The sequence below is a fragment of the Pituophis catenifer genome, unplaced genomic scaffold (assembly GCF_029215685.1).
Source record: "Pituophis catenifer annectens isolate HBS135680 unplaced genomic scaffold, rPitCat1.0.hap2 SCAF_5, whole genome shotgun sequence".
Lineage (NCBI taxonomy): Eukaryota > Metazoa > Chordata > Lepidosauria > Squamata > Colubridae > Pituophis > Pituophis catenifer.
In genome coordinates, this window is record NW_027256885.1 from 69,156,884 (window position 1) to 69,301,062 (window position 144,179).

The 144,179-nt window shown below is 43.3% G+C and overlaps 1 protein-coding gene across 1 annotated transcript; it reads left to right on the forward strand.

Moving 5' to 3' along the window:
- Positions 1-11,414: 11,414 nt before the first annotated feature.
- Positions 11,415-77,601, forward strand: LPCAT4 (lysophosphatidylcholine acyltransferase 4). Its single transcript, XM_070944782.1, has 14 exons — positions 11,415-11,471; positions 15,773-15,915; positions 16,029-16,249; positions 39,229-39,341; positions 39,972-40,032; positions 40,710-40,768; positions 49,987-50,021; positions 54,096-54,150; positions 55,161-55,243; positions 56,640-56,765; positions 58,925-59,066; positions 59,748-59,846; positions 68,032-68,191; positions 77,267-77,601. The coding sequence occupies exons 1-14, from the start codon at positions 11,415-11,417 to the stop codon at positions 77,422-77,424; spliced, it is 1,512 nt and encodes a 503-aa protein (XP_070800883.1). The 3' UTR covers positions 77,425-77,601.
- Positions 77,602-144,179: the final 66,578 nt, after the last annotated feature.

Genomic DNA, 144,179 nt, shown 5'->3' on the forward strand with positions numbered 1-144,179 from the left:
ACTTTTGGGACTCTGCAGAGAGTTCTACCCACCCCTGCCGGCTCTATCTCCGTTTCCTCATGGGAACGGAGTTTTTTCGAGCCGCCGTTCCGTTGTGAAGGCGGCTCTGACAGGCTATGGAAGCTGACGATCCCAAAGGAACGTCTGGCGGCGGCCAGCAGCAAACAGGAAGTGACTACAAAGTAAAAACTTTGATAAACCAGTTTATATGTATTTTATTCATTGTTGCTCTCAGCACCATTTCCATGTGCTCTATGCTCTGCTGGTTGTTAACACAACAATATCCTTAACAGTCTCGCTGTTGTCAGCGATGGTCGGAGTTCCCAACTCACCCTGTTTCAGGGGAGCGAACTCAACGACTTCTCCTTTCAGGGCGGTCTCGCGGGCTTTCGCTTGTGTTTTATCAGCCTTCTTTCCTCCGGTAGAGGTCGCCTTGGGTGCTGGCTTGGAGAAGCACTCAGCAGCTCGGTGCCCCTCCTTACCACATTTGAAACACGCGGAGGATTTTGGCTTGGGCCCTGCCTTCCCCACTGCTGCCTTTGGCACTCCCTTGTGGAATGAGGAGGGTGGCTGATCCCAAGTGCGCCCACCACAGAGACGGCTTCAGGCCAGGTCGATCTCCACATCTGCTGCCAACACGTACCAGCTCTGCAGGTCGTCAGGGCCCCCCATGAACGGCAATCTTTGTAGACGTTCTCATTCAACCCATCTTTATAATTCTCTAGTAGGGCCACTTCTGACCACCCTCTCATGTAGGGTGCCAACTCGTGGAACTCCTGGGTGTACTCCGCCACTGATCTCCGGCCCTGGTGAATGCCCTTCATTTTGATTCTCACTTTTCGCTTGGCTAAGGGGTCCTCAAACCGCATTCTGAGGGCTGTCATAAATTGATCATAATTTCTCAGCAAGGGGGAGTTATTATTGCGGAGTCCCACCATCCATTCAGCTGCTACCCCCTCTAGGGCTTTGTTAATGCACCTCACACGTGCGGCATCTGAGAGGAAGTCCTCTCCCCCGTCCTGCATATGGTTCCACACTTGGGTCAGGAAAAATCCCAATTTCTTCAGGTCTCCTCCGAACTTTTCTGATATCGGGGGAAATTTTGGCTTTCTTTGTCTCTGGGGTGGTGCCTGTGTTGCCGGGGGCCCCTGGGCTGCTGCATCACCCACCTGAGTTCCAGAGGCTTGAGCTGTTCCTTCCCCAGCTTGCTCTCTCTCTCCCCCACAAGCAGCAGCCTCCGGTTCATCCCTGGGGCGTTCCCCCCCTTCTCAGCAGGGTAGGCATACCTTTCCCGGCTTCTACGGCTCTCCTCAGCTTCTCTCAGAAGTTGCAGGGCCTGTGTGACCAGGAGGTTTTCTTTCTCCTCCTGCATCCAGGCAGATTCTGGTTATGGGCCCAGAATAATCAGAATAACCAAGTTAACTGGAACAACTAGAATTGCTCAGAGCTAAATATAGTTATCTTGTGAACTGAGAGTTAATGTGAATAATACAGAAAACTTTGTTTGTGATATATAATCCAAGTGAAGATGGCACAAGAACAGTCATCAAATATTTCCATGATAACCCGGTTGAATGGAACAAACTATGTTTCCTGGTCTATGAAATGCAACCTACTTTTGCGTAGAGAAGGACTATGGGACGTTGTTAATAATCCACCGGATGTAACAGCATGGAATCCTGATGATGATGAAGATGCAAAGAAATTAGCCAAATTTAACAGAGATAATGAATGAGCTTTTTGCATAATTGGACTGACACTGAGTGACCAGCAGCTTGTCCACATTCGTGGCGAAGATTCTGCTGCTAGGTGTTGGACCAAGTTGAAGAGCTTATATGTTCCTGATAGTGTGGGTGCTCATATATATCTCACACGGAAATTGTTTAAACAACATCTTCAAGGAGGAGACATGATGGTTCATTTGGAATCCATGACCAGAATTTTCCAAGAGCTGCATGAAAAGGAACTTATTTTCTCAGAACTACAACAAGTTTATATAATCCTTTCTTCTTTGGACAATAGTTATGATGACTACATTTCTTCACTGGAGGTTTTGACCAGAGATGAACTCACAGTGACTGGCATAACTGGTAGGTTGTTGGAAGAGTCCAGAAGAAGACAAGAAAGAGATCAATTGAGAGTGAAACAACCAAAAGAAGAAAAAATGTATTCAACTGCCTATTTTGTAAAACAATGTTTTGCTTGTGGGGCTAAAGGGCATATAGCTAAGTATTGTACGAAGAAGAAAATGTCTGTTGGGGATAATAATAGAACCAAAAAGAGTTGCAATTTAGCTATATCCAGTTCTACAAATGTGAACTATGATTGGTGGGTGGTTGATAGTGGTGCTTCTCAATCTATCACTAGGAATAGAAATAATTTTGTGGAATTGAATAAGAGTAACCAACATGTTAAATTAGCCAATGGTTGGAAAGTGAAAGTAGCTGGAGAGGGTGTTGCACGTTGATCATTTATTAACGAACCTTTGCCAATGTTGTACATTCCTGGGTTAAAATTCAATTTGCTATCTGTTAAATCTTTATTGCAAGTTGGGTTTGTAGTAACATTTAAAGATGATAAGTGTTTAATTGTGAAAGATGGAAATGTTGTTACTGCAATATTAGAAAATGATTTATTCATTTTACGAGAGAACCCAGCATTAGTGGCTAATTCTAAGTCAGTTTATAGGAATGATAAACCACATGATGAATGTATTCATCTGTTGCATCGGAGATTAGGGCATATAAATTTCAGGATGTTAAAGAAAACGGTTCAGTTATCTGAAGGGATAAAATTAAAATCATGTAGTAAATATTTGAACTGTAATGCCTGTAGTCAGCAAAAAAGTAGGGTAACCCCAGCAAATCGTATCAATGGTTTTAAAACCAAAAAGCCATTAGAGGTAGTGTTTGTAGATCTGATTGGACCCAAAAAACCCAGCATTGGAGGAGCCTGCTATATTCTAAGCATTGTAGACCATTACTCTAGATACGGTTTCTGTTATCTAATGAAAACAAAATCTGAAACATTCCAGCGTATTAACAACTGGCTGCGATTTGTAGAAAGGAAACAGAAGTTTAAAGTAATGTGCTTAGTAACTGATAATGGCACAGAATTCACTAACCAAAGGTTAGGGAAATTTTTGCAAGAAGCAGGAATACAGCATAAACGTTCTGCACCGTATAGACCACAGCACAACGCTTATGTTGAAAGAAGGGGTCAAACATTACAAGCCATGACTAGAACAATGTTGGCAGATTCTGGTTTGCTTGAAACCTTATGGGGTGAGGCCATTATGTGTGCTAACCATGTGTTAAATAACGTTGTAAATTCATCTACGGGTGAATTGCCATTTACATTATGGCATGGGAGGAAACCAAACCTTAGTTACTTGCACACATTTGGAGCCCCTGCTTGGGTTCATATTCCATCTAATGTGAGGAGGAAGGAACAACAGAGAGCCAGAAAAATGTTTTTTGTTGGCTATGACTCAAATCATCAGTCCTATAGATTTTGGGCACCAGGAACTACTAATGTTTACTGTAGTGCAAATGCAAAATTCCTGGAGCACGAAGGATGGGACAAATTTGAGCATGCAGATTACGAACAGGATGACAATATTGTTATTGAGAATCAAATGTTTAACGATACCCCTGATGAGGATATAGACAATGTAGGGTCTTCTATTAAGGATGAAGAAGAGGAAGTAGGTTTAGGGGAGGGAATTGAAATACCTGCAATGAGGCCTGTATTGCCTAGAAGATCTAATAGGGAAAGACATCCACCTGATAGATATAAAGCAACCGTGGTTTGTCAGGTTAACATAGAACCTTCCAATTATGAGGATATTAAGATGTATCCTGAAAAAGAGCAGAATGCATGGAAGGAGGCAATGAGTAAAGAAATCAACTCATTAACTGAATTAGGAGTTTATGAAAATGTTAAATTACCACCTGGAGAGAAATTAATTGGTTGTAGATGGGTTTATAAATTAAAGAAAGGTATAGATGGGACTGTAACCCATAAAGCACGCCTAGTAGCTCAAGGTTTTGCTCAAACTGAAAAAGATTTTGATGAGGTGTTTGCTCCGAGTTTAAGAGCTACCACGTTAAGAGCAATGCTAGTGTGGGCAGCAAAGAATGAGTATATAATTAACCATATAGATGTGGAGACGGCATACTTGCATGCTCCATTACGACATACCATTTATATGAGAAAGCCGTTAGGAGTTAAAACAAATAGCCAAACCGATTGCTGGAAATTAAGAAGAAGCCTTTATGGTTTAAGACAATCAGGGTTTGAATGGAACCAGTGTACAGTTAAAGAGCTTAATAATATTGGGTTCCAGGAAGGTGTAGCAGACAAATGTCTCTTTAAAAGAGAGAATGATGGTTTAATGTCATTTTTGCTATTATTTACTGATGATATAGCAATAGTAACTAAGACTGATCAAGAAGCAATGAAGATTATTAGAAAGTTGCAAGATAAATTCAAGATCAGGAATCTAGGTAATATTAGACATTATTTAGACCAGTGGTTCTCAACCTGTGGGTCGTGACCCCTTTGAGGGTTGAACAACCCTTTCTTTTTTTTTCTTTTTTTTTCATTATAGATTTTTATTATTACAAATAGTGATACACTCAATACATTTTTGGTTCAGTGGTGCAAATATATACATACATATAAATATCTACATGCATTTTTACTTGTCTTTTGTTTGATATTGTTTCTTAAAGCTAAATTTTGTTTTAAGACAGTTAGAGATAATAGTACTCTTATCTCTACAGATAGATATAATACTGTTCATTTCTCTACGTACTTTGTTGATTAGTTATTACTTAATATCTATACTCTATTTCCTTCTTTATTTCTTTTCCCCATCCATTCATACCACATGTCCCACACGCTATAAAATTCCGAATCTTCTCTGTCATTGATTTCTGAAGTCAGTTTGTTCATTTCAGCACACTCCAGTATTTTCCCAATAACATGTTCTTGAGGTGGTATTTGTTTTTCTTTCCAATACTGGGCAAAGGAAATTCTAGCGGCTGTCAGAATATGTATAATTAAATACTTTTTCTTTTTTGCATATTCAATTTTCAAGATTCCCAGGAGAAAGGCCTTTGGTTCAAAATCAAAATTTTCTTTTATTATTTCTCTAATCCACGTCCATATCATCCTCCAAAATTTTTGTGCCTGATTACAAGTCCACCAGCAGTGATAGAAAGTACCCTGCTGGTGATCACATTTCCAACATTTAGGGCTCGAATTGGGGTAGATCTTCGCAATCCTAGCTGGGGCCATATGCCATCTGTAAAACAACTTATATTGATTTTCTTTGTAGGCCGTCGCCTTTGTCATTTTAAGATTATTATTCCATATTGAATCCCATTCGTTCAAGTTTATATTCTGTCCAATATTTTTGGCCCATGCTAGCATCGGTTCTTTAACTACTTCCTCTGCCATGTCGTACTCCAATAAATAATTATATAATTTGGCTAGAATGTTGTCATCTGTACCCATCCATATCTTGTCAAATCCATTTATACTCGTCTCTATGCCAAATTCCTCTTTAACTTTTTTATATCGGGATTTAATTTGATTATATGGCCACCAGTCTATAGAAATACCTTGTTCCATCAATTCTTCCCTTGTTTTAAGATTCCCTCCCCCATCTAATAACTCATTGTATCTGACCGTTTTACCCATTTCTAATACATTTGGATATATCATGGCCTCCATGGTAGAAAGCCATCTCGGAATTTTCCTATAGTGCTTCTGTCTCATCTCTCCCCATAATTGTATCAAGATCTCCCTTATTTTATGTCTATGGAAATAGGTTTTCATCTTCTTCCCAGTATCCCAGAGATATGCATGCCAGCCCTTTTGTAGATTGTGCCCTTCTAACATTAACAATCTTTTATTTCTCAGGGTCGCCCAATCTTTCAGCCAGACTAGGTTTGCAGCTTTTTGATATAACTCCCATTTAGGTAATCCAAAGGCCCCTCTATCCTTCTTGTCCTGTAAGTTCCTAATTGCTATTCTTGGTTTCTTTCCCTCCCAAATAAATTTTCTAATGATAATATTAAGCTCCAAGAAGAATTTTTTATCTAATTTAACGGGAACTGTTTGGAATAAATACAATAACTTGGGTAATATACTCGTTTTTATTGCTGCTATTCTACCTAATAGCGATATATGTAGTCTTCCCCACTTTTCTAAATCCTGTTTAATATTTCTAATTAATGGTGAATAATTCTCCTCTCTGAGGGCCGAACACCTTGATGAGATCCACACCCCCAGGTATTTCACCTTCTTGGTGGTTTGGATTTCCATTAATTCTTCCAGTGCTTTTTTTCTTACCTCCGTCATGTTTTTTGTTAATAATTTAGTTTTGGATTTATTTATTTTAAGGCCTGCTACCTCTCCATAATTATCCAATTTTTCCAGAATTTTAGTGCCTGATTCCAATGGTTCTTCCATGATTAATGCCACATCATCTGCAAATGCCTGTGTCTTATATATCTTTTTTCTGATTGTTAAACCCTTTATTTCATTATTATTTCTAATTTTTCTCAAAAGTACCTCTAGCGCTAAAATAAATAAAAGTGGGGATAGTGGGCACCCTTGTCGGACCCCTTTTCTGATTTGAAATACATTAGTTAATTCTCCATTCAATAATATATTTGCCTTTTGATTTTGATATATTGTGGATATCGAATTAACAAAATTTAGTCCAAATTCCATTTGGGTAATTTGTTGTTTCATAAATTGCCAATTAAGATTGTCAAATGCCTTTTGGGCGTCGACAAAGACCAGTGCCATTTCTTTGTTCGGATGTTCCTCATAATATTCTAATACGTCTATTATCATCCTTGTATTGTTCCTGATTTGCCTCCCTGGAAGGAATCCATTTTGATCACTGTGTATTAGTTTGTTCAGAATTATTTTTAGCCTTCCTGCTAAAATGCCCATATAGATTTTATAGTCCATGTTCAGGAGAGAGATCGGTCTATAATTTTTAATTAATTTAGGATCCTCTCCTTCTTTTTGGAGGAGTGTAATATACGCCTCTCTCCACGATTCTGGAATTTTAGATTCTGTTAGGGCCTCATTATAAATTTCTAAAAGCTTTGGTAATAAAATTTCCTCCAAATCTGAATTTTTATAGAATTCTCCTGGGAGTCCATCTGGGCCAGGGGATTTGTTCTTTTTGAGTTTTGATATTACCGTCCTTAATTCTGTCATCGTTATTTCTTTATTAAGTATCTCTTTATCCTCATCCCCGATCTTTGGGAGATTTTCCTTTGACAAGTATTGGACCACCTTTTCGGTAGGGATTTGTTCTTCCGCATACAGAGTCGCATAATACTCTTGAGCAATCTCCAATTTATCTTCCTGTTTATTGTTAAGATGGCCTTCCGGGTCTTCCAATTGATGAATTATGCCTTTCTCTTTTTCTTTTTTTAATCTGTAGGACAGCCACCTGCCCGGTTTGTTTGCGTTTTCAAAATAATATTGTTTAGTCCGTTTCATTTTATACGCCAATTCCTCCTGATCGATAATATTTAATTTGTGCCGTATAACCATCCAATTTTCTTTAACAGCTTTATTATCCGGTTTTTGTTGTAATTCCCTCTCAGCTCTCCCTAATTCTTCTATCAATGCCTTCTGCCTCTCTCTTCTTTTCTTATTCCTATGTGCACTATACGATATTGCTAGTCCTCTTATGTACGCTTTCATTGTATCCCATATGATACCTCGAGATGTTGCTTCCTTTTCATTTACTTCAAAAAAGAAATTTAATTCTTTTTTTACTTTCTCAACATTTTGCTTGTCCTTTAGAAATTGATTATTTAGTCTCCATCTTATATTTCCTTTCTTGTGCGTACATTCCCATTTAACCTCTAGTGGATTATGATCTGCCCAAATGTTGGGCATAATTTCCATCGACTTGATATCTAACCCTATGTCTCTGCTTACCCACACCATATCGATCCTAGACCAAGATTTTTTAGGGTTAGAATAATATGTATATTGCCTCTTATGTGGGTGCAGAACCCGCCAAATGTCCACTAGATTAAGCTCTTCTACCATATCAAAAAATGATTTTGGTAAATTTTTCCTTTTTTTCTTTTTACCTTTGGTCCCCTTGTAATCTCTATTTGAATCTATTACCCCATTAAAATCCCTAATTATGCTAATCTTGCTCTTATCCATCATGCTTAATCTCTCTCCTAATTTTTTATAAAAATCTCCTAAATTTTCATTCGGAGCATAAATTGCTGTTAATAAAATTGGATAATTGCCTCTCTTGACTTCCACCATTAATATCCTTCCCTTTGGGTCTGCATATTTTAGTTCGGCTTTTATTTCCTTCTTGATGTACAATGCTACTCCCCTCTTCTTTTTGTCAGCTAGAGATGCATAGAGATTCCCCAATTTCTTATATTCCAAATATTTTTGATTTTCCTTTTTGATATGAACCTCTTGAAGACACACTATATCCATGTTTTGTTTAGCTAATTTTGTAAAAAAAAATTTCCTCTTTTTGTTATCATTCAGGCCGTTTACGTTAATCGATATCAATTTCCAATCATCCATCTCTTAATTCCTTTTTACTATCCTAATACTTGTTGGCGCGTGTAACTCTTTGTGGTCTTTGGTCTTTCTTTGTCTCTTTACTATCCTTAACTTCCGCCTCCTTCTCCTTCGATGTTTCTTCTTTCTCTCTTTTCTGCTGAGTTACTTCTTCTTCAGATGTTATCGCCTCTAACTCCTCTTTACTACTTTGATCTTCTTCAGACGCTCATAGTTGATCCAAAAACTCTTGAGCTGCTACTAAGCTATCTATCTTAACTTTATTTCCTTGCCACGTAATCCACATACCTTCCGGTAACGTCCACCTGAAGAGGATATTCCTTTTGTTTAGTTGGGTGGCCAAAAACCTATAATCTCTCCTTATCTCCCTTACCCTCCTTGGGATTTGCTTCAATATAATCACCTCCTTTCCCTTGTACGTGACTGGATCATCTCTTGCCATACTGTAGAAGATATCCTTTACCTTCTTTCTTGCGAATCTTATATGCACCTCCCTTGGCAATTTATTTCTTCGTGCATAATTTGTCTGGACCCTATATACCTCGTCTATTTCCTTTATAATATCCAATTTATCTTGTTGCAACACCTCAGCAATTAATTCTGCCATCACCTGGCCCAGATCTTCTTCCTTATCTTCTGCAATATTTTGGAAACGGAGATAGAAGGAGGCTCGATCCATTTCCAATTGGGTAATTGAGTCTGCCAATTCCCTGTTCTGTGCCATCAGTTTTTGGTCAACCGTATCTAGGTCTTTTCCCTGTTGTTCCATTTTAGCTTCCATCTTTTCAAACTTCTGTGTATTGGTTTGTATCGATTCCTGTATGCCAATCATTTTTTGATCTAATGCTCTAATATCTGTCTTCAGTTCTGTATGATTACTAGACATTTTTTCTTGCATCATAATCATCGTTTCCTGTATTGCTGTCAGTGTTGTTTGTATTGCTTGCATTGTAGGAATCATTCCTGATTTCTCCATTTTAGAAAGGCCTTCAGTCGATTTCTGCATAGCAGGTGATGTCATTGTAATCGAGGGGTTTGAGGGTGTTTTCTTTCCTGTTTTTGTCACCGTGGATGAAAGACTCGTCATCTCCTTTAACACCCTTTTCTGTTTTCTTATTATCTTTTCAACATTTTTCCAAATTGTCATCCACCAATATTTAACTGACCCTATCAGATATTGTCTCCCCACTCCAAAAAATATCAAATGTATTTATATTAAGTCGTTCCCCCTGTTCCACTATTCAATATTGTTTAGTAATGCAATAATTCAAATTTTTATCCATTGTACAAATCTATCCTATAGTAAATAATCAATTAGCCTTTAAACTAATTTAAACTAAAATAACCTTACCACCTGCTATTGCTGCTTAAGCAAATGAGTTTTGCCAGTCCTAATTTAACACTTATTTAATACTTAAGCACTGATGATATTCTAATATATATTAAATAGTCTAAGTAAACAAATAATTAATTAATTAATTATACTATCTCAGTATGCCAATTTATAAAAAACTATCAAAGTTGAGAATCAATAATTGGAAGAAGAAGAGAAAGGAGAAGAAAAAAAAAACCAGTTATAGAATATATAAGGATATGAAGTATATAAATTCCTCAATATAGAAAAAGAAACATCTAAAAGGTACTCACAATTAATTTAAATTATATGAAATTGAATATATAATATATATGATATTAGTGCAAATATATAATTATAGATATATAGATTTTCTAATGTTTTTTTTGTTATTGTTATTTACCAAACTCCTTAATTACTTAATTGCTCGATAACTTCTCTCAATCGTAAAAGGGAAAAAAGGAGGAGAAACCATAAATATAAGAACGTTCTTTTACAACGGTGCTGCAGGCACGCTTTGCTATATAATCAGGCTTCTTGTTGCTCTTAAGTTCAGTCACTGTCCATTTGCATTGTCATTCAGATTTCATCAGCCACGTTGTCTTCCCCAAGGGCTCCTTCTCACTCTCTCAATTCCAATCAGCCTTATTATTAGTCCTGACAATTACCGCACTTCCAAAGTCCAGATTCCTTTGTTCAGTTAGTCTATTCCACACATTCAGCTTTCAAAGTTTATTTGCTCGAAACAAAGTATCAATCCTATCCCCTGGAAATGCTGTCTCCCGTTCAAAAAGTATCCTCCGTCTCACTGGCTCGTCTGCGACCTTGCTTCCCACCGATCTCCTCCGCCCTTACAATCGCCGCCAATTCCTTCCAGGATACTTCTTCTCTGACGCAGCCAGCACAATCCAGTTAGACTCACTCCAAGCGTGTTCGGGGGAGAGTGGGAATGGACGTTTATAAGCACCAACTTCACCGAAATCTTGCTTCCTGTCCTTTGTTGGCTATCACCCCACTATCGTCCGCGGAGCTCTCTGAGCGCCCACGCCTCGAAGGGACCCCAAAACACAATGATCGCTGTCACAACGCCATATCGCTGGGATTCACCAACCCTGAACAACCCTTTCACAGGGGTCGCCTAAGACAGTGGTCACCAACCGGTGGTCCTTTGGTGGTCCGCAGAGAAATTTTCGTATTTTTGCATTTTTGCAGGTGGTGCAATATGGAAAAAAGAGCGCAGCCCTCGCCATCCGGAATGAATGGTGCTGTTGTGGCGGTGGGGGAGGGGGCGGCAGAAGCGGGAAGAAGCGGCGTTTGCGATGGCTGGAAGCTGTGGGAGCGAAGCACTACTTTCATTTGCACGGCAACAGCATTCCGCCTCGGTATATTTGTGCCAGCCAGTGGCGCAAGGCAGCCCTCCTCTCCTGCTGCCTGGGACTCTCCGGATCAGACGCGGTAAATGGCGGCTGATCTGGAGAGCAGCCAGATTTTGCTCTCTAATCTGGACGCCAGATCGGTCCCCTGCAAGCTCTCATCTCTCGAGGAGCGCTCCCTGAAGCAGGGCTGGAAACTTTGGTCAGGCTCCTCGAGAGACGAGAGCTTGCAGGGGGGCGATCTGGTGTCTGCAATGGAGAGCAAAATCCGGCTTCTTCTCTCTGCTGTAAGTGCGGCATCAGGATTCTGCCTTGGTATATTTGCGGCACAAGGCAGCCCTCATCTCCTGATGCTTGGGACTCGGAGCGGTAAATGGTGACTGGTCCGGGGAGCAGTCAGATTTTGCTCTCCATTGCGGATGCCAGATCGGCCCCCTGCAAGCTCTCGTCTCTCGAGGAGCGCTCCCTGAAGTGGTGTGGGAAACTTTGGTTGGGCTCCTCAAGAGACGAGAGCTTGCAGGGGGCTGATCTGGCATCCTCAATGGAGAGCAAAATCCGGCTGCTCCCCGAACCAGACGCTGTTTACCGCTCCAAGTCCCAAGCGGCAGGAAACGAAGGCTGCCTTGCACCGCAAATATACCAAGGCGGAATCCTGATGCCGCACTTACAGCAGAGAGAAGAAGCTGGATTTTGCTTTCCATTGCAGACACCAGATCGGCCCCCTGCAAGCTCTCGTCTCTCGAGGAGCCCGACCAAAGTTTCCAGCGCCGCTTCAGGGAGCGCTCCTCGAAAGATGAGAGCTTGCAGGGGGCCGATCTGGCGTCCGCAATGGAGAGCAAAATCCAGCTGCTTCCCGGACCAGTCACCATTTACCACTCTGAGTCCCAAGCAGCAGGAAATGAAGGCTGCCTTGCGCCGCAAATATACCAAAGCAGAATCCTGATGCCACACTTTCAGCGGAGAGATGAGGGCTGCCTTGGCCATTGGCTGGCGCAAATATACCAAGGCGAATGTTCATGCCGCACAAGTTCAAGTGCTTCGCTCCCACACTTCTTCTGGCCCTCAGTCTCTCAGGGAGATGCTTGACTTCCTCTCAGCCCCAAGACACTGGCTGGCCCATGAGATGAGAGAGAGAGAGAATGAGAGAGAGAAAGAGAGAGAATCAGAATGAGACAGAGAGAGAAAGAGACAAAGAATGAAAGAGAGAATGAGAGAGAGAGAGAGAATCAGAATGAGACAGAGAGAGAAAGAGACAAAGAATGAAAGAGAGAGAAAGAAAGAAAGAAAGAAAGAAAGAGAATTAGAGAAAGAGACAGAATCAGAGAGAGAGTGAGAGAGAGAATGAGAGACAGAAAGAGACAGAATGAAAGAGAGAGAATCAGAGAATCAGAGAGAGAATGAGAGAGAGAGAGACAAAATGAAAGCGAATCAGAATGAGAGAATCAGAATGAGAGAGAGAGAGGGGGGGAGAGAGAGAAAGAGGGGAAGAGAGAAAGAGTGGGAGAGAGAGAAAGAGAAAGGGGGGAGAGAGAAAGAGAGAAAGTGGGGGGAGAGAGAGAAAGGGGGAGAGAGAGAAAGAATGAGAGAGAGTGTGGGGAGAGAGAAAGAGGGGGAGAGAAAGAATGAGAGAGAGTGGGGGAAAGAGAAAGGGGGGAGAAAGAGAATGAGAGAGAAAGAGTGGGCGAGAGAGAGAATGAGAAAGGGGGGAGAGAGAAAGAGAATGAGAGAGTGGGGGAGAGAGACAGAGAGGGGGAGAGAGAAAGAGAATGAGAGTGACTCCATCCAGCCACCTCATTCTCTGTCGTCCCCTTCTTCTTTTGCCCTCAATCTTTCCCAGCATTAGCCTCTTCTCCAGTGAGCCCTTCCTTCTCATTAAGTGGCCAAGACCAACTGGCGCAGAGTGCAGCCACGCGGGTGGTAATGGGAGTGACATGGCGTTCCCACGTAACACCCCTCCTGCGCGAGCTGCACTAGCTCCCGGTGGTCTTCTGGGTGCGCTTCAAGGTTTTGGTTACCACCTTTAAAGCGCTCCATGGCTCAGGTCCTGGGTACTTGCGGGACCACCTACTACCACCAATAGCCTCCCACCGGCCGGTACGCTCCCATAGAAAGGGGCTCCTCCGGGTGCCGTCGGCCAAACAATGCCGACTGGCGGCCCCCAGGGGGAGAGCCTTCTCTGTGGGGGCACCTACTATCTGGAACGAGCTCCCCCCGGAGATACGGAGGATCCCGGATCTGCGCACCTTCCGCCGCGCTCTAAAGACCTTATTATTTCACCAGATGGGCCTGGCCTAATTTTCTCCCTCTTTTATAAAAGATTTTTAATTTTTTTATATTTTTTAGTATTTTATATATTCAAATTTTAAAATTGGTTTTAAATAGTTTGGGGTTTTAATTTGTCTGGGCCAAAACTATTTAATTTGATTTTAATTCTACTTTTAAATTTTGTATGTATGTGTTTTATTGTTTGGCTGTGCACCGCCCTGAGTCCTTCGGGAGTAGGGCGGTATAGAAATTAAATTAAATAAATAAATAAATAAATAAATAAATAAATAAGTGGCCAAAATGAGGCACTACTTACTTAACAATTTCCTCGCCTAGCTACGGAAGGTTGAAACTAAATTTGGATTGTAAATTGAAGATTACCTGCATATGGCTAAAACATATGAAGAACAGCTGCTGGAACTAGGTATGTCTAGTCTGATGAAAAGAAGGACTAAGGGGTGACATGATAACAGTGTTCCAATATCACAGGGGCTGCCCCAAAGAAGAGGTAGTCAAGCTATTCTCCAAAGTACCTGAGGGCAGGACAAGAAGCAATGGGTAGAAACTAATCAAGAAGAGAAGCAACTTAGAACTAAGGGGAAATTTCCTGACAGTTAAAACAATCAGTGGAACAACTTGCCTCCAGAAGTTGTGAATGTGTGAATGCTCCAACACTGGAAGTTTTAAAGAAGAGATTGAACAACCATTTGTCTGATAGGGCAAGCCTGTCAAACTGGCGGCCTACGGGCCGGGTGCATCACACACAGGCCACGCCCACCCTGGCTCTGCAAAGGCAAAAAAATATGTTACGTGACGCAATCAAGTTTCACACCCCTGATATAGGGTTTCTTGCCTGAGCAGGGGGTTGGACTAGAAGACCTCCAAGGTCCCTTCCAGCTCTGTTATTCTGTATTCTGTATCTTTTGCAAACCACCCAGGTATATAATCATAATTTAGAGCAGAGTACCCCAACCTTTCTAGGTTGGGGGCTCAGGGGGGCGGACGGAACAGAAGCCTTTACACAGGCATATGCACATGTGAACGGGGCTGTGAGTGAGGGTGTAACGCAAATGGGGCCATGAATAGAATAGAATTCTTTATTGGCCACGTGTGATTGGACACACAAGGAATTTGTCTTTGAGTGCGAAGCTCACTGCGATGCTAGCGCCCACTCAACACTTGCTGAGACACTAGCATGAGTAGGGTGTGTGTACGTGCCAGTAGTGGGCTGCTACCAGTTCGGATTGGTTCGGGTGAACCGTTAGTTCCAACCATCAGCTGGCCACCCCCACCCACCCACCCCTACCCTATCCTGTCCTATATTTCCTTCTTTCTGACTCAGCTGATTCACATGCCACAGCTGATTTCCGTGCCTCTGCTGTTCTACTTACTGGGATGCCTTAGAAGGTAATGCGTGTGGTGGGACAGAGTGGGCATTGGGATCACCTCTGTCTGGGAGTCACTCAAATTTGCTGCCAGGAGGGTGAAGAGCAGCAGCATGGGAACCACTTGGCAGCCAGCACAATGCCCACTGCAGCTGAGAAGTGTCCCGGTGGCAGATAGGCCAGCAGGCAGGGCAGCTGGAGGCTGGGGCATGCTGAGAGCTTGGCCTGTTGCAGCTGTGGGTAAGCAGACAGTGGGATGGAGAGGGCGGGGCCAGCAGGAGCTGCGCTCCCGCTCCCATTGGTCCCTGTGCTCACTGCCTCCTGCACTAAAAAAAAAATAAGACCTTCCCGAAAATAGCCCAAAAGAAAATAAGACCAGGTCTTATTTTCAGGGAAACATGGTATGTAGCATTGTGTGGGAAAACCTCAGAGCTGGTTTTATTTCTTCAGTGCCGAAATGGTGTATCCAATAAAGTTTTACTTTGGGGATTTAAAAAAAAAGAAGAAGAAGGTAGCGTGCACGCAAAGTGCATACTCACCGAACCGGTTATTAAACTGGTTGCAGCCCACCACTGGTGCGTGCGTGCACTGGCCAGCCATTCACGTCGCCCAGTGGCCAACAGGTCACAGCCTAGTAGTAGGCCGGAGCCCATAGGTTGGGGACCCCTGATTTAGAGTCTCCCTAAATCAAATTAGAAAATGTAACAAACAGAAAGGAAAGCAAAAGGAAACAAGGGGCTGGATCGGGGTGCATCCTTACCACACGGCTCCCAACAAATTTCTTTTCCTTGCAGTTCTATGTGCTGGGGGTTATTCTGGCCCCAATCCGGGTTGCGTTGGCCTTTGTGGTCCTCTTCCTTATCTGGCCCTTTGCCTTGCTCCAAGTGGTGGGACTGCCTGAGGAAACCTTGCAAGAACCCTGCTACGGATGGAGAAAGTAAGTAATGGGTGAGGGGGGGCCCCGTCTCAGCTCTCCTTTGGACTGTTTGCCTGCAGCCCTCTTAATGCCTCCTCCTTTTCCCCCACTTCTTCTTCCTCATCCCTTTTCAGCACAGTTTCTCATGGTTCGGTCTACTGGCTGAGTCGCCTGATGTTTTTCTTGCTTGGGTTCATGCGGATCCGGGTGCGAGGTCAGAGGGCATCCCGTCTCGAAGCACCCATTCTGGTGGCTGCTCCTCACTCCACCTTCTTCGACCCCATTATTTTGCTGCCCTGCGATCTTCCCAAGGTGGTGTCGCGCACGGAGAACCTCCATGTGCCAGTCATTGGAGGTAAGGCTGCTTAACATCGCTGGGGATGAGGGTAAGTAGGGCAAGGAGACCCACATAGGCAGTAGGTCTTACCTTTGGAAGTTTTTCCATGCATTGCATCTCTGCAGCTGGTGCCCCTTGCAAGACCATGTGGTTTGGGCTTTTGCTTGTCACTTTCTGGATATTTTAATCCATTCTGAAATGGAACCTCTGGGATTCTAGTCCTCATGATGGTGAGGATATCTGCAGTGGTTACTGCAACCGGCAGTTTAACAGAATAACAGAGTTGGAAGGCATCTTGAACCCTGAAGGAAAGCCATTCCACTGATTAACTGTTCTGTCATGAAATTTCTCCTAGATTGGCCTTCTCCTTGTTAAAAGTTTCCTTTTGTCTTTCCTGATTCATCCAAGTTTCAGTTTCATCAAGTGGCTTCTGGTTCTAGACAGAGGGGGAAAGAGCTTTTTCCTCGTCCCCTGTATCCTCATCATGCATAATTTCCCCCCTCAATAACGTCCCTTCTCAATCACCTCAGCTTTGTAGGGTGAAAAAAAAAATACAGTACTTAAAATATTGGACTTCAGTGAGATGAAGTAGGGAAGGAACTGAGGGCTCCTTGGTGTTCTCTGAGCTTGGTTGTTTTCTTGCAGACGTTTCATTACCCAAACTAGGTAACATCATCAGTGCTCAAGGGGGAGGAAGAAGGAAGGAACTCTTCAGACTTTGTGTCAATTAAATTAAATTATTCTCCTAAAATAGGTAGTTCCTTCTCACTCCTTGCAACAGAATTTCTCTGCTCTTGGAGCGAAGCTTGATTTCACCCTCAAATGCCAAAAAGAATAACATTTGTGGACTTAGATTTTTACTGCCATATTGGGGATGCAAACATCCAACTGATTGTTAGATGGCAGCAAAGGGTTGGCATATCTGTATATCTTGTTAGATATTTTTTTATTTTTTTATATCACATATTCCATTTCTATGTTGAACAGTTTAGTTTAGTTTAGTTTAGTTTAGTTTATTTGATTTGTATACCGCCCTACTCCCGAAGGACTCAGGGCGGTGAACAGCCAACAATAAAATACATAAATACACAAAATTTAAAAAACCCGATAAAATCAAATTAAACTTTTTGGCCCAGACAAATTAAAATACCCCAATAATTTAAAAACAGATTAAAATTTACATATTTAAAAAGGGAAGAGATCAGGCCAAGCCCGCTTGATGGAATAAGAAGGTCTTCACAGCACGGCGGAAGGAGCACAGATCCGGGATCCTCCGTATCTCCGGGGGGAGCTCATTCCAGATGGTAGGTGCCCCCACAGAGAAGGCTCTCCCCCTAGGGGCCACCAGTTGACACTGTTTGGCTGACGGCACCCGGAGGAGTCCCTCTCTATGAGAGCGTACTGGCCGGTGGGAGGCTATTGGTGGTAGTAGGCGGTCCCGTAAATAACCAGGCCCTAAGCCATGGAGCGCTTTAAAGGTGGTAACCAAAACCTTGAAGCGCACCCGGAAGACCACCGGGAGCCAGTGCAGCTCGCGCAGGAGAGGTGTTACATGGGAGCGCCATGTCGCTCCCATTACCACCCGCGCGGCCGCACTCTGCGCCAGTTGGAGCCTCCGGGTGCTCCTCAAGGGGAGCCCCATGTAGAGAGCATTACAATAGTCCAGGCGGGAGGTGACGAGGGCATGAGTGACCGTGCGTAACGAGTCCCGATCCAGAAAGGGACGCAACTGGCGAATCAGGCGGACCTGATAAAAAATCCTCCCGGTCACGGCCGTCAAGTGCTCTTCTAAAGACAGCCGTGAATCCAGGAGGACGCCCAAGTTGCGAGCCCTCTCCGTGGGGGCCAATGATTCGCCCCCAATAGTGTGTTTTCTAGGTGTCCAAAGTATTAACACATAAACATCATCATAATCATTATAATCATATATACATAAACATATATGCGATAATATCAATCGTTATTGAAAAGTATACTATCTTCCATTATATATTTTTTTTAAAAAAATAACCTTTATTTACATTTATAGTTAAAAAAGAAGACAACACATCAAACAAATAACAAAACAAGACAACAAAACAGAAAAACATAAGTGAATGTAAATAATGCCTTAGTGACCTAATATTTAGTACAAACCTATACAATAAATTCATACTACATTCCGGGGGAGACAGAACAACCTATTTTAAATTTATAAACCAATCAGGTCTATCCGACCTCACTTTATACGTATAGTAAAATATTTTCAATAAATACAACGCCTATTTATGTTATTCTGATTTTGATTTTGGTTTTCTTTTCGATAGCCAAGTATACCATTTTTCCCAAGATAAACATGTTTGCGTTTGATCTCTATCTTTCAGTTTTTTTTGTCAGTCTATCTGCTTCCGCACAGTCCAAAATCTTCTTTATTATTGCTTCATCTGATGGGGTATTTTTGTCTTTCCAGAACTGAGCAAATGTTATTCTCGCTGCAGTAATAATATGTAATATGAGGTACCACGAGTCTTTTTTAATGTTTTCCGGTTTGGAGCTGAGCAAGCATGTCTCTGGTCGCAATTCAAACTCCTGATTTAAAATTTCTTTTAGCCATTTTTTAATTTTCTCCCAGAATTTAATTGCTTCTGGACACGTCCACCATTGATGATAATAAGTACCACGTTCAAGTCCACATTTCCAACATTCAGCGGACTGTCCGGTGAACATTTTTGCCAATCTGTCTGGCGGGAGATGCCATCTATATAGCATCTTATAGATATTTTCCTTGTATGTAGTAGATACTACTAATTTCATATTTCCCCACCAAATCTCTTGCCATTTTTCAAGGTGAATTGGGTAGCCAAAATTTTTCCCCCAGGCAATCATCGTGTCCTTTACTACTTCTTTGCCAATCTCTATCCTCATCAACAATTTATAACATTTAGAGATCATACCCTTTTCCTGGCCCATCAAAATTTTATCTAACTCCTGCAGGTCAACATTTATGCCATTTCTATCTCGATCACTTTTATATTTTGATTGGACCTGCAGGTAAGTCCACCAATCCAATTGAAATCCCTGGGAATTCAACTCCTGTCTTGACTTTAGCTCTCCTCGTACGTTCAGCAAATCTTTATATGTTGATTTTTTCGCAATATTAAATAATTTGGGATATGTCAAAGCTTCTAGAGGTGATATCCAACACGGTATTTTAATATAATATTTTTTACTAATCTTCTCCCAATTCCGAATTAGAATGTTCCTTATATAATGCCGAGTGAACCATTTGCTTTGGGGGGTGCTATCCCGCCAGAGTGCCATATGCCAACCTTGTTGTAAATCGTGGCCTTCTATCTTAAGAAGACGATTATTACTTAGAGTGATCCATTCTTTGACCCAAACTAATAAGGCGGCTGAATAATAATTCTCCCAACACGGTAAACCCAACGCCCCCCCCCTCTTTCTTTTATCTCCTGCATCATTTTCTTTTTAATCCGGGGTTTTTCCCCTGCCATATGAATTTAGTTACTGCCTGGTTTAAATCTATGAAAACAATTTTAGGTAGATTCGCTGGAGTTGTTTGAAAAAGAAAATTGAATTTCGGTAAGACTCAAATTGCTCAGATTCGGGACGGCTTGGACTCTGACTGGACAGAGTCAGACGGTGAGGAGACGGCGGGTCTTGTGCTTTGGGAAGAGTTCGATCCTGTTACCCCAGAGGAAGTGGACAGGATCATGGGGAAGCTGAGTGCGACCACATGTGTACTGGACCCGTGCCCCTCCTGGCTGGTTTATTCAGCGAGGGAGGTGACACGCGGCTGGATCCAGGCGGTGATAACTGCCTCCTTGGAGGAGGGAAGCTTTCCTGCTGCCTTGAAGGAGGCGGTGGTGAGGCCCCTCCTCAAGAAGCCGACCTTGGATCCAGCTGTTTTGAGTAATTTCCGTCCGGTCTCCAACCTTCGCTTCTTTGCGAAGGTTGTCGAAAGTGTGGTGGCACATCAGCTCCCGATGGCCCTGGATGAAGCGGTTTACCTCGATCCGTACCAATTGGGTTTCAGGCCCGGGTACAGCACGGAGACGGCATTGGTCACGCTGGTGGATGATCTCTGGAGGGCTCGGGACAGAGGTTATTCCTCTGTTCTGGTCCTGTTGGATCTTTAGGCGGCTTTCGATACCATCGACCATGGTATCTTGCTGCGGTGCCTCGAGGGGTTGGGAGTGGGAGGCACCGTTTTACGGTGGTTCTCCTCCTACCTCTCGGGGCGGACGCAAGTGGTGTTGGCAGGGGGGCAGAGATAGACCATGAGGCCCCTCACTTGTGGGGTGCCCCAGGGGCCGGTTCTCTCGCCCCTTCTGTTCAACATTTATATGAAACCGCTGGGGGAGATCATCCGTGGTTTCGGGGTGAGGTACCATCAGTATGCTGATGATACTCAGCTTTTTATATCCACCCCGAACCAACCCAGTGATGCCCTCGACGTGATGTTCCGGTGCCTGGAAGCGGTGCGGATCTGGATGGGGAGGAACAGGCTTCGGCTCAACCCTGCCAAGACTGAGTGGCTGTGGATACCGGCATCTTGGTCCGAAGGAGAGGTTCCATCGTTGGCTATAGGGGGTGAAGTCTTACCCCCCGTAGACAGGGCACGCAACTTGGGTGTCCTCCTGGATTCGCGGTTGAGTCTAGAAGATCATATAACAACCGTGACCAGGGGGGCATATGCCCAGATTCGTCTGGTGAGCCAGTTGCGCCCCTATTTGGACCGAGATGCCCTATGCACATGCGCTAGTCACCTCCCGTATTGACTACTGTAATGCTCTCTACATGGGGCTGCCCTTGAGGACCACTCGGAGGCTACAGCTAGTACAGAATGCAGCCGCGCGGGTTGTGATGGGAGAATCCCGATACTCCCATGTAACACCTCTCCTGCGCGGCTTGCATTGGTTGCCGGTTGCCCTCCGGGTGAGATTCAAGGTGCTGGTAATGACCTATAAAGCTCTACATGCCTTAGGCCCAGGATACTTGGCGGACCATCTGCAACCAGCAACAACTTCCCATCGCCCGGTGCGTTCCCACAGGGAGGGCCTGCTCCGGGTACCGTCAGCTAATGTCAGCTGGCGGCCCCCAGGGGTAGAGCTTTCTCTGTGGGTGCGCCCACCCTTTGAAATCAACTCCCCCTGGGGCTCCGGCTGGCTCCTGACCTCTGCACCTTCTGCCGCGAATTAAAAACATGGCTGTTCGCGGCGCCTAGCCTGGACTGAGGGGGTTTTCGATTATTTTAACAGGTTTTAATATTTGTTTATGTATGTATTTTATGTTTTTATTGGTTTGTTTTAATTGTTGTGAGCCGCCCTGAGTCCTATGGAGATAGGGCGGCATATATGTTATATTAAATAAATAAATAAATAAATAAATAAATAAATAAATAAATAAATAAATAAGACATAGGATTTTATTGTTGATACCCTTCCCAGGAGTGATAATTGAATTTTCCCCACTTATCAAGATCTTTTCTTACTTGGGTTAAAAATTTAATATAATTATCTTCCTGAATGCTCAAGCATCTACACGTTAACCAAATTCCCAGGTATTTAATTTTACTGACTACTCTAAGTCCTGTTGCTTCCTCTAAGTCCTGCTTACCTTTCTCTGAGATATTCTTGGTTAAAATATTTGTCTTCTTTTTATTAATTAACAGACCTGCTACAGCCCCAAATTCCTCAATTTTCTCCAGCAAGGATAAACAAGATTTTATAGGATCTTCCAAAATAAAGGCCATATCGTCTGCGAAGACCTGAGTTTTGTATGTCTGATCTCTAATTTTAAGGCCTTTTATTCCTTCCTCGTTTCTTATTTTACTCAGTAAAGAGTAAGGGGGAGAGAGGGCAACCCTGTCTTGTACCTTTACCAATAGGGAATCCTTCTGTCAAATCACCATTTATCAATAATCTGGCAGTTTGTTTAGAGTAAATAGCTTTAATTGCATTTAAAAAATTTTGTCCAAAGCCCATGTGTTCTAATTGTAATAGTATGAACTCCCAACTGACCCTGTCAAATGCTTTCTGGGCGTCTATAAAAACTAAAGCGACCTGTTTACCTGGAGTACATTTAGCATAACTCTCAGATTATCTCGTAAATGTCTCGACGGTAAAAACCCATTTTGATTGATATGTATAAATTCATTTAGAAAACCTTTTAACCTATTTGCTAAAATTGCTGTAAATATTTTATAATCTGAGTTCAGGAGAGATATTGGTCTATAATTTTTTATATCTTTCGGAGGGGGATCTTCTTTAGGTATTAAGGTAATATTGGCCTCCCTCCATGAATGGGGAATTTCTGCTTTTCCAAGCATCTCATTAAATAAATCCTTCATATGTTCCCCCATTACTTCAAACAATGCTTTATATAACTCAGCCAGGAGTCCATCTGTGCCCGATGTTTTTGAATTCTCCTGTTTCTTTACTGCTTTTTCAATCTCTGTCAAAGTAATTTCTTCTTCCAAAATTTGTTTCGTCAAATTAGATATCCTAGGTAAATCCAGTGCAGCTCGCGCAGGAGGGGAGTCACATGGGAGCGCCACGTCGCTCCCATAACCACCCGCGCGGCCGCATTCTGGACCAGCTGGAGCCTCCGGGTGCTCCTCAAGGGGTGCCCCATGTAGAGAGCATTACAGTAGTCCAGGCGTGAGGTGACGAGGGCATGAGTGACCATATGTAACGAGTCCCGATCCAGAAAGGGACGCAACTGGCGAATCAGGCGGACCTGATAAAAAGTCCTCCCGGCCACAGCTGTCAAATGTTCTTCTAAAGACAGCCGTGAGTCCAGGAGGACACCCAAGTTGCGAGCCCCATCCGTGGGGGCCAACGACTCGCCCCCAATAGTCAGTGATGGCACCAACTGACTATATCGGGACGTCGGAAACCACAGCCACTTGGTCTTGGATGGGTTGAGTCTGAGTCTGTTTCTCCCCATCCAGATCCGTACAGCCTCCAGGCACCGGGACATCACTTCAAGGGCATCATTGGGGTGATCCGGGGTGGAGATGTACAGCTGAGTGTCATCAGCGTACTGGTGGTATTTCACCCCGAAACCACGGATGATCTCGCCTAGCGGCTTCACATAAATGTTGAACAGAAGGGGCGAGCAGACCGATCCTTGTGGCACCCCACATATACAAGGGGCCTCGGGGTCGACCTCTGCCCCCCTGTCAACACAGACTGCGACCGGTCAGAGAGAAAGGAGGAGAACCACCGCAACACGGTGCCTCCCACCCCCAACCCTTCCAACTAGTGCAGCATGATACCATGGTCGATGGTATCAAAAGGCGCTGAGAGGTCTAACAGGAGCAGGACCGAGGAGCAACTCCTGTCCCGAGCCCTCCAGAGATCATCAACCAATGCGACCAATGCCGTTTCCGTGCTGTACCCAGGCCTGAAGCCCGACTGGAACGGATCTAGATAAGCCGATTCATCCAGGTACTGAGGCAGCTGTCGCGTGACCACACTCTTAACAACCTTCGCAACAAAGTGAAGGTTGGAGACTGGACGATAATTAGCCAATACTGCTGGGTCCAGGGAAGGCTTCTTGAGGAGAGGCCTCACCACCGCCTCTTTCAAGGCGGCAGGGAAAACACCCTCACTCAAAGAAGCATTTATAATCCCCTGGAGCCAGCCTTGTGTAACCTCCTGAGAGGCCAGCACCAACCAGGAGGGACACGGGTCCAATAAACATGTGGCTGCACCCAGTCTGCCCAGTATCCTGTCCACGAGTCACAGGATCAAACTCTTCCCAAATAATATTCCCAAGACCTGCCTCCATCATCCCTCCTGGATCTACCCAGTCAGAGTCTAGGTGTTCCTGAATCTGAGCAATTTTGTCATACAGATATTGTACAAAGTCCTCAGCCCTACCCTCCAAGGGGTCCTCCTGCACCCCCTGGTGGAGCAGGGAGCGGGTCACCCTAAACAGGGCGGCTGGGCGATTATCTGATGACGCAATAAGAGCGGAAAAATAATTACTCTTCTCCGCTTTTATCGCCACCAGGTAGGTCTTAATATAAGACCTTACCAGTGTTCGGTCGGATTCAGAACAACTAGCCCTCCAACTGCTCTCTAGGCATCTTTTCCGGCGCTTCATCTCCCTCAGCTCCTCAGTGAACCAAGGAGCCAGGTGAGACTGGCGCTGGGTCAGAGGCCGCAAAGGCACGACCCGGTCCAAAGCTCCATCGACCGCCCTATCCCAGGCGGCCACTAGGTCTTCAGTCGAGCCATGTGCCAGAGCCTCAGGAAGTGGCCCAAGCTCCATCTGGAACCTATCTGGATCCATCAGGTGCCTGGGGCGGAACCACATCATCGGTTCCGCCTCCCTGCGGCGGGGTGTGGCGGTTCGAAGGTCTAAGCGAAGGAGGGAGTGATTTGACCGTGACAAGGGTTCAATCGCTATATCCCCTATCTCAAGATCACTCAACCACTGTCCAGAGACAAAACCCAGGTCCAGCGTGTTTCCCCCCATGTGAGTAAGGCCATGAATTAACTGGGTCAGGTCCATGGCCGTCATGGAAGCCATGAACTCCTGGGCCGCCTCAGACGCCTCTCCGACGGATGGCAGGTTAAAATCCCCCATGACCATAAACCTGGGGGTATCAACCGCCACCGCGGCTATAATGTCGAGCAGCTCGGGCAGGGCCACTGCCACGTGGCAGGGAGCCAGGTACGTGACTAGCAGGCCCATCTGCACCCCATGACCCCACTTCACAAGGAGGGACTCACATCCGGCCGTCTGAGGAACAGTGGCCTCCCTCGGACTAAGACTAATAACAATCGCCACCCCCCGCCCCTCCCCTGTGACCTTGGCTGATGAAATGCATGGAAACCGGGTGGGCACATATCAACAAGAGGGACGCCCCCCTCCTGGCCCAACCAGGTCTCCGTAATACCCGCCAGGTCCACGCCCCCCTTGAATAAGCTCGCAAATGAGGGGGGCTTTATTTGCCATGGGCCTGGCATTGCACAGCATCAGCTGAAGGCCCAGGGCCTGAGGTTCTGTGCAACCTGGAGAACGAGAGGAGCATTGGAGGCCGAAGCGCACCACCGCTTGAAGACAGCGAGCACGCACTCCCACAACATGATGTGGCCTCCTACTCCTGCCATATCTGCCCCTCCCACCTACAGTATCGATGTCATAGCCATCCGCACCACAAGCTCTAACCCCCTCCTTGATCCCAGGACCCGCACCCCCCATGCCGTGCTCCTCAGCTAGACTAGGCACCCTCCCCCGCGGGTTCTCCCCCAAACCCATGCAGCCCACCCCCCTCCCAAAATCCTTTAAAATCTTGTTCAAAAACTTCCCTAAAAAACCCCACAGCCCTCTTTTTGCAGCATGCCATCTCTCAGGACTCCAAAGTCCGTCATCGAGATAGGCCCTCGATAGAGTGGAGGGCCAAACCTGCGAGAGGGGGGGATCTCGCAGGGCGAGGAGCTCAAGCACTGAATACATCCACTCATTAGGGTGAAATAGTCCATGGTCGGGAGACCACCGAGATATTATAGTCCACAAGGGAAAGTTCCAATCCAGGTACAGACAATCTGACTCCATTGCCCTCTCACAGTGTTGTGGCTCCATTGCCTGAGCCTGGGCTATCGACAGATGCAGACTCTGAGAGTGAGGGAGAGGAGTTGGCAAGGCCTCCCTCTCCAGGACCCTCCTCTCTGGCAATGCCTCCGGAGGACACCGAAGGCCAAGAGATAGGCCCAGAGCCAAGCACATCCCCGCAGCCACAGGTGGACAGCGACGAAGGAGATAAGTGCTGGCTGGATCCTCAACAGCGGCGCAGGGAGAAGCATGCGCAGCAGAGGGGAAGGCGTGCCAGAGATTAGCTGAGTCACTGGACCACACCCCACAGGGTATAAATGTGGGTGTGGTGGCCGGTTCAGTTTGTGACGAGCAAAAACTAGAAATAATCCATGATCTCTGCGTTACTGGACTTCTGTCTGCCTTGTCGGACTGCATTTGGACTAATCCTTGTATTGCTGAAACTTTGCCTGCTTTATCGGAATGCTTGCAGTCTAATCTTTGTTTTGTGTGAGTAAAGTCTGAATTGGCAGCTAGCCACTGGGTTGCTGCCAGCTTTATCTTCAAAGACTTTGTCGTGTGGCTTATTAACTCCGGGCCGTCTGTGGGGGTGCGTGTGTGGGACAGGGACAGAACACACAGCAATGGGGGGGGGAATACATGTTATTCAACTGCCAGTAATTTCTTGGACCAGCCATCCTCTCACGAGGCCGATCCAGTTTAAATAATCCAAATGGATTGATGGAAAACCGGTAGTGAGAACAGTCATACACCGGATTCCCTCCAGACTTGTGTACCCAAATCTAGTTCCCCATACAGGTAGAAGAAAAGTCAGGGAGCCCAGCTCATGAGAAGGATTTAGTACGGGGAGAAATCTTGCAGCGGTGGGATTTCAGAGAGGGCTTGATGAAACTGGGGGAAGTAGGAGTCACTCAGCAGACCAGGATAGGCAGGGTAGCGGTGACCATAGTAAGGCCAAAAGGCCTAAACTTGGTTAAAAAAGGAAGGGGGGGGGCAATACAGGCAGCAAAGTGTCCATAGTCATTTTCCGACCCCCCTATCCACTTCAACTTCCAGTTGATGGTAATGCTCCCCAGTTTTGCCCCCTCCAGCTCCCCATGGAGGTCTCTGGGTACGCCTGGGGGCGGCCCTTCCCCATGGTCCAAACCCCTTCAGCTGCCCAGGAAAAAACCAGGTCAAAGGTACTGCCAAGTGTCCCATGCCATCTCCTTCAGGGACTACTGGCCGTTAGGTAGCCACCCTAACTCCAGCTGCCATTTCCGCAACCGCCAATGCGGCCACTATCTCCGCCGCCGACACCGCCGGCGGCGGCCCTCCCGACGACCTCCACAGCCTCCCCTAGCCTCTACAGATCTTTTCCAAGGCATCCAGGGGAATGGAAAGCCCCCACGGGAGCGCCTCGGCGCCGCCATCGTCGGCCGCCATCATCCCGTCGTCCCGCCAGCCGCTGGTAAGCTCGAAGAACCGTCTCCACCGAAAACGCCATCCCTCTCAGCACCGGGATGACCCGGAGGGCGGAAATAGATATAGCAAGCATGCTATATCTATTTTAGCTTTAACAATTTTTGATAAGACACATCTTCTCTTTGTCGGAGCATTGAGGCCATTGACATTCACCGTCAATAGTCTCACTCCTTGGTCCATTTTTATCTATTAATCCCTTTAGTTTTTGCTGTCAGGTGAGTCTCTATTCCGTACTCTTCTACTCCTCCTTCCCCCTTCCTCCCATCATGTTTCCCTTTCCCATGATATGCTCATACTCCTCCCTCAGTTCTCCAATCATCCTTCTGATCCCTCTGGTCCTCCTTTACTATTTCTTTATCTCTTTCATGTTCGCTAGATCCAAAAAAGTTTTCACAGAAGTCCTGTGCATCTTGTAGATTCTCAATTTTAACCTTCTGGTCCTGCCATGTCACCAGAAGCCCTTCAGGTAGCAGCCATCTATATGGTGCATTATGTTTCCTCAACTGCGAGGTTATAAATTGATAATTCTGTCTCTGCTCCCGCACCCGTCTAGGTATCTGTTTTAAAATTGTGATCTGGCGACCTTTATAGGTAACATTCTGATCCCTAGCCTTGTGGAGAGTTTCATCCCTGAGTGCCTTTTTAGCAAGCCTCACGTGGATTTCCCTGGGCAAATTGTGGCATCTCGCGTAGTTAGTATAGATGCGGTAAGCTTCATCTATATCACAATAGACTTCTTCTTTTCTTTTTCCAACTACTTCCGCTATCACTTCCCCCACAATCTCATCAAGCCGTTCCTCTTTATCCTCCACCACATTCTGGAGGCGTAAGAAAAAGGCAGATGGACTTCCGGTTGGTGACCCGCGGCGATATGGCGTTGAGTGAGTGACTGCTGCTCCTCAACCCTTTTAATCACCGTGTTTTGGGGATCCCTTCGGGGGCGCGGAGCCCGGAGAGTCCCGCGGACAAGAGAGCGAGCCGGGTGAGCGTGAAGGTGGATCGCAACGCTGATCGCAAGACCGGGCGGCTCTGTCGACTCAGCACGCGCGAGTCAGCCTGTTAATGGCTGACCTGAAGCTGCGGCAACCAACAGCTGAATAGGAAGCATCGGAGATCAGAGGCTGCAGTGTGAGACGGATCAACGCAATTTCCCTGTCTTGGTGGAATTGGCATCCGAAGAAGGAGCCGGTGGAGTTGGGAGAGAAGAGCTCAGAGAGGGAAAGAGCGGCGATTGCAAGTAGAGAGCTGATCGGAAAGATAAAGTGCCCGACAAGCCGGCGAGGAAACATAAAAAATTGATGTGGCGAAAATACACGCGCAAGGAGAAGATCGGTGAGAAGAACTAGGAATTTAAGAAATACTTTTTTCCGTTTGTGAATTAGAGCACCAAATCGATTGGAGGCTGAAGCTAGGTGGATTGTGGATTGTGTCTGACTATCTCAAGGACCGGAAGCGCAGCCATTGCAGAGACTTGCTTGAAGAACAATTGAAGCAGCTGACTCATTGACAGTCTAGCACTAAGAAATACCATAGAGCTTAGGTTTTGACAAGTAGCCTTCGTGTAAAGGGAAATAAATAAATAAATAAATAAATAAATAAATAAATAAATAAATAAATAAATAAATAGCAGAAAATCCCTTGGTCCAGATTGAAAAAAGTTATTGTATGTACTAGCACATTGCTATTTGGTTCTTGCTTAATTTTCTTCATGAATGAGATATTCTGGTGTCCCTATTTATATTTATATTAACTTATATTAACTTATAGTATATATACATAATATATAGTATTGATATTTTTAAACAGATACTGATTTTTTATACCTAATATATTAACTGTTTGTGCTTGCATGTGATTATCTTGTTAGGAATTAATTAAGAAAGTTAATTCATTATAACATTTAAATATATTTTTCTGTGAACTTTTACAGTAGGCATTTAATTATATTGAAATTATCATATTTATTTAAGTTACTTATAGATTTAGGTTTGGATTAAGTAAAACTCGAATATTTAAAGGTATAAATTGATAATACGAGATTAGAGAATTGTTTGTTAGAGAAAAGAGATTGTTTGTTGGAAGTGTCAAAACTATTCCATTACATTAACTGCGTAACCAATATATTAACTATAATTTATCAAGAGATTATTGGGAATAAATAAAGGAGGTTAACGATAGGATCTAAGGAAGAGTCCCTGAACAAATAGTGGCAAGTGCCACTGGATGATTATCTGGAGAAATATAGAGAAAATAATAAGAGACCAAAAATTGACTTTGAAAGAAATGGCAAGCTTGACCTCAACAATTGCAAAAACTGGTAAAAAAGTGCCATCTAACCCTACACTAGCAATGTCGTCCCCAGCTACTCAGAAGTCATTAGAAGGTTTGCAGAAAATAGATAAACCCCCAGTAACCCCAACGCTGCAAACGGTACAATCTTCCCTGTTATCAATCCAAGAAACCATGCTTGCGATGCAAGAGAAATTATTGAACAGTCATTCCGAATTAAAGATGGACATACACGCACTAGATTCAAAAATGAATGAGATTCAAGTCTCTATTGCTAGCAATGAAAACAGAATCCAAAAAGTGGAACAAAGGATTGAGAAAAATGAGAAGAAATTGGATTTAGTTGATCAAACCTTTTTGGCGCAGAATAAGGAAACGGAAGACTCTTTGATACAACTTGAGATGGATAAGGCCTTGTTTTATCTCCGCTTTCAAAATATTTTTGAAGACAAAGAAGAGGACCTGGGGGACAAGATGGCCGAGTTGATCGTGGAGACCCTCCAACAAGATAAGCAGGAAATAATCAGAGAGATTGACGAGGTATATAGAGTACAAACAAATTACGTGAGAAGAAACAGGCTCCCTAGGGAGGTCCACGTTCAATTTGCTAGAAAAAAGGTGAGAGATATCTTTTTTTTTTTTATTGAAAAAGTTTTCAAATACAAATTTTTCCCCCTTTTTTCCTTCCCCCCCTCCTCCCTAACCCCCCCTCGCCACCCATCCCCCCCGTGACTTCTTCACACCAAAAACCTAATTCATAACAGATTACATAATATTTTACCATCGCCTTACTCCCTCCTCTATATACTGACCCTTACTTACTAAAAATATTATTAATATTGTTACTTTCCCCTTTTACCATACATTTCAAAAAAAAAAGCAGTCTGCTATAACATTGTATGATAACTTCTAGTTTAGCATAATATTATTATAACTCCCAATTTAGCAATAATCTGCCCTTTTTGTCCTCCCCAAAACTTATATCTATGTATTATTACAACATTTCAAAGCAACCTTCCACTTTAAGACTGTATAATAGATCCTACTTTTACATTTATTCTTTGTGTATATTAATATAACATTTCAAAGCAGCCTTCCCCATAAATCCTAATTTAACATTTATTCAACTCTATCCATTTCCTCCACTACCCTAAATATATCACTTAAACATCCCTTTTCTTAAGCTAATCCATCAGTAGACTAACATATTTCCACCCACTTTCCTACAAAATTATCATGCACAACAATTCTTAATATCTTCAATCCACTGCCCACTCTGCTAATATATATATATATATATATGTATATATTCCGTTATTTTAAAAAAAAAAAGACAATAACTTTAAATTTATAATCCATATAATATCTTCTTTGATGTCTTTCCACTGGATTGTTGAGTCCCTCATCCATAATTGGGTAACGTAGCATCCTGGTGCAACAGTTTGTTCAAAGTCTTCAGTCATCATCTGCCCCCATCAGTAATGAATATCCTCATATATATATAAAAGTAAAAACAACCACCCGAGTGACATTATGATTGTATTCCATATAGTTGTAATTGTGGCTTTCATCAGGATTATTAATTCCCATCATCGTAATGGGTAACAACCAGATCTTCTGCATGCCCCAACGTAGCTCTCTTGCCTTGTAGCTCAGAATAGTTATAATATATTTATCAATACAAGAAAAAAATCCAAAATAGATAATTCAAATCCAACAGTTTAAGGCTCAGATATCTTGTATAATATAGCCCGGGAGGAACAAATTATGTATAGAGGAAAAGAGGTGAATATTCTAAAACAAGTCCCAAGAAGAGTGAGGGAAAGGAGGAAAAACTATAGATTTCTGACAAGTCAATTAAATAGGAGAAGCATAATATTTAGATGGCTCGTGCCAGAAGGAATGTTAATATCATGGCAGGGAAGAAAAATCAAAATCGACAGTTTCAGTGCAGCCCAAGATTTTCTTGATCAGTTAAGGGGAGGAGAAGAGGAACAAACCAGCAAGGAGGAAATTGAAACAGTAAACACGGAAGAAGAAACGTCTCAAGAACAAAGTACAAGGGAAGATATAGAAGAGGAGAAGAAAAAGGAAGACACAGAAGAAAAAGGGGAAAAAACTAGACCAGTAAGAGCAGTAACTTTAAAAGCAAATAAGAACTAGGGACCAGATACCAACACTAGGAATGAACGGTACAAAAATCTCATTGTTAAATGTTAATGGCTTAAACGAATACAAAAAGAGGAAGTTAATATTGTCTAAATTGGCTAAACAAAACCCGGATATAATCTGTATTCAGGAGGTTCATATAAAAAAAGATGAAGCCAACTACTTAGAATATACCAAATTTGGCAAAGTATTTGTATCACTAGCGGAGAAAAGAAAAAGGGGGGGTCGCTATATATGTTAAGAAAGGAATAGAAGCAGAATGTAAATATAAGGATGAAAAAGGGAGAATACTAATAGTAGAAATAACGAGAGGTAACTCCAAGATGTTATTGGTAGGGGTCTATGCCCCAAATAAAAAACAAGGGAAATTTTATCGGAAATTGCATGAACAGCTTGCAAAATGGGCACATAATGAAATATGTATGTTGGGGGACTTTAACGGAATTGTTGACCCAAATAGAGACTATAAAAGTGGTAAAATAAAAAAAAAATAAAAGATCTCCCTTACCAAAAAGCTTCTTTGACTTGGTGGATGAAATAAATTTAATAGATATGTGACGTACATTGCATCCCCAGGACAGACAATATACATTTTACTCGATTCCGCAGAACTCCTGGTCCAGAATAGACATGGTATGGGCCACTAGGAAATTAGGATTGGAAATCAAAAAGGTTGATATGTGTACAAATGCCTGGGCAGACCATAAGCTCCTTGAAGTTAACTGGCACTATGTGACTAAGAGAAAACAACAGAGATGGAGTCTAAGGACAAACCTGCTAAATGATAAAGAGTTCCTACTGAAACTGAATGAAGAAGTAAAGCGATTTTTCATAGAAAACGGGAAACAAGATACGGCCAGAGAAATTGTTTGGGACACCATGAAGGCTTATGTGAGAGGGGTAGCCATTTCATATATGGCGTTTAAAAACAAAGAAAAAAGGAAGGCTAGGGAAGATTATATTAAAAAATTAGTAGAAGCTGAAAACGAACTACAGCAACATCCGGGAGATGAGGCGGTAAAACAACAGTGGTCAATGGCGAGACACAGATTGAATTTGTTGGACCAGGAGGAGATGGTGCAAAAAATAAAAAGATCTAAACATTATTGCTTTGAGAACGCTAATAAGTCGGGAAGATGGCTTGCTTATAAATTAAAAAAAGAGAAGGAAAAAAATCAAATATTGGTATTAGAAGACTCCAAGGGCAATCTTTTGACGAAGGAAGAAGATAAATTAGAAAGCATAAGAGAATTTTATGAACTCCTATACAAAGACGAAGGAATTGAGCCAAACAAGGTGGAACAGTATCTGATGGAAGCTAGTCTACCCCAAATTACAGAAGAAGAAAGGGAAATGTTGAATAAAAAAATCACTATAGAGGAATTAAAAACTGCCCTTTCTAAAATAAAGAAAAATAAAACCCCAGGCCCAGATGGTCTCCCTGGGGAAATATATTTAAAACTTGATGAAACATTGAAACTAGAATTATTAGAAATTTTTAATGAGGCTCTGGTTGGCACAATAATTCCGGATACTTGGAGGGAAGCGTACTTGACGCTCATATTGAAAGAAGGTGCTGACCCGAAACAGATATCAAATTACAGACCCATCTCCTTACTAAATTCAGATTATAAACTGTTCATGAGTATAATAGCGGAGAGGGTCAAAATTTTTTTAAATTGCTAGATACACAAAGATCAGAATGGATTCCTTCCAGGGAGACAAATTAGAGATAATTTGAGAACAGTGCTAAACATTATAGAGTACTATAAACAACACCCCGAAAAGCAGCTGGCGCTAATGTTTGTTGACGCCCAAAAGGCGTTTGATAACCTGAATTGGACCTTTATGATCAACCAAATTAATTTAATGGGATTTGGGACAAATTTTAGGAAAATGATTGAGAATATCTACCATAAACAGAGGGCGAACATATTAATGAATGGGGATAAGACTCAAATATTTCAGATTCAAAAAGGAGTGAGGCAGGGATGTCCCCTATCCCCCTTACTCTTTATCCTGGCGCTAGAGGTGCTACTTAGAAAGATCAGAGCCAATAAAGAAATCAAAGGATTAAAGATTAGGAATGAAATATTTAAAACGCAAGCTTTTGCAGACGACGTAGCCCTCATAATAGAAGATCCATTAGAAACTGGCCCAAAACTATTACAAGAAATACAGAACTATGGAGAAGTGGCTGGCCTTAAACTTAATAGGAAAAAACCTAAAATAATAGTGAAAAATGTGACAGATACACAAAAAAAGGAAGTGGAAGACTTATTAGGCCTCCAGGTAGTCAAGAAAATAAAGTATCTAGGAATATGGATCACCGTGAGATTCTCATCATTAAAAGAAGACAATTATATCCCATTACTGCAAAAAATACATCAGGATTTAGAAAGATGGAAAAAGCTAAAATTGTCTCTGATTGGTAAAATAGCAGCAATCAAAATGAACATCCTACCTAAAATTTTATTCTTATTCCAAAATATTCCAATGACTCTAGATAAAAAATTCTTTCTGGACTTGAACAAATATACTAGAAACTTTTTATGGGAGGGAAAGAAATCGAGGATCTCATTTAAGATACTGCAAGGAAAAAGAAATATGGGGGGATTTGGACTCCCCGATTGGGAAGCATACCAAAAGGCGGCGAAATTAATTTGGATTAAGGAGCGGGTCACGCTACGAAATAGGAAAACCCTGACATTAGAAGGACACGATCTACAAGAAGGGTGGCATGCCCACCTGTGGGACCCAAAGAACAAGAAAAAATCCTGTTTCCACAAACATAAAATTAGGGAGACACTTATACAAACGTGGGAGGAAATTAGGCAGAGGATTTACGTTAAAGTACCTAACTGGCTCTCCATTATGGAAGCGTTGGCCGCCCCAAATAGGAGAGATGACTACAAATTTGGCACATATAAAGATATTTTAGATGAAAAGGGGAAGCTCAAATCTCTGGACATATTGAGGGACCAAGGTTTCAACCTAGATTGGTGGAATTACTTGCAGATTAATTCAAGATATCAGAAAGATAGAGACCAATATGGCATAGAAGCAAAGTACGGAAATTTTGATAAAATTATTTGGGGAGTAGATAAGAAAATGCTAGCAAAAATATACAACCTGTTATTAGATGAGGATAGGGCAGAGGTCATAGCAAAAAAACAGCTAAGTATGTGGGAAAAAAAATTGGGATACAGACTAAACTTTAATGATTGGGAGGTGGCCTGGAATAGGAACTATAAAATGACAAAATCAGCAACATTCAGGGAAAATCACTATAAAATGCTACACAGGTGGCACCTAGCGCCAGCTAGATTAGCGAAAATGTTCCCTAATCTCTCAGCTATGTGTTGGAAATGTGGTAAAGCGGTCGGCACCTTCTATCATTTGTGGTGGACCTGCCCAGAGACAAAAAGATTTTGGTCCAAAATTCGATACTGGCTATGTGAAATAATGGGACAGGAAGTAGTTTTATCTCCAGAAATATTCCTTTTGGGTATAATTGGAGATGGCTTCAACAATAACAAAATTCAATTTATAATCCAGATAACAACAGCGGCTAGACTAGTCTTCGCGAAATACTGGAAAAATAAAATCATACCACCAGAAGGAATGTTAATAAATAAAATCTTAGAGTGCGCAGAAATGGCAAAACTGACGAGTGAACTAAATAATGATGAGAAATCTAAATATTACGAAGTATGGGGAAATTGGTATAATTGGTTAAAGAATAGGATAAAAACATGACCTTAGGACATGATTAGTTTACGTATCGAAAAGATGAGATATACTGGACGCATAACTTGTAAATAAATCTTGAATAGCTAAGGATGAAGTATATTCGATGTATGACTTCTTAATATGTATAAAACACTGTGCCTCTGAAGGATGTAGAGATTGTACATTTTCTTTTGTAATGGAAAAATTTAATAAAGTATATTTAAAAAAAAAAAGAAAAAAAGAAAAAGGCAGATTTCTTCATCTCCAAAAATACCACTTCATCTTCCAGTTTCCCAACCACTTGTACACACCTCCGTTCACACCTCTCCATCTGGGCCTCCACTCGTTCAGTAGTTTTTTCAACCTCTGTCAGACGGTCTTTGTGTTTGGTTAAGGTTAATCTCATCTCTCCCAGTGTTTCTTTAATTTGTTTAATCTCTCCTCTTAATTCACCCATTTCGGTCTTCAAATCATCAAAGTTTTTAGATGTCGATTCTTGATTTTTCTCCATTATTTCCTGAATATTCTGAAACATCGCCTGAATTCCTTGCATCGTGACAGGTTTCTCTACTGTTGATAAGCTTTCAGATGACTTTCTTAGCCCTGGGGGAGTTGTAATAGGAGAAGATGCTGCTATTGAGGCTACATGTTTCTTCATCACTTTTGTTGATGTCACTGTAGTAGACATGTTAGCCAAGCAAAGGAGATTTTTCCAAATTATCATACACTAATATTAAGGGGTCTGCTTAAGATTGCACAGTCAGATCAGCTTTCCCTCTTATTTAAATCTCTGTTACTATTCAACCTCAATTGTTTAACACTTTCCTACAAATCTAAAATAAAAAATCAGTTCAAAATTATCCTATCAACAATTAATTACAATATATTATTTAGCAAACACTACCTTATAATTTGTAATTTTTTTTTGTAATTTTATAACAGATACTTCGTTCTTAATATAGTCTTAATCTTATAATGTATACAAACTATATAGTAAACAAAATTATAATAAATAACAGATCAAAATGGATAATTAAATAATCAATCAATTATTCATCAATTATTGTTCGTAATTAATAAAGGTTGGGAAATATAAATTATCTTCAGTTACAATTAATTAACTTGTTACACTTCCGGTGCAGCTGTCAGGGTGGAAAGACCGGTGCAGTGTTGGCTCCTCTGTACTGAATGTTTTTCTCGAGCCTCCGCGGCTTTATTTTGCTGTTCTCAGCCCCGGAGAGGTTGGGGAAGCGTAGGGGCTTTCTTCGGAGGCGAGGAGGGGGGTGCGATCCCTCACCGCAACAAAGCTTGAGCTCCGAGGATCCGGAGGACAAGAAGAGGGCCACGGAATAGCGGCCCCAAAGCCGATGACGCTGCGTTTTTGACCGGCACGGGAAGACGAGACGGAACTGAACGGAGAAAGAAGAAGAAGAGTGGGAATTGAATTTGGCACTGATGGGACTGTGTAGCGAATAAACAGAGTAGCGGGAGCCAAGATTGTAAGTGAAGGAAGCCTTTATTTATTTACCCTTCAGCTTTCTCACTGCTGTGGAATTTTGGTGAAACGGAAGAACGACGCCCTGTTTAATTGGAATAAGTGTCGGAGCGGAACTTGTGTAGCGGTGGCAACAATTGAGAGGAACTTTACAAAAAAGAGTAATGACTCTCTGAAACAGTAACTGTGAAATTGAAGGCAATGAGAAGGGGGTGACTCTCTTCCTGACCCCCTTCCTCCCCAGGATTATTGACAGTGAGCCCTCTCCCGCTTAGCCTTTTTACTGTGATAAGTTGGAATAGTGTTTGAATTTAATATTCTTCTGAATCCCCATTAATTCTTTTGCTCTAGTGTAAAATATCTTCCATTATAGTATCAATTATATAACCACCAAAATATTTACTCATCAGTTTTTCTTTCTCATGTAGTCCATATTTCACATAAATCCACTCCTCTAACCTCAGTATCTGTCAATTAACCATTTGTAGAATAGTTCCCATGTTGTGAAATATTCCGAGTCTTCTTTTCCTTTGATTTTTAGGGTTAGCCTATCCATTTCTGCACATTCCAGAATTTTTTTGATTATAGTATCATCTATAGGGGTTTCTGGAATTTTCTAGTATTGTGCATATACAATCCTGGCTGCTGTTAGGACCGTGATGGCGAACATATGGCACGCCTGCCACAGGTGGTACATGGAGCCATATTGGTGGGCACGCGAGTTCAGTTCTGGTGTGCATGTGCGTGCCAGCCGCCTGATTTTGGGGCCTTTGGGGGGTCTCTGGGGGTTGGGGAAGGCTGTTTTTGCCCTCCCCAGGCTCCTAGAGAGGCTCTGGAGCCTGGGGAGAGCAAAAAATAGGCCTACCGGGCCCACTGTGCCATTGAGTGCCAAAAGAGGGGGGGAGCGCGGGGGGGTTGGGCATGCATGCACAGGGGGCGGCGCGTATAGAATTATGGTTGTGGGCACATACGCTTGCGACCCCCCCACTCCCCTCCACGTTTGGCATGCGATGGCAAAAAGGTTAGCCATCACTGTGTTAGGATATGTAAAATTAAATGTGTTACCCTTATTATAGTTTCCTGGGAGCATGCCCAACAAGAATGTCTCAGGTTTCAAATCTATGTGTTGTTTTGTCATAGTTTCCAGCCATATGTGTATTTTTTTCCAGTATTTTTTTGCTTTGGGACATGTCCACCACATATGATAATATGAGCCTGGTTGCATTTCCAACATTTAACAGATTTATTTTTATACATATTCACTAATCTTGCAGGTGAATAATGCCAGCTATAAAATATTTTATAGAGGTTTTCTTTATACACTCTTGACATTGTGACTTTATGATTTCTGATCCATAATTTCTGCCACCTGTCCAAATCTATTGTATAGCCATATATCTGCATATCTTTGCCACTATGAAATGGTAGCAAATGCTCTCATGGCTTGGATTTTGGTCACCCTGATTTGCTTGTTCTAAGACTGTCACTACCTTGTGCTGATTTTAACACTGTCATTTGCTAAAATGAGTGAATTGAGAATGAGAATGAGACGAAACTTTGGACTGATCCAGTAGGAGTTTATGAACTTATAAAGCATTTGTTCCCTTGGCAGCTTTGGATTTCATGAAGCAAGGGCCATACAGTAGTCCTCAATTTACGTCCACATTTGAGCCCAAAAATTTCTGCTGTTAAGTGAATTTTGCCCCATTTTTACGACCTTGCTCGCCACAGCTCTTAAGTGAATCCGTGCAGTAGTTAAATTAGTAACTAATTTAACTAATTGTTAAGCAAACCTGGCTTCCCCACATATGTGCTAGTCATTCCCGACTCTAGGGGGTGGTGCTCATCTCCGTTTCAAAGCCGAAGAGTCAGCACTGTTCAAAGACGTTTCCGTGGTCATGTGGCCGGCATGACTAACCGCCAAAGGCGCACGGAACGCTGTTACCTTCCCACCAAAGGTGGTCCCTATTTTTCTACTTGCATTTTTTATGTGCTTTCAAACTACTAGGTTGGCAGAAGCTGGGACAAGTAACAGGAGCTCACCCCGTTACGCGACACCAGGGATTCGAACCGCTGAACTGCCGACCTTTAGATCGACAAGCTCAGCATCTTAGTCACTGAGCCACCACGTCCCTTTTCACTTAACCTTGTCACTTAACGAACTGTTATAAGTTTGCATCCTTTGGGAAAATATTTCTCAGGCCAGTTGCCCGGCAGTGACTCAGAAAAGCTTTGCATCCACTTGTTCCTCTCTTCCCCCTGTGCTCATCCCCTCCAGCCCTGCTGAGATTCAATCAGGCCATCCTGGTTTCCCGTCATGATCCAGCTTCTCGGAAGAAGGTGGTGGAAGAAGTGAAGAAACGAGCAACATCCCAGGGGAAATGGCCACAGGTAAAACATGGAGGACCTGATCCATTAAGTTAGCTCTTTTTGAGAATTTGGGAAGGTTAAAGGCAGTGGTAGGATTCAAATTTTTCCATTACTGGTTCTGTGGGCATGGCTTGGTGTGCGTGGCTTGATGGGGCAGCACCTTGCTGTGAGTGACATTGAGTCGGCCACATCCACTCAGTCACATGACCCCCCCCTCCCGAGGAGGCCCTGGGAAGGTTGGAGCTGGGGAATGGCTCGTTCCCTGACCCGGCTGAGGTGGGCAGCGGGTAGCAAGCGGGCAGAGGCTCCGGGCCCTTGGGGAACGGCACGTCCCTGGGCCCTGGGCCCTGACCCAAGGCGAAGGGCGAGCGGGCGGCATGCTTACCTTTGGTGAGCTGAGCAGAGAGGGTGAGACACGGAGGCGACTGGCAAGGTGATTAGTTGGGCCGTGTGAGAAAGACAACATATAGGGTGGGGTGGGCAGGGCAAGCGTCGAGCAGGTGGATGGGCGGGGCTGGGGCCAGCCAGAGGTGGTATTTATTGGTTCAGTAAACCAGTTAAAATTGCCCCTACTGGTTCACCTGAACTGGTTCAAACCGGCTGGTTAAAAGTTTGGAGATCCTCTCTGATTTGTGTGACCTGTTTCTCCAGGTGCTTTTCTATCCCGAGGGGACCTGCTCAAACAAAAAAGCCTTACTGAAGTTTAAACCAGGTAAGACTTCAGCAAGCCTGTTCAACAGGTGTAAAACAATGGATTGGTTTACCAATCCAATTAACTAGCATCGGAGATTGCCCCACCTAAAAAGACAACTCTTTATGATTGACACAAAAGGCTACCAATTAGGGCCTTTTATTGCCTGCTTTGAAAAGCAGACAGTGTCGCCAATTTGATTAAGTCTAATCTCTTTTGAAAACTGAAGGAAAAAAAAAGACTTTCTCTCTGAGTTTTGATTTGAGTGAAAACTTATGAGTATCCTCATCCTTCAACCTTAAAATATACGTACCTTAGATTCCTGTGGATTTTACTCCGCTAGTCATTGCCAACTCTAAGGGGCGATGCTCATCTCCATTTCAAGGCCATTGAGCCAGCGCTGTACAAAGACATTTCCATGGTCACGTGGCCAGCATGGTGTCACGGAGCGCTGTTACCTTCCTGACAAAGTGGTACCTATTTATCTACTCGCATTTGCGTGCTTTCAAACTGCTAGGTGGGCAGCAGCTGGAGTGAGGACGGGAGCTCATCCTGTCACATAGCGCTCGGGTTTCAAACCTGGGTTGCCAGCTTTCTAACCAATAAGCCCAGCCTCTTAATCACTGACCCACCGCGCCACCCTTTCAGCCCTCAGGACAGATGAGTAAATCTTGAACGTGTGTGCTTTATGTTCTCAGGTGCCTTCATATCTGGTGTTCCCATTCAGCCGGTCCTCATTCGCTACCCCAACTCTGTGGTGAGTTTCTACGAACTTTAGGAGATAGTCTTAGCATTGTAATAATTACAGGTAGTCCTCAACTTACAGCCATAATTGGGTTCAGAATTTCTGTTGTTAAGCAAGATGGTTGTTACAGTCAGGTCCAGAAATATTGGGACATCGACACAATTCTAACATATTTGGCTCTATACACCACCACAATGGAGTTGGAATGAAACAAACACAATGTGCGTTAAGTGCAGACTGTCAGCTTTAATTTGAGGGTATGTACATCCAACTCAGGTGAACGGTGTAGGACTTACAGCAGTTTGCATATGTGCCTCCCACTTGTTAAGGGACCAAAAGTAATGGGACAGAATAATAATCATAAATCAAACTTTCCCTTCTTAATATTTGGTTGCAAATCCTTTGCAGTCAATCACAGCCTGAAGTCTGGAACGCATAGACATCACCAGATGCTGGGTTTCATCCCTGGTGATGCTCTGCCAGGCCTCTACTGCAACTGTCTTCAGTTCCTGCTTGTTCTTGGGGCATTTTCCCTTCAGTTTTGTCTTCAGCAAGTGAAATGCATGCTCAATGGGATTCAGGTCAGGTGATTGACTTGGCCATTGCATAACATTCCACTTCTGTCCCTTCAAAAACTCTTTGGTTGCTTTTGCAGTATGCTTTGGGTCATTGTCCATCTGCACTGTGAAGCGCCATCCAATGAGTTCTGCAGCATTTGGCTGAATGTGAGCAGATAATATTGCCCAAAACACTTCAGAATTCATCCTGCTGCTTTTGTCAGCAGTCACATCATCAATAAATACAAGAGAACCAGTTCCATTGGCAGCCATACACGCCCACGCCATGACACTACCACCACCATGCTTCACTGATGAGGTGGTATGCTTAGGATCATGAGCAATTCCTTTCCTTCTCCATACTCTTCTCTTCCCATCACTCTGGTACAAGTTGAACTTGGTCTCATCTGTCCATAGGATCTTGTTCCAGAACTGTGAAGGCTTTGTTAGATGTTGTTTGGCAAACTCTAATCTGGCCTTCCTGTTTTTGAAGCTCACCAATGGTTTACATCTTGTGGTGAACCCTCTGTATTCACTCTGGTGAAGTCTTCTCTTGATTGTTGACTTTGACACACATACACCTACCTCCTGGAGAGCGTTCTTGATCTGGCCAACTGTTGTGAAGGGTGTTTTCTTCACCAGGGAAAGAATTCTTCGGTCATCCACCACACTTGTTTTCCATGGTCTCCCAGGTCTTTTGGTGTTGCTGAGCTCACTGGTGCATTCCTTCTTTTTGAGAATGTTTCAAACAGTTGTTTTGGCCATGCCTAATGTTCTTGCTATCTCTCTGATGGGTTTGTTTTGTTTCTTCAGCCTAATGATGGCTTGCTTCACTGATAGTGACAGCTCTTTGGATCTCATCTTGAGAGTTGACACCAACAGATTCCAAATGCAAATAGCACACTTGAAATGAACTCTGGGCCTTTTATCTGCACATTGTAATTGGGGTAATGAGGGAATATCACACACCTGGCCATGGAACAGCTGAGAAGCCAATTGTCCCATTACTTTTGGTCCCTTAACAAGTGGGAGGCACATATACAAACTGCTGTAAGTCCTACACCGTTCACCTGAGTTGGATGTACATACCCTCAAATTAAAGCTGACAGTCTGCACTTAACGCACATTGTGTTTGTTTCATTCCAACTCCATTGTGGTGGTGTATAGAGCCAAATATGTTAGAATTGTGTCGATGTCCCAATATTTCTGGACCTGACTGTAAATGAGTTGTGCCCAATTTTGCAACCTCTTACCACAGTTGTTAAGTGAACCACTGCCGTTGTTGTCTGTGGAGATTCTCAGCCATCCGGGTTATGGTTGTCTCCAACAGCCTGCCCCTGTGTTCAACAGTGAAGGGAAACAGGGCAGAAAACATCTTGCAGAAAGCACAGCTACACAACACAGTCCCTTCAGCAGTTCCAAGAAGGCTCCACACCCATTTGCACTACTAGGGTGACCCTGAGGACACAGACAATCTCCAAGGGGCCTCAACGACTATCAAATCAAATCAAGTTTATTACAGTCAAAAAACAGAGACCAGAATAAATAAAAAACACTCAAGGAATATCCAGTTAAAAATTATAGAATAAAGTAATAAATAACAGATAAAATTATATTAAAATCACAATTTGGCATCCAATCTGTCAGTTACACACACAGCCTAACTATACTATAATATCAATCCTTGAAACCATGAGGCCCATACTGATTAAATACTGTAACACAAAAGGGTTTGCTACATTCGTTGTGTAAAATAGCTATGGTGGATTAATCATGTGTCTCCGACAAATCCCCAATGCTGCTGCTCAGAATCTCACCACCTGTGCTGTAACCCTTCCATTCCCCACCATCCAGTCGGAGCTGAAGAAGCTTCTTGGATGAGAAGCAAAATGTCTTCAAAAAAAGAAAGAAAGAAAGTCCAGTTGCCTCTTGGAAAAAAGCACCTTTTGGACACTGCTTCCCCGAAAATAAGACCTAACTGGAAAATAAGCCCTAGCATGATTTTTCAGAATGCTTGTAATACTTAACTTCCGGCGTGTCCCAAGATGGCAGCAGTTGGCTGAGCTCCGCTGAGGAGATGGAGAGGTTGCTGGTGTCAGGGGTCTTCGGGAGCCGCTTTAACTATCTCCGGCTCCAGTCCCAATGAGGGGAATGCCCGCCCTGCCTGCTGAGGGCTTTTTCGCCCTCCGGAATATCAGGGCAGGGTGGGACTCGCTGTTTGAAGCCGCCGCGGGAGATGGGGCAGCGGCCTGCTAAAAACAGCTGTTTCCGGCTTGTCAGCGCCGGGAGGAGTGGAGGCCGGAGCATTCGGCGGCGGTCGGCGTTGCTGTGCAGCAGCGGCGGCGGCTTGGAGGTGCCCTTCATCCCCCTCGCCCCTCAGGGATCTCTGGGACGCTCTCCGGATGTTTTTCGGGGGTCCTGGAGGCGCCATGGGGAGCCCAGGGTGCCGGTTGCAAGCCGGCGACGGCGGTGGTGGTGGCAGCGGCGGCGGAAGGCAATGGCAGCCACGGATCATCCGGCTGAGGAAAGAGCTTGCAGCAGGTGGATGGGGGAATACGGACAGCCTTGCCCTCAGGATTACCATCTGCTCTTTTTTGAGCCTTGACCCCTGTTATCCGGGGTTTGTTTTGTCATCAGAGCTGAGACTGGGGATTTGGGGAGATTTGGGGCAGGAGAGGCGGGAGGCTGACCAGGGCTCTATTGGTCGCCTCGGGTGGCTTCTCCTCCCCCCCTTCTTCCCCCAGGTATGGGTGGGTGTTGGCCTTTGATGGCCACCCACCCTTGGACTTGGACTGGGTTTTTTGTCTGCTATCCCTTCTCTTGCCCCAGGGAAGAACTTGTGCCTGTGGGATTATCATCATTGTCTTTAATAACTTTACAAATTGCTGGCTTCTTGTGCGACCCCAAACTGGAGGAGAACTGGGCAAAATGGTGTGCAGGTGCTGAGGGGGCTGTTTGTCATCCGCCAGATGAAAGGATGGACTATTGTGACTTTATTGTCGGTGTCATCTGCCCCAGTCACTGTGAGAGGGTGACTGGGATAATTATCCTCCAGACGTGGGGGGATGTCACTGGCCCCTTTCACTGTCGTGAGAGGGCAGTGAACCAGCTCCTGATATGAAGATCTACTTTGACCCAGTATTATTGGACGATCTGGTGAAGCCCTGACCAGTTGACTCTCCATCTCTGTTTTGTGCGATGTTTACGGCTGCTGACCTGCTTACGCTGCGAGACTCCCCCCTCTCGCAGGTTTGGCCCTCCTCACTATCGAGGGCCTACCTTGATGACAGATTTTGGAATCCCGAGAGGTGGCATGCGGCGAGGAGGGGGTTGTGGGGTTTTTTGGGGAAATTTTTAGATAAGGTTTTAAAGGTTTCTGGGAGGGGGGTGGGTTCGGTGGGTTTGGGGGAGAACCTGTCGGGGAGGAGGCCAGAGCTGGCTGAAGAGCACGGCACTAGAGATGTGGGAACCGGGGTCAAGGAGGGAGTTAGAGCTTGTGTTGTGGATGGACATTACATCAGTACTGTGGGTGGGAGGGGCAGATATGGCGGGAGCAGGGGGCCACATCAGGTTGTGGGAGCGCGCGCCCGCTGGCTCCAAGCGGTGGCGCGCTCCGGCCTCCAATGCTCCCCTCGTTCCCCAGGTTGCACAGACCCTCAGGCCCTGGGCCTTCGGCTGATGCTGTGCAATGCCCGGTCCGTGGTAAATAAAGCCCCCCTCATTTGTGATCTTGTTCAGGAGGGGGGAGCGGACCTGGCGGGTATTACGGAGACCTGGTTGGGCCAGGAGGGGGGGTCCCCCTCGTTGAGATGTGCCCACCCGGTTTCCACGCATTCCATCAGCCAAGGTCACAGGGGAGGGGCGGGGGGGTGGCAGTTGTCATTAGAGAAGGTCTTGGTCCGAGGGAGGTCACTGTTCCTCAGACGGCTGGTTGTGAGTCCCTCCTTGTGAAGTGGGGTCATGGGGTGCAGATGGGCGTGCTGGTTACATACCTGGCTCCCTGCCATGTGACAGCAGCCCTGCCCGAGCTGCTCAACGTTATAGCCGCGGTGGCGGTTGACACCCCCAGGCTTATGGTCATGGGGGATTTTAACCTGCCATCCGTCGGTGAGGCGTCTGAGGTGGCTCGGGAGTTCATGGCTTCCATGACGGCCATGGACCTGACCCAGTTAGTTCATGGCCCTACTCACACGGGGGGAAACACGCTAGACCTGGTTTTTGTCTCTGGTCAGTGGTTGAGTGATCTTGAGATAGGGGATATAGTGATCGAGCCCTTGTCATGGTCAGATCACTCCCTCCTTTGCTTTGACCTTCGAACCGCCACACCCCGCCGCAGGGAGGCGGAACCATTGAGGTGGTACCGCCCCAGGCGCCTGATGGATCCTGATAGGTTCCAGACGGAGCTTGGGCCATTTCCTGAGGCTCTGGCACTCGGCTCGACTGAGGAGCTGGTGGCCGCCTGGGATAGGGCGGTCGATGGAGCTTTGGACCGGGTCGTGCCTTTGCGGCCTCTGACCCGGCGTTGATCTCGCCTGGCTCCTTGGTTCACCGAGGAGCTGAGGGAGATGAAGCGCCGGAAAAGATGCCTGGAGAGTGGTTGGAGGGCCAGCCATTCTGAATCTGACCGAACACTGGTAAGGTCTCATATTAAGACCTACCTGGTGGCGATAAAAGTGGCGAAGTATAACTATTTTGCCACTCTTATTGCATCATCAGATAATCGCCCGGCCGCCCTGTTTAGGGTGACCCGCTCCCTGCTCCACCAGGAAGCGCGGGAGGACCCCTTGGAGGGTAGAGCCGAGGATTTTGTACAGTATCTGTATGACAAAATCGCTCAGATTCGGGAACACCTGGACTCTGACTGGGTAGACTCAGCGGGGAGGACAGAGGCAGGTCTTGTGAGTATTATCTGGGAAGAGTTTGATTCTGTGACGCCCGAAGACGTGGACAGGATACTGGGCAGACTGAGTGCAGCCACATGTTTACTGGACCCGTGTCCCTCCTGGTTGGTGCTGGCCTCTCGGGAGGTTACACGAGGCTGGCTCCAGGGGATTATAAATGCTTCCTTGAGTGAGTGTGTCTTCCCCGCCGCCTTGAAAGAGGTGGTGGTGAGGCCTCTCCTCAAGAAGCCTTCCCTGGACCCGGCAGTGTTGGCAAATTATCGTCCAGTCTCCAACCTTCGCTTCGTTGTGAAGGTTGTTGAGAGTGTGGTAGCGCGACAGCTCCCCCAGTACCTGGATGAATCGTCGTATCTGGATCCGTTCCAGTCGGGCTTCAGGCCTGGGTACAGCACGGAAACGGCATTGGTCGCGTTGGTTGATGATCTCTGGAGGGCTCGGGACAGGGGTTGGTCCTCTGTCCTGGTCCTATTAGACCTCTCAGAGGCTTTTGATACCATCGACCATGGTATCATGCTGCACTGGCTAGAGGAGTTAGGGGTGGGGGGCACCGTCCTACGGTGGTTCTCCTCCTTTCTCTCTGACCGGTCGCAGTCTGTGTTGACAGGGGGGCAGAGGTCGACCCCGAGGCCCCTTGTATGTGGGGTGCCACAAGGGTCGGTCCTCTTGCCCCTTCTGTTCAACATTTATGTGAAGCCGCTGGGTGAGATCATCCGTGGTTCCGGGGTGAAGTACCATCAGTACGCTGATGATACTCAGCTGTACATCTCCACCCCAGACCACCCCAATGATGCCCTTGAAGTGATGTCCCAGTGCCTGGAGGCCGTGCGGATCTGGATGGGGAGAAACAGACTCAGGCTCAACCCATCCAAGACTGAGTGGCTGTGGTTTCCGACATCCCGATATAGTCAGTTGGTGCCATCACTGACTATTGGGGGCGAGTCATTGGCCCCCACGGAGAGGGTTCGCAACTTGGGTGTCCTCCTGGACTCACGGCTGTCTTTAGAAGAGCACATGACGGCCGTGGCCAGGGGGACTTCTTATCAGGTCTGCCTGATTCGCCAGTTGCGTCCCTTTCTGGATCGGGACTCGTTAAATACGGTCACTCATGCTCTCGTTACTTCCCGCTTGGACTACTGTAATGCTCTCTACATGGGGCTCCCCTTGAGGAGCACCCGGAGGCTCCAGCTGGTCCAGAATGCGGCCGCGCGGGTGGTTATGGGAGCGACGTGGCGCTCCCATGTGACCCCCCTCTTGTGCGAGCTGCACTGGCTCCCGGTGGTCTTCTGGGTGCGCTTCAAGGTTTTGGTTACCACCTTTAGAGCGCTCCATGGCATCGGACCGGGGTATTTACGAGACCGCCTTCTGCTACCAATAGCCTCTCACCGACCAGTACGCTCCCATAGAGAGGGGCTCCTCAGGGTGCCGTCGGCCAAACAGTGTCGACTGGCGGCCCCCAGGGGGAGAGCCTTCTCTGTGGGGGCACCTACCATCTGGAACGAGCTCCCCCCAGAGATATGGAGGATCCTGGACCTGCGCACGTTTCGCCGTGCTCTCAAAACGTTTCTATTTCAGCAAGCTGGCCTGGCCTAACTCTCCTCTTTTTAATTTTTTTAATTCGTGATTTTATAAATTGGGTGTTTTAATCTGTGGTTTGGCCAAAATATTTAATAATTTTAAGGGATTTTTAATATTTGTATTATCTGTATTTTATCTTGGCTGTTCACCGCCCTGAGTCCTTCGGAAGTAGGGCGATATAGAAATTTGATTAATAAATAAATAAGCCCTACCCCAAAAATAAGCCCCAGTTAAGATCGTTAGTCAGACAGACGCATTTAGTACCATATTTCCCTGAAAATAAGACCTAACCCAAAAACAAGTCCTAATGCCATGATGGTGAACCTATGGCACACGTGCCACAGGTGGCACGCGGAGCCATATCTGTGGGCACACGAGCATTGCCCTAGCTCAGCTCCAGCATGCATGTGATTGCTGGCCAGCTTATTTTTGGGCCTTCCAGGCCCACCGGAAGTCAGGAAACGGGCTGTTTCTGGCCTCCAGAGGGCCTCCGGGGGGGGTGGGGAAGGCCGTTTTTACCCTCCCCAGGCTCCAAGAAAGCCTCTGGAGCCTGGGGAGGGCGAAAAACGGGCCTACCGAGAGTTGGGAAACGGGCCTTTTCTGGCCTCCAGAGGGCCTCGGGGGGGGGGGAAGGCCATTTTTGCCCTCCCCAGGCTCCAAGAAAGTCTCTGGAGCCTGGGGAGGGTGAAAAACGGGCCTACCAGGCCCACTGGTAACATTTTTGCCATTGCGTGCCAAAAGCGGGAGGAGCATGGGGGGTCATGCATGCATGCGCAGGGGGCGGGAAGGCATTGAATTATGGGTGTGGGCATGCGGGCACAGGACCACCCCGCGCTCCCCCGCTTTTGGCACGCGACGGCAAAAAGGTTAGCCATCACTGCCCTAATGCATCTCTTGGAGCAAAAATTAATATAAGACCTGATCTTATTTTTGGGGAAACACAGATAGGTCACACAATCATTAAGCAATCTAGCCCTCACCTCCATATGGGCTTTGTCGGAAGCCATCAGAGAAGGTTGCATATGATGATCACGTGACCTTGCTGAAACTATCATAAATACCTGCTAGTTACTGAGCGCTCAAATTTTGATCACGTAACCATGGGGGCTCTGCAATGCTCATATGTACGAATGTCAGTTGTAAATTACTTTTGTCGATGCTGTTGTAACTTTGAACAGTCACTAAATGAATGGTTTTAAGTCTGTTTTTTGTCTGTATTTTTGAAGCTGGTTTTTCTAAGTAAATGTTAAGCTACAACGTCCCAAAGGTGCTTTTTTCAAGAGGCAACTGGTTTTTCTTTGAAGACTAGAAAGTCCAGTTGCCTCATGAAAAAGCATCTTTGGGACAACCATGACCTGGATTACTGCGAATCTCCATAGATATTAAGTTAGATCAGTGTGTTGGCCACCGGCCCCTCCAACAGCCAAATCAGAGGAGGAGGAGGCGTGGGAGTCAGGGTCAGCATCAAAGGCAACCTGAGAACTCTGAGGGGGAAGAGGGAGTGGAGCTGGCAGAGAGAGAGAGAGAGAGAGAGAGAGAGAGAGAGAGAGAGACAGAGGTGGAGCATGGCCCATCCATCAGCCCTTAGATGGAGAGTCAACAGCCCCCAGGTCTGGAGGTGGCTGATGAGGAAGAAGAGGAACAGCTGGATCTAGTGCCTGATGCACAGATGCGCAAAAGGCAGAGGAGAGGAGAACAGTGGAAATCTGCGGGTCGATCCTTGGGAAGGAAGAGTCACCGCTGCTAGCGAAGCCCCACCCTAGCTCTGGGGATAAAAGGCAGGGGGCAGAGATGAATAGCTGTGGCAGACAACTACTCATCTTCCAGCCGGACCAACTTGTTAGCCTGCGATGAGAGAGAAACTTTTTGCCGGGGCTGCCAGCACTCCTAATTAAAGAAATCTTTGAGTTAACTTCAGAGGGTTTGTCATGTTTGGGAAGCCGGGTCAGAACACAGTGTCTAACTTCTTAGTGCTTATAAAAATGGCAGTGGAGAAGCAGTTGAAGAGCCTTTGGAGGTTTTATTGTGTCCTCGGGGTCACCTGAGTAGTGCAAATGGGTGTGGAGCCTTCTTATGGATTATATGGATCTCTATTATAGACTATTATGGACTCATTATATTACGGTGGCCCCTTATGGACCATGCCACTTTGTTAGATATAACCAAATATCTCCTCTCTTTTTTTTTTTTTTTACAGGATTCAACCACCTGGGCATGGAGAGGACCCGGAGTGTAAGTTCCTAATAATGGTTTTATAATAGTGGCTGGTTATATGTATTCTTGTTGGCCTCATTATGGCTATAGCTACCCAGCCTATCCTGGCCTGCTGAGCTGTTCCTACTTTCCCCCATTTCCATCAAGCCATCTCTGAATCTCCTGCCTTGCAAGATTTCTCCTGAACTAAACTTTGAACTAATCCTTCTCATGAACTGGAGGATTGGGCTTTCTGACTTCTCCTAATCCATATGGGGAACTGGATCTATGGACTCGAGGCCGGTGGGAGTCGGTGTATGGCTGCCTTCACTCCCAGGTTTCCATCAAAGTTTTATTGGTCGGCCTTTGTGAGAGGACGGTCGGCCAAGAAATTTCCGGGGGTCGGATGGCATATCTCCCCCTCCACTGCTGTGAGAGGGCAATGGAATTCGGCTGCCTGTGCCATGGACTGGAACTTTTTCCCCTGTATTATAACATCATGGTGGTCTCCCGACCATGGACTATCCTCACCCCTGACGATTTAATGTACTCAGTGTCTGAACTCCTTGCCCTGCGAGATTCCCCCCTCTCGCAGGTTTGGCCCTCCACTCTATCAAGGGCCTATCTCGATGACAGATTTTGGAATCCTGAGAGATGGCATGGCGCGAGGAAGGGCTTGTGGGGTTTTATAGGAAAGTGTTTTAATAAGATTTTAAAGGGTTCGGGGAGGGGGGTCTTTTAACAATTTTTTAAGGGGAACTGGGAGGACGACCAAAGGGGATGGGGGGGGAAATCCACTAAGGTCAGAGCCAAGCCTGGCATGGGGCAATGGTTTGGAGGGTGCAGGACGAGGGATTGGGGAGGGGATGGAGGGCTATACCAATGAGGGGTGTACCATCAGCACAGTGGATGGGAGGGGCAGATATGGCGGGAGCAGGAGACCATATCACGTGTCGGGGGTGTGCACTCGCTGTTTGAGAGCTATTGCGCGCCCCGGTCTCCAAGGCTCCCCTCGGATACTAGGTGGCTCAGATACTCAGGACTTGGGCCTTCGGCTGATGCTGTGCAATGCCAGGTCCGTGGTAAATAAGGCCCCATTCACAATCTTATACAGGAGGGGGGAGCGGACCTGGCGGGTATTATGGAGACCTGGTTGGGCCCGGAGGGAGGGGTCCCTCTGGTTGAGATGTGCCCACCAGGCTTCAGAGCATTCCATCAGCCGAGGGCCCAGGGGAGGGGCGGGGTGGTGGTGGTTATTATTAACGAAGGTCTTAGTCCGAGGGAGACCACTGTGCCACAGATTGCCGGATGTGAATCCCTCTTTGTGAGATGGGGTCATGGGGTTCAGATGGGCTTGTTGCTTGCGTACCTGGCTCCCTGCCGCGCGGCAACGGCCCTACCCGAGCTCCTCGACGTGATAGCCACGGTGGCAGTTGATACACCCAGGCTTACGGTCATGGGTGATTTCAACTTGCCGTCTGTTGGTGAAACGTCAGAGATGGCTCAGGAGTTCATGGCTTCCATGACAGCCATGGGCCTGACTCAACTAGTTCATGGCCCCACCCACAGGGGGGGACACACTCTGGACTTGATTTTTGTCTCTGGCCAGTGGTTGAGTGATCTTATTATAGGGGATATAGACATGGAACCCTTGTCATGGTCAGATCACTTGCTCCTTCGCCTGGACCTTCGAACCGCTACACCCCGCCGCAGGGAGGCGGACCCAATAAGATGGGTCCGCCCCAGGCGCCTGATGGATCCTGATAGGTTCCAGATGGAGCTTGGGCCATTTCCTGAGGATCTAGCACATGACTCGGCTGAGGACCTGGTAGCCGCCTGGGATCGGGCGGCTGGTGGGGCCTTGGACCGAGTCATGCCTTTGCGGCCTCTGACCCAGTGCCGATCCCGCGCAGCTCCTTGGTTTACTGAGGAGCTGAGGGAAATGAAGCGCCGGAAAAGACGCCTGGAGAGCGGTTGGAGGGCCAGTCTTGCTGAATCTGATCGAACTCTGGTAAGGTCGCATATTAAGACCTACCTAGTGGCGATAAAGACGGCAAAGTTTAATTACTTTTCCGCCTCTATTGCATCATCAGGGAATCGTCCGGCCGCCCTGTTTAGGGTGACCTGCTCCCTGCTCCATCCGGGAGTGCGGGATGATCCCCTGGAAGGCAGGGCGGAGGATTTCGGACAATACCTGTATGACAAAATCGCTCAGATCCGGGGGGATTTGGACTCTGACTGGGTAGATCAGGGCAGGGTGATGAGGAATAGTCTTGAGAATGTTATCTGGGAGGAGTTTGATGCTGTGACTCCCGATGATGTGGACAGGATTTTGGGGAGACTTAGTACGGCCACATGTTTACTGGACCCGTGTCCCTCCTGGTTGGTACTGGCTTCCCGGGAGGTTACACGAGGCTGGCTCCAGGGTGTTATCAACGCTTCGTTGAGTGAGGGTTACTTCCCCGCTGCCTTGAAAGAGGCGGTGGTGAGGCCTCTCCTCAAGAAGCCATCCCTGGATCCGGCAATATTGGCCAACTATCGTCCTGTCTCCAACCTTCGCTTCATGGCGAAGGTTCTTGAGAGTGTGGTCGCGCGACAGTTTCCACAATTCTTGGAGGAAACATCTTATCTAGATCCGTTCCAGTCGGGTTTCAGGTCTGGGTACAGCACGGAAACGGCATTGGTCGCGTTGGTTGATGATCTCTGGAGGGCTCGGGACAGGGGTTGCTCCTCTGTTCTGGTCCTGTTAGACCTCTCAGCGGCTTTTGATACCATCGACCATGGTATCATGCTGCACCGGCTGGAAGAGTTGGGGGTGGGAGGCACCGTATTGCGGTGGTTCTCCTCCTTTCTCTCCGACCGGTCGCAGTTTGTGTTGGCAGGGGGGCAGAGGTCGACCTCGAGGCCTCTCGTCTGTGGAGTGCCGCAGGGATCGGTCCTCTCGCCCCTTCTGTTCAACATTTATGTGAAGCCACTGGGCGAGATCATCCGTGGCTTCGGGGTGAGATACCATCAGTACGCTGATGACACCCAGCTGTACATCTCCACCCCAGGCCACCCCAACGATGCCCTTGAAGTGATGTCTCAGTGCCTGGAGGCTGTGCGGATCTGGATGGGGAGGAACAGGCTCAAGCTCAACCCTTCCAAGACTGAGTGGCTGTGGCTCCCGGCATCCCGATATAGTCAGTTGACTCCATCACTGACTATTGGGGGCGAGTCCTTGGCCCCCACAGAAAGGGCTCGCAATCTGGGAGTCCTCCTGGATATGCAGCTGTCCTTGGAGGAACATCTGATGGCTGTAACCAGGGGGACCTTTTATCAGGTTCGCCTGATTCGCCAGTTGCGGCCCTTTCTTGATCGGGATTCCCTGTGCACAGTCACTCACGCCCTCGTCACCTCTCGCCTTGACTACTGCAATGCTCTCTACATGGGGCTCCCCTTGAGGGGCACCCGGAGGCTCCAGCTGGTCCAGAACGCAGCAGCGCGGGTAGTGATGGGAGCAGCATGGTGCTCCCATGTAACACCGCTCCTGCGCGAGCTGCACTGGCTCCCAGTGGTCTTCCGGGTGCGCTTCAAGGTGTTGGTTATCACCTTTAAAGCGCTCCATGGCATAGGGCCTAGCTATCTTCGAGACCGCCTGCTGCTACTGACGACCTCCCAGCGACCCGTGCGCTCTCACAGAGAGGGCCTACTCAGGGTGCCATCAGCCAAACAATGTAGGCTGGTGACCCCCAGGGGGAGAGCCTTCTCTGTGGGGGCACCTACCATATGGAATCAGCTGCCCCCAGAGATAAGGAGAATCCAAGACCTCAGTGCCTTCCGCCGTGCCCTTAAAACCCACTTTTTCCAGCAAGCCGGGCTGGCTTAGGAAGAAATTTTTTAAAATTTTTAAATGTTTAATTGGTTTGTGGTTTTTTAAATTTAGGGCCAAATTTATATAGATTTTAATTGTTTTTAATATTTGTATTTCATGTTTTTAATTCTGGCTGTGCACCGCCCTGAGTCCTCAGGGAGAAGGGCGGTATATAAATTGAAAATAAATAAATGAAATAAAAAATAAATTCTTCTTGTAAGCGAGACCAAGTCTGAGTCATCTTCCATTTCTTCTTCCAGGTTAAAAGTCATCTGGTTGACTGCATCTCAGCCTTGCATGACTGTAGAAGTAGAGGTAAGAAGAAAAGAGGGGAGATTGGGATCATTCCTCTTGGGGTGATCCCTTGGTGCCTTTTCTGCCTCACAGCACTGAACTGTACTTGGTTCAAAGTTCTGTTTTATTTGCAGGATTTACCATATTTTTCAGACTGTAAGACGCACCTGACTATAAGATGCACCTAAATTTAGAAGAGGAAATCAACAAAAAAAAGTTTTTGGCCTCCTCAGGCCTTTTTTCAGGCCTTTTCCAGCCTTTTTCCAGTCCATTTTCAAGGCTTTTTTGGCCTGTTTTCTAGGCTTTTTTCAGCCCATTTTTGAGGCTTTTTTGGCCCATTTTTGAGGCTTTTTTGGCCCGTTTTTAGGCTTTTTTGGCCCGTTTTTGAGACTTTTTGGCCCATTTTAAAGGCTTTTTTTAGCCCGTTTTAAAGGCTTTTTTCGGCCTGTTTTTGAGGCTTTTTTCAGGCTGTTTTTTCTGAAAAAATGGGCCAAAAAAGGCTAAAAAATGGGCCAAAAAAAGCCTCAAGAACGGGATGAAAAAAGCCTCAAAAATGGGCTGAAAAAAGCCCCAAAAACAGGCCATAGAAAGGCCTGAAATAGGCCGAAAAAAGGCCTGAAAATGGGGCGTGCGGAGGCAAAAAAACAGCTGGCGGGTGGGCGGGGCTTCGATAGTATTCAGTCTATAAGACGCACAGACATTTTCACCCCCTTTTGGGAGAAAAAAAGTGCATCTTATAGTCCGAAAAATACAGTACTTTTTTTTTTCTTGTACTGGGATCTCAGTTTGGCTTTGACTGGTGTGTTGGGGGCCCACTCTCAAAAACAGTGGATGGGAAATTTCTCCTTTCTGCCCTATTAAAAATTACAATTTCATGTAGACTTGGGCACTCAGGTTCCAGTCTTCAGAGTGGCCTACAATTTCTCTTAAAGTTGATGCCATTGTCTTGACAATCCAGGCTTTTGCATACTATAGCTCAGTTCTCCAGAAATTAAATTTTCCTTTAATTCTGATTTTCTTTTCCTTTCCAGTTTCTCCCAGTTTATCAACCCAGCCCCGAAGAGGCTGTGAACCCCACACTATATGCTAACAATGTCCAGAAAGTGATGGCCAAGTGAGTTGGAGATGCTTTTTGTAAATGGGGAGTTTGGGGTGCAACGGAAGGAAAGATAGGCTCAACGTTATAAGAAATGATCAGAAGATGTTGTGACTGGTTTGGGATCCAGGTTCTGCGTGCTGCTGAAACTGAGCTCTGAAGACTTGAGAAGGCACCTGGAAAAACTGAATTCATAGTAGAGAAAGCCCAAGGCTCTTCATAAGTTGAACAGTCTAGAACAAGGGTTGGCAACCCGCAGCTCTGGAGCCACATGTGGCTCCTTCATCCCTCTCCCTGTCACTCAAAATATGCGTCACAACCGCCGATATGCGACACCCACCGGCACGCAATTTATTGAGATTTTCAACCCCCAGTAGGCCAACCATGGATAAATAAGTTTTTTTATACATAGCATAAAGGTAAAAAATGATATATGCAGTGTTATATTCATTTTAGATATCAAAAGAGCCTTGGTAGTACAGTGGTCTAAAGCACCCTGTTATTAAGACCAGCTGCCTGCAATTACTGCAGGTTCGAATCTTGCCAGGCTCAAGGTTGACTCAGCCTTCCATCCTTTCTAAGGTAGGTAAATTGAGGACCCAGTTGTGGGGGCAATAAGCTGACTTTGTATAAATATACAAAAGGATGAAGGCTATTGTTTAGCACATTGTAAGCCACCCCGAGTCTCCGGAGAAGGGCGGCATATAAATCAAATTTAAAAAAAAAAAGAGTTTTGGGGCTCCCGGTGTTTTCTTTTCTGTGGGAAATGGGTCCGAATGGCTCTTTGAGTGTTTAAGGTTGCTGACCCCTGGACTAGAAGAGTTGGCCAGTTCATTAATATGTATGGCAAAATCCATCAATGTAGAGCAGGGGTATCAAACTCAAGGCCCGGGGCCCGGATCCAACCCACGGGATGCTTAAATCCAGCCTGTGGGGCCGCCCTGGAAACAGCAAAGGACCGGCCCATGGTGCCTCTGCCAGCAAAAATAGAGCTCAGGAGCCCATTTTCGCTGGCAGAGCGCTTGGGCCACCACAGGCGCCTCCGGCATGAGTGACGTCAAGCTGGCCATGCCCACCCTGGCCACACCCACCCTGGCCCCCCAAAGTCAAACACAACCGATACGGCCCTCAATGAAAATGAGTTTGACACCCCTGATGTAGAGATTTCCCCATTTTGCTAGGCTTTGAATCTGATCTACAGGATGCTAGCTTGGGGTCCCTGATGACCTCAGCAAGAGACTAGAAGCCAAAATTATTTCTTTGGAAAATACACTGAGGTGTAATGGGAGAATTACTGCAGCTGTAAGGCTGATTCTTGGTGCACATGGATAAGATGTTTCTCCTCTTGCTTGATGAATCTGTGTTTCCCCATAAGATCTCTTCTTGTCCTTACGTTGTTTCCTTCTTTAACTAGAGCCCTGGGGATCCCTGCCACAGATTGTGAATTTGTGGGCAACCTTCCAGTGACTGTTGTAGGGTGCTTGAGAGTAGCCTTGGAGCCACGCATCTGGGAACTAGGCAAGGCTATCCGGAAGGCCAGGTGAGAGGTCACCAGGACAAGGAAAGAGCTTTGGTGGATGAAATCAAGGGTTGAATCTCATCCTTCATTCAACGTGGATGCCCCAAGAACAAGACAGGGCTCTTTTGCTAGATTATGGGTTAGCCTCTCCTGCTATTAGGGAGGAGCAGGTGAGGTACTGCTTCTGTTCTTGGAAATCTAATGATGGAGGAGCGGTAGCTGTTAGGGGGACCAGAAGTTGACTAGCATAGCATTATCATTGGCACAAGGTCTGCTTTGTGAGCAGCAGATCAGGTAGGAGTGGAATGACACCTGGGAAAGAACCTGGGAAAGATTGTCCAGGTTGATGGGTTTATAATTTCCAGTTATATCCCACTTAATACAATGAAGCACACCGGAAAATCAATTGTGTGTTTGTTTTCTTTCTTTCTTTCTTTCTTTCTTTCTTTCTTTCTTTCTTTCTTTCTTTCTTTCTTTCTTTCTTTCTTTCTTTCTTTCTTTCTTTCTTTCCTTCCTTCCTTCCTTCCTTCCTTCCTTCCTTTCTTCCTTCCTTCCTCCCTTCCTTTTTTCTTTCTTTCTCTCTTTCTCTCTTTCTCCCTTCCCCTCCCTCCCCTTCTCTCTCTCTTTCTTTCTTCTTTCTTTCTTTCTTTCTTTCTTTCTTTCTTTCTTTCTTTCTTTCTTTCTTTCTTTCTTTCTTTCCTTCCTTCCTTCCTTCCTTCCTTCCTTCCTTCCTTCCTTCTTTCTTTCTCTCTTTCTCCCTTCCCCTCCCTCCCTCCCTCTCTTTCTTTCCTTCCTTCCTTCCTCCTTTCTTTCTTTCTCCCTTTCTCCCTTCCCCTCCCTCCCTCCCTCCCTCCCTCTCTTTCCTTCCTTCCTTCCTTCCTTCCTTCCTTCCTTCCTTCCTTCCTTCCTTCCTTCCTTCTTTCTTTCTTTCTCTCTTTCTCCCTTCCCCTCCCTCCCCTCCCTCCCTCCCTCTTTCTTCTTTCTTTCTTTCTTTCTTTCTTTCTTTCTTTCTTTCTTTCTTCTCTTTCTTTCTTTCTTTCTTTCTTTCTTTCTCTTTCTTTCTTTCTTTCTTTCTTTCTTTCTTTCTTTCTTCTTTCTTTCATGTTTTTGTTCTGTATATCGTTACTACATTGAAAAATTCTAATGAAAATATATATAAAGTAGTCTGTCACTCAAGGTGGCCTATGAACCAGTTATAGGGATAATTGAGGAAAACGTGGTTAAGTAAATCAGGGTTCAGCTTTACTGCTGTTGGAAAAACAAATACAATTCCACTAAAATGGAGGAATGCTTGCCGACTTGCCTGAGAGGGCAGGGTAAAAATGTAAAATAAATGAATGTATTTTTTTCTAACACCCCCCCCCCCCGGTCCCTTTCCCATCAGTGAGTATGCAAATTCATTCTATTCCAGTGAAGCTAATTTGCATTTTTGTTTGTTTGTTTAAGTGTTCCGGAAAAATCTGTTATCACTGGATATTGTATACTACTAAAAAAGCAATATTTTTCTTTTATTCTTTCCTACCTCAAAATATTTTGGACAGAAATTAATTAACTAAGTTATAATTCTGATTGTTTGTTACCATAGTAATGCTCAAAAACCTGAAGAGAATAGGAAGACACTCTCTGTGGGGGAGAAGCCCCCCAAAAGAAAAACTGAGTTAAAAAATGGCTCAGGGACTGAGAGAAAACAGTGCCCCCTCCAAATTCCCCCAGCACATGTCTCCTGGTCACATCACAGAATTGAGCGCATGCACACACACCCCATGCTTTTCTGTTTACAATAGATATAAAAAAAAAATGTTTCTGTGTCACATTATTCAACAAACATATTGTTTATACAGAAGAAAGTATGGATAGTGTAGGAAATGAGCAGGCTGAGCCCGAGGAGGGAAGGGGGCGTCAAACACGTCATCAGTTTAGAATCCTTATGTAGCCACAAGCGACCTCAGTCCAGCCCCGGTGAATTCCATTGACTTTTATCTAGTGCCAATGTGCCTTGACCATTAGTGGATCAAATTCATGTAAGATAACATGAAATAAACTTTTAGTATTTTCCAACTATCCCAGCTCCTGGTTTCTTGCACCTGACAGAGGCCTCTTTGTGGTTGACGCTGCTAAGTGGACTAACAAGCTTTCCTGGTCTCATTCCTTTTCATCTTTGCAAATATATCAATCTACAGATACCCAACGGAGGGGATCAAATACAACTTGGATGCACTTCCTGTCAGCACTTCAGGGCAGGTGGGACCAAGTGAGCTTGCCCACTGGCTGGGACTGGCCTGTCCTAAAGCTGTGGAAGAGATCTGCGTCTATTTCCAGCAGGTAAGATAGAATAGAACAGAACAGAACAGAACAGAACAGAACAGAACAGAACAGAACAGAACAGAACAGAACAGAATAGAATAGAATAGAATAGAATAGAATAGAATAGAATAGAATAGAATAACAGAGTTGGAAGGGACCTTGGAGGTCTTCTAGTCCAACCCCCTGCTAGAAGAGGAAGAGGAGTACAGGTAGTCCTCGACTTACAACCACAATGGAGATCAACATTTCTGTGGGTTCAGTGAGTTTTACCCCATTTTACGACCTGGCTTGACACTGTGGTTAAGTGAATTGCTGCGGTTGTTCAGTGAGTAACACGGTTGTTAAGTGAAACCAGCTTCCCCCCATTGACTTGCTTGTCAGAAGGTCGCAAAAGACGATCCCATGACTCGGGGACACTGCAACCGTCATAAATAGGAAGCTGTTGTCAAGCATCGGAATGTAAATCACGCGACTATGGGGATGCTGTGTTGGTCATAAGTGTGAAAAATGGTCATAAGTGTGAAAAACTGTCCATAACTTACTTTTTTTCAGTGCCGTTGTAACTTTGAACGGTCACTGAATGAACTCTTGTAAGTGGAGGACTGTCTGTACTGTGTGCATAGGCTAGAGTGGTTTCTTTCTTCATTCGCCCTTTTGCCATGTTTGCAACTCTTTCATACTTCCTGCTTTGATTCCCAGGATTCCAACGGAAACATGGATGCCCGGGAAGTGGCCTTAGCCCTAGAAGCTCTATGGGGAAAACATGACCCACAGCAACTGACATGTCGGGCTTTTGAGGTAATGGCTCTGATTAGCTTTGAGGGGCAGAGGAAATGAGCTTGCAGAAGGTCAGGTGAGATGTTTAGCAAGGACTTGAATCAGTGGTGAAATCCAAATTTTTGTACTACCAGTTCTGTGGGCATGGCTTGGTGGGCGTGGCTTAGTGGGTGTGGCAGGGGAAGGATACTGCAAAATCTCCATTCCCACCCCACTCCAGGGGAAGGATATTGCAAAATCCCCATTCCCTCCCCACTCCAGGGGAAGGATATTGCAAAATCTCTATTCCCACCCCACTCTGGGGAAGTGTACTGCAAAATCCCCATTCCCTCCCCACTCCTGGGGGAAGGATATTGCAAAATCTCCATTCCCACCCCACTCTGGGGCCAGCCAGAGGTGGTATTTGCCGGTTCTCCGAACTGCTCAAAATTTTCGCTACCGGTTCTCCAGTACCTGTCAGAACCTTCTGGATTTCACCTCTGACTTGGATCCCTGCTGGCTGGGGAATTCTGGGAGTTAAAGTCCTCACACCGTCAAGATGCCATGATTGAAAAACACGGAGTTAGTACTTGGACAGGGAGCACCTGGACATGCCAGGGCTACCCTAGAAAGTTTTTTTTTAAAAATCCCCAAAAAGACAGTAGCAAGCCACTTTCATGTTCCAAAGATGCTTTTTCAAGAGGCGACTGGACTGGCTTCCGGTTTCCGTGTCTTCGGCGGCGGCGGTGCCTTTTGAAGCTCCGCCAGCCCCGCCGCTTGTAGAGCCGCTTCGCGACGAAGAAGCGGCTCGAAAACTTCAAAAATCTTTAGGATTTTTGAAGAGAGATCGCAGGGTCCAGGTTGAGCCCCTGCAACCCCCCCAGGGAATAGTTTCTGGGGAGGGAACAGGAGCGGCTCCCATTCAACCTGCTGGAACTCCGGGCGGCGTGGGACAAGTCTGCTTCTGCAGAACAAGCCGGCTACAGGAAACTTTTAATTGAAAGAAAAGGAATCAGCCTTAATAAGCAGCATACTGTTACTTGAACCCTGAAACTCGGAATCGCAAGTATTAGAGTTTTCTTGGCTTTCTAATCTGAGTGAAAAAATGCGGATGAGTGAAAGTGAACTGTAAAAACATGGCGCTTAGCCTCAGACTTAACGAGCGGAGCGAGTGTGGATTGCTGAACTCATCTTGCTTTGTTACAAAGTTTCTAAACTGATACGAAGTTGCTTCGCTTGCAACAAGAGAAATAAGAGAGAAATTTCTCCTTTTTCAATACTGGACTTTGCTTCACTTTGGTTCTTATTTGATTAAATCTGGGGGACTTTTTTAGAAGTCTTTGTGGAGGTGGGAAAGGAAGAAGAACTTCCCTTTTTAGTAAAACTAGCCTACGTGACAGGATGGCCTCAAAGAAGCAGGAAGTGAAGGCAACAGGAGGTGGATCTCCCACACATAAAACGCAACCTCCCCCTGCACAACAGACACAGACTCAGAAAAAAGATTTTGATATGGGAGATTTAAAAGAATTTATTTCTAAAACTTTGGATGATAAATTTCAAAAATCTCAACAGGAGATAGATGATAAACTTCAAAAATCACATCAGGAATTTATGCAGGAAATTAATGAAGTTAAAGACATGGTGAAACAGAATCAAAATAAGGTGACCAAAAAAATATCAGAAGTGGCGTCTGGCCTGGCAGAATTTATTGGGAAAGTTGATTTTAAAGTTGAAGAACTTAAATCAGAAGTTAATGTTAAGATGAAAGACAATGATTATAAAACTGATGAAGTTGATAATAAAATGCAGAGAATTGAAGATGAGATTGTTATGATACAATTTCGGGCGATGGAATTTGCCATACGGCTTCGGGGAATTCGAGAGGAGGAGAGACAGGATTTGAGACAAGTTTGCTCTGAAGCCTTGGCTAAGATTTTACAAGCTAATCCTGATTTGGTATTTCATAAAATAGATAAAATTTACAGAGTGAACTCTTGGGTGGCCAGACAAAGACAACTGCCCAGAGATGTGGTCATATACTTTACTGACAGAGAAATTAGAAATGATATCCTGCAAAAATCTTTTCATACTTCTGTACAAGTGGGGGGTTCACGACTTGAAATTTTTAAAGAATTACCTCCTAAAATGTTGAAAGTTAGAAAAGAATTTGGTTTTCTTGTTAAGGAATTGAAAAACTTACAGATACCCTTCCGGTGGGACGCACCAGCTGGGATAATTTTTAGATATAAGGGAGAAGGATATCGGTTGAATACCGTGGAGAAGGCACAACACTTTTATAGTACTATTCTTAAGGAAAGAACACCATCTCCACGTACATCTACAGTTTTGGAGATTAAGGAGAGTGAAGAGAGGCAATTGAAAGAACAGTCTAAGCAGGAATTAGAAATAGTGCAAGGTGCAGAAGGAGGTTTTCTGAGTGAGCCCTTGTTGGATTCTTCTCCAATTTTGGATTTGATTCAGTTGGCTGAAGTTAAAGATCAACGTATAACTAGAGCTCAATCCAAGCTACTTAAACAAAAGCAACAACAACAACAGGAAAGACAAGACAAGAAGGCAGTTAAGAGTACCGTACAAGAGAGTGGCGCTATGGGAGGAGCGAGATCGAAGCTCTCGGATGAACTTCAAATATTTTGCTCTGCGCTACAGAAAGAGGCTGATGACCTTTAAATGTCTATCTTGGAATGTTAATGGGTTGAATTCAGCACAGAAAAGGAAGAAATTATTTACATATTTGAAACAATTTAATAATGATATAATATGTTTACAAGAAACGCATATCACAACTCAAGATCAAAAATATTTGATAAATCCAAAACTAGGAGCACATTATATATCTTCAACTTCGCAGAAAAAGAATGGTGTGGTTATTTATGTAAATAAAAAATTAACAGCGAAAGTTATAGAAGCAGATCAAGATGGTAGGTTTGTAGCAATTGAATTGCTTACAGCAAATGGACAAATTCTTTTGATTGGAATTTATGCTCCCAACCAACAACAGGACTATTTTTATAAGATGTTACATACTAAAATATTGCAATGGGACTATAGATCTATTTTAATTATGGGAGACTGGAATGGAGTAATTGATTCTAAACTAGATAAAAAGAGCTTGGCAAAGTCTAGAATTAGACTACCACAGACTTTTTTTGATATGAAAGAAGATATGGAATTAAAAGATGTTTGGAGAATACATAATTCAAATGAATTGGATTACACTTTCTTTTCTGATAGACATAGATCCTTTTCTAGGATTGATTTTATTCTGTTGTCAAATGATCTACTTGTTAAGACAAAAAGAACAAAGATTTTTCCAAGAACTTTGACTGACCATAGCCCTGTATGGATAGAAATTGAGATGGATAAGGTTGAGAGACGTTCTTGGAGATTAAATGAGAACTTGTTTAGATATGAAAAAAATATAATAGAACTTAAAAAGCATTTGAAAGAATTTTTTGAAATAAATTTGAATAAAGGTACCCCAATTGAAATTGTTTGGGACGCAAGTAAAGCTTATATGAGAGGGGTACTTATCTATATGAATTCTAAACATAGACTGCTCCGACAAAAGAAAAGATCTGAGTTGGAAATGGAAATAAAGAATAAAGAACAGTTACTTATTAAAAATCCATCAGATGAAAGAATACGAAGTGCTATAAAACTTTTGAAAGATCAATTTCAAATGCTTATGGCGGAACAAGTTGCAACAAGCCTACAATACGCGAAGCATAACACATTTTGCAACGCTAATAAACCGGGCAGATGGTTGGCTTACACATTGAGGAAAAAACAAAGTGCACGGATTATCGATTGTATTGATATTGGAGGGAAAGAAATCTTTCAACAAAAATTAATTAAAGAAGCTTTTGTGGACTATTATACTAAATTATATGCCAAAGAAGAGGTGCAGAATGGACTTATAGAAAAATATTTAAATGATAAGAGAGTTACAAAAATTACCGATCAACAAAAGGAAAGAATGAATTATCCTATAACAGAGGAGGAGATAACAGCAGCAATTAAACAGCTAAAAACAGCCAAAGCTCCTGGCACGGATGGTTTGACTGCAGTGTATTATAAAACTTTACAAGCTGAAATGGTGGGACAACTTAGAGATTTATTTTGCAATATTCAACAAGGGGGTAAAATACCCCCATCTTGGACAACTGCTTATATATCTTTGATACCAAAAGAACAAGTTGGTCCTAAAAAACCAGAGAATTATAGACCAATATCTCTTTTGAATACAGACTATAAAATTTATGCGAAGGTATTAGCCAACAGGTTGATGCCAGTAATCCAAAAGGTGATTCATGAGGACCAAGCGGGATTTATTGAGGGTAGATATATGAAGGACAATGTAAGGCAAGTAATAGACTTATTGGAATATCTTGATAAGAATAAACAGATTCCTGCAGTGCTGGTTTTTTTGGATGCAGAGAAGGCCTTTGATAGAGTGGATTGGAATTTTCTACTAAAGACTTTAAAAAAGATGGGCTTTGGGGACCAATTTATACAGGCGATCTCAGCAATTTATCAAGAGCAAAAAGCACAGATTATTATTAATGGAAGTTTGACGACAGAGTTTAAAATTGAAAAAGGAACAAGACAGGGATGTCCGTTGTCCCCACTTTTATTTATTTTAACATTGGAAGTCTTGTTAAATACAATACGGGACTCTAAAATTTTGAAAGGCATAATGATAAGGCAAGAGGATTATAGAATAAAGGCATTTGCAGATGATCTGGTCGTTACCCTATCACAACCAATGGAATCAACAATCCTGATGAACGACATTATACAAGACTATGGTAGAGTTTCAGGTTTTAGACTGAATTCAAAAAAGACTAAAATGATAGTTAAAAATATGACACAAGATCGTAAACATGAGCTTGAAAGGAGGGCAGGTTTTGAAATTGTACCTAAGGTAAAATATCTTGGAGTTCAGGTTGCAGAATCAAACATGAAATTGTTTCAAAATAATTATGAGGTGTTGTGGCGAGAGGTTCAGAAGGATATGGAGACTTGGAAAAAGCTGCAACTGTCTCTACTTGGAAGAATAGCAGCAGTTAAGATGAACATTTTGCCAAGATTTCTGTTTTTGTTTCAAATGATTCCAGTGCTTAAAAGTGATAAACAACTGAAAGTCTGGCAGTCTGGTGTGAATAAGTTTGTCTGGAACGAGAAGAAGCCGAGAGTGAAATTGAAAATTATGCAAGATGTTCCAGAAAGAGGAGGTCTTAAACTCCCAAACCTACAGTTATATTATGATGCAGCAGCTTTAACTTTAACAAGTGATTGGTTTGGAAGTAAAAAGACTGGAATATTGAAAGCAGAAAGTTTTGACCTTGAATTTGGATGGCATGCCTACTTATTCTACGATGACAAAGTTGATAAAGTATTTAAAAGTCATATACTTAGAGACTCTTTGATGAGAGTTTGGAAGAAGCACCGACTCAAATGGGATTACAAAATACCGCTATGGCTGGATCTTGGTCATATTTTGTGGAATACAAATATAATGTCACTCGGGGGGTTTTTATATAAAGAGGTTCTTTTTACAGATGCGGGCAGATGGCAGCTGAAGACATTACAGACACTGTTGGATGAAGGGCTTAATCTAACTTGGTTACAATATAATCAATTACAACTGAGATGGAAAGAGGACCAAAAAACTGGTATTATGTTGCATGAGGAAGAATTGGTTAGACATATAAGAGAGAAAGGTCCAATGCATATTAAAAGGCTTTATAATGTTTTGCTAGAAAGAGATTCAGAAACTGAATTAGTTAAAGACTGTATGATTAAGTGGGCACAGAATTTTGAAGAACCAGTGATGCTGGAAACATGGGAAAAAATTTGGGTTCAGAATGTTAAATTTACACAGTCGCAAAACCTGAGAGAAAATTTTTATAAAATGTTTTATAGATGGCATTTAGATCCCAAAAAGTTGTCATGTATGTACCCTAATGTTCAGCCAAAATGTTGGAGATGTGAATGTTTAGATGCCACGTATTATCATGTTTGGTGGACCTGTAGGAAAGTTAAGGCTTTTTGGATAAAAATTTGGTGGGTCATGCAGAATGTTTTGAGGAAAAAAATTCAATTTTCTCCACAGTTGTTTTTATTGGGTATAGTTAAGGGTTTTACACGGGATGAGATAAAACTGATATTGTATATGATAACAGCAGCAAGATTGTTGATAGGTAAATATTGGAAGAATGAAGCTTTACCCACTATCGAGGAATGGACTTTGAAGATGGCCAGTTTTGCTGAGATGGCGAAGATTTCAGCATATTTAAAAGACTGTTCACAAGAGACTTATGAATGGGAATGGAAAAGGTGGATAGAATATGTTCAGAACAAATACCAAACTAGAAAGTATCAAATAGCTTTTATTTGAAAATAATGTATTAGAAATATTTTAATGTATTAGAAATATTTTAATGTAAAGAGATAAAGAGGAAAAATTATACAGGGGGAGGGATGGGTTTAAGCTTGTTTATTAGTGTTATTAGTTATGAGTATATAATAGGGAAGTCTGGGGGGGGAGGGTTAGGGAGGGTTAGGGAGGGTTTGGGGAGGGAGGTGGGGGGGTGAAAAAAGGGGTGAAAATCTAATTGTAAAACTTTTGCAATAAAAAAAAAAAAAAAGAGGCGACTGGACTTTCTGGTTTTTCTTTGAAGACGTTTCGCTTCTTATCCAAGAAGCTTCTCGGATAAGAAGCGAAACGTCTTCAAAGAAAAACCAGAAAGTCCAGTCACCTCTTGAAAAAGCACCTTTGGGATAACCGTGACCTGGATGACTGAGAATCTCCATAGACATTAATAACCCACTTTCATATTCCAGTTGAGAAAATTACAGGGATCTGTCCATAAAGTTTTCAAGAGTTAAGCTCAATTCAAGATCTTTCTCTCATGTGTAGGAGTTCTCACAGTGTCAGTGAAGTACAACTGATGGCAGATCTGTCCATTGCAATTCCCCTCCCTGCCCACCCCGGCTCTTCCGTGCCAAAGGGAGGGGCAGGAAGGAAAAAATACAGATGGGTTTGAATATTGTTTCTCTAAATAGAGCTTGTTCCTCGAACACAGCAGTCTCTAGAAATTTTTCCTCACGGCTTGCTAACTTTGTAAACATCACTCGTCAGAAATTATGGATAGTCCTCCACTTACGACCTCAATTGAGCCCAAAATTTCTGTGGCTAAACGAGACAGTTGTTAAGTGAATTTTGCCCCATTTTACAACCTTTCTGGCCACAGTTGTTAAGTGAATCACTGCAGTTGTTAAGTTAGTAACACAGTTGTTACATGAATCTGGCTTCCCCATTGAACATGCTTGTCAGAAGGTCGCAAAAGGTGATCACATGACCCCAGGACACTGCAACCATCATAAATATGAGTCAGTTGCCAAGCATCTGAATTTTAAATCATGTGACCACAGGGTTGCTACAATGGTCGTGTGAAATATGGTCATAAGTCACTTCTTTTCAGTGTCGTCATAACTTTGAACTGTTGTAAGTTGAGGGCTACCTGTATTGGATACTTGTGAATTTCTTGGAGTGGTTCCAGTTCTGGGTGGCGAGTGAAGCCCGACATCCAGAATATTTTGTCAGTGAGGTGGTCAAAAATATGGAAGGGGGAAAGTTGGTAGACACAGAATTTAAAGAGCAGTGGTGAAATCCTACCGGTTCACACCTGTTCAGGCGAACCGGTAGTGATAAAAGCTACTGGTTCGTCAAAACTGGTATTTCTGACGTTCAGCTGTGCCGTGCGATTTATATTCACTAGAAAGCAGAAAATCCTGCTTTCTAGCAATTCTAAATCGTGCAGCACAGCTGTCCCCCCCTCACTGTTCTACTTACCTTGTTAAGTGTCCTTTTTCCACTCGAAGTGCGCATTTGACATGCACTGTGCAGGTGCAGCGTACCTTTGGCATGTACCGCGCATGCATGGGCAGCGAACCGCGGAGGATTTCACCACTGCCTAAAGAGTGGAAGACATGGTGGACATCAGCATGGACATCAAAAGAAAAGATCAGTAGGAACTGTAGATTTAAAGAAGGTGGAGCTGTGAACGTCAGAGCTAGATAGGTTTTGTGAAATGTCTTTCGGTTTCATTCCTTTGTCAAACTCTTCTTTATATTGAATTGCAGTGAAATGCTAATATGATTTTATAGTCATGTATTTACTAGCATCTTTCCTGTCAACCAGCTATTCTCAGAGATGGAGACCAAGACAGGAACCTCTTGTCTGCACCAAGATGGATTCTGTGCCATTTTGCGCCTCCTGCTGGGCACTCCAGTTGTGGACGGAACTGAACTCTATGGCCGACTCTGCACCGAGGACCACAGCCGGGACGGGCTTAACCTTGGTGAGATGGGGCAGGGAGATGAAATGACAGGATGGGAAGGAAGCACCCAACTGTGCACAGTAGTAGGTCATCCAAAGGATGTTCAAAATCCATGCAGCAAGTCATGGAAGAAACAGATGGACGGAAAGGATACAGGGAGTTGAGAAAGAGGAACTGTTATTTTCTGGCCACTGATACGATATGGAAGCACCATGAGGGAAGCACGATTTGGATAAGAAAATTTGGGGGGGCTCATAGGCCATACGTCCCACACCAAAGCTTGTTTCTGTAAGCTGTGGAGACCTCCAAGATCATGATTCTAGGTCAATGATGGCTAACCTTTTTGCCTTTGCATACCAGGAGGGGGGGCAGGGGGATCGTGCGCATGCGTGCCCACACACATAATTCTATGTGCCCCGCTCCACGCATGTGCACGCTCCCCCCCCGCTCCTGGCATGTGATGGCATGGTGGGCCCAGTAGGACCGTTTCTCTCTCCCCCCAGGCTCCAGAGCGTGGGGAGGGTGAAAACAGCCTTCCCCACCCCTGTGGAGGCCCTCTGGAGGCCGGAAACGGCCCATTTGCCAAGTCCCATTTTTTGCTCTAACCCAAGCTCCAGAGCCTTTCTAGGAGCCTGTGGAGGGCAAAAGTGGCCTTCCCCATTCCCCTGGAGGCTGGAAATGGTCCATTTGCCAACTTCCAGTCCCACCAGAGCTGAGCTCGTGTGCCCACCGATATGGCTATCGCGTTCACAGTCCTAGGTCTAAACGGCAACTCTTCCATTTATAGTTATCTGAGTTGCGGTGTATTAAGGAAATATGGGCAGAAATGCACTTGTTTAGCCTTTTTTAAGCCTAGTATGTCCATTTTACTTTACTTTACTTTACTTTACTTTTATTAGACTTCTATACCGCCCTTCTCCCGAAGGACTCAGGACGGTGTACAGCCATATTAAAACACATAAAATTTACAAAATTTAAAAACCATTAAAATCAAATATACAAAAATTTGGCCCACAAATTAAAAACTGACATACACCCATTAAAATTCATAATCATGTTAGGCCAGCCCAGCTTGTTGAAACAAGAGGGTCTTCAGGGCGCGGCGAAAGGTGCGCAGGTCGGGGATCATACGCACATCTAGGGGCAGCTCATTCCAGAGGGCTGGTGCCCCCACAGAGAAGGCTCTCCCCCTGGGCGTCGCCAGTCGACATTGTTTGGCCGACGGCACCCTGAGGAGTCCCTCTCTGTGGGAGCCTATTGGCCGGTGGGAGGCTGTCGATGGCAGAAGGCGGTCTCGTATATTTTGTCTTTCAATAACCTCAGCAATCACCCAAAGGATTGAAGAATCATGAACATGATTCATTTGTAGCTCAGGATTGAATCGAGGGGTCCTTGGTGCTCTCTGAGCTTGATTGTTTTCTGGCAGACGTTTCCTTACCCAAACTAGGTAACATTATCCGTGCTAGACTAGATATGACCTAGTTTGTGTAAGGGAATGTCTGCAAGAAAACAACCAAGCTCAGAGTGCACTAAGGACCCCTGAAGTATCATTGCCGGGGTGGGCTGCTGGGGATTCACAGGGGTTCAGGAGAACCTCTAGCTAAGATTCTGTGCAGTTCGGAGAACCCCCAAATCCCACTCCTGGCTGGCCCCGCCCACCCCGCCCCACCCCTCCCAGGAGTCCCCACGCGGCCTGTTTTGGATGAAAGTAAGTGCAACGCACACGCGGAGGCTCGGGGAGGGCAAAAAACAGGTCTACCAGAACTTCGGGAAGTCCGGAAACAGGCCTGTTTCCAGCCGTCAGAGGGCCTCTGGAGCCTGGGGAGGCCATTATTTATTTATTTAATTAATTAATTAATTAATTAATTAATTAATTTGTATACCGCCCTACTCCCGAAGGACTCAGGGCGGTGAACAGCCAAAAGATAAAATACATATAATACAAATGTTAAAAAACCATTAAAATAAAATTAAATAATTTGGCCCAGAAAACAAAATTTAAAACACCCCAAATTTATAAGACAAATTTAAAATTTAAAAAATTTAAAAACAGTTTAAAAAAGAGGTTAGGCCAGGCCGGCCTGCTGGAATAGGAATGTTTTGAGGGCACGGCGGAAAGCGCGCAGGTCTGTAATCCTCCGTATCTCCGGGGGGAGCTCGTTCCAGATGGCAGGTGCTCCCACAGAGAAGGCTCTTCCCCTGGGGGCCGCCAGTCGACACTTTTTGACCGACAGCACCCTAAGAAGCCCCTCTCTATGGGAGCATACTGGTCGGTGAGAGGCTACTGGTGGCAGAAGGCGGTCTCGTAGATACCCCGGTCCTAGGCCATGGAGCGCTCTAAAGGTGGTAACCAAAATCTTGAAGCGCACCCGGAAGACCACCGGGAGCCAGTGCAGCTCGCACAGGAGGGGGGTCACATGGGAGCGCCACGTCGCTCCCATAACCACCCACGCGGCCGCATTCTGGACCAGCTGGAGCCTCCGGGTGCTCCTCAAGGGGAGCCCCATGTAGAGAGCATTGCAGTAGTCCAGGCAGGAAGTGACGCGGGCATGAGTGACCGTATTTAACAAGTCCCGATCCAGAAAGGGACGCAACTGGCGAATCAGGCGAACCTGATAAAATGCCCTCCCGGCCACAGCTGTCAAATGCCCTTCTAAAGACGGCTGTGAGTCCAGGAGGACACCCAAGTTGCGAACCCTCTCCGTGGGGGCCAACGACTCGCCCCCAATAGTCAGTGATGGCACCAACTGACTATATCGGGATGTGGAAACCACAGCCACTCGGTCTTGGATGGGTTGAGTCTGAGTCTGTTTCTACCCTTCCAGATCCGTACAGCCTCCAGGCACTGGGACATCACTTCAAGGGCATCATTGGGGTGGTCCGGGGTGGAGATGTACAGCTGAGTGTCATCAGCGTACTGGTGGTACTTCACCCCGAAACCACGGATGATCTCACCCAGCAGCTTCACATAAATGTTGAACAGAAGGGGCGAGAGGACCGACCCTCGTGGCACCCCACATACAAGGGGCCTCGGGGTCGACCTCTGCCCCCCTGCCAACACAGACTGTGACCGGTCGGAGAGAAAGGAGGAGAACCACCGCAACACGATGCCCTCCACCCCTAACTCTTCCAGCCGGTGCAGCATGATACCATGGTCGATGGTATCAAAAGCCTCTGAGAGGTCTAATAGGACCAGGACAGAGGAGCAAGCCCTGTCCTGAGCCCTCCAGAGATCATCAACCAATGCGACCAATGCCGTTTCCATGCTGTACCCAGGCCTGAAGCCCGACTGGAACGGATCCAGATAAGCCGATTCATCCAGGTACTGGGGGAGCTGTCGCGCTACCACACTCTCAACAACCTTCGCAACGAAGCGAAGGTTGGAGACTGGACGATAATTTGCCAACACTGCCGGGTCCAGGGAAGGCTTCTTGAGGAGAGGCCTCACCACCGCCTCTTTCAAGGCGGCGGGGAAGACACCCTCACTCAAAGAAGCATTTATAATCCCCTGGAGCCAGCCTTGCATAACCAGCACCAACCAGGAGGGACACGGGTCCAATAAACATGTGGCCGCACTCAGTCTACCCAGTATCCTGTCCACGTCTTCGGGAGTCACAGAATCAAACTTCCCAGATAATATTCCCAAGACCTGCCTCCATCATCCCCCCTGAATCTACCCAGTCAGAGTCCAGGTGTTCCCGAATCTGAGCGATTTTGTCATACAGATACTGTGCAAAGTCCTCGGCTCTACCCTCCAAGGGGTCCTCCCGCGCTTCCTGGTGGAGCAGGGAGCGGGTCACCCTAAACAGGGCTGCTGGGCGATTATCTGATGACGCAATAAGAGCAGAAAAATAATTACATTTTGCCGCTTTTATCGCCACCAGGTAGGTCTTAATATAAGACCTTACCAGTGTTTGGTCGGATTCAGAGCGACTGGCCCTCCAACTGCTCTCCAGGTGTCTTTTCCGGCACTTCATCTCCCTCAGCTCCTTGGTGAACCAAGGAGCCAGGTGAGACTGGCGCCGGGTCAGAGGCCACAAAGGCACGACCCGGTCCAAAGCTCCAGGCGGCCACTAGGTCTTCAGTCGAGCCGTGAGCCAGAGCTCAAGCAAAGCCTCCGGAGCCCAGGGGGGCAAAAACACCCACCTGCCATGGTGCAGGAGGCCGACTAGGCCACGCCCACCATGGCCATGCCCACCCAGCAACCGGGCAGAGAACCCCTTGCTAAAATTTTTGAAGCTCACCCCTGATCATTGCCACACTACTTGTGGCTATAGGAGATCTAAGGTTTAAAAGATGGCCTCTGGTTGCCTGCTCCTCTAATCATGGAAGCAATAAGGAAGGTGCCCAATTAAGGAGAGAAATGACTGTCCACATGTGAGCTCTAAAATATAGGCCCCCTATTATAGAAGGTGGTGGTTGCAGAACAACCCTGCGGTTTTCTTCGCAACTTTTTTGGGAGTGGTTTGCCACTGCCTTCTTCAAAGGACTGAGAGAGAAGGGCTGGCCCAAAGTCACGCAGCTGGCTTTGGGCCTAAGGGAGCAGCATCTAATTGAGTTTGGCTGATCTCAAAAAACAGCAGGGCCAAATTATACCTGGCTAAATTTTGGGACAGACTGCTCACATCATGTCTCAGGGCCATAGGCTAGGCTGGGAAGTCTGAAAAACATACTGGAAGAAAGCAAACTCACTTCTGTATTGTTGCCATAAAACCTGCCCAGGCAGTCAGCAGGGGCTGAACTGGATGTGTGGCATCTTTGCCTGGGTCAGCCCATAAGTGATCTGGGCTGATCTCGGGGGGGGGGGGGGGAGGGGGGAAGCGAAGGGTTTGATTTTCTTGGTCCTTGAAGGGGAAAACCACAGAATAATTTCTAGGCTAGGAAGTCAGAAACACATCCTAGAAAAACGGTGCAGTGGTAAGCCACTTATGATAGATACTGCAGAGCATTCTGGTGCTCAGAGGTTTTTGGAGATTCTCAATCATCCAGGTCATGGTTGTCCCAAAGGTGTTATTCCAAAAGAACTGGACTTTCTTGGGGTTTTTTTCTTTCAAATTCTGGACAGCAAGGGCCACCAATTTGAAAGAGGAGGTCAAAGAGGCCATCTAAGGTAGTGGCCAAAATTGTGGAAACTTTTTGGGAAAAGTGTATTTTCTAAAACTATCTAATAACACCACTTTTTTGGGGGGAATAGTACCATAAAATTATATATCAATGGAAAGATAATTTAATAAGGTGACCAATCGTCCTCCTTTAGGGAAGAGAGTCCTTCTTTTGTAAGTTCTGTCCTCTCTCAAAAAGTGTCCTCCTACATGTCCTCCTTTTCAATATTTGAAGACTAATCTGTAAATCTCCGTATTTATTTATTTATTTATTTATTTATTTATTTATTTATTTATTTATTTATTTATTTATTTTTGCGATTTATATGCCGCCATTCTCCCAAAGGACTCAGGGTGGCTTACAACAACAATCAATAATACAAATCACAAAATAACAAAATAAGTTAAAAACCCCTTAAAAACCATATTTAAAATTATTACAGTTTGTGCAACCCCTAGCAGATCAATTTATTTGACGGAAGAGCCATGTCTTCAGTTCGCGGCGAAAGGAGAGGAGGTCCGGGGCTATCCTGAGCTCGGTGGGCAAATCATTCCAGAGGGTCGGCGCTCCGACAGAGAATGTTCTCCCCCTGGGGGCTGCCAGTTGACATTGTTTGGCCGATGGCACCCTGAGGAGGCCTGCTCTGTGGGAGCGCACAGGACGGTGGGAGGAAGGCAGAAGGTGGTCCTGCAAGTACCCCGGGTCTAAGCTATGTAGGGCTTTATAGGTAAGTACCAGCACCTTGAAACGGACCCGGAGAGCAACCGGCAGCCAGTGCAGCTCATGCAGGAGAGGTGTTGCACAGGAGTAATGAGGAACTCCCGTAACTACCTGTGCAGCCACATTCTGGACCAGCTAAAGCCTCCGGATGCATCCCAAGGCAGCCCCATGTAGAGGGCGTTGAAGTAATCCAACCGAGAAGTAACAAGGGCGTGGGTGACCGTGGCGAGGGCATCTCGGTCTAGGAAAGGGCGCAACTGGCACACAAGACGTACTTCTGCGAAGGCCCTCCTGGTTACGGCCGTCAGATGGTCATCCATGGACAGCTGAGAATCCAGGAGGACACCCAGATTGCGAAACCTAGCGGGGGGTAAGAGTCTCCCCTCCTATCACTAAAGATGGTACCTCTAGATCCCGAGATGCCGGCATCCACAGCCACTCAGTCTTGGATGAGTTGAGTCTGAGTCTGTTCCTACCCATCCAAGCCCGCACTGCCTCCAGGCAACGGGACATCATGGAAAGGGCATCCCTAGGGTGATCCAGGGTGGAGATATAAAGCTGGGTATCATCCGCATATTGGTGATACCTCACCCCAAAACCACGAATGATCTCACCCAGCGGCTTCATATAGATATTAAAGAGCAGGGGGGAGAGAACCGATCCCTGAGGCACCCCACAAGTGAGGGGCCTCTGCAAGGATCTCTGACCCCCTGCCGATACAAACTGCAAGCGGCCCGAGAGATAGGAGGAGAACCACTGCAGAACAGTGCCTCCTATCCCCAACCTCCCGAGTCGCTGCAGTAGGATACCATGGCCGATGGTATCAAAAGCCGCTGAGAGGTCAAGAAGGACCAGGATGGAGGAACAACCCCCATCACGGGCCCGCCAGAGATCATTCACTAGGGCGACCAATGCCGTTTCTGTGCTGTGACCGTGCCTGAAACCAGATTGGTAAGGATCCAGGTAGTCAGTTTCCTCCAGGAATTGAGGGAATTGCTGTGCTACCACGGACTCGACAACCTTCGCTAAAAAGCAGAGGTTGGAGACTGGACGGTAGTTATTAAGGGAGTCAGGATCCAGGTTGGGCTTCTTGAGGAGAGGGCGAACCATCACCTCTTTGAGTGCAGCGGGGAAGACCCCCTCCCTCAGCGAAGCATTGACAAAAGCCTGGATCCAGTCTCCGGTCACCTCCCTGGCTGCCGAAACAAGCCAGGAGGGACACAGGTCCAATAAACACGTGGAGGTCCCCAGCCGACCCATAATCCTGTCCACTTCATCCAATGAAACAGGCTCAAACTCAACCCAGATGTCCCCGCCAAGACAAGCCCCAGTCTCCTCAGTGGATTCTGCCCAGTCAGAGTCCAGCCCGGTCCAGATCTGAGCAATTTTATTTTGCAGAAACTGTGCAAAATCCTCAGCTCGACCCTGCAAGGCCATTTGATCAATGCCGATCCAATCCGTTGCATGTGATGTGACATATTTGTATTTGACATGATGATTTGTCAACGCTTGGTACAGTGCGGCGAGACGCAATTATGAGACGCATGCGCTCCGCAGAGGAGAATTGTTTTGAGAGAGTGTGCCGCATGCAAGAGTGCGCTGTGCGCAAGTGGCTTTGTTTACTTCTTACCAAAACACGACATGGCACACACGCACGCATTAGACTCACTTCTTTTTTTTTCTTCAATTTATTTGTGTCCTCCTTCTCATTGTAAAAAAGTCGGTCACCTTAAATTTAATCAAGAATGTAATGCAATAACTTTTATGAAGGATTTGCTATTAGAATAGCAGTTACAGTATAAAGAAAAGTGAACCACGTAGAAAAAAAATGAGATATACAAAAATTATCACCATAGAAAAAATGAGATATACAAAAATTATCACCACGTCAGTTAATACTTAAGTTGGGTAACCTTTAGCATGAATTACGGCCTTACAACGTCTTCCCATGGAGTGAACCAAGTCTTTTATTTCTGCAGCTGTTATAATGTGAAACCAAGATTGAATGATTGCTTCTATTAACTGGGTTTAATTGCTGTGTCGCTTCTAACTAACAAATTTCTTTAGTTGGCTCCATAGATTTTCAATTGGGTTAAGGTCTGGGCTATTCCCAGGCCATTCCAGCAGTGGAATATGATTGTCTTGAAACTCAAAAAAAAAAAAAAAGTGGTGTTATTAGCCATCAAACCTCAAAAATACACTTTTCCCAAAATTTTGGCCACTAGTGTATGTTAAAATTGAACATCCCTCTCTTAACAGTATATGACACCACCTATCTCCTGTCTTCCACACCCATTTGAACTCTGATTCAGTTGACCCTGAGGGTACAGATAAACCCCCAAGCGGCCTCAATGAGAACTAAGGACCAGATGACTGCAAAGAATATAAATCTTTCCATTCCCCACCAGTCAGTTAGAACTGAAGAAGCTTCTTGGACAAGGAGCGAAACGTTTTCAAAGGGAAAAAAAACCCCCAAGAATGTCCAGTTGCCTTTTGGAAAAAGCACTTTTGGGACATTCTTGTTGTCATCTAAAGCAGAGTTCCTCAATCATTCTGGGTTGGCGGCCCAGAGGGGGGCTGGCAGGTGCCTTTATGCACGCACGTGCATGCGCGAAAGAGGCTGCGAACACCGGTGTAATGCTTATGGCGACAGTAGTGGGGAGTGGGGAGTGTGTGTGCACACATACATCCACGCACTGACCAGTCACTCACGCGGTCCAGTGGCCAACAGGCCACAACCCGATAGCGGGCCATGGCCATGGGTGGGCTGCTGAGGGTTTGCAGGGGTTTGGGAGAACCTCTAGCTAAGTTTCTGTGCAGTTCGGAGAACCACCAAATCCCACTCCTGGCTGGCCCTGCCCACCCCGCCCCTCCCAGGAGTACCAACATGGCCCATTTTGGATGCAGGTAAGTTCAGGGCGCACACAGAGGCTCGGGAAGGGCGAAAAACGGGCCTACTAGAAGATCAGGAAGGCCTCCAGAGGGCCTCCAGAGCCTGGGGAGGCCGTTTTCGCCCTCCCGGAGGCTCAAGGAAAGCCTCTGGAGCCCGGGGAGGGCAAAAAGAGCCCCCCCACCATGGTGCAGAAGGCCGACTAGGCCACGCCCACCCAGCAACCAGGCAGAGACCCCCTTGCTAAGTTTTTTGAAGCCCAGAGGTTGTGGACCCCTGATCTAAAGTCATGCTTGATTCAAGAGAGACTTACCTTCTGTTATGCCACCTTTGGAGTCCTTTTTTATAATGACGCAATTTGTTTTCCTCTTTTCTGTAACCAGGTCAATTCCAGGACTTCTCTCTCCATCACCCCGACTACGCCCGTCTGTTCAGCATGTACCTGCGCCCCCCTCCAGCCTGCGCTCTCCCCAAGCCTGCCCAAGCCTCCACTTACACTAACGGTGTCTCTGCCATCCCTCCCAAAAGCAAGGGTGACTGAAGCCCTCCCCTGCCTATTAAGCCATGTGTATCCAACGACCGTGAAAACAAGCCCCCCCACACACACACACAGACACAGAGCCATGCCACACACCTTTGGCCACAACAGAGTCCCGTTCCTTGCTTGCTCCCTGCTGTCGGGTTGGTTAGGCGGACTGGGGCCGAGATTCTTCCCCCCCCTCCCGCTCCCCATCTCAGGGCAAACGAAAATGAGGAAATCACAGCCGCAGTTTTTTGGGGGGATTGGGGCTTCTCTGGGTTTACTTTAGAGTTTTTTTTGGGGGGGAGGGCAAGGGGTTAGGATTTAATCCTATCCTTTATTTTACATTGTTGACTTCCGTTTTGTTTTCGTCAAGAGGAAAGGATGAACCGAAGGATGAGATAGCATCGTTTTTTGGGTTTCATTTTCTGTTTTGTAAAATATAAGAAAGTGCTATTTTATATATAAGATAAACATCTATATCTCTATAATATACATATACATATACATATACATATACATATACATATACATATACATACACATACACACACACACACACACACACACATATATATATATATATATTTCAGTTTTATTTCTTATACACATACTATAAAATGTACATTTTCTTATACATAATTAATCCTACATATACAGGTTTTCCTTAAAGAAAGCATTAAAATAAGGCATTTTAATTACATTCGGAGTTGCTCTTCTACCCTTTCTTCCCTCATTTTGCAACAGCCCTTCTTCTTCTTCTCCTCTTTCCCTTCCCTCCCTCCTCTCCTCTCCTACTTTCTCTTCCCTCCTCTCCTACCTCATCCTACTTCCCCTTCCTTTCCCCCACTCCCCTTTTCTTTTCCCCCTACTCACCTTCTCTCCTACTCCTATCCCCTACCCTTCCTTCCTCTCCTTTTCCCTTTCTCTCGTTTAACTTTCTATTATCTAAATCATTTATCTATCCTCTTATCTTCATATTTCTTTTCTAACCATATATAAAATCTTCCCCATGTCTTGAAATACACTGATTCCTCTTTATCTCTTATTCTTAGAGTTAATCTATTCATTTCCGCACAGTCTAAAATCTTTTTTATTACTTCACCTTCTGACGGAATTTTTTCTGTCTTCCAATTTTGTGCAAACACAATTCTTGCTGCTGTTATTATATGTATAGTTAAATACACATCTTCTTTACTATATCTCTCTGGAAGAATACCCAATAAAAAAACCTCTGGTTTTAATTCTATAGATTTATGTAATATTTCTTCCAACCATTTCTGTATTCTAGACCAATAATGTTTTGCTTCTAAACATGATCCACCACATATGATAGTATGATCCCGGCAAATGCAAACATTTCCAACATTTGGCTGATTTATCCTTAAACATCTTTGCTAATCTTTCTGTTGGCATATGCCACCTATAAAACATTTTATATAGATTTTCTTTATATGCAGTTGCCATTGTCAATTTATAATTCCTTTCCCATAGTTATTGCCATTTCTCTAATTCTATTGCATATCCAAAATTTTTCACCCATGTTATCATTGTCTCTTTTACTTCTTCATCTTCCAATCTAATTTGCAACAAATAATTATACGGTCTTTTAATCATTTTTTCATCCTTTCCAATCATTATCTGATCCAACTCTGATTCCCCCAAATTAAAACCATATTGTTTCAAGTCTTCATCATATCTTGATTGTATCTGCAGCCGTGTATACCAGTCAGTCTCAATCCCTTGTTTTTCTAAGTCTTGTTTCTGTTTTAATTCTCCCTTCTCTGTTAAAATGTCTTTATATCTTACAATCTTGTCCATGTTAATCATATTTGGATGTGTCAACGCTTCTATTGTTGAAAGCCACATTGGTACTTCCATATAATCTTTTTCTTTCACTCTTTACTACCAACAAGCCATTCCTTACACAATGTCTCTGGAAATATCCGTGAATCCGATTTTTTCCATACCATAAGAAAGCATGCCATCCTAGTTGTAAGTCATGTCCTTCCAAAGTCAATAGTCTTGTATTTCACAATAAGATCCATTCTTTAATCCAAGTTAACATCGCCGCTTGATGATACAATTCCCAATTTGGTAGACTAAATCCTCCTCTAAACCTGGAGTCTTGAAGCAATTTAAGGTTAATTCTCGCTTTTTTCCCTTGCCATATGTATTTCCACATCATTTTATTCAAACTTTCAAAGTATTTTTTCTCCAACTTTATCGGAATTGTTTGAAAAAGAATCAACAATCTTGGCAATACATTCATTTTGATTAACGCTATTCTCCCCATTAAAGATAATTGTAAATTTTTCCATTTTTCCAAATCTGTTTCAATTTGATTTCTTAATTTATAATAGTTATCTTCCTTCACTGTAATACATCTTGAGGTTAATTGGATACCCAAATATTTCACTTTTTTCACTATTTGAATATCTAACTTCTCCATTAATTGCTTCTTTTGTTTTTCTCTCATATTTTTAACTATAATTTTTGTTTTATCTTTATTTATTTTCAATCCAGCTACTTTTCCATATTCCTCTATTTGCTCAATTAACTTTGGACCCGTTTCTATTGGTTCTTCCATAATGAATACTAAATCATCTGCAAATGCTTGTAGCTTATACTCTTCTTTTTTAATTCTCATCCCTTTTATTTCTTTGTCTTGTCTTATTTTCCTGTTTAAAATTTCTAGGGTCAGAATAAATAATAGTGGAGACAATGGACATCCTTGTCTGGTTCCTTTTCTTATATCTACTTTCTCTGTCATTTCACCATTTATTATTACTTTAGCCGATTGGTCTTTATATATAGTCCTAACCATATTGATAAATCTGTCCCCAAAGTCCATCTTTTGTAATTGTAAAATCATAAATTGCCAATTCACATTATCAAATACTTTCTGCGCATCTAAAAATAACAATGCCATTTGTTTCTCTGAATCAGGGGTGGGTTCTAAATTTTTTTTACTACCGGTTCCGTGGGTGTGGCTTATTTTGTGGGCATGGCTTGGAGGTCATGTGACTGGGTGGGCGTGGCTAGCTGGTCATGTGACCGGGTGGCCATGGCTATGTGTATAGGGACTACTCAGAGGGCTGAAAAAAGTCATTTCTGACAGGTCCTCGCACTTTTGACTGGTCCTCACACTTATGACCATCCTCACATTTATGCCCGTGCAGCATTCTTAACAACCATGTCACTCATTTCACAACTGCTTCTCTTCACCATGGTGACAAGATAGGGCAAAAAACGTAAAGTAAAATGTGAGGACAGTCGTAAATTCGAGGACTGGTCAAAAGTGCGAGGACCAGTCAAAAATAACTTTTTCAGCCCTCTGAGTAGTCCATATGCACAAAAGGACTACCCAGAGGGCTGAAAAAAGTGATTTCTGACAGGTCCTCACACTTTTGACCGGTCTTGGCACTTATGACTGGTCATCATTTATGCCCATTGTAGCATTCTTAACAACCGTGTCACTCATTTCACAACTGTTTCTCTTCACCATGGTGACAAGATAGGGCAAAAACATAAAATGTGAGGACAGTCGTAAGTGCGAGGACCAGTCAAAAATAACTTTTTCAGCCCTCTGAGTAGTCCATATGCACAAAAGGATACAGCAGTAGAGAGGGATGAAGGAAGGAGAAGAGAGATGGAAGAAGGAAGGAGAGAGAGGGAAGGAAGAGAAGGGAGGAAGGAAGGAAGGGAAGGGAAATTAGAGTAGGAGTGAAGGTAAGAGAGGGAGGAAAAGAGGAGGAGAAGGAGAAAGGAAGAGGAAGTAGGGAGGAGAAGAAGAGGGGGGGAAGAGAAAGTAAGAAGGAAAGAAAAGAGAGAGGTGGTAGGTTTGAGGAGAAAGATTGCTGTACAATAAAAAAGATGAAAGGGAAGAAAGCCAACCCCAAACAAATATAAAGATATTAAGATAAAGAATGAATTGTTAAACTTTAAAGAATAAAAGAGAACAAATATGAATAAATAGCAATAATTAGAAACACACATACAAACATACAATGTATTTTCTTTGAACAGAGTATTTGGCCAGTTCACAAATTTAAACAGTGTTTAGTCATTTCAATTAAATTTACAATTTCTATATTTCCTTTTTGTCATATTTATTCCCCATCTATTTTTTTAAAAAACCAATATTACCCTTCATCCTCATCTCTAATCTTAATCAAATTCAATTTTTCCCTTCCATTCTATATTATACCCCTTCCCATTGTCATCTATTTATATATCCATCCTCACATTGGTTAATTATGTAATATTACAGTTGTTTAATACAAATTCAACATTTTAATATAAATCAATTAGTTATATAACTATCTTTTTTGTATATTAATCAATATGAACATGAATATTCCAATTATTTCCATGCAATCCAATTTCTTACAAATCAATTAATTATATTTACCAATAATAATAAACCAAATAATTTCCCCCATATATTCCTCCAAACCACAACTTAACCATTTCTGCTTTCAACACAATATACAATTAATAGTATCTCAATTATTACAATTCCCTAGTTAAATAGAGCTTTTTTTCTTTTGTGTTTTAAAATCTCGAACTCTCCTCTTTTGCTCTAAATTTCCCATTGTTTGCACCTACCTTTTTTGGTGAGGAAAAAGAAAAAGAAATCTCTCTCTGCCTCATTTTGTCACGTTGCAGCAAAGCGCCTGCTTTACTTTCAGTTTCATTTTTTCAGCATAGCTAGGGGGAAAAAAATCTGCTCCAGTACACTTTGCAGCTAGCAACAGAGCCCTGTGCAAAGCAGCTGAGAGCAAATCAGCTGAGAGTCGGGAGGCCGATCTAATCAACTTGTGCTAATAACCTATGCTGAAGCTGAAAGGGGCTGTTTTTTCTTGCTGTTTGCTTGCAAGGAGGTAACTGCTGCGAGGCACAGGCCAAAGGGTGGGGGCCACCCTCCTTGCCACTTAGCCCCCCCATTGCCCCCTTTTGCCTCTAGCGCCCCCCTGCCGCCCCCTTGCCTCTTACTGCCCCCCTAAGGCATCCCACTGCCCCCCCAGGGGGTGGTAACTTTGGCAACCACTGGCATAACTAATTAACAACCGGTTCTACCGAAATAGAATCCCACCACTGGGTCTACCCATTTATTTTTGCAGGCACCGGTCTACTCATTTGTTTTCTTTTAACACTGATCAGCTGTAGGGCGGCCCTTTGAAGCCCTGCGGCAAGAGTTTAAACAGTTTTTTTCCCTCTAGTCATCAGCTGGGACTCAGGAGGCAGCAATAGATTGGGAGTAGGCGAGGTAAGCGAACGGCAACCGGGCCGGGAACCAGTTCCGCGGCGTGGCCAGCCAATTTTATTACCGGTTCTCCGAACTATTAAATTTTTTTACTACCGGTTCTTGCGAACCGGTGCGAACCAGGAACAACCCACCACTGCTCTGAATGTGCCTCATAATATTCCAGTGTATCCAAAATAATTCTTATATTGTCTCTAATTTGTCTTTTAGGCAAAAAACCATTTTGGTCTGGGTGTATAAATTCATTTAACAGCCTCTTCAATCTTTCTGCCATAATTGATGCAAATATTTTATAATCTGCATTTAATAGTGAAATTGGTCTATAATTCTTTATTTGTTGTAAATCTGTTTCTTCTTTTGATATAAGTGTTATATATGCCTCCATCCATGAGTTTGGTGCCTTGGCTTCTATTAATAAATCATTACATACTTGTAACAATATATTACTTAGTACATCTTGCAACTTTTTATATACTTCTGCTGGCAGCCCATCTGGTCCTGGGGTTTTTCCATTCTTCTGCCTTTTAATTCCCTCCATCAATTCCATCATTGTTATTCTTTCTTCTAATGCTTTTTTAAATTGTTCTGGTATTTTAGGGGTCATTACCTTTTCCAAATATTGTTCTATCTTTTCTTCTGGTATCTGCTCTTGTTGATATAATTTCTTATAATATTTCTCAATTATCTTTTTCTTTTCCTCATTTCGGTAACATATCTTTCCCCCTTGATCTAATAATTGAGTTATCAGTTTCCCTTCTTTTTCCTTCTTCATCTTGTATGCCAGCCACCTTCCTGGTTTATTTGCATTTTCAAAAAAGTTTTGCTTTGATGCTTTTATTTTCCTTGCCAATTCTTCATTTTCTATTAAATTCAATTTATGTCTCCCCAATTCCATTAGGTTTTTAGTTTTTTTGTCTTGTGGATTTTTTTGCAATTCCTTCTCTAACTTCTTACATTCCTGCTCCAACTTCTTTTGAGTTTGTCTGTCCTGTTTGTGTTTTTTTCCTGCATATGTCATTGCCAAACCCCTTATATATGCTTTGCTAGTGTCCCATACATTTTGCAGTGATGTATCTTCTTTTCTATTTTCTTTGAAGAAAAAAGTCAATTCTTTTTCCATACATTGTGTAAAATCTTTCTCATTTAATAGGCTTTGATTTAATGTCCATCTCATTCTTTTTCTTTGTCCTTTCCATGTCATCATTATTGGATTGTGGTCTGCCCATATATTTGCTTCTATATCAATCTTGTCTATCTTGGATATTAAGTCTATGGACATCCACACCATATCTATTCTTGACCATGACATATGCCTGTTTGAGTAGAATGTATAATGTTTTTCCTTTAAATTTCTTTCCCTCCAAGCATCCTGTAAACTTAATTCATCTACCATTGTATAGAATGTTTTCAGGAGTGTCTTTCTTGGTTTTTTATTCACTTTTGTAGATTTATAATCTAACTCATTATCAACAATCGCATTAAAATCTCCAATTATGCAAATATATTCAACTTCATATTCTAATATTTTCCGGTGTAATTTTGCATAAAATTCTTCTTGATTTTCATTTGGAGCATATATACCCACAAGTAATATTTTTTTATAGTTCATTACAATTTCTACCATTAATACTCTTCCTTCCTCATCCTCATATATTTGTTTGGATTGGATTGTCTGTTTGATGTAAAATGCTACTCCTCTTTTGCTTTGACCAGCCAAAGTTGTATACAATGTCCCTAGTTTTATTCGCTCCAAAAAAATGTTATGTTGCTTTCTAATATGCACTTCTTGTAAACATATAATTTCTAATTTTAACTTCTCTAATTTATTGAATATTTTTCTTCTCTTTATTGCCAAGTTTAATCCATTTATATTCTACGATATTATTTTAATTTCTTCTTCCATTTCTTATTTATTTATTTGCTTTGTTGATCTAGTCATTCTTTTTTTTTTTTTTTAATAAAAAAGTTTTTATTTTCTGATCAAACAAGTATACAATATAAACAATCATTCATACTATCATCAGAAAAAAAGAAAAAAAAATCAATTTGGTAAACTCAATCTTCAACCCCTCCTCACCACCCCCCACCCCCGACTTCCCAGAACAAAAACAGGGCATAGATTTCACCAAACATTCGCTAAAATAAACTAGCTAACTGCAAGATTTAATAACTCCCAAGAACCCTTAACTCCCCTTTTACAATTTCATCAACCTCCCTTTATATAAACACAAAGTAACATGTAATCCAATAACTCTAAGAATTTTAAAACCATTAACAAATCTTAAACATTCAAACCTAAAAACATTTTTCCCCCTCCTACTTTTCTCAAAGTTCAGATATTTTGAAATCTCATAACAAAAAATAAACCTTAGATATTCACTAATTAAATTTCTACATTTTTATAATTAACCATTAGTACATTAACTAGAAAACCAAAAAAGATTAATCAACCATTAATACATCATATTTAAAAATCAATATTCAACTTTATACTTTTTCCCCCTCAGTAGTTATAACACCTAAAACATAATCAATTTAAACCATGAATAGAACAACTGCAAAACCAAAAAAAAAAAAAAAAATTAATCTTCCATTCTTGGTTTCTTATTTTGAAATCTCATAACAAAAAATAAACCTTAGGTATTCACTAATTAAATTTACATAAACTAAAAAACCAAGAAGGATTAATCAACCATTAGTACATCATATTTAAAAATCAATATTTAACTTTATACTTTTTCCCCCCTCAGTAGTTATAATACCTACAACATAATCATTTTTAACCATGAGTAGAACAACTACAAAGCCAAAAGAAAAGGTTAATCTTCCATTCTTGCTTTCTTTTTATATTTTTTCCAATCTTTCTGCATCCCTCCTACTTCTATTTTGAGGAGGTTTTTCATTTTAATTTGAGGTTGATATAACTGCAAAAATTGTCCCCTTTTTAAAAAAGTTTCCTCTGATTTAGAGCCCCCAAATCGCCTCTTCATGCTTATATAAATCAGTTCATTCCTTCGTCTGTAAAACCAAAGTTTGTCAAGAGTTTGTGAAGAAAAGTTCAATTGTTTCTTTTCTATTAAATATATAGATGCCACTGACAAGTCTCCTTTATCTTCTGAAACTTCGAAAGTCTGGTCATTTACTACTTTTTTCCAAACCAAGTCATAATTTTGAAGGATTCTATCAATTTTTCCGAAAAGAGCAGAGAGTAAGCTCGAAAATTCTTGAGAAAATTCTTCCACCCTCTCTGCTGCAATATCTCCTGAGTTGTCATCATGCTCCGTAGTTGTTTTGATTTCCTCAGTCATTTCTGTTGTTATCCCTTTAAGAATTGCTATTTGGTTACTTATAGCTGCAGTATGATTATTCATGGCTTCTTTTATAAATTCTATAAGTTCTGCATCAAAATCCTTACAACTCTGTAAATCAGACAACTGTTTCGTTTCTGACACCTCCAAATAGCATCCAGCACTTTCAAGATCTCCTTTCTTAGAAGCCATTTTATTTTAAAGAAATTTTCTTTCTTCCCACAACCATAAAATCATAAAGTCAGAGCCATCCTTTTGAGCAGCATTCAGCAATTTCTTTATAAACAATCTTTTCCCAAACAGCTCTTCAAAATCTATTCCAGCAACTTAAAGCCAGTCTCTGAGCACGAGTCTATTAGCAAAAACTTTTTCTAACTTTCCCTTTTAAAATCGCAACAAAGAAACGCCATCTTAACTTCCAGCTCAGAAAATCCAATTAGAAACATTGTATCCCCGGAGTTAAGTGTTATACTTGCAAAAAGCTTGGACTCCTGCTTCTGTTCCGCCTGCTTTTTTGAAATCATTTAATCTTCTGTTTGACAGCAGAAATTGGACGCAACACCTAGCTCTGTAAAAAAAAAACAGAGTCCCCCCGGATCCGGAGCTTCAGTGGGCTGAACGGGGAGCTCTCACCCTCCTAACCCCTGGAATTAATCCAGGGGTTTTCAGGGAGCTCTACCCTCACCCACCTGCTCTCCTCCCCTTCTTTTCCCGAAGGGGAGATTTTCAAGCCGTTTGACAGCTGATTAACGCTGTCAGAACGGCTCAACGGAATCACGGGGGCGGCGGTCTAAAAAGACCGTCAATGGTGCTGCGGAGCCAACCCGGAAGCGTTGATCTAGTCATTCTTATCTCCCTTAGTTCCTTAACTTCTTTCGCCCTTGCTCCTTTCTCTTAACGCTCTCTCTTCTTGTTCTTTCGTTGTCTCTCTTGGCTGTTCTTTCTTCTCCTGTTGTTCATCCCCTTTTTCTTCCCTCAACCTTCCTTACTCTTGGACATCTATGTATTGTTTATAAAATAACTCTGCTTTCTCTACTGAATCTAGTCTGTATCTCTGTTCTTCCCAGTTCACCAATATTCCTTCTGGAATCAAATATATATATATATATGTGGGTCTTTGGTTATTCGGGTCTTCTCCCATGTAAAATTGGAAGTGTCTTGGCGACGTTTCGATGAAGTCTCATTCGTCATCTTCAGGCTGGTGTTCTCGGCTTCGTGCTTCCAGGAGCAATCTGAGATCTCAGCTGTCTCTTCCTTTTAACTGCTAGTGGGGGTGTGAGCTGATTGGGTGGGGACTTGGCTGTGTTCTGATTGGGTGGAGGTGTGTTCTGATTGTCCCAAGTCCCCACCCAATCAGCTCACACCCCCACTAGCAGTTAAAAGGAAGAGACAGCTGAGATCTCACATTGCTCCTGGAAGCACGAAGCCGAGAACACCAGCCTGAAGATGACGAATGAGACTTCATCGAAACGTCGCCAAGACACTTCCAATTTTACGTGGGAGAAGACCCGAATAACCAAAGACCCACATATATATATATATATATATATATATGTATTACATTTTAAAACAAAGATGGTTCCTGGATCTTTCTTTTTTTTTAAAAAAGGCATTGATACGGAGACAACTGTTTGCAGTCTGGATTTTTCATCTTACTCAAGATTGCAAAAGGAGATTAAATATTTGCAAGGTATCCCTTACTACCTAACCAGTGGAAAAATGGCATTTAACGGGTAGTCCTCGACCTACGACTACAATTGAGACCAAAACTTCAGTTGCTAAGTGAGACATTTGTTGAGTGAATTTTGCCCCATTTTACGACCTTCCTTGCCAGAGATCTTAAGTGAATCACTGCCGTTGTTAAATTAGTCACACGGGTTGTGAAGTGAGACGGTTGCTTAGTGAATTTTGCCCCATTTTACGACCTTGCCCGCCACAGTTGTTAAGTGAATTGCTGCAATTTTTAAGTTGGTAACATGATTGTTAAGTGAATCTGGCTTCCCCATTGACTTTGCTTGTCAGAAGATTGCAAAATGGGATCACATCAGTGGTGGGATTCAGCTGGTTCTGTCTGGTTCGGGTGAATCGGTAGTGGCGACTGCAGGAGGCTCCGCCCACCCGCCCGGACGTAATGCACGGGCACTACACATGCACGAAAGGCCGTGCGCATGCGCAGAGGAGGCGAGTGCCAGCGAACATTTGCGAACCGGTAGGGAAGGTAAGTGAATCCCACCTCTGGATCACATGCCCTGGTACACTGCAACTGTCATAAATATGAGTCAGTTAAGCATCTGAATTTTGATCACGTGAGCATGGGGGTGCTGCAAAGATCGTAAGTGTGAAAAATGTTAATTTTTTTCCCCGTGCCATTGTAACTTCGAACGGTGACTAAATGAACTGTTATAAATCGAGGACTACCTGTATAACATCCTGGGGCACTGTTCAAAATTGGGAAGGGAGAAATCTCACTCTTCCTTTTTTTTTGCCCCCCACCTTCCTGGTCACGTTAATTGTGCTAAGAATAAGATATTGATTTTACTGTCCTGACCGGCTTGATTGAAATATAGCTGTGATGGATAAGAAGGAGACGGAGTTTGGGATTATTAGAAAATACCTTATTTACTTTTTCTTGAAATGTTCCCATATTATTCAAGGACTCTTTTTTTTTCTTTAAAAAAAATAATTGCCCAAACCCACACAAACGTTCCATTCCTAGAAGCCATAAAACCGCTCTCATTCATCTAGCTGTCCTCCATGTGGGTATAACTGCGATACCCATCATCCCCGACCACTCCTCCCTTTATCCTCAGCCACTGTGCTTGAGTTTTGGAAAGGCTGCTTTTGCTAAAAATACTAAGCAGATCCTCCTTCTTTCTCAAATTATAAAATCCCCCCCTCCCTGCCCCATGAATTTGAAAGCGACAAAACGTGACTTTCTCTTTAATTGTGCCGCACGGTTGTTATTTCTCCCCTTTTCTACCCTCTCCGTGTTTCTAATAAGTTTATGAAATCGGCATCGTCGCCTAGCTGGGCATTCTCCAACTTGTCAGGAATCATTCTCTCATTTTTGGGTTGGGCATTTCTTTCATCCACAGTTCACCCCAAGTTCAATCTGAGATGGACGTAGGAAGACAAAACCATTTTTTTTTCCACTCTCTGAAATTAGCAGAAATCAGACGGCTTCTTTTTTTTTTTTATTGAAAAGTTTTATAAGAAATACAAACAATTTTCTCCCCCCCACCCTTTCCCCTTCCCCACATAATAGAAATTGTACATTTTCTTATACATAAGAGATCCTACATATACATGTTTCCCTTAAAGAAAGCATTAAAATAAGACATTTTAATTACATACGGAGTTGCTCTTCTTCTCTCTCTTCCCTCATTCCACAACAAACCTTCTTCTTCTCCTCCTTTCTTTCCCTTCCCTCCCTCCTCTTCTCTCCTACTTTCTCCTGCCTCCTCTCCCACCTCATCCTACTTCCTTTTCCTTTCCCCCACTTCTCTCTTCTTTTCCCCCTTCTCAGCTTCACTCCTACTCCTGTCCCCTTCCCTTCCCTTCCTCCTCTCCTTTCTTCCATTCCTCACCCTCCCTCTCCTCTTCCTACCCCCTCCTCCTCTCTCCTTTCTAACTTCTTTGCTGTGAAATATTTTCCTCCTTTAGTGTCTGAGCAACACCTGTATTCTACTCATAGATACTTTCTTCTGCTAAAACATATCTCTATTCACCACTTCCCCCCCATCCCTTGTCCCACCCTCCCCACCCCCCCCACCCCGACTTCCCAGAGCAAAAACAGGGTATAGCATCTAACAAACATATGCTAAAATAAACTAACTAATTATAGAGTTCAAAACTCCCACATGTTCTTTAACTCCCCTTGCTCCAATTCATCAACCTCCCTTTTATAAATTCTTAAAACCAATTAAATTAAATTCATTCTTCCTACTTATAAAAAAAACTTTTTCTTGATGTATAATCCGATACTTTAGCAGTCTTACAAACAGTAAAAATCATGAATAAATTCCATTTCTATACCCTCGAACATCATTCTTTTTGAACATTACTCCCTAGTGAAATTCTGAGTTTAACATTAATCCTCTTTCCTTCAAAGAAAAAAAAAAGAAAGAAAAATTTTTCATCTTAAAATCTTACACATTTTATCTCATATATCTTTTAAAATAATATAGTCTTATGTTAAACATTTTAAAAATCTCTTAATACCTTTAAAACACTTATTTACCAAATATAAATTTCAAAATCTACAGGAGGATGTCTTTCAAATTTTCAATTAACCATCTTAATACCTCTAACTTTTTAGAGAGCAGCCCTTTTACTATCCAAAACTAATTATCATTTTGCAATAAAATTCTAAATTTAACATTAATCCTCTTCGCTTCAAAAGGTTAGGCATCTTAAAAGCTTATACAATTTATCTCATATATCTTTTAAAATAATATAATCTTATGTTAAACATTTTAAAAATCTCTTAATACCATTAAAACACATATTTGCCCAATGCCAATTTCAAAATCCACAGGAAGATATCTTTCTTAATCTTCTGTTCTTCTCTTCTTTCTATATTTTTTCCAATCCTTTTTTTTATAAATTCTTTCAACAGTCCCCCCAATTTTATTTTTGAAATTTTTAAAATGTTGATTTGAGGTTGATGTTTCTGAATTACTCGCTCTCTTCTTGAGGTCGCATTTTCTAACTTGAAATCCCCAGTTCGTCTCTTCTTGCTTGTATAATCATTCAGTCCATTTCTTTGTCCATATAGCCAGAATTTGTTGCCATAAAGATTGTCAGCTTGCAATAAAGAGACTATTTGTTGCTTTTCTGTCAATTGAATGGAAACGTCCACCAAAACCTTTATTTCAACTGTGCCAGCCTGTCTTTTAATCCTGACCAACTCTTGATCTTCCAAAAACAAATTCCTCTGAAAAATTTCCTGCTGTCCTTCTAACAACTGCTTATATTTTCCCAAGCTGTTTTTTGAAAAAGCCCTTTCAATTGTATCCTACAGGGCAGAAGTAAAAGAGTCTAGAAGTTCTTGAAAAGCCTGAACAGTCACGGCTTGAGAATTTGCTGATTCACCAGCCCTATTGTCAGCCATATTTCAGCCACTTTGTATTCATCCAGCTATCAGGACAATTCAACTCTTTTCCACACAGTATAAAAACAAGATTTTAGTTAAAGTCAGTACCAAATTCTTTCCCTCAATACCAAATTCTTTTCCTGGCCGCTTCCACTTTAAAACTTTCTCTTAAGGTGTAATCCAGTAGCTGTATCACTGTTGCAAACATTAACAAGCCTTAACAAGCACGTTCCCTAGTAGTTTCCTCCTCCTGCCCTCAGGCACCATTTTCTGCATTTTAAAACGGAGTTAAAGTGTTACTTGCAAGTTTTCCTTTTTGTTTCTCCTGATTTGCTCTGTCTGCGATCAAAGTAAAGATGTTAAAAGTCCCCCCGTTGATTTTCAGCAGATTTTGGTCGCGGCTTCTAGCTCCGCTTTAGCGGAGTCGTCCCTGGTCCGGAGCAGCTTGACAGGCTTCAATAGGGAGCCCACACCCTTTGCGCCCCAGTCCTAGCGCACTTGGGGGGCTCTACCTCCGCCTGCCGGCTCTTCTCTCTCCCCTTTGCCCGGGGAGAGGGTTCCAAGCCTCCAGACAGCTGTTTTTCAGCTGTTCTGGGGCTTTTACGGAACTGGGGATCGGACGCTCGTAAAAGAGCGTCTTCAAAGCTCGCGGAGCCAACCGGAAGTCAGAAATCAGACGGCTTCTGACTCCTTCCTGCAGAGACAGCCGAGGGATTTTAAAAATTGTTTTTAATTTGCCAAGAAGCATGAACAACTGGGGTGGATGGGTGGTGGTGGGGAGATGTCCTTCTTAAAAAGAAGCACTTTTTTAGAAAGTTACAAAGACCAACAAAATCTTTTTGCCAGCCGCATTTTGAACAATGATGGGATTCTGGAATCTCAGGTGAATGAAGGTGACACTTATCAGTGCAGGGTGTTTTTTTTTTTTTTTTTTTTAAAGGACTTTTCTGGGATTGCTGATGACAACCCACTTAAGAAAAGAGGACCAGTTGCGAAGACGCTTGCTCCTCCAAGTCCCCGTGATGTTGCTCTTTCTCTTGTGATAACGGTGGACGGATGAGTTAACTTCCAAGTTTGTGTTTGTGAGAGGGCTGGCGTTCTGGGATAATTGACCCTTGGAGCAATGCCTGGGCTTAACTTGCTTTGCAAGGTCCATGGGTGAAAAGCTGAGCATGTCCCCTTGTTCCATGGTGAGAAGCAACTGGTCGCTGTGAGGAGAGAAGTTGAGCTTGGAGGCGAGTAATGAAGAGAAACTGGACAGCTCTTCCTCCTCTTCTTCTTCCTCCTCCTCCTCTTCCTCTCCTTCATCTTTGAGAACACCTTCCATGGTTTCTCTAGGGAGGTCCGGAAGCACCACATTCATCACAGTGACTCTCTTGACCAGATCACCTCCTACCTGATTCCAGTTACTCATTTCTTTGTCTGGAGTTACTGGCTCCCAACAGACTTTGGATTCACCTCTTAGAATCGTAGGGTTGAATTCAATGTTTCCATGACTGCTGTTGCCTTGGAGGCTAAGGGGTGGTGGAAACACACTAGTGGGTACAGCAGTATGATCTCCATGGGGACCACTGTTCTCTCCATCAGCCTCGCTCATAGCTATATAGCTGGAAGGATCTAAAGTAGGTTTTAGGCATTCATCGTTTTCCATCTGTGGCGGGACCTTATCCTGATCTAAGAATGGTCCCTGAGACTCCTGGAGTTTCTCAAGGCTGCTCTGGACAATCAAAGATGGTGGCTCACGCTTGGAAAAGGTGAAATATGGTGGGTGTTCAGAATCTCCATCTGGTAGCTGGTCTTCAAGCTTCCCTCCCTCGCTAGAACCACCTAAACACAATGGCTGCATATTTTTTCTGCCCAGCTCGACACTTGCTTTTAAACTAGTCTCTTGATGAGTTTCCAACACAGCTAGTTCAGTTGATTGTTGGCCCTCTTGTCTAACACAACTCGACTGTTTGTGCAGGGCTAAGTTATTGACGGGAAACCTTGTGCTCTTCGCTTGGCTTTTGTTTTTTGTAGACACAGTCTTCATTTGTTTTACATTCGTGTGGGCCTTCCTCTGAGCTACGGTCTTAGCCCCTTGGCTAATAAGTTTGTGACCAATTCCTGAAAGAGCTGGTGTTAGTTTGTCTTGCTATCCTTCAACCACAAGGCTTTACATTTTCAAACTGAATTGCAGTAACATTAGATTTCTGAAGCCCTTGGATCTGGTATTGATCTTGGCCTGCTATTCCTTAGCAGCTCTCTTGTTTATCATGTTCAAACTGAATGACTTCCTGACCGCTGACTTTTCTTTGAGTGTCCTGATAAGATCTCATTTTCCTTTCCTGATAGTGGAGCTCCACTTTACTTACGGGACTTTCAAGCCCCACGTCTTCCTGACTCTGAGGTGGATATATGACCTGTTCATTCAGTTCTCTACATTCATCAAAACTCAACGTTAGATGCTTTTCCCACTTGCGGTTCCCTACTAATATCATATGGTCTTGTTTACTATGTTCATCCTGGCTTGAAGGAGACACGTGTGCTGCCCATACAGTTTTCACTTCTCCTTTTTGGTTACCATCCTGGGTTGGTTTTACATTATTCCAAATTATCTGAATTCCATTCTTCACGGGTGCTATGACTGCATGGCTGCCCTTCTCTGTGGTCTTAGGGGACGCTACTTGATCCTTCTTCTTTTGTTCCTGGCTGATACCTTGCTTTGAAGAGATGAGTCTTACCATTTCTGGCCTTGCTCTGCTATCCCTTGGTGATGCCAAATGACTACTAAGGGTGCTGTTTCCTTTCATGCTCGGAAACGTCTGAGTTGGGGTTTCATTATGAGTTTCATTCATAATTAGATCTTTTTCCTGGGATTTCTGCATGTCTCTTTCCTCTGGAGTCTTCAAGGTGGGTAGCAAATTCCCCTCCTGAGAGTCATGACTGCAATATTCGTGAGGAGATAAGCTTGCTTGGACAGTCTTTGGGAGAAACTCCCTGTCTCCCAGTTTTTGTCATGCGTTAGAAGCTGGTGGAGTGTCACTGCGTTGATTGATTGATCACGCAGATTGATGATCAAGATTCCACTGATTCTTCTCAACCCGATGTTCCGTCTTCGCAAGTCGCGGATGCTGACGCTAGCGACGAAAGTGAGGACGAGGACGAAGCAGAAGAAGACTGGACAGTTGTCCCGAGACATTCCAAGAGGGTCACAAAAGGAATCCCTCCACAACGATATTCTTGGCAACTGACAAAAGCACCCTTGCCTTTGATTTGCAATGTCACACTTCCACCTGATAATTTCACGCAAATCAAGCAGCTCCCTGATTCAGAGCAAGACAAATGGTATGAAGCAATGCGGGTTGAAATGGACAGTCTAAAGAAACTCAAAGTATTTACACCTGCAAAACCTCCAGCAAACAAAAAGGTCATTGGCACTCGATGGGTCTACAGAATCAAAAAGAAACCAAATGGTGAGTCATTGTACAAAGCCAGACTTGTAGCTCAGGGTTTCGCTCAACGTTATCCTGAGGACTACACAAATACTTACTCACCGACAGTCAGAACTGAGAGTGTAAAAATTGCTTTAGCAACTGCAACTATCCTTGGTTTAGAAGTTTTCCAGTTTGATGTTGACACGGCTTATCTACATGCAGACCTAGATGAAGAGATCTACGTGAGAAGTCCTCCAGGATTCCGACAGCAAGAAGGGGATACCTGGTTTCTAAACAAAAGTCTTTATGGTCTGAAACAATCTGGTTTAATGTGGTATTTATGTCTTACTGACAAACTAAATTCAATGGGCTTTATTAAGTCCGAAACTGATGAGTGCGTGTTCACAAAAAGATCTAACAATGCATATGAGATAGTTCTTGTTTATGTTGATGATATTGTTTATATTGGTCCAAATAAGCAAATGAGTGAAATTTTTGCCAAAGCTTTGCAGAGATACTTCACATTGAAATCATTAGGTCACATTAGCACTTATTTAGGTGTTCAGATTGAAAAAACACAGAAGGGGTTTAGTCTTTCACAAGAAGATAAAATTGAACAAATTTTGCATCATTGCAACATGAAGGATGCTAACACAACAAAGACACCCATGCAAACAGATTTTCACAACTTGACACAAGAAGAAAGTCCTGAGTTCGAGGATCAAACACTTTATCGTTCAGTCATTGGGTCACTATTGTACATTAGTGGTTGGACCAGACCCGACATTGCACTTAGTGTTAATCTCTTATCTCGACATGTAGGTAAGGCAAAACAGTTTCATTGGACATGTATTAAGAAATTATTGAGATATCTAAAATACACTAAACACATGAAGTTATTGTTAGAACCAACACATACTGATTATGCAGAATTATGTTGTTATGCAGATTCTGATTGGGCAAGTGATAAGAAATCACGTAAAAGTACTTCAGGTTATATGATGTTCTTAAATGGATGTCCTGTTTATTGGCAAGTGCGTAAACAGAATTTTGTTTCTTTTTTTTTTTATTGAAAAAGTTTTTCAAATACAGATTTTCCCCCCTTTTTTCTCCCCCCCTCCTCCCTAACCCCCCTCTCCCCCCCTCCCCCTGTGACTTCTTCAAAGTAAAATCCAAATTCCTAACAGATTATATAATACTTTACCATCCCCTTACTCCGTCCCCCAAATACTGACCCTTTCTTTCTAATAATATTATTATATCCCCCTTTTACTATACATTTCAAAAAAACATTCTACTATAACATTATGTAATAACTTCTGGTTTAGCATAGTAATATTATTATAACTCCCAATTTAACAATAATCTGCCCTTTTTCTCCTCCCCATACATATATCTCTTAAATCAAACCTTGTATGTATATTAATATAACATTTCAAAACAACCTTCCACTTTAAGACTATATAATAAATCCTAATTTAACATTTAATCTTTTGTGTATATTAATATAACATTTCAAAGCAGCCTTCCACTATAAAACTATATAATAAATCCTAATTTAACATTTATTCAACTCATAATCTGTCCATTTCCTCCACCCCCATAAGTATATCTCTTAAACATCCCTTTTCTTAAACTAAACAATCAGTAAACTAGCCTGTCTTCACCCACTTCCCTACAAAATTTCCATACTTAACAATTCTTAATATCTTTATTCTTCTGCCCACCCTGCTAAAAAAAAAATATTCCCTTATATAGATAAAATCAATGACTTTAAACTTGTAATCCATATAATGTCTTCTTTGATGTCTTTCCACTGGATTGTTAAATCCATCACCCATATTAGGGTAACATAACATCCCAATTCCAACAGAATGTTCAGAATCCTCAGTTATCATCTGCCCCCATCAATAATAAGTATCTTCATGTATATATAAAAAAAAGAAAACAACCACCCGAGTGACATTATAATTGTATTCCATATAGTATCTGTAGTAGTGGCTTTCTTCAAGATTATTAATTCCAACCATCATAATGGGGTAACAACCAGATCTTCTGCATGCCCCAACGTAACTCTCTTGCCATATAACTCAGCATAAACGTAATACATTTATCAAAGAATCCAAAATAGATAATTCCAATCCAACAATTTAAGGCCCTTTTCACATCCCAAAATTATGGCATTGCAGAGGTCTGTCACTCTCCTCAGGATAATATTAACCAATACTTCGCCTCAACTGTCTTTTCATGTATTCAATCATCTTTTAGATAACTGGCTTCACTGTTGCCTAGTTTAAAAAAATTTATTTTTGTGAGACCTATTTCTTTTTTTCTTGACTTTTTGTGGGTTTGACCTCCATCCTAATTTCCTTTCTACGAGTTGTATATCAACTGTTCGGTTTTCGTTCTGATCTATAACTTGATCTTGTTGGTTTTGCTTTTGTGGCTTAGATCGCCATTCATATTTCTTTTCTATAAGTTGTGTATCAACTAATTGATTTCCATGCTTGTCTGTGACTTGATGAGTCATCACATTAGAATCCAATGCCACTTCTTTCTTATTTATAGGTAATCCAACTGAGACATCTAAAGGATCCAAAGGCGATTCATCTACAAAAACCTCTGTAGCTCGATGTTTTTCCATTATTTCCAACTCCTTCTGCTTATCTTGTGTTGTGCATGAGAATGTTGAGCTCATTTTCAAAATCTTATGATAAAATTCTTCCGCTTTTTCAACAGTATTTAATTGGTATCTTTCTCCTTGATATCTCAATATTATACCAACTGGAACATCCCACCTAAATAAAATATTTTGTTTTTTAAGCTCAGTCACCAGGAATCCAAATTTCTTTCTATCCAATAACATCTTAGGCGGTAACTCTTTATATATCCAAATTTTTCTTCCATACAGTTGTAAAGTAGAGTTAAAAGATTTTTGCACAATATTATTTCTTATTTCTTTATCTGTAAAGTAAATCACGACATCTCTAGGCAGTTGCCTTTGCTTTGCAATCCAAGAATTTATTCTGTAGACTCTGTCAATCCTGCAAAATACTTCCTCAGGATGAACCTTTAAAATCCCAGCCAGAATTTCAGCAGATATTTTCCTTAAATCATCTCTATTATTTTATTCTATTAGAATTTTGTTTCTTGTTCATCTACTGAAGCTGAATATGCTTGTGTTTCAGATGCATGTAATTCCCTAACTTGGTTTGATGCTTTAGTCACAGATATCTGGACACACCCTATCCGACCGATCACCGTGATGGAAGACAATGAATCGGTGGTTTATATTTCTGAATCACATTTTACAGGTTCTAGGTCCAGACACATTGACATCCGTTATCAAAACATAAAACATTTAGTGAAAAAAGGTTTTGTCAAAATGCAATATGTATCTACACATGATCAAATTGCTGATATGCTCAACAAACCACTTCCAGCAGCTCAACACGAGTATCTGCGAAAGAAGATGTGCCTTATTTGATGATGAATGTCACTGCGTTATTTTATTTCCCAGCTGAGCTTCATTATTTTTGGACTAATAGACTTACTGTAGTTTGCCAAGTTCCTTATCAGTATTTTACTACGCATGTCCGCATTCTTTCACTTGCTTCACACTCTTTCCTTTGTTCTCTTTCCAGAAAGGTCCGGCTGAGAAATAGCCGGCAAAAGCTATTTCAAAAATGTAGCAATTACTTTTCTTAGTTAGTGAGGTGTTTTATTTTCTTTATAACAAATAAATGAGTTTTATTAGAGAACTTTTCTTCGCGTTTCTTTTCAGAATATTGCAACAAGGAGGAGCCACGATTCATCCTCTAATTAACCAGGGTGATTTGTCCCAGAGCCAAACATGGGATTAATCAATGCCCTGACACGGAGAACTGACGGTGAAGTTGGCCAACTCTAATTGACTGGCTCTGGTGCCCTTGTTCGCGGAAGACCTGTTTAAAGCCTGTCGCAACATGTCTTTTCCTTTGCCGTTACCACTGACCTCATCTTCCTCCTCAGATTGTGATGGAGTGGAATCCAAATGGGAAGTAGGATAGACAGAAGGGTCTCTTTCCTCTTCAGATAGTGCCAGAAGTCTCTTCTCAGTTAACTGAAGAGAGACAGAGACAGAGGGGTTGAATCAAGATCATGTGAAGTACTAGTAACCGCTCTATAAAGCCTTATTAAGGCCACACCTAGAATACTGCATCTAATTTTGGTCACCACACTACATTAAAAAAGATGTCGAGATTCTGGAAAGAGTGCAGAGTAGAGCAACAAGAATGTTTAGGGGCCTGGAGGCTAAAATATATACGAAGAACAGTTTCAAGAATTATATATGGAAAGTCTAGTGAAGAGAAGGACCAGGGCGACAGATAGCAGTGTTCCAATATTTGTGGGGCTGTCACAGAGAGGATGGGGACAACCTATTTTCCAAAGTACCCAAAGGCCAGATAAGGAACAATGGATGGAAACTGATCAAGGAGAGATTCAACCTGGAAATAAGGAGAAATTTTCTGACAGTGAGAACAATCCACCAATGGAACATAAGTTCCCTTCGGAAGTTGTGGGTGCTTCATCACTGGAGGCTTTGAAGAAGAGATTGGACAGCCACTTGTCCAAAATGGTATAGGGCAGTGATGGCGAACCTTTTCGGCACCGAGCGCCAAAAAGGGAGTGCATGCTTGTCTGGGCCGCAACCCGGAAGGAGCTGCCCAAGGCGCATGCGTGCACCTAAAAATGAACTTCCGGTTTCCGGTGCACGCATGCGCACCGGCAAGATAATCTTCCAGGTCTCTGGTGGTCATGCACGCACGACGATCAGCTGGCTGGTGCGCATGCTCACACAGGAAAAAGGAAGGCCAGCTTTTCCAGTTTACGGCACTGCTGCATGCAAAAAGGCCAGCTGATTGTCACATGTGCATGCGCACCAGAAACCCGGAAGAAGAATGGGTGACGTTGCGCATGCCAGGTAACATGTCTCTGCATGCCACTTCAGGCACGCATGCCATAGGTTCACCATCACGGGTATAAGGTCTGCTTGAACAGGGAGTTGGACTAGAAATCCTACAAGGTCCCTCCAACTCTGTTCTTCTATAGACAAGGAAAGGAGCCTATATAAACAGAAGCTCCACAGTGTAGTGGGGAAATCATTGCTAACATTGCCCTTCAACTATATCAACTGTACTTTAGGTCTATCAATAGGTGGAGGGCTCGGTCTTTTTGAGGACCAAGCCCTGCCAATTTGATGGGGTTTCATGGCGATGTGGAATCTTCTGTATGGCAGGAAATGCATAATGTCTCTTTGTTGTTGGATTATCACTTCCTGTTCCCAGTTGGACATGACCATTTAGATCAGTGGTTCTCAACCTTCCTAATACCATGACCCATTAATACAGTTCCTCATGTTGTGGTGACCCCCAACCAGGGGTGGGTTCTAAATTTTTTTACTATTGGTTCTGTGGGCGTGGCTTATTTTGTGGGCGTGGCTTGGAGGTCATGTGACTGGGTGGGCGTGGCTAGCTGGTCATGTGACCGGGTGGCCATGGCTATGTGTATAGGGACTACTCAGAGGGCTGAAAAAAGTCATTTCTGACAGATCCTCGCACTTTTGACTGGTCCTCACACTTATGACCATCCTCACATTTATGCCCGTGCAGCATTCTTAACAACCGTGTCACTCATTTCACAACTGCTTCTCTTCACCATGGTGACAAGATAGGGCAAAAACGTAAAATGTGAGGACAGTCGTAAGTTCGAGGACTGGTCAAAAGTGTGAGGACCAGTTAAAAATAACTTTTTCAGCCCTCTGAGTAGTCCATATGCATAAAAGGATACAGCAATAGAGAGGGATGAAGGAAGGGAAGGGAAATTAGAGTAGGAGTGAAGGTAAGAGAGGGAGGAAGAGAGGAGGAGAAGGAGAAAGGAAGAGGAAGTAGGAAGGAGAAGAAGGGGGGGAGAAAGAGAAAGTAAGAAGGAAAGAAAAGAGAGAGGTGGTAGGTTTGAAAGATTGCTGTACAATAAAAAAGATGAAAGGGAAGAAAACCAACCCCAAACAAATATAAAGATATTAAGATAAAGAATGAATTGTTAAACTTTAAAGAATAAAAGAGAACAAATATGAATAAATAGCAATAATTAGAAACACACATACAAACATACAATGTATTTTCTTTGAACAGAGTATTTGGCCGGTTCACAAATTTAACCAGTGTTTAGTCATTTCAATTAAATTTACAATTTCTATATTTTCTTTTTGCCATATTTATTCCACATCTATTTTTTAAAAAAACCAATATTACCCTTCATCCTCATCTCTAATCTTAATCAAATTCAATTTTTCCCTTCTATTCTATATTATACCCCTTCCCATTGTCATCTATTTTTATATCCATCCTCACATTGGTTAATTATGTAATTATGTAATACAGTTGTTTAATACATATTCAACATTTTAATATAAATCAATTAGTTATATAACTATCTTTTTTGTATATCAATCAATATGAACATGAATATTCCAATTATTTCCATGCAATCCAATTTCTTACAAATCAATTAATTATATTTACCAATAATAATAAACCAAATAATTTCCCCCATATATTCCTCCAAACCACAACTTAACCATTTCTGCTTTCAACACAATATACAATTAATAGTATCTCAATTATTACAATTCCCTAGTTAAATAGAGCTTTTTTTCTTTTGTGTTTTAAAATCTTGAACCTACTCTTTTGCCCTAAATTTCCCATTGTTTGCAGTTTTGCACCTACCTTTTTTGGTGAAGAAAAAGAAAAAGAAATCTCTCTCTGCCTCATTTTGTCACGTTGCAGCAAAGCGCCTGCTTTAATTTCAGTTTCGTTTTTTCAGCATAGCTAGGGGAAAAAAAATCTGCTCCTCTCTTTGCAGCTAGCAACAGAGCCCTGTGCAAAACAGCTGAGAGCAAATCAGCTGAGAGTCCGGAGGCTGATCAAATCAACTTATGGTAATTAACCTATGCTGAAGCTGAAAGGGGCTGTTTTTTTCTTTTTTTGCAGGCACCTGTCTTCTCATTTGTTTTCCTTTAACACTGATCAGCTGTAGGGCGGCCCTTTGAAGCCCCGCGGCAAGAATTTAAACGGTTTGTTTCCCTCTAGCCATCAGCTGGGACTCAGGAGGCAGCAATAGATTGGGAGTGGGCGGGGTAAGCGACCGGCAACCGGCGATCCAACAGAGGCAGAGGGTGAGGGTGAGTGAAGGCGTGGGGGGGCAAGAGAGGGCTTTGGCGACCCCTGTGAAATGGCCGTTCGACCCCCAAAGGGGTCGCGACCCCCAGGTTGAGAACCGTTGATTTAGATGGTGACCAATAAGAGGCGTCTACATATAATTCTAATGAACTGGTGAGTTCCAGCAAATGCTTCTGGCTTCCTCAAGAACTTGCCAACTGAATGGAGGCTTCAACTGGGAACAGGAAACCAAGACTATGTGTTACTTTTGGTCTTCTGCTGTCTTTCTGCCTTTGCTTCTGCCCCCCACTCTCCATAGAGGCCACGTGCTGGGTGTCCATCACCCTTCTCCTGCCTCTGCAAAAGTCTGAGGGAAGGGCCAAGTTGCCACCCTGGCAGGGTGCTGCCTTTTTGAAGGTGGGTGAGTTCCCAGCAATGTTGGTCTCCGATCAAGCCCTAGATGGAGGCAGGAGAAGTGGCGAGGTGTCCTCAGCTCCTTCCCGTGGATGCCTCGGTGGCTTGTTCGGGATTTGGGGAATGACTCACGGCTGACAGCTTTGAGTACAATGGGAAGAGGTGAGCTTCATAACCCAATTCAGACTAGTCTCCCCCCAGTATTGTAGAAACTTGGTATGGCCAGTCTAGAGAAAAGAAGGACGAGGGGGTGACACGATAGCAATATTCCAGTATTTGAGGGGCTGCCACAAAGAAGAGGCAGTCAACTTGTTTTCCAACGTACCAGAAGGCAAGACAAGAAACAACAGATGGAAACTAATGAAGGAGAGAAGCAACCTGGTATTAAGGGGAAACTTCCTAACAGTCAGAACAATTAACCAGTGGAAGAGCTTGCCTTCAGAAGTTGTGGGCGTTTCATCACTGGAGGTTTTAAAGAAGAGACTGGACAGCCACTTGTCTCAAATTGCATAGGGTCTCCAGCTGGAGCAAGGGGTTGGACTAGAAGACCTCCAAGGTCCCTTCCAGCTCTATCCTGATTGATATCAGTTTGAACAAGACTAAGGAGCCTCAATAGGAAATACAATTTCTGTACCCAATTCCATCTGAACTGATCTATAAATATGCTCAAACTCTGATACAGAAGTGATTCCCATGCAGTGGTCTTACTGGAATAATACCTGGGTATCCATAACTGAGAACTTCCCCACCCCCAAATTAACACTTGGAGAGTCACAAGTATCTTGTCAATATCTGAGTGACAGGCATGCTACAGCTGGGTTTCACAAATTCCCTACCGTTTCATTCCCCCCCCCCCTTTTAATTATGTAGTTCTGGACAGGTGGAAAGGATGTACCTAGATATACCTAATTACTGATGGTCATTTTATTATTCTCACTTTTAAAAACGAATAAGTTACTTTTTGAATTAACATGGCACTTAAAACTCCAGGAACACACAAAAAGGTCCTTAACTAGCTTCAGTCCAAGATCTAAAATTGTAGAATGGCACCCTTGCTTCCAATCCTATTCTGCATGCCCTCCCCACTGCAGGATTGCAATCCCCCCGGTTCAAATTTCATGGTCACTTTGCACGTGTGCGCACCTTCCGCACCTCAAAAATGTGGCTAAATAGGACGTCTTTATGCCGGGGCAGGTGGGCGGGGGCGGGCCTACCCGCGATCTCTACCGATTCGCACGAACCAGTACGAATCGGCTGAATACCACCACAGAAGTACATTCACAATAACAAGCAGCAACAAAAAGTGAGAAATTGGCTGGCAGAAGAGATTGCACACTCTATTCCAGTGATGGTTAAACTTTTTGGTGCCGAGTTCCCAAAGTGCATACGCGTGTGAATGCATGTGCGTGTGGTCGAACACCCAAAATGCAATGTGAGCATCCCCACGCACGCGTATCCGCTGTGCATGCGCCCCATCCTCCCGCGTCCCATTTTGGGCCTGGAAAGCCTCCTGCACTCCCCTGTGCATGCCTCCCCGCATGTGCCCCATCCCCTGCACATGCGCAGCAGAGACCCAAAGACCAGCTGGCTGGCAGGAGGTGCACGTGCATGCACAGTGGAGCTGGGCTGGGGTGACGGCTGGTGTGCCCACAGAGAGGGCTCTGCGTGCCACCTGTGGCACGCGTGCCATAGATTCGCCATCACGGCTCTATTCATTTAATAAATCCAGAATAATACAGGCAGTCCTTGATTTATAATCACAATTGAGCTGAAAAATGTCTCTTGTTAAACAAGACTTTTGTTAAGTGTGTTTTGCCCCCAAAAACTCTTGCCACGGTTTTTTAAGTGAATCGCTGTAGTTGATAAGTTAATAAACTGGTTATTAAGCGAATCTGGTTTCCCCCCGTTGACTTTGCTTGTCAGAAGGTTGCAAAAGGGGATCTCATGATGTCAGGGCATAGCAATGGTCATAAATATGAGGCACTTGCCAAGCATCTGAATTTGGATAACAGGATCATGGGGATCCTGCAAAGGTCATAACTGTGAGAAAATGGTCGTAAACAGTGCCGTTGTAACTTTGAATGGTCACTAAGCAAACTATTGTAAGTCAAGGACTACCTGTAATTGAAACTGCTATGGAAAATCAGGAGTGAGAGGAACATAATGGATAAGGTAAAGGTAAAATTTATTTATTTATTTTATTTATCAAATTTCTATACCGCCCTACTCCCGGGGGACTCAGGGCGGTGAACAGCCAAGATAAAATACAGATAATACAAACATTAAAAGTCCATTAAAATCGACTTCTGGTTGGCACCGGAGGCTTCGTGGACAGTCTCTTTAGACCGCCAGCCCCGTGACTTTGTAAAAGCCGCTTTGACAGTGCAAATCTGCTGTCTGGCGGCTGAAAAACCTCCCCTTCAGGAAAAGAAGGAGAGGAGAGCCAGTGGGTGAGAGTTGAGCTCCCCGAAAGTCCTCTGGAATAATTCCAGAGGCTTGGAGGGTGAGAGCTCCCCAGCCAGCCCACCAAGAAGCTCCGAAGCCGGGACGACTCTGTGGAAGCAGAGCGAGAAGCTGCGATCCGATCCTGCTGTCAAAAAGTGAGTCTGATTGATTACAAGCGCAGGCAGAGCAGAAACAGGAGAACAAGCCTTAAAAGTAACAAAGCTTAACTCCGGAGTTACTTTGTTTCAAACTGAAACTCATTGAGCTGGAGGCTGAAGATGGCATCTTTGTTATGGTTTTGAAAGTGAAAGTCAGAAACGAAAGTGCTTATTGAGAACTTTATGCTGGGAGAGTGGATTAAAGCTGCTGGGAAGTGAAAGCTTGTGGAGAAAAGACTATTTTGCCTGATAAATTAGAGACTATAAATTACAAGCATTTTAAAGTTGTTCAAGGGACTTTGTGGCTTTGGGGGGGAAAAAAGATCTTTTTAAAAGGGGAAAAAAATGGCTTCTAAACAAGTTAAGCCAGGAGTTGTTAAAGGAGGGGGAGGTTCTCCAGTTGTGTCAGTGGTGACACAGAAAGCACAACTTCCGGCTGATTCACAGAGTCAGGAGGCTGCTCTCAATGATTTCAACGAGTTTATGAAAGAAGCCATGAATAATCAAGCAACAGCAATGAAAGAAGCTATGAATAATCAAGCCACAGCAATGAATAATTTAACAGTATTTGTGGAAGGGAAATTAAAGAAAGTTGAGGATATAAAATCAATTAAAGAAGTGGTTGCAGAAAAACACGATGAAATAAGAGATGATATTGTTTATGCAGTATCAGGATTGTCAAAACTTGTTATTCAGCTGGATGAGAAAGTGGAAGAAATTAATGAAGCCAATTTAAATTTGGAAAGCAAAATGGGAGATGTCATGACCAAAACAGAGAAAGTGGATGATGAATTGGTAATGTTACAATACAGGTCCATGGAGTTTGCTTTGAGATTGAGAGGTCTGAAAGAAAACAGCAAAGAAAATTTAAAAGATATTTGTGCTGATGCTATTGCAGAGATAATTAAAGAAAGACCAGAAGATGTGGCAAGCCGAATTGATAAAATCTACAGGGTTAACTCCTGGCTGGCAAGACAAAGACAGCTGCCAAGAGATGTGGTGATTTATTTTACTACTAGGAGGATCAGAAATGATATTTTACAAGCTTCTTACAAGAATAAAGTTCAGGTGGCTGGGCAAGAAGTGGTGGTTTTGAAAGAGATCCCTCCAAAGATGTTAAGAAGTAGAAAAGACTTTGGCTTTTTGGTAAATGAGTTGAGAAATCAACAAGTGGCATACAGATGGGACGTTCCAACCGGTTTAATAGTGACTTATAGTGGAGAAAGACAGTCTGGAAGGCAAAAGATTTTTATGTCAATGTTTTAAAGGCTGGATACCCACCCTCACCGGGGGGGGGGGGATAGGAAGAAAATGGAGATGATACAACAAGAAAAAGATGGAAAGCAGATACAAACTTATGCGGAGGTTGCAGCTGGAGGAATTATCATGGAAGAAGGCTTGGATCTTGGGGCCTACCCCCAATTTTGGAACCATCTAAGAAGGGAGAGCCGAAAGCACAACGACTGACCCGATCAACTTATAAACTTCAAGAACAACAATCAAAAATGCAACAATCTCAAGATTTATCTCAAGAAATCCAGAAAACAGAAGCGGGGGGGGGGCTAGGCCGAAGAGTAAGGTGGAGGAGGATCTTCAGCTGATGCTCATGCGGCTTCGAAAGGCTAAAGATGGCAACTAAATTCCTATCTTGGAATGTTAATGGCCTAAATTCACCACAAAAAAGAAAGAAAGTATTTCACTATTTGAAACAATTTAACAATGATGTTATTTGTCTGCAAGAAACACATATTAGATTATTAGACCAAAAATATTTGATAAATTCAAGATTAGGTACACACTTTGTGGCATCAGCACCAGAGAAGAAAAATGGGCTAGTCATATATGTAAGGAAAGGATTATCAGCTAATTTAATTGAGGCAGATGATCAAGGAAGATATATTGCAATTGAACTAATAATACAGACTGGAAAAATGCTTTTAATTGGAATATACGCCCCTAATCAGCAACAAGACAAGTTTTATAAATTTTTACATACTAAAATAATACAATGGGATTATAAATCTTTTATATTAATGGGTGACTGGAATGGAGTAATAGACACACAGAAAGATAAAAAAAAGTTTATCAAAGATCTCAACACGTGCAAAATTACCTAAATCTTTTTTTGATATGATGGAAGATATAGAACTGAGAGATATTTGGAGAGAACGTAATGTGGAGGAAAGAGACTTTACTTTTTTTTTCTGATAGACATCAATCCTTCTCCAGGATTGATTTTATATTAACCACAAATGATTTTATTTCCAGGGTGAAGAAGACGAAGATATGTCCAAGAATTTTAACCGATCATAGTCTGGTTTGGGTGGAATTTGAAAAGGAAAGGGGAGAAAGGAGGTCTTGGAGGTTAAATGACAATTTATTTAGATATGAAGAAAATGTGAAGGAGCTTAAAAAACAAATGAAAGAATTTTTTGCCATTAATATGAATAAGGGTACTTCTATGGAAATGGTTTGGGATGCTAGTAAGGCTTATATGAGGGGTACGTTAATACATATGAATAATAAACATAGACTAAAACAACAAAAGAAGCGGAAAGAGATAGAGGAAGAAATAAAAAAGAAAGAACAATTACTTATAATTAATCCAGGAGATAAGAAAGTGAAAGAAACAATAAATATACTACGAGGGCAATTTAATATGTTAATGGCTGATCAGGTGGCAACTAGCTTACAATATGCTAAACATAACACATTTTGTAATGCCAATAAACCAGGTAGGTGGTTGGCCTACATGTTGAGGAAAAAACAGAAATCACGAGTCATTGGTAAGATAGAATTTAGAGGTAAGGAAGTTTACCAACAGAATATGATCAAAAAGGCTTTTTTAGAATTTTATGAAAAGTTATATGCTAGTGACTCAATACAAGGTATAGATATAGATAGATACTTAAAGGAAGGGAATATTCCGGAATTAACGTTGGAACAGAGGGAAGGATTGAATCAACCAATAACTTCTGAGGAGATCATTGCTGCAATTAAGCAGTTAAAAACAGGGAAAGCTCTGGGAACAGATGGATTAACAGCTGTTTACTATAAGAATTTACAGCTTGAAATGGTAGAACCGCTTAGAGTTCTATTTTGTAAAATTCAATTAGGGGGAGGAGTTCCACCCTCTTGGAAAACAGCTTTTTTTTTTTTTTTTTAAATTTGATTTATATGCCGCCCTTCTCCGGAGACTCAGGGCGGCTTACAATGCGTTAAGCAATAGCCTTCATACTTTTGTATATTTATACAAAGTCAGCTTATTGCCCCCACAAACTGGGTCCTCATTTAACCTACCTTAGAAAGGATGGAAGGCTGAGTCAACCTTGAGCCTGGTAAGATTCGAACCTGCAGAAATTGCAGGCAGCTGTGTTAATTACAGGGTGCATTAAACCACTGTACTACCAAGGCTGTTTCACTGATCCCGAAGGAAGATCAAAATTGTACTAAACCTGAAAATTTCAGGCCAATATCACTCTTAAACACTGATTATAAAGTTTTTGCTAAGATATTAGCAAATAGATTAATGCCAGTTATGCAACAAACAATTCATAATGATCAATCAGGTTTTATAAAAGGGAGGCAAATGAAATATAATGTTAGACAAATTATAAATTTGTTGGAATATTTGGAAAAAAACAACCAGGTCCCTGCAGCGTTCATATTTTTGGATGCAGAGAAAGCATTTGATCGATTGAATTGGCAATTTCTGTTTAAGATAATAGAAAAAATGCATTTTGGGGAGTATTTTATACATTCAATTAGAGCAATATATCAGGAACAAACAGCACAAATAATAGTTAATGGAGGTTTAACAGATGTTTTTAAAATTGAGAAAGGTACAAGGCAGGGTTGTCCTTTGTCTCCATTGTTGTTTATTTTAACTTTAGAAGTTTTGTTGAATAAGTTACGTGATTCTGATAAAATAAAAGGAATTGTAATTAGACATCAGGATTATAGATTAAGAGCGTTTGCAGATGATCTGGTTGTTACTTTATCTCAACCTATAGAAGTGGTTCCCTATATGTTGGATATAATAGGTCAATATGGTAAAGTATCTGGATTTAAAGTAAATCTACATAAGACAAAGATGATAATTAAAAATATGTCCATAACTCAAAGAGAAGACTTAGGGAGAATAACGGGGTTTGAAATAGTTAAAAAGGTTAAGTATTTAGGAGTATATATTGCAGCCTCAAACACGAAATTGTTTAAAAACAATTATGAAGTTCTCTGGCAAAAAGTACAGAAAGAAATGGAAAATTGGAAAAAGCTACAACTATCATTATTGGGAAGGATAGCAGCAATAAAAATGAATGTATTACCTAGGTTTTTATTTTTGTTTCAAATGATACCAGTGCTTAAGAAAGATGGAAACTTGATGGAATGGCAGAAAGGGGTTCATACTTTCATCTGGGGTGGGAAGAAACCAAGAGTGAAACTGAAAATTATACAGGATGTACGTGAGAGAGGAGGTGTTAAAATGCCTAACTTAAGATTGTACTATGAAGCAGCTGCTTTATCACAAATTAGCGACTGGTTTAACTTAACTGAAGAAAGAATGTTAAACATAGAAGGTTATGATTTGTTATATGGATGGCATGCTTATCTGTTATATGAAAAAAAAGTGGATAAAGCGTTTAAGGGTCATATACTTAGAAATGCATTGTTGAGGGTTTGGAAAAAGTATCAATATAAGCTAAATTATAGGATACCCATATGGGCAAATCCTAGACATGCAATAGAAAATATAAGTATAGAGCAAAAAACAGAGGTGATTACTTATAAAGAGCTTCTTCTTTTGGAAAGGGGTAAGCTGCAACTGAAATCTTTAGAAGCATTAAAAGAAGAAGGGATAATTTACACTTGGTTTCAGTACGGTCAACTTCAAGCTAGATGGAGGGAAGATCAAAAAATTGGCGTTATGCAAAAGGAGGAAAATTTGGTGAAACAGATTAGAGATCAAAGTCAGATGCATATTAAAAGGTTGTATAATGCTTTATTGGAAATAGATTCAGAAACGGAACTGGTTAAGGATTGTATGATAAAATGGGCACAAAATTTTCAGGAACCAGTGATGATGGAAACGTGGGAAAAGATTTGGGTCAGAAATGTCAAATTTACACAAGCACAAAATTTGAGAGAGAATTTTTATAAAATGTTTAATAGATGGCACTTAGATCCTAAAAAATTATCATGTATGTACTCGAATTTGCAAGCTAAATGTTGGAGATGTGAATGTGATGATGCAACTTATTATCATATATGGTGGACCTGTAAGAAAATCAAGGCATTTTGGATAAAAATTTGGTGGGTGATGCAGAACATTTTGAAAAGAAGGTTGAAATTTACTCCTCAATTGTTTCTACTGGGTATAACGACGGATTGTACAGTATTAGAGACTAAATTGATTTTGAACTTAATATCAGCAGCTAGGTTGTTGGTAGCGCAATACTGGAAGAAGGACTCTTTGCCTACTATTGAAGAGTGGATACTGAAAGTAACGAACTTAGCAGAAAGGGCGAAAATCTCAGCGTATTTGAAGGACTATACACAAGAAAGATACGTATTGGAATGGAGAAGATGGATTGATTATGTTCAAAATAAGTATCAGACAAGAAAATATCAAATAGCTTATGAATGAACATTAAGTATTAGAAGTATTAGGTTATCTATAGTGGAGTTAAGGTTTCAGGGGGGGAGTTAGTAGTCTGAGGATAGGTAGGTTAATTTATCTTATGATTGTTAACTGAAATACCTTGATTTTGCTCTGGGAAGTCTGGGGGGGAGGGTGGGATGAGGGGAGGGAAAGGGTGGGGGGAATATTGGGGGGGGAATTCTTTTTTTTTTCTGTAAAACTTTTCAATAAAAAAAAAAGTCCATTAAAATTATTAAATATTTTGGCCAAAAACAAATTTAAAACACCCAATTTGTAAAACAGATTAAACGATTTAAAAATTTAAAAGGGAGAGTTAGCCCAGGCCAGCCTGCTGAAATAAAAATGTTTTGAGAGCACGACGAAACGTGCGCAGATCTGGGATCCTCCGTATCTCCGGGGGGAGCTCGTTCCAGATGGTAGGTGCCCCCACAGAGAAGGCTCTCCCCCTGGGGGCCGCCAGTCGACACTGTTTGGCCGATGGCACCCTGAGAAGCCCCTCTGGGAGCATACTGGTCGGTGAGAGGCTATTGGCAGCAGAAGGCGGTCTCGTAAATACCCCGGTCCGATGCCATGGAGCGCTCTAAAGGTGGTAACCAAAACCTTGAAGCGCACCCGGAAGACCACCGGGAGCCAGTGCAGCTCACGCAGGAGGGGGGGTCACATGGGAGCGCCACGCCGCTCCCATAACCACCCGCGCGGCCGCATTCTGGACCAGCTGGAGCCTCCGGGTGCTCCTCAAGGGGAGCCCCATGTAGAGAGCATTGCAGTAGTCCAGGTGGGAAGTAACGAGAGTGTGAGTGACCATATTTAACGAGTCCCGATCCAGAAAGGGACGTAACTGGCGAATCAGGCGGACCTGATAAAAAGTCCCCCTGGCCACAGCCATCAATTGCTCTTCCAAAGACAGCCGTGAGTCCAGGAGGACACTCAGGTTGCGAGCCCTCTCCGTGGGGGCCAATGACTCGCCCCCAATAGTCAGTGATGGCACCAACTGACTATATCGGGATGTCGGAAACCACAGCCACTCAGTCTTCGATGGGTTGAGCCTGAGTCTGTTTCTCCCCATCCAGATCTGCACAGCCTCCAGGCACCTGGACATCACTTCAAGGGCATCATTGGGGTGGTCCGGGGTGGAGATGTACAGCTGAGTGTCGTCAGTATACTGGTGGTACTTCACCCCGAAACCACGGATGATCTCACCCAGCGGCTTCACATAAATGTTGAACAGAAGGGGCGAGAGGACTGACCCTCGTGGCACCCCACATACAAGGGGCCTCGGAGTCAACCTCTAACCCCCTGTCAACACGGACTGCGACCGGTCAGAGAGAAAGGAGGAGAACCACCGTAGGACGGTGCCCCCCACCCCTAACTCCTCTAGCCGGTGCAGCATGATACCATGGTCGATGGTATCAAAAGCCACTGAGAGGTCTAATAGGACCAGGACAGAGGAACAACCCCTGTCCCAAGCCCTCCAGAGATCATCAACCAATGCCTGAAGCCCGACTGGAACAGATCCAGATACGACGATTCATCCAGGTACTGAGAGAGCTGTCGCGCTACCATACTCTCAACAACCTTCGCAACGAAGCGAAGGTTGGAGACTGGACGGTAATTTGCCAACACTGCTGGGTCCAGGGAAGGCTTCTTGAGGAGAGGCCTCACCACCGCCTCTTTCAAGGTGGCGGGGAAGACACCCTCACTCAAGGAAGCATTTATAATCCCCTGGAGCCAGCCTCGTGTAACCTCCCGAGAGGCCAGCACCAGCCAGGAGGGACACAGGTCCAATAAACATGTGACTGCGCTCAGTCTGCCCAGTATCCTGTCCACGTCTTTGGGCGTCACAGAATCAAACTCTTCCCAGATAATACTCACAAGACCTGCCTCTGTCCTCCCCCCTGAATCTACCCAGTCAGAGTCCAGGTGTTCCCGAATCTGAGCGATTTTGTCATACAGATACTGTACAAAATCCTCGGCTCTACCCTCCAAGGGGTCCTCCCGCGCTTCCTGGTGGAGCAGGGAGCGGGTCACCCTAAACAGGGCGGCCGGGCGATTAGTTATACTTTGCCGCTTTTATCGCCACCAGGTAGGTCTTAATATGAGACCTTACCAGTGTTCGGTCAGATTCAGAATGGCTGGCCCTCCAACCGCTCTCCAGGCATCTTTTTCGGCGCTTCATCTCCCTCAGCTCCTCAGTGAACCAAGGAGCCAGGCAAGATCGGCGCCGGGTCAGAGGCCACAAAGGCACAACCCGATCCAAAGCTCCAGCGGCCGCCCTATCCCAGGCGGCCACCAGGTCCTCAGTTGAGCTGTGTGCCAGAGCCTCAGGAAATGGCCCAAGCTCCGTCTGGAACCTACCTGGATCCATCAGGCGCCTGGGGCAGAACCACCTCATCGGTTCCACCTCCCTGCGGCGGGGTGCGGCGGTTCGAAGGTCAAAGCGAAGGAGGGAGTGATCCGACCATGACAAGGGCTCGATCACTATATCCCCTATCTCAAGATCACTCAACCACTGACCAGAGACAAAAACCAGGTCCCCTCACACATATGTGCTAGTCGTTCTCGACCCTAGGGGGCGGTGCTCATCTCCGTTTGAAAGCTGAAGAGCCAGCGCTGTCCGAAGATGTCTCCGTGGTCATGTGGCTGGCATGACTAAATGCCAAAGGCGCACGGAACATTGTTACCTTCCCACCAAGGTGGTCCCTATTTTTCTACTTGCATTTTTTAGATGCTTTCGAACTGCTAGGTTGGCAGAAGCTGGGACAAGTAATGGGAGCTCACCCCGTTACGTGGCTGTTGTGGCCCGCCAGTGGCCTGTGCGGATCGTGGCTGATCCCGACGACGAGGAGGCTGGTGTGGGGTCGCGCCAGCAGCCTGCGCAGCCGGCGCTCGCGTCGGACAGCGAGGAGGCTGAAGAGGATGTGGTGCCAGAGGCAGAGACTCAGCCAGGGCCTTCAGAACCTCCAGAGGCTCCTTCAAGTGGAGAGAGCGAAGTGGAGGAGCCTCTCCTCAATGCTCGAGCATGCAGGGCTGCCAAAAAGCAGGAGTGGCTACTCAGGAGGAGGAGGTCTCCTCGAGAGTAAGGTTTGAGCCTATTTAAGTCACGCAGTTAGTAATTTCTTGCTAGAAACAACGTGTAATTATTACAGAGCATTTTTGAAGAGTGAGTGTCTTATCGTATCTTGTTTTCTGGGCTGCTTGCCAACCTTTGCCGGACTTTGTTTATTCTTGGTACGTTATAACTTTGATAAGGACCGTTGGTGTGTGTCACAATCCTTGGGAATCCAGAGCTGGGGCAGAACAGTTTGTTTCTAGCCTAAAAAACACACACCACAGCTTTGAAGACGATGGAGCAGCTGCATGAAGAGAATGTGAAGCTTCGGCAGCAGTTAACTTTGATGGCTGCTCAGTTGGCTCAGCTTCAAAGCCAAATGGCTTCTTCTTCTCCTCTGCCCCCTCCGCCTTCTCCACCTCTTCGGAGAAACTGCCCGGTAGCTGTGCCTGATAAATTTGCCGGTAATGTGGAAATGTTTCCGGCTTTCTGTGGACAATGCCAGTTTTTTATGAGCTTGCGAGCTGAAGACTTTCCGCAGGACCGAGATAAAGTCGGGTGTCAGGTTTCAGTGCTATCTTAAATAAGTTTCATTTTCAAGCGCAAGATCTCTAATGAATCATTTTTATTTAAGAACAGAAAAAAACCCGACATTCCTGATTCAAGTTGTAGCCAAACTGGCTCCTCCTTCCAACCCCCTCCTCTTCCGCTCTCCAGCCCAATGTCCCATTGGCCATCATGCAGATCCATCTCTACGTCCCGGCACGTTCTTTTCACAGGAATGTGGCCCCCACCCTCGTCCCCCAGGAAACCCTATCTGTTGCATGCAGAAAACTAGGTAAAAGTTCATCTCAGCAATAAATCAACGCTTCTGGTCTTTGCTTCATCTTGTTCATGTCAGAACTGGAAGAGAGCCTAATTTGGAACGCTGACATCCGGCTCCTCTCCCTTCACTTCTGCGACATCACCTATCCCATAGGGAAAAAACACAACAAGATAAATCTCATTAGCCCCTCCTTGGCTGTGCACCACCCCCTCCCGGCTTCCCCGGGTGGTCTGCATGGAATTTTGCTATAAGGCGATCTGCTTGGATGTTTGCGCTCTTCACCCAGGAAGCCTCTGACAACGGGTAGCCCTTCCATTTAATTAAGTACTGGAGGCGCCCCCTGTGCCATCTTGAATTAAGAATCTGCTGCACTTGACTTCCGGTTTCCTCGTCTTCGGTGGCGGCGGTGCCTTTTGAAGCTCCGCCAGCCCCGCCGCTTGTAGAGCCGCTTCGCGACTAAGAAGCGGCTCGAAAACTTCAAAATCCCTAGGATTTTTGAAGAGAGATCGCAGGGCACAGGTTGAGCCCCTGCAACCCCCCCCAGGGAATAGTTTCTGGGGAGGGAACAGGAGCGGCTCCCATTCAACCTGCTGGAACTCCGGGCGGCGTGGGACAAGTCTGCTTTTGCAGAACAAGCCGGCTACAGGAAACTTCAAACTGAAAGGAAAGGAACCAGCTTTAATAAGCAGCATATTTTTACTTGAACCCTGAAACTCGGAATCGCAAGTATTAGAGTTTTCTTGGCTTTCTAATCTGAGTGAAAAAATGTGGATGAGTGAAAGTGAACTGTAAAAACATGGCGCTTAGCCTCTGAGTTAACGAGCTGGTGGGTGTGGATTGCTGAACTCATCTTGCTTTGTCACAAAGTTTCTAAACTGTTACGAAGTTGCTTCGCTTGTAACAAGAGAAATAAGAGAGAAATTTCTCCTTTTTCAATACTGGACTTTGCTTTACTTTAGTTCTTATTTGATTAAATCTGGGGGACTTTTTCAGAAGTCTTTGTGGAGGTGGGAGAGGAAGAAGAACTTCCTTTTTTAGTAAAACCAGCTTATGTGGCAGGATGGCCTCAAAGAAGCAGGAAGCGAAGGCAACAGGAGGTGGATCTCCCACACATAAAACACAGCCTCCCCCTGCACAACAGACACAGACTCAGAAAAAAGATTTTGATGTGGGAGATTTAAAAGAATTTATTTCTAAAATTTTGGATGATAAATTTCAAAAATCTCAACAGGAGATAGATGACAAACTTCAAAAGTCACATCAGGAATTTATGCAGGAAATTAATGAAGTTAAAGATATGGTGAAACAGAATCAAAACAAGGTGACCAAAAAAATATCAGAAGTGGCGTCTGGCCTGGCAGAATTTATTATTAAAGTTGATTCTAAAGTTGAAGAATTTAAATCAGAAGTTAATGTTAAGATGAAAGATAATGATTATAAAATTGCTGATGTTGACAATAAAATGCAGAGAGTTGAAAACGAAATTGTGATGGTACAATTCAGGGCAATGGAGTTTGCAATACGGCTTCGAGGAATTCGAGAAGAGGATAGACAGGATTTGAGACAGGTTTGTTCTGAGGCTCTGGCTAAGATTTTAAAAGTTAATCCTGATGTGGTTTTTCACAAAATAGATAAAATTTACAGAGTGAATTCTTGGGTGGCCAGACAAAGACAATTGCCCAGAGATGTGGTCATATATTTTACAGACAGAGAAATAAGAAATGACATCCTGCAAAAATCCTTTTACACTTCTGTGCAGGTGGGGGGCTCACAAATTGGAGTCTATAAAGAATTACCTCCTAAAATGTTGAAAACCAGAAAAGACTTTGGCTTTCTTGTTAAAGAATTGCAAAATCAACAGATACCATTTCGGTGGGACTCCCCAGTTGGTATAATTTTGAGATACAAGGGAGAAAGATATCGTTTGAATACCGTGGAGAAGGCGGAGCACTTCTACACTACTACTCTTAAGGAAAGAACACCATCCCCATGTACATCTACAGCTTTGGAGATTAAGGAGAGTGATGAGAAGCAACCTCAACGAGAATTGCAAGAACAGTCTAAGCAGGAACCAGAGGAAATGCAAGGCGCAGAAGGAGGTTTTCTGGATGAGCCTTTGCTGGAATCTTCTCCAATCTTGGACCCGGTTCGGATGATTGAAGTTAAGGATCAACGTATAACTCGAGCTCAATCTAAGTTACTTAAACAAAAGCAACAACAACAACAGGAAAGACAAGACAAGAAGGGAGCTAAGACTACTATACAAGAGACTGGAGCCATGGGGGGAGTGACTCCGAAGATTTTGGATGATATTCGGTTATTCTGCTCTTTGCTCCAGAAAGATGAAGATGACGCTTAAGTGTTTATCTTGGAATGTGAATGGGTTGAATTCAGCACAGAAAAGGAAGAAATTATTTACATATTTGAAACAATTTAATAATGATATAATTTGTCTACAAGAAACGCATATTACAGTTCAAGATCAAAAATACTTGATAAACTCCAAACTAGGAATACATTTTATATCTTCAACGTTGCAAAAAAAGAATGGTGTGGTTATCTATGTAAATAAGAAATTTACGGCTGGACTTCCGGGTTGGCTCCGCAGCACCATTGACGGTCTTTTTAGACCGCCGCCCCCGTGATTCCGTTGAGCCGTTCTGACAGCGTTAATCAGCTGTCAAACGGCTTGAAAATCTCCCCTTCGGGAAAAGAAGGGGAGGAGAGCAGGTGGGTGAGGGTAGAGCTCCCTGAAAACCCCTGGATTAATTCCAGGGGTTAGGAGGGTGAGAGCTCCCCGTTCAGCCCACTGAAGCTCCGGATCCGGGGGGACTCTGTTTTTTTTTACAGAGCTAGGTGTTGCGTCCAATTTCTGCTGTCAAACAGAAGATTAAATGATTTCAAAAAAGCAGGCGGAACAGAAGCAGGAGGACAAGCTTTTTGCAAGTATAACACTTAACTCCGGGGATACAATGTTTCTAATTGGATTTTCTGAGCTGGAAGTTAAGATGGCGTTTCTTTGTTGCGATTTTAAAAGGGAAAGTTAGAAAAAGTTTTTGCTAATAGACTCGTGCTCAGAGACTGGCTTTAAGTTGCTGGAATAGATTTTGAAGAGCTGTTTGGGAAAAGATTGTTTATAAAGAAATTGCTGAATGCTGCTCAAAAGGATGGCTCTGACTTTATGATTTTATGGTTGTGGGAAGAAAGAAAATTTCTTTAAAATAAAATGACTTCTAAGAAAGGAGATCTTGAAAGTGCTGGATGCTATTTGGAGGTGTCAGAAACGAAACAGTTGTCTGATTTACAGAGTTGTAAGGATTTTGATGCAGAACTTACAGAATTTATAAAAGAAGCCATGAATAATCATACTGCAGCTATAAGTAACCAAATAGCAATTCTTAAAGGGATAACAACAGAAATGACTGAGGAAATCAAAACAACTACGGAGCATGATGACAACTCAGGAGATATTGCAGCAGAGAGGGTGGAAGAATTTTCTCAAGAATTTTCGAGCTTACTCTCTGCTCTTTTCGGAAAAATTGATAGAATCCTTCAAAATTATGACTTGGTTTGGAAAAAAGTAGTAAATGACCAGACTTTCGAAGTTTCAGAAGATGAAGGAGACTTGTCAGTGGCATCTATACATTTAATAGAAAAGAAACAATTGAACTTTTCTTCACAAACTCTTGACAAACTTTGGTTTTATAGACGAAGGAATGAACTGATTTATATAAGCATGAAGAGGCGATTTGGGGGCTCTAAATCAGAGGAAACTTTTTTAAAAAGGGGACAATTTTTGCAGTTATATCAACCTCAAATTAAAATGAAAAACCTCCTCAAAATAGAAGTAGGAGGGATGCAGAAAGATTGGAAAAAATATAAAAAGAAAGCAAGAATGGAAGATTAACCTTTTCTTTTGGCTTTGTAGTTGTTCTACTCATGGTTAAAAATGATTATGTTGTAGGTATTATAACTACTGAGGGGGGAAAAAGTATAAAGTTAAATATTGATTTTTAAATATGATGTACTAATGGTTGATTAATCCTTTTTGGTTTTTTTAGTTTATGTATTAATGGTTAATTATGTTGTTGATTATCTTTTAAATTTTAAAAAATTGGAGGGAGGAATAATGAAGGGGGGAAATTTAGAAACTTAAAAAATGTAGAAATTTAATTAGTGAATATCTAAGGTTTATTTTTTGTTATGAGATTTCAAAATAAGAAACCAAGAATGGAAGATTAATTTTTTTTTTTTTTTTGGCTTTGCAGTTGTTCTATTCATGGTTTAAATTGATTATGTTTTAGGTGTTATAACTACTGAGGGGGAAAAAGTATAAAGTTGAATATTGATTTTTAAATATGATGTATTAATGGTTGATTAATCTTTTTTGGTTTTCTAGTTAATGTACTAATGGTTAATTATAAAAATGTAGAAATTTAATTAGTGAATATCTAAGGTTTATTTTTTGTTATGAGATTTCAAAATATCTGAACTTTGAGAAAAGTAGGAGGGGGAAAAATGTTTTTAGGTTTGAATGTTTAAGATTTGTTAATGGTTTTAAAATTCTTAGAGTTATTGGATTACATGTTACTTTGTGTTTATATAAAGGGAGGTTGATGAAATTGTAAAAGGGGAGTTAAGGGTTCTTGGGAGTTATTAAATCTTGCAGTTAGCTAGTTTATTTTAGCGAATGTTTGGTGAAATCTATGCCCTGTTTTTGTTCTGGGAAGTCGGGGGTGGGGGGTGGTGAGGAGGGGTTGAAGATTGAGTTTACCAAATTGATTTTTTTTTTCTTTTTTTCTGATGATAGTATGAATGATTGTTTATATTGTATACTTGTTTGATCAGAAAATAAAAACTTTTTTATTAAAAAAAAAAAAAAGAAATTTACGGCTAAAGTTATAGAAACAGATGAAGATGGTAGGTTTGTAGCAATTGAATTACTTACAACATATGGCCAAATTCTTTTGATAGGAATTTATGCTCCCAACCAACAACAGGATTATTTCTATAAAATGTTACATACTAAAATACTACAATGGGACTATAGATCTATTTTAATCATGGGAGACTGGAATGGAGTAATAGACTCTAAATTAGACAAAAGGAGTTCAGCGAAATCTAGGATTAGGTTACCTCAGACCTTTTTTGATATGAAAGAAGATTTGGAACTAAAAGATATTTGGAGAATACATAACCCAAAAGAACTGGACTATACTTTTTTTTCAGATAGACATAGATCCTTCTCTAGGATTGATTTTATTTTGTTGTCAGATGATTTACTTGTCAAGACAAAAAGAACAAAGATTTTTCCAAGAACTTTGACTGACCATAGCCCAGTATGGATAGAAATTGAGATGGATAAGATTGAGAGACGTTCTTGGAGATTAAATGAGAACTTGTTCAGATATGAAAAAAACACAACAGAACTTAAAAAGCACTTGAAAGAATTTTTTGAAATAAATTTGAATAAAGGTACCCCAATAGAAATTGTGTGGGATGCAAGCAAAGCTTATATGAGAGGGGTGCTTATCTACATGAACTCTAAACATAGACTGATTCGACAAAAGAAAAGATCTGAATTGGAAATAGAAATAAAGAATAAAGAACAGTTACTTATTAAAAATCCAACAGATGAAAGAATATGCGGTGCTATAAAACTTTTGAAAGATCAATTTCAAATGCTTATGGCGGAACAAGTTGCAACAAACATACAATATGCGAAGCACAATACATTTTGTAACGCTAATAAACCGGGCAGATGGTTGGCTTACACATTGAGGAAAAAATAGAGTATACGGACTATTGATAGTATTGATATTGGAGGGAAAGAAATTTTTCAACAAAAATTAATTAAAGAAGCTTTTGTGGACTATTGTACCAAACTATACGCCAAAGAGGAGGTGCAGAATGGACTTATAGAAAAATATTTAAACGATAAAAGAGTTACAAAAATTACTGATCAACAAAAGGAAAGAATGAATTATCCTATAACAGAGGAGGAGATAATAGTAGCAATTAAACAGTTAAAAACAGCCAAAGCTCCTGGCACGGATGGTTTGACCGCAGTGTATTACAAAACTTTGCAAGCTGAAATGGTGGAACAACTTAGAGATTTATTTTGCAATATACAACAAGGGGGTAAAATACCCCCATCATGGACAACAGCTTATATATCTTTGATACCAAAAGAACAAGTCGGTCCTAAAAAACCAGAGAATTACAGACCAATATCTCTTTTGAATACAGACTATAAAATCTATGCGAAAGTATTAGCCAACAGGTTGATGCCAGTAATCCAAAAGGTGATTCATGATGATCAAGCGGGATTTATCGAGGGCAGATACATGAAGGATAATGTAAGGCAAGTAATAGATTTATTGGAATATCTTGAGAAGAATAAACAGATTCCTGCAGTGCTGGTCTTTTTGGATGCAGAGAAGGCCTTTGATAGAGTGGATTGGAATTTTCTACTAAAGACTTTAAAAAAGATGGACTTTGGGGATCAATTTATACAGGCGATTTCAGCAATTTATCAAGAGCAAAAGGCACAGATCATTATTAATGGAAGTTTGACAACAGAGTTTAAAATTGAAAAAGGAACAAGACAGGGATGTCCGCTGTCCCCACTTTTATTTATTTTAACACTAGAAGTCTTGCTAAATACAATACGGGACTCTAATATCCTGAAAGGTATAAAGATTAGGCAAGAGGATTACAGAATAAAGGCATTTGCAGATGACCTGGTTGTTACCCTATCACAGCCAATGGAATCAATAATCCTGATGAAGGACATTATACAGGACTATGGTAAAGTTTCAGGTTTTAGACTGAATCCAAAAAAGACTAAAATGATAGCTAAAAACATGACACAAGTTCGTAAACACGAGCTTGAAAGGAGGGCAGGTTTTGAGATTGTACCAAAGGTAAAATATCTAGGAGTTCAGGTTGCAGAATCAAACATGAAATTGTTTCAAAATAATTATGAGGTGTTATGGCGAGAGGTGCAGAAAGACATGGAGACTTGGAAAAAACTGCAGCTGTCTCTACTTGGAAGAATAGCAGCAGTTAAGATGAACATTTTGCCAAGATTTCTTTTTTTGTTTCAAATGATTCCGGTGCTTAAAAGCGATAAACAATTGAAAGTCTGGCAAACTGGAGTGAATAAGTTCGTCTGGAACGAGAAAAAGCCGAGAGTGAAATTGAAAATTATGCAAGATGTTCCAGAAAGAGGAGGTCTTAAACTTCCAAACCTACAGCTATATTATGATGCAGCAGCTTTAACTTTAACAAGTGATTGGTTTGGAAGGAAAAAGGCTGGAATATTGAATGCAGAAAGTTTTGATCTTGAATTTGGATGGCATGCTTACTTATTTTATGATGACAAAGTTGATAAAGTATTTAAAAGCCATATACTTAGAGACTCTTTGATGAGAGTTTGGAAGAAGCACCGATTCAAATGGGATTATAAAATACCGTTATGGCTGGATCTTGGTCATATTTTGTGGAATACAAATATAATGTCACTCGGGGGGTTTTCATACAAAGAGGTTCTTTTTACAGATGCGGGCAGATGGCAGCTGAAGACATTGCAGACACTGTTGGATGAAGGGATTAATCTAACTTGGTTACAATATAATCAATTACAATTGAGATGGAAAGAGGACCAAAAAATTGGTATTATGTTGCACGAGGAAGAATTGGTTAGACATATAAAAGAGAAAGGTCCAATGCATATCAAAAGGCTTTATAATGTTTTGTTAGAAAGGGATTCAGAAACTGAATCAGTTAAAGATTGTATGATTAAGTGGGCACAAAATTTTGAAGAACCAGTGATGTTGGAAACATGGGAAAAAATTTGGGTTCAGAATGTTAAATTTACACAGTCACAGAATTTGAGGGAAAATTTCTATAAAAAGTTTTATAGATGGCATTTAGATCCCAAAAAGTTGTCATGTATGTACCCTAATGTTCAGCCAAAATGTTGGAGATGTGAATGTTTGGATGCTACGTATTATCATGTTTGGTGGACCTGTAGGAAAGTTAAGGCTTTTTGGATAAAAATTTGGTGGGTCATGCAGAATGTTTTGAAGAAAAAAATTCAATTCTCTCCACAATTGTTTTTATTGGGTATAGTTAAGGGTTTTACATCGGGTGAGACAAAACTGATATTGTATATGATAACAGCAGCAAGATTGTTGATAGGTAAATATTGGAAAAATGAAGCCTTGCCCACTATTGAGGAATGGACTTTGAAGATGGCCAGTTTTGCAGAGATGGCGAAGATTTCAGCATACTTAAAAGATTGTTCACAAGAGACTTATGAATGGGAATGGAAAAAGTGGATAGAATATGTTCAGAACAAATATCAAACTAGAAAGTATCAAATAGCTTTTATTTGAAAATAATGTATTAGAAATATTTTAATGTAATGAGGGTAAAAAGAAAAATTATAAAGGGGAGGGAGGGGTTCAAGTTTTTACACAAGTTTTATATTAAGGGGTTTTTTTTATTTTTTTACCAGATATGAGTATAATATAGGGAAGTCTGGGGGGAGGGGAGGGTTAGGGAGGGTTAGGGAGGTTGGAAAGTTTGGGGTGGGTGGTGGGGGGGGGAAAAAGGGGTGAAAATGTAATTGTAAAACTTTTGCAATAAAAAAAAAAAAAAGAATCTGCTGCACTTCATAGTGTGTTTGGCCCCCAACAACCAAGGGTCCAGGGGGTTCACGTGGCGTTGGCCTTAAAGTAGACCCCACTACAGGTTTTAGAAGGCTACTGTGAAAAATGGGGTGAATTTTCCCCAAAAGCCGTGGCAACTGCAATTGCACTGTAACAGGGTTGATTATTTTTATTATAGGAAATGGTCCTATAAATTTTGGGCCCAATTTCCTGCTCGGGAGTCTAAGTCTCAAGTACTTGGTGGAAAGGTAAACTTTCTCTCCCAGCTGAAATGGTCTTTGGGGAGTTCGGTGCTTGTCTGCTTGTTCTTTATAAGATTGAGCCGCCTTTGCCAGCGCCCTCTTAACATTCTCCCAAGTTTGTCTCAACATTGCCATCCAGTCGGTCAAACTAACTGAGGAAGGGGGCTCCCTCGGGTATTCTGGCATGGGGACAAAATCCATGCCACTCACTATTTTGAACGGGGTTAGCCCCGTGGTGCTGTGGACAGCATTGTTGTATGCAACCTCCGCAAAAGATAGGAGGTCTGCCCAATTGGACTGCTGGTAGTCGACGTAGCATCTTAAATACTGTTCTATCATAGCGTTCAGTCTTTCTGCCCCCCCATTGGTGCTCGGGTGAAATGCTGAGCTGAGCCCTTGGGATGAACCTATAGATCGTAGAAACTCCCTCCAGAACTTTGCTGTGAACTGGACCCCTCTGTCGGAGATGATTCTTTTGGGGACTCCATGTAGGCGGTAAATGTGTTTCAGGAACAGTTTGGATAACTGACGGGCTGAAGGCAGTCCACTACAAGGAATGAAGTGTGCCTGTTTGGAGAATAAGTCTATTACAGTCCAGATCACTGTATTTCCACTGCTCCTCGGTAGGTCTACTATAAAGTCCATTGCAATCTCCTCCCATGGTCTTGTTGGCTCAGCTACTGGTTGCAACAATCCAGGCGGGCACCCTGGTCTTGTTTTCATCGTGGCACAAGTGATGCAGCTCTTTACATAACTGTCTACGTCCTTTCTCATGTGTGGCCACCAGAACTGCCTTCGTACTAGGTGCAGAGTCTTTAGGAACCTGAAGTGTCCTGCTGGTTTAACGTCATGGCTCCTCTTGAGAATCAGGATGCGTAAACTCTGTGGGACATAGAGCTTTGTCCCCCTCCATGCTAGTTCCTCTCTTTTTGTCAAGAGATGTTGATTGTCCCAATACCAGGGGTCTGTCAGCGTTTCATTTTTTAATTTTGCAGTTAAGTCAGTAGCAAGTTGGCCTTGCTGGTCACGTTGTTGCCGTCTGGTGATCACTTGGGCCGCAGCTTGGGTGGAGGGGATGATGGCATTCACTACCTGCTCTCGCTCACTGTTGTATTGGGGCATCCGGGAGAGGGCGTCAGCCAGGAAATTTCTCCCTCCTGGGATGTGCTTAAGCTCGAAATTGAAACGATTGAAGTATTGTGCCCACCGCACTTGCCTGGGCGACAGTTTTCGTGGGGTTTTTAGGGCCTCTAGGTTTTTATGATCAGTCCAGACTTCAAATGGTTTTTGGCCTCCCTCTAGTATGTGCCGCCAGGTCAACAAGGCCCATCTTACTACAAATGCTTCCTTCTCCCACGCCGCCCATCGCCTCTCCGTATCGGTGAGTTTGCGGGAGGTGTAGGCGCAGGGTTGTAGATCACCTTGGTTGTTCTTTTGGAGTAACACGGCTCCTACTGCCGCATCACTTGCGTCTGCTTGGATGACAAAAGGCTGTTCCGGATCCGGGTGTTTTAAGACAGGTTCTTTCGCGAACAGTCCTTTTAGTGTCTCAAATGCCTGTTGGCAGGTCAGGTCCCACTGTAAGGGTTGTCCTGGGCGAGGTTTCATCGCTGGGCTTCCTGTCTTTAAGAGGTCCGTCAAAGGTTTGGCAATCTTCGCGAATGAGGGGATGAATTGTCTGTAGAAATTCGCAAAGCCTAGAAAACTTTGCAGTTGTCTGCGGGTGCGAGGGGGTTGCCATTGTAGAACTGATTGGACCTTGGCTGGGTCCATCTCTATCCCGTCGTTTGATACTCGGTAGCCCAGGTAGTCTAGCCGTGATTGGTAGAAATCGCATTTTGACAGTTTGACATATAGGTTTGCCCGTAGCAGTTTTTTCAGTACTTGGCGGACGAGGGGTATATGTTCGTCTATGGTCTCCGTGTAGATAAGAATATCATCCAGGTAGACGAGGACCCCTTTGTAAAGGTGTTTACGTAAGACTTCGTTTATTAACTGCATGAATACTGCCGGGGCTCCTTGCAAACCAAAGGGCATTACTTTAAACTGGAAACTACCCAGGGGGCAGTTGAACACTGTTTTCCATTCATCTCCTGCCTTTATGCGTACCCGGTAATAAGCTTCTCGAAGGTCTAGTTTGGTGAAAATCTTCCCTTTAGCTAGGTGGGCTAGCATGTCTTTCATGAGGGGGAGGGGGTACAAGTTTTGCACGCATACAGCGTTGACACTTCGAAAGTCGACCACCAATCTCATGGAGCCGTCCTTTTTCTCTTTAAACATGACCGGCGCCGCTACCCTTGGTTTTACTGGCTCAATAAATCCCCTTTGTAAGTTTTTGTCTATGTAGTCCCGCATTTCCTGCATTTCTCGGGACGTCATGGCATACATTTTTGGTTTGGGTAGTTTCGCTCCCGTGATAATCTCGATGGCACAATCGGTCTCGCGGTGGGGGGACAGAATGTCACAGTCGGCCTCGCTGAATACTTCAGCAAGGTCTTGGTACTCCCCTGGGATCTGATCTGCATTACAAGCGGTGGTGGGTGCGGCTGCCAATTGCTTTACTGTACCTTCTGGGAGGGACCCTTGTGTTGGTGGTGTTTTGTTTTGTGGTGGAGGGCTGCTTTGGGGTCTCAGCATGGGAGGGAATTCTTCTGGTCGGGGCGGCAGGGGTTGGGGGCCCTTTGCTATTCTCAGTCTGCGGGTCCCCTCTTGCCACCAAATGATTGGGCCCCATTTGTCCAGCCACGAGAGTCCCAATATGACTGGTTCTGTCATCTTGGGGGCTATTATGAAGTGGATCGTCTCCCAGTGATCTGCTAGTTCTAGTCTCACGGGTTCGGTCAAGTGTGTGGCGTACGCTCCCCCCACTAGGGACCCATCAACTTGCTCGAAACGAATTGGTTGTTTGAGCTGTTTAGCTCGGATTCCCAATTTCAGAACTGTGGGTAGGTTGATTAGGCACCGTGTGCTACCAGAGTCTATTAGGGCTTGGAAAGTCTCTTGGGCCCCTGTTTTGGGGGCTGTTAGGCGTATGGGGAAAAGAAAAGGATGGACAGGTCCACTCACCATCGGGTCGTCTTCGCCTTCGTCCTCTGTGTCGTAGAGTTCGGGAAACTGATCTCCCTCATCTGGGGTTCCTCTGGTTTCGGTCAGGTGAGCGAAAAACTCCGGGATTTGGGGGTTTTCCCGCAGTACGTGGGTGGCGCGCTTGGGCCCTCGTTCCGGTCGTGCTTTGGGTGGTGGAGCTGGTCCCGGTCTAGGCGTTCCACATCTTGCTGCTATGTGGCCGCTCCCCCCACATCGGTAGCATTTCAGTGAGCTCCGTGGGGCAATTGGTCTGTGGGAGGGCTGTGATGTTGGGGGTTCCCATCTGTTGAGTGGCCCTTGGTCTGGTCGACCTCTCTCCTTTCCCTCTGGTGGTTTCGGCGTGTCGCTCGCCCGCAACCCTCTGTCGACTTTTATCGCTACCCGGAACCATTCAGAGAGTCGGTTTGGGATGTCACGATAAGCAGTCACTTGGGAAATTCTCTTATCTAGGCTTGTTCTAAAAAAGTACACCAGCAATCGCTCGGGTAGGGGAGGCAGTGTCCCAACGACTCTCCTGAATTCACGGATATGCTCTTTGATGGGCTTCCCCTTCTGCATTAGGTTTCTGAGTTCGTCTTCTACATAGGGGTCGTCCTCCTCCTCCTCATAACGGGCTCTCAATAGTTGCAAGAACCCATCCGCATCTTGCAGCTGGGGGGCCCTGTTTTTATAGAGGGATGCTGACCACCTCTTTGCTTCTCCCTCCAGCCCTTCCGAAATGGCATTCACTAGGGCTCTGGGGAAAGGGTAAAGGTGTCCAAAACACTCTATGTATATCTCAGCTGAATCGAGGAATTGGGCGAGGTTGTCTGGGTCACCGTCGAACTTCCCTCTGAATTGGGGTGGCTCCTCCCTCTCTGCCCTCTCCTCTCTGTGCTGAGCTGTGTAGGGCCGGTCTCGGTGTTGATAGTCCTCTGCCTCGCCTCTCATCCTGGGGTATGGAGGTGCTGCCTCATCTAGGCTTTGCTGCTTTCTGGGAGGGGGGGACCCATGGATGCATCGTTGGGCTCCTTCTCCTCCTGCTGTGAAGGGGGGAAGGGCTGCGCCTTGGCCTACGTCCTCTTGGGTCAACAGCCCAGACTGGTTCTCTCTTTTCTTTGGGTCTGCAGGATGGTTCCTCCCCCTGAAGGGTGGCACGGTCAAATTTCTCTTTCAACTCATCTATGGGGCTTTCGAGTGTCTTCCTTAGAATTTCTTGGCGCTTACTTTGTTTTCTGGCTTGTTCCCACTCCCATAGCCAGGAGGCTCTGCCCAATTCACTTAGGGGTTTTCCCTTGTCTCTCACGTTAGGAAAGGGAAATTCCGCCTCTGAAGCTTTTGGCACAGTCCCTGGGTACTTATCTGATTCAGGCTTCTCTGTTTGAAGTTTTTCCGAGAAGGAAGGCGGGGAGAGTTGAGCCTTTGTAGTTTCCAAACTGGCTGGAGTCACGACCGCTTCTCCTCCACTCGCTGCTTGAAGCAGGCTTTCCTCCGAGAGCTTCGCTTCAGCCGTAGTGTCGGGGGATAACCTCCAATCCGACCATATGTCTGGGAGGGAACGGGATGATTTAAACTCAGCCAGCCTGGCTTTGAGAGAGTTTTGGCTAGATAGGTTTCGGTGCTATCAGGTTCGAAATCAGGTTTCGGTGCTATCTTAAATAAGTTTCATTTTCAAGCGCAAGATCTCTAATGAATCATTTTTATTTAAGAACAGAAAAAAACCCCGACATTCCTGATTCAAGTTGTAGCCAAACTGGCTCCTCCTTCCAACCCCCTCCTCTTCCGCTCTCCAGCCCAATGTCCCATTGGCCATCATGCAGATCCATCTCTACATCCCGGCACGTTCTTTTCACAGGAATGTGGCCCCCACCCTTGTCCCCCAGGAAACCCTATCTGTTGCATGCAGAAAACTAGGTAAAAGTTCATCTCAGCAATAAATCAACGCTTCTGGTCTTTGCTTCATCTTGTTCATGTCAGAACTGGAAGAGAGCCTAATTTGGAACGCTGACATCGGGTTTATTATCAGCTTGCTCTCTGGCTCGGCAGCTCATTGGGCCACGCCCTTGTTGGTTCAGAACAGCCCGTTGCTCAATGACTTTCGGGGGTTTTGTGAGCACCTGCGGCTGATGTATGAGGACCCTATTAAAGCCCAAACCTCCTCCAGACGCCTGAAGGCCTTGAAGCAAGGCCAGCTGCCTCTTCAGAAATACATCAGTGAGTTCCGTTTGATAAGCCAGGACTCAGCATGGAACGAGGCAGCACTTATGGATGCCTTCCAGGAGGGTTTGTCGGATGCGTTGCAGGACGAGTTGGCCAGAGTGGACATTCCTCCGACTCTGAACGAGCTGTGTCGCCTGTGCCTCAGGATCGATGCGAGGTTACAGCGTCAGCCCTCGCGTCGTGCCCCTCCGGAACCCCGTGTGGCCCCAGTTGTACCTGAGGCTCCGGCTCCAAGGGAGGAGCCCATGGAGATTGGTGCAGCCAGACCCCGCCTGTCCAGAGCTGAGAAGGACAGACGCCGGGCAGGGGGGCTGTGTTTATATTGTGGGGAGCCTGGACACTTTGCTGCCTCTTGCGCCAAGAAATGATGCGGCCCGCCGGCTCCTGGTCCCATACCACAGCCCATGCTTAACCTGTCGGGAAACGGGCAGAGCCCAATCTAGGGGAGACCCAGGGTCGGACACGTACCAACACAGATTCACGCCCTGCGGAAGTGGACTCTGGACCCCCTCGCCATTTGATTCTCAACACTAAGATCTTCCTTGCCAACAACCCCCAAGGGATCCCAGCTCATGCTTTGGTGGACTCCGGTGCGATGACCAACTTCATGGATAAGGCGTTCGCCACTCATTTTGCTGTTCCCCTATGTCCCGTGGATCCTCCCATGGTTGTGGAGACCATCGATGGTCAGGTGCTTCTGTCCGGGCCAATTAAGGCCACCACTCAGCCCGTGCACCTGACCATTGGTAAGCATGAGGAGGCTATCCAATTTTACGTCACGTCCGGACTGCATTTCCCCTTAGTTTTGGGCCTGGCTTGGCTTCAGACTCATGACCCACGCATTCTTTGGTCCCAGAATTTCTTGTCGTTCCCGAGCCTGCAGTGTGTGGATCATACTCGCCAAGTGTGCGCAGGCCAGGTGCAGGGTCCACCTGCGGTCTCTTTGCCGGCTGACCTCTCAGACTTTAGTGAGAAAGAGGCGGACCAGTTGCCCCCACACCGGCCATACGATTGTCCCATTGACTTAATCCTGGATGCACCACTCCCTGTGGGGAGGTTGTACTCAATGTCAGACCCTGAATTGGTGGCATTAAGGGAATTCGTGGACAAAAACCTGGCCCGGGGTTTTATCTGGCACTCGTCATCGCCCTTGTCCGCTCTGGTCCTCTTCGTCAAGAAGAAAACCGGAGTGGGGGCTTCCGGTTTGCTGCTGGCCGCCGCCAGACGTTCCCTTGGGATCGTCAGCTTCCTTTGCCTGTCAGAGCCGCCTTCACAGCGGAATGGCGGCTCGAAAAAACTCCGTTCCCATGAGGAAACGGAGATAGAGCCGGCAGGGGTGGGTAGAACTCTCTGCAGAGTCCCAAAAGTTTTTTTTTTACTTTTGGGACGGAGTGGATGAGATGCCCCATATCCCCAGCCGCTGCTCCGGGCTTTGGGAGACCTCTGCTAATGCAGAGCCAGGCGTGAAGAGCAAGCCTGCGAATTTAACAGATTACTCAAAGAAAATGTGAGCTGGACCTGTAATATTGAATCGCAAGTATTTTACTTATCTTTTAAAAAATTATTTAAGAGAAAAGAGGAAAGGAAAGGGGGAGAAAAAAAGCCTTTTTAAAATGGCGTCTGCCGTGGCTGGAGAAGAGGCTGAAAGGAAAAGTCCTTCCGTTTTCTATTAATACAATGTAGCGGAATAAACACCACTGGCTACATTTGTAGACAAAACTTCGCTCCTGTGTCTTTTTCTCTCTTTTTTTCCCCTGGAGACTTGACATTGTTATTGATTGGAAAGAAGTCTTTTTTCCTGTTTTTTTTTTTTCTTTTAACAAAGCCTGCCTGGGCGGAAACATGGCACTGAAACTTATAAAGTCAGATAAACAAGTAGTGGGGGGGGATTCCCCCACTAACAACTTAAAGGAACAAGTTTTAACTCTTCAGTCTCAGAAACCTGATTTCAATATAATAGAATTTCTTTTAGAGGAGATTGAAAGAAGGGATGAGATTGTGAATCAGCATCTTGAAAAATTTAAGCAGGAAATTAAAGAATTGGTGAAATCTAAGTTTGATTTTTTGGAGCAAAATTTTTTAAAAGTGGCTAATGGTTTTTCAGAATTTATGATACAGCTGGATACAAATACTAATTTACTAGAGTCTAAAATGGAAGAAATTCAAGATAAATTGGACAATAGAATTCAAAAAATTGAAAATGATTTGATAAACACTCAGGATAATAGCTCAGAAGAAAAACTTAAAATGGATGCTGTTCCAAAGTCTGGTAATGTAGAAAATCTGCAACAGAGGATTGAAAAAGAGGTTCTAATGGTACAATATAATTTCACAGAATATGCGATAAGATTGAGGGGTTTGCAGGAAAATAACGGAGATGATTTAAGGAGAATATTTTCTGAAATTCTAGCTGGGATTTTAAAGGTTCAACCTGACGAAGTGTTTTGTAGGATTGACAGAGTTTACAGAATAAACTCCTGGATTGCCAAGCAAAGGCAACTGCCTAGAGATGTGGTGATTTATTTCACAGATAAAGAAATTAGGAATAATATTGTGCAAAATTCCTTCAATTCTAATTTGCAATTGTATGGAAGAAAGATTTGGATTTACAAGGAACTCCCACCTAAGATATTAATGGAAAGGAAGAAATTTGGTTTTCTGGTGACTGAGTTAAAAAAGAGAAATATCCCATTTAGGTGGGATGCCCCAGTTGGTATTATATTGAGATATCAAGGAGAAAGATACCAGCTAAATACTGTTGAAAGAGCGGAAGAATTTTATCAAAATAGGTTGAAAATGAATTTAACATCTTCAGGTATAATACAGGATAAGCAGAAAGAGCTGGAAATAAAGGGAAAATATCAAATTAAAGAGACTGTACCAGATAAATTGCCTTTGGATTTATCGGATATCCCAGCTGGATTATCTACAAATTTGAGAAAAGTGGCATCTGACTTTAATGTGATGACTTATCAAGGCAAGGACAAGCATGGAAACCAATTAGGGGATATACAAGGGATAAAAAAGAAACATGAGACATAAAAACAAAACCAACAAGACCAATCTACAAAGCAGAATGAAAACCGACTAGGTGATACACAATCTGTAGAAAGGAAACCAGGATGGAAATCAAACCCACAAAAAGAAAAGAAAAAAAGAAATAGGTTGCATAAAAATAGAAATTTCTAAATCAAGCAACAGTGAAGCCAGTGACGTTAAAATATGAATGATTATGTGAAAACATAGAGGAGGCGACGTATTGGTCAATATCATCCTGAGGATAGTGGCAGATCTCTGCATTGCCGTAATCTTGGGACGTGAAAAGAGCCTTAAACTGATGGATTTGAATTATCCACTTTGGAATTTCTTTTTGTGTTGATAAATATATTATAATTATCTTGAATCAGGCAAGAGAATTATGCTGGGGCACGCAGAAGATCGGGTTGTTACCCACTACGATGATGGGAATCAATAATCCTGATGAAACCCACAATTATTACTATATGGAATATAATTATAATGTCACTCGGGTGGTTGTTTTTACTTTTATACATATAAGAAGATAATTACTACTGATGGGGGCAGATATGATTGAAGATTTTGAATAAACTGTTGCATTAGCAAGCTATGTTACCCTATTATGGATGTTGGTTCTAACAATCCAGTGGAAAGACTTCAAAGAAGATATTATATGGACGATAAATTTAAAGTCATTGTCTTTACTTTTTTTATTTAGATATAATGGAATATATATACATATATTTTTAAGTAGTGTGGGCAGTGAATCAAAGATATTAAGAATTGTTGTGTATGGTAATTTTGCAGGACAGTGGGTGAATAAGTTAGTTAGCAGACTGATTAGTTTAAGAAAAGGGATTTTAAGTGATATATTTAGGGGAGTGGAGGAAATGGATAGAGTGGAATAAATGTTAAACTAGATTTTATGGGGAAGGCCGCTTTGAAATGTTATAGTAATATATATAGAAGATTAAATGTTAAAGTAGGACTTATCGTATAGTCTTAAAGTGGAAGGTGGTTTTGAATTGTTGTAATAATATATAGATATAAGTTTGGGAGAGGAGAAAAAAGGGCAGATTATTGCCAAATTGGGAGTTATAATACTATTATGCTAAATTAGAAGTTATTCTACAATGTTATAGTATAATGTCTTTTTTTTTTTCTCTCTTTTCTGAAATGTATGGATAAAGGGGGATGTTATAATATTAATAATATTTTTAGTAAGTAAAGGTCAGTATTTAGAGGAGGGAGTAAGTAATCTGTTATGAATTAGGTTTTTTGTTACGAAGAAGTCACAGGGGGGGATGGGTGGGGAGGGGGGGTTAGGGAGGGGGAGGGAGGGGGAGGGAAAAAAAAGGGGGGGAAAATTTGTATTTGAAAACTTTTTCAATAAAAAAAAAAGAATTGTTGTGTATGATAATCTTGCAGGACAGTGGGTGAATAAGCTAGTTTGCAGACTGATTAGTTTAAGAAAAGGGATTTTTAAGTGATATGTTTAGGGGAGTGGAGGAAATGGATAGAGTGGAATAAATGTTAAATTAGGTTTTACGGGGAGGGCCGCTTTGAAATGCTATAGTAATATATATAGATCAAATGTTAAAGTAGGACTTATTGTATAGTTTTAAAGTGGAAGGTGGTTTTGAATTGTTGTAATAATATATAGATATAAGCTTGGGAGAGGAGAAAAAGGGTAGATTATTGCCAAATTGGGAGTTATAATACTATTTTGCTAAATTAGAAGTTATTATATAATGTTATAGTATAATGGTTTTTTTTTTTTCCTTTCTTGAAATGTATGGATAAAGGGGGATGTTATAATATTAATAATATTTTTAGTAAGTAAAGGTCAGTATTTAGAGGAGGGGGTAAGTAATCTGTTATGAATTAGGTTTTTTGTTATGAAGAAGTCACAGGGGGGGACGGGTGGGGAGGGGGGGGTTAGGGAGGGGGAGGGGGAGGGAAAAAAAGGGGAAAAATTTGTATTTGAAAACTTTTTCAATTAAAAAAAATAAAAATAAAGATAGAATATAAAATACTGATATTCTAGATTTAGTAAAAGCTTGTTATTCTGTAATCATTAGGTTGCTGTAACATATATATTGTGCTTTTTTATCGCATATATTATTCCTTTCTATTTGTATCTCCTGTTACAAACATATTTTCATTAGGAAAATGTATGTATCTCTGAAATGTATCTGGTATTTGTCAAACGTATGTCCCTGCCATTTGACCTGAGCTCATATCAATCTCTTTCTGTGCCATCTAAAAGCATGGTACGTATCTAAGTTGAAACTAGCTATCAACAAAGGGATAAACTACACCTCAGTCCAAATTTATGCCTGATCTGGATAAGATCTGGTCTTCCAGAGCCAGGGGCTAAGTAGCCAATGAAGTAAACAAAGAAATGCTTAAGATAAGACTAATTGGAAGTTTAGATTCCTTTGCAGGGCAACAAAGAATACACAAACATAAATTAAGGGGCCAGAGTTGGGAACCTAACTGGTGCTTTAAAGGTATACATATCTCTTTGTATGTGTTTGGAATGGTTTTACCCAGCCTTTTGTCTTTGATCAAAGATTAAATGTTGATTCTTATTCAAAAAAAAAAAAAAGAAAAAAAAGAAAACCGGAGACTTGCGTCTGTGCTGTGACTACCGGAAGCTGAACACCATCACGGTGCGGAACCGGTACCCTCTGCCCTTGATCCCTGAACTCTTAGAGAGACTCCGGGGGGCTACTGTGTTTACCAAGCTGGACCTGCGCGGCACCTACAATCTGGTTCGGGTCCGAGAAGGGGATGAGGGGAAGACAGCGTTTGGCATCAGGTATGGCCATTTTGAATATACGGCCATGCCGTTTGGACTAACCAACGCTCCCGCTGTCTTCCAGCATTTTATGAACGATATTTTCCGGGATCTTTTGGATCAGTTCATGGTGGTGTACCTCGACGACATCCTGATTTACTCCACATCCCGGAAAAGCCATCTTCAACATCTCCGTCTGGTCTTGCAATGGCTCCGTGAACACCAGTTGTACGCCAAGCTGGAGAAGTGCCAGTTCTTCCAGTCGACCATCGACTTCTTGGGCCATCGCATTTCTCCCGAGGGCATCGTGATGGATCGGAGCAAGGTCGAGGCGTTGAGAAGTTGGCAACCTCCCCGTTGGGTGAAAGATGTTCAGTGACTCCTCGGGTTCGCCAACTATTGCCGGACCTTCATCCCCGGCTTCACCACTCTGACCGCGCCCCTCACCCGACTCCTGCAAAAGAAAGTTCCATTCCTGTGGGGCGACCCCGAGCAGCATGCATTCCTGGCCTTAAAGCAGGCCTTCATGTCCGAGCCGATCCTCAAGCATCCTGACCCGCAGCGTCTGTTTGTGGTCGAGACGGACGCGTCGGATATCGCGGTCGACGCGGTGTTACTCCAGGGTCGTGTGGATGGCGGTACTCTTTTCCCGTGTGCTTACTACTCCCGGAAGTTGAATCCTTCCAAGTGCAACTATACCATCTGGGAAAAAGAGCTCCTGGCCATTAAGACCGTGTTCGAGACCTGGAGACACCACCTCGAGGGGGCCCGACATCAGGTGGCAGTCTGGACGGACCACAAGAATCTGGAGTTTATGCAGACCTCGCAGAAGCTCAATCAACGCCAGATCCGTTGGTCCTTCTTCTTTACCCATTTTAATTTTAAAGTCACCTACATCCCGAGTGGGCGCAATCTACGGGCAGATGCGCTCTCCAGGAAGCCCGACTACGCCCAAGCCAAGGACCCGCTTCCGCCTCGGACGATTCTTCCCGTTGAGTTCTTCGCTGCCGTCCAGGAACCTGTCGACCTACGGGGTCAGATTCATTTTGTCCCAGTGCCACGACAACCCTGCGGCGGGGCATTTCAGTTTATTCAAGACTCTGAATCTGGTGTCACAGACTTTCTGGTGGCCTCGTCTCCGTCATGATGTGCAGCCCTATGTGACCTCTTGCGTTCGTTGTCGACAGGCCAAGTCGGCCATGGGCGCTCCCCCAGGACTACTTCAGCCCTTGCCGACACCCGAGAGACCGTGGGGTGTCATCTCGATGGACTTTCTCATGGACTTGCCCCCGTCCTCGGGTTTCACGACGGTGTTCATGGTGGTGGACATGTTGACGAAGATGGCACACTTTGTACCCTGTCGGGGACTGCCGACAGCATGTCTTCCAGCTCCATGGACTACCGGATTGGGTCGTGTCGGACAGAGGGACCCAGTTCACTGCCCAGTTCTGGAAAGGGGTGATGTCGGCCCTGGACGTTAAGATCTGCTTATTGTCGGCTCATCACCCCGAAACTGATGGCGGGACTGAAAAGGTCATTGGGATCTTGGAGCAATACCTGCGCTGCTTTGTCAATCAACAACATGACAATTGGACAGAGTACCTAGCAGTCGCGGAGTTTGCGTTCAATAATTCCCAGCACACCTCCACCCAGACCACCCCTTTCTTAGCCAACCTGGGCTATCACCCACACTTCTACCCGCTCACGTCCCTGGACTCCCCAATTCCAGCAGTGGATGACTTCTTGGCTGAGCTCCAGGCTGTGCATCAGCTGGTGAAGGGGTACCTCAACAAGGCCAAGGACGATTACAAAAGGGTCACACACCGCTCTCGGCGAGCCACACCCCCGTTGGCTGTTGGGGATCGCGTGTGGTTGTCAACGAAGCATCTCCCCTCAGACCGGCCAGTGAGAAAACTGGACCATCGGTTCATTGGACCTTTCCCGGTAGAAGCGGTCATCAATCCCCTGGCCTACCTCCTGACCCTGCCTCGGTCTTTGAGAATCCACCCGGTATTTCACCGATCCCTCCTGGTTCCTGAACGGCCTACTTGTCTGCTCCGTCAACTGGACCATCCTCCGCCTGCGCCCTGTGACAGGGAGGGATCACTGGAGTACGAGGTGGCGAGTATTCGAGACTCTCGGTGGTTGAAGGGTCAGTTTCAATACCTCATCGAGTGGAAGGGGTATGGGCCAGAGGACTTCACATGGGAGGATGCGGCCTCTGTTCATGCTCCGGACCTGGTTCGCGCCTTCCACGAGCAATTTCCGTCCCGACCGCATCCAGATCGACAGACTCGGGGGAAGGGCCCTGCGGTGAGGGATAGTGTTGTGGCCCGCCAGTGGCCTGCACGGATCATGGCTGATCCTGATGACGAGGAGGCTGGTGTGGGGTCGCGCCAGCAGCCTGCGCAGCCGGCGCTCGCGTCAGACAGCGAGGAGGCTGAAGAGGATGTGGTGCCAGAGGCAGAGACTCAGCCAGGCCCTTCAGAACCTCCAGAGGCTCCTTCAAGTGGAGAGAATGAAGTGGAGGAGCCTCTCCTCAATGCTCAAGCACGCAGGGCTGCCAAAAGGCAAGAATGGCTACTCAGGAGGAGGAGGTCTCCTCGAGAGTAAGGTTTGAGGATAATTGGCCACTCCCTTAGCCTATTTAATAATAATAATAATAATAATAATAATAATAATAATAATAATAATAATAATAATAATAATAATAATAATAATAATTTTATTTCTTTTTTTTTTATTGCAAAAGTTTTACAATTACATTTTCACCCCTTTTTTCACCCCCCCACCTCCCTCCCCAAACCCTCCCTAACCCTCCCTAACCCTCCCCCCCCAGACTTCCCTATTATGTACTCATAACTAGTAACACTAATATATAAGCTTGAACCCATCCCTCCCCCTCTATAATTTTTCCTCTTTGTCTCTTTACATTAAAATATTTCTAATACATTATTTTCAAATAAAAGCTATTTGATACTTTCTAGTTTGGTATTTGTTCTGAACATATTCTATCCACCTTTTCCATTCCCATTCATAAGTCTCTTGTGAACAGTCTTTTAAATATGCTGAAATCTTCGCCATCTCTGCAAAACTAGCCATCTTCAAAGTCCATTCCTCGATAGTGGGTAAAGCTTCATTCTTCCAATATTTACCTATCAACAATCTTGCTGCTGTTATCATATACAATATCAGTTTTATCTCACCCCGTGTAAAACCCTTAACTATACCCAATAAAAACAACTGTGGAGAAAATTGAATTTTTTTCCTCAAAACATTCTGCATGACCCACCAAATTTTTATCCAAAAAGCCTTAACTTTCCTGCAGGTCCACCAAACATGATAATACGTAGCATCTAAACATTCACATCTCCAACATTTTGGCTGAACATTAGGGTACATACATGACAACTTTTTAGGATCTAAATGCCATCTATAAAACATTTTATAAAAATTTTCTCTCAGGTTTTGCGACTGTGTAAATTTAACATTTTGAACCCAAATTTTTTCCCAAGTTTCCAGCATCACTGGTTCTTCAAAATTCTGTGCCCACTTAATCATACAATCTTTAACTAATTCCGTTTCTGAATCTCTTTCTAACAATACATTATAAAGCCTTTTAATATGCATTGGACCTTTCTCTCTTATATGTCTAACCAATTCTTCCTCATGCAACATAATACCAGTTTTTTGGTCCTCTTTCCATCTCAGTTGTAATTGATTATATTGTAACCAAGTTAAATTAAACCCTTCATCCAACAGTGTCTGTAATGTCTTCAGCTGCCATCTGCCCGCATCTGTGAAAAGAACCTCTTTATATAAAAACCCCCCGAGTGACATTATATTTGTATTCCACAAAGTATGACCAAGATCCATCCATAGCGGTATTTTATAATCCCATTTGAATCGGTGCTTCTTCCAAACTCTCATCAAAGAGTCTCTAAGTATATGACTTTTAAATACTTTATCTACTTTGTCGTCATAAAATAAATAAGCATGCCATCCAAATTCAAGATCAAAACTTTCTGCATTCAATATTCCAGTCTTTTTACTTCCAAACCAATCACTTGTTAAAGTTAAAGCTGCTGCATCATAATATAACTGTAGGTTTGGGAGTTTAAGACCTCCTCTTTCTGGAACATCTTGCATAATTTTCAATTTCACTCTCGGCTTCTTCTCGTTCCAGACAAACTTATTCACACCAGACTGCCAAACTTTCAGTTGTTTATCACTTTTAAGCACCGGAATCATTTGAAACAAAAACAGAAATCTTGGCAAAATGTTCATCTTAACTGCTGCTATTCTTCCAAGTAAAGACAGTTGCAGCTTTTTCCAAGTCTCCATGTCTTTCTGAACCTCTCGCCACAACACCTCATAATTATTTTGAAACAATTTCATGTTTGATTCTGCAACCTGAACTCCAAGATATTTTACCTTAGGTACAATTTCAAAACCTGCCCTCCTTTCAAGCTCATGTTTACGATCTTGTGTCATATTTTTAACTATCATTTTAGTCTTTTTTGAATTCAATCTAAAACCTGAAACTCTACCATAGTCTTGTATAATGTCGTTCATCAGGATTGTTGATTCCATTGGTTGTGATAGGGTAACAACCAGATCATCTGCAAATGCCTTTATTCTATAATCCTCTTGCCTTATCATTATGCCTTTCAAAATTTTAGAGTCCCGTATTGTGTTTAGCAAGACTTCCAATGTTAAAATAAATAAAAGTGGGGACAACGGACATCCCTGTCTTGTTCCTTTTTCAATTTTAAACTCTGTCGTCAGACTTCCATTAATAATAATCTGTGCCTTTTGCTCTTGATAAATTGCTGAAATCGCCTGTATAAATTGGTCCCCAAAGTCCATCTTTTTAAAAGTCTTTAGTAGAAAATTCCAATCCACTCTATCAAAGGCCTTCTCTGCATCCAAAAAAACCAGCACTGCAGGAATCTGTTTATTCTTATCAAGATATTCCAATAAATCTATTACTTGCCTTACATTGTCCTTCATATACCTGCCCTCAATAAATCCTGCTTGATCCTCATGAATCACCTTTTGGATTACTGGCATCAACCTGTTGGCTAATACTTTCGCATAGATTTTATAGTCTGTATTCAAAAGAGATATTGGTCTATAATTCTCTGGTTTTTTAGGACCAACTTGTTCTTTTGGTATCAAAGATATATAAGCAGTTGTCCATGATGGGGGTATTTTACCCCCTTGTTGAATATTGCAAAATAAATCTCTAAGTTGTCCCACCATTTCAGCTTGTAAAGTTTTGTAATACACTGCGGTCAAACCATCCGTGCCAGGAGCTTTGGCTGTTTTTAACTGTTTAATTGCTGCTATTATCTCCTCCTCTGTTATAGGATAATTCATTCCTTCCTTTTGTTGATCAGTAATTTTTGTAACTCTCTTATCATTTAAATATTTTTCTATAAGTCCATTCTGCACCTCCTCTTTGGCATATAGTTTGGTATAATAGTCCACAAAAGCTTCTTTAATTAATTTTTGTTGAAAAATTTCTTTCCCTCCAATATCAATACTATCAATAGTCCGTATACTTTGTTTTTTCCTCAATGTGTAAGCCAACCATCTGCCTGGTTTGTTAGCGTTGCAAAATGTATTATGCTTCGCATATTGTAAATTTGTTGCAACTTGTTCCGCCATAAGCATTTGAAATTGGTCTTTCAAAAGTTTTATAGCATTTCGTATTCTTTCATCTGTTGGATTTTTAATAAATAACTGTTCTTTATTCTTTATTTCCGTTTCCAATTCAGATCTTTTCTTTTGTCGGAACAGTCTATGTTTAGAGTTCATGTAGATAAGTACCCCTCTCATATAAGCTTTACTTGCGTCCCAAACAATTTCAATTGGGGTACCTTTATTCAAATTTATTTCAAAAAATTCTTTCAAATGCTTTTTAAGTTCTATTGTATTTTTTTCATATCTAAACAAGTTCTCATTTAATCTCCAAGAACGTCTCTCAACCTTATCCATCTCAATTTCTATCCATACAGGGCTATGGTCAGTCAAAGTTCTTGGAAAAATCTTTGTTCTTTTTGTCTTAACAAGTAGATCATTTGACAACAGGATAAAATCAATCCTAGAAAAAGATCTATGTCTATCAGAAAAGAAAGTGTAATCCAATTCTTTTGGGTTATGTATTCTCCAAACATCTTTTAGTTCCATATCTTCTTTCATATCAAAAAAAGTCTGTGTTAGTCTAATTCTAGACTTTGCCAAACTCTTTTTATCTAGTTTAGAATTAATTACTCCATTCCAGTCTCCCATAATTAAAATAGATCTATAGTCCCATTGCAATATTTTAGTATATAACATCTTGTAAAAATAGTCCTGTTGTTGATTGGGAGCATAAATTCCAATCAAAAGAATTTGGCCTTTTACTGTAAACAGTTCAATTGCTACAAACCTACCATCTTGATCTACTTCTATAACTTTAGCTGTTAACTTTTTATTTACATAAATAACCACACCATTCTTTTTCTGCGAAGTTGAAGATATAAAATGTGCTCCTAGTTTTGAGTTTATCAAATATTTTTGATCTTGAGTTGTGATATGCGTTTCTTGTAAACATATTATATCATTATTAAATTGTTTCAAATATGTAAATATTTTCTTCCTTTTCTGTGCTGAATTCAACCCATTGACATTCCAAGATAAACACTTAAAGGTCATCAGCCTCTTTCTGGAGCACAGAGCAAAATACTTGAAGATCATCCGAAAGCTTCGATCTCGCTCCTCCCATAGCTCCACTCTCTTGTACAGTACTCTTAACTGCCTTCTTGTCTTGTCTTTCCTGTTGTTGTTGTTGCTTTTGTTTAAGTAGCTTAGATTGAGCTCTGGTTATACGTTGATCTTTAACTTCAGTCAACTGAATCAAGTCCAAAATTGGAGAAGAATCAAACAAGGGCTCACTCAGAAAACCTCCTTCTGCACCTTGCACTACTTCTGATTCCTGCTTGGACTGTTCTTGCAATTGCCTCTCTTCACTCTCTTTAATCTCCAAAACTGTAGATGTACGTGGAGATGGTGTTCTTTCCTTAAGAATAGTAGTGTAAAAGTGTTGTGCCTTCTCCACGGTATTCAACCGATATCCTTCTCCCTTATATCTGAAAATTATCCCAGCTGGTGCGTCCCACCGGAAGGGTATCTGTAGATTTTTCAATTCCTTAACAAGAAAACCAAATTCTTTTCTGGCTTTCAACATTTTAGGAGGTAATTCTTTAAAAATTTCAAGTCGTGAACCCCCCACTTGTACAGAAGTATGAAAAGATTTTTGCAGGATATCATTTCTAATTTCTCTCTCTGTAAAGTATATGACCACATCTCTAGGCAGTTGTCTTTGTCTGGCCACCCAAGAGTTCACTCTGTAGATTTTATCTATTTTGTGAAATACCACATCAGGATTAACTTGTAGAATCTTGGCCAAGGCTTCAGAACAAACTTGTCTCAAATCCTGTCTCTCCCCCTCTCGAATTCCCCGAAGCCATATGGCGAATTCCATCGCCCGGAATTGTATCATAACAATCTCATCTTCAATTCTCTGCATTTTATTGTCAACTTCATCAATTTTATAATCATTGTCTTTCATCTTGACATTAACTTCTGATTTAAATTCTTCAACTTTAAAATCAACTTTCCCAATAAATTCTGCCAGGCCAGACGCCACTTCTGATATTTTTTTGGTCACCTTATTTTGATTCTGTTTCACCATATCTTTAACTTCATTAATTTCCTGCATAAATTCCTGATGTGATTTTTGAAGTTTGTCATCTATCTCCTGTTGAGATTTTAAAAATTTATCATCCAGAGTTTTAGAAATAAATTGTTTTAAATCTCCCACATCAAATTCTTTTTTCTGGGTCTGTAACTGCTGTGCAGAGGGAAGCTGCGTTTCTTGTTTATGTGTGGGGGATCCCCCCCCTGCTGCCTTCCCTTCCTGCTTCTTTGAAGCCATCCTGCCACGTAATCTGGATTTTCTAAAAAGGGAAGTTCCTTTTCCTTTCCCTCCTGCACAAAGACTTCTAAAAAAGTCCCCCAGATTTAATCAATTAAAAGCTAAATATTAGAAAGGGAGAAAGGGAGAAAGGGAGAAATTTTCCACTTGCTTCTCTTATAGCAAACAAGGCAACTTTGCAACAACTTGGAAACTTGTAACACAAAATAACTTCACCAATCCACACTCATTGGCTCGTTAACTTTAAGGCTAAGCGCCATGTTTTTTTCAAAGCACTTTCACTCACTCAAATTTGTCTCAGTTTGAAAAATCAACAAAGCGCTGATACTTGCGTTTCCAAATTTCAGGGTTCAGATAGGTTCGCTGTTTGTTAAAGCTGATTCTTTTCAAATTACGTTTCCTGCAGCCGGCTTGTTTTGCGGAAGCAAAATCGTCCCACGTCGCCCGGAGTTTCCGCAGGTTGGGAGGGAGCCACACCCGTTCTCTCCCCAGAAACAATTCCCTGGGGGACAACGGGGGCTCAACCTGTACCCTGCGATCTCTACTTCTTCAATCCTTCGGATTTTGAAGCTTTCAAGCCGCTTCTAAGTAGCGAAGCGGCTCTACGGGCGGCGGGGCTGGCGGAGCTCCGAAAGGCACCGCCGTCGCCGAAGGCAGAGAAACCGGAAATAATTTTATTTCTATACCGCCCTTCTCCCGAAGGACTCAGGGCGGTGTACAGCCTATTTAAAAACACAGACAAAACAATGATATAAAATTTAAAATAATTAAATAAGTGGCTCAAATTTAAAACCCCAATAAATTTAAATACCCCAATTTAAAACTATTGTGTTGATAGTCCGGCCTGGCGGAACAACAGGGTCTTCAATGCGCAGCGAAACACCCGGAGGTCGGAGATCTTACGAATTTCCGGGGGCAGTTCGTTCCACAGGGCTGGGGCTCCCACAGAGAAGGCCCTCCCCCTGGGCGTCGCCAGCCGACATAGCTTGGCAGATGGCACCCTGAGGAGACCCTCTCTGTGGGAACGAACTGGTCGGTGGGAGGCTATTGGTGGCAGAAGACGGTCTCGGAGGTACCCGGGTCCTATGCCATGGAGCGCTTTAAAGGTGGTAACCAACACCTTGAATCGCACCCGGAAGACCACCGGGAGCCAGTGCAGCTCGCGCAGGAGGGGTGTCACATGGGCATAACGGGTTGCGCCCATAACCACCCGCGCGGCCGCATTCTGGACCAGCTGGAGCCTCCGAGTGCTCTTCAAGGGGAGCCCCATGTAGAGAGCATTACAATAGTCCAACCGGGAAGTAACAAGGGCATGAGTGACCGTGCGCAGGGCGTCCCGATCCAGAAAGGGCTGCAACTGGCGAATCAGGCGAACCTGATAAAAGGCCCCCCTGGCCACGGCCGTCATATGCTCTTCTAAAGACAGCCGCGCGTCCAGGAGGACACCCAGATTGCGAGCCCTCTCCGTGGGGGGCAAAGATTCACCCCCAATAGTCAGCGATGGCACCTGCTGACTATATCGGGGCGCCGGAAGCCACAGCCACTCGGTCTTGGAGGGGTTGAGTCTGAGCCTGTTCCTCCCCATCCAGACCCGCATGGCCTCCAGGCAGCGGGACATCACATCAAGGGCATCGTTGGGGTGGTCTGGGGTGGAGATGTACAGCTGAGTATCATCAGCGTACAGATGGCACTTCACCCCAAAACCACGGATGATCTCACCCAGCGGCTTCACATAAATGTTGAACAGGAGGGGCGAGAGGACCGACCCTTGCGGCACTCCCCATGCGAGACGCCTCGAGGTCGACCTCTGCCCCCCTGCCAACACGAACTGCGAGCGGTTGGAGAGGAAGGAGGAGAACCACCGCAAAACGGTGCCCCCTATTCCTAACCCCCTCAACCGCTGCAGCATGATACCATGGTCGAT

Excerpts from the sequence above, each read along its gene's own strand:
- LPCAT4 (XM_070944782.1), top strand. The coding sequence starts at position 11,415 with ATGGCGGCTGATCTGGAGAGCAGCCAGATTTTGCTCTCTAATCTGGAC. Across the intron at positions 40,033-40,709 it reads CTTACTGAAGTTTAAACCAG|GTGCCTTCATATCTGGTGTT; the intron begins GTAAGACTTCAG and ends TTATGTTCTCAG. Across the intron at positions 55,244-56,639 it reads GTCCAGAAAGTGATGGCCAA|AGCCCTGGGGATCCCTGCCA; the intron begins GTGAGTTGGAGA and ends TTCTTTAACTAG.